Raw genomic sequence first — 144,179 nt, 5'->3', positions numbered from 1 at the left:
GAGAGGGATGAGGTCAGAGATGTAGGGAGAGGAGGAGAAGCGCTGCCTGAGGAGGACGGGGAGAGAGATGAGGTCAGAGATGTAGGGAGGGGAGGATAGGCACTGCCTGAGGAGGACAGGAGAGAGATGAGGTCAGAGATGTATGGAGGAGAGGTGCTGTCTGAGGAGGAGTGGAGAGAGAGATGAGGTCAGATGTAGGGAGGGGAGGAGAGGCGCTGCCTGAGGAGGAGCCGAGGGGGAGAAAGATGAGCTCAGAGGAGGTCAGAGATGTAAGGAGAGGAGGAGAGGAGAGGCGCTGCCTGAGGAGGACAGGAGAGAGATGAGGTCAGAGATGTATGGAGGAGAGGTGCTGTCTGAGGAGGAGTGGAGAGAGAGATGAGGTCAGATGTAGGGAGGGGAGGAGAGGCGCTGCCTGAGGAGGAGCCGAGGGGGAGAAAGATGAGCTCAGAGGAGGTCAGAGATGTAAGGAGAGGAGGAGAGGAGAGGCGCTGCCTGAGGAGGACAGGAGAGAGATGAGGTCAGAGATGTAGGAAGAGAAGGAGAGGCGCGGTCTGAGGAGGACAGGAGAGCGGTGAGGTCAGAGATGTAGGAAGGAGAGGAGAGGCACTGTCTGAGGAGGAGGGGGAGAGAGATGAGGTAAGAGATGTAGGGAGGGGATGAGAGGCACTGTCTGAGGCGGACAGGAGAGGGATGAGGTCAGAGATGTAGGGAGGGGAGGAGAGGTGCTGTCTGAGGAGGACAGGAGAGAGATGAGGTCAGAGATGTAGGGAGAGGAGGAGAGAGATGAGGTCAGAGATGTAGGGAGGGGAGGAGAGATGAGGTCAGAGATGTAGGGCGGGGAGAAGAGAGATGAGGTCAGAGATGTAGGGAGGGGAGAGGAGGAGAGGCGCTGCCTGAGGAGGACAGGAGAGAGATGAGGTCAGAGATGTAGGGAGAGGAGGAGAGGCGCTGCCTGGTGAGGAGCGGAGAGAGAGGAGGTCAGAAATGTAGGAAGGGGAGGAGAGGAACTGTCTGAGGAGGACAGGAGAAAGATGTAGGGAGAGGAGGAGAGGCGCTGTCTGAGGAGAAGCCGACTGGGAGAGAGCAAGTCTGTAGAGAGATGAGGTCAGAGATGTAGGGAAGGAGAGGCGCTGCCTAAGGAGGAGCGTAGAGAGATGAGCTCAGATGTACGGAGGGGAGGAAAGACGCTGTCCGAGGAGGAGCCGACGGGGAGAGAGCAAGTCTGGAGAGAGATGAGGGGAGGAGAGGCGCTGCCTAAGGAGCGTTGAGAGATGATGTCAGAGATGTAGGGAGGGGAGGAGAGGCGCTGCCTAAGGAGGAACGTAGAGAGATGAGGTCAGAGATGTAGGGAGCTGAGGCACTGTCTAATGTGGAGCGGCGATAGATGAGGTCAGAGATGTAGGGAGAGGAGGAGAGGCACTCCTGAGGAGGACAGGAGAGAGATGAGGTCAGAGATGTAGGGAGGAGCGGAGAGGCACTGCCTGATGTGGAGCTGAGAGAGAGGAGGTCAGAGATGGAGGAGAGGAGGGGGAGAAAGATGAGTTCAGATGTACGGAGGGGAGGAGAGGCGCTGTCTGAGGAGGAGTGGAGAGAGAGAGATGAGGTCAGATGTAGGGAGGGGAGGAGAGGCGCTGCCTGAGGAGGAGCCGAGGGGGAGAAAGATGAGCTCAGAGGAGGTCAGAGATGTAGGGAGAGGAGGAGAGAGATGAGGTCAGAGATGTAGGGAGGGGAGGAGAGGCACTGCCTGAGGAGGACAGGAGAGAGAGGAGGTCAGAGATGTAGGGAGGGGAGGAGAGGTGCTGTCTGAGGAGGAGTGGAGAGAGAGATGAGGTCAGATGTAGGGAGGGGAGGAGAGGCGCTGTCTGAGGAGGAGCCGAGGGGGAGAAAGATGAGCTCAGATGTACAGAGGGGAGGAGAGGCGCTGTCTGAGGAGGAGTGGAGAGAGAGAGATGAGGTCAGATGTATGGAGGGGAGGAGAGGCGCTGCCTGAGGAGGAGCCGAGGGGGAGAAAGATTAGCTCAGAGGAGGTCAGAGATGTAAGGAGAGGAGGAGAGGCGCTGCCTGAGGAGGACAGGAGAGAGATGAGGTCAGAGATGTAGGGAGAGGAGGAGAGGCACTGTCTGAGGAGGAGGGGGAGAGGGATGAGGTCAGAGATGTAGGGAGAGGAGGAGAGGCGCTGCCTGAGGAGGACGGGGAGAGAGATGAGGTCAGAGATGTAGGGAGGGGAGGAGAGGCACTGCCTGAGGAGGACAGGAGAGAGATGAGGTCAGAGATGTAGGGAGGGGAGGAGAGGTGCTGTCTGAGGAGGAGTGGAGAGAGAGATGAGGTCAGATGTAGGGAGGGGAGGAGAGGCGCTGTCTGAGGAGGAGCCGAGGGGGAGAAAGATGAGCTCAGATGTACGGAGGGGAGGAGAGGCGCTGTCTGAGGAGGAGTGGAGAGAGAGAGATGAGGTCAGATGTATGGAGGGGAGGAGAGGCGCTGCCTGAGGAGGAGCCGAGGGGGAGAAAGATTAGCTCAGAGGAGGTCAGAGATGTAAGGAGAGGAGGAGAGGCGCTGCCTGAGGAGGACAGGAGAGAGATGAGGTCAGAGATGTAGGGAGAGGAGGAGAGGCACTGTCTGAGGAGGAGAGAGATGAGGTCAGAGATGTAGGGAGAGGAGGAGAGGCGCTGCCTGAGGAGGACAGGAGAGAGATGAGGTCAGAGATGTAGGGAGGGGAGGAGAGGTGCTGTCTGAGGAGGAGTGGAGAGAGAGATGAGGTCAGATGTAGGGAGGGGAGGAGAGGCGCTGCCTGAGGAGGAGCCGAGGGGGAGAAAGATGAGCTCAGAGGAGGTCAGAGATGTAAGGAGAGGAGGAGAGGAGAGGCGCTGCCTGAGGAGGACAGGAGAGAGATGAGGTCAGAGATGTAGGAAGAGAAGGAGAGGCACTACCTGTGGAGGACAGGAGAGAGATGAGGTCAGAGATGTAGGGAGAGGAGGAGAGGCGCTGTCTGAGGAGGACAGGAGAGCGGTGAGGTCAGAGATGTAGGAAGGAGAGGAGAGGCACTGTCTGAGGAGGAGGGGGAGAGAGATGAGGTAAGAGATGTAGGGAGGGGATGAGAGGCACTGTCTGAGGCGGACAGGAGAGGGATGAGGTCAGAGATGTATGGAGAGGAGGAGAGGCGCTGCCTGAGGAGGACAGGAGAGAGATGAGGTCAGAGATGTAGGGAGGGGAGGAGAGGTGCTGTCTGAGGAGGACAGGAGAGAGATGAGGTCAGAGATGTAGGGAGAGGAGGAGAGAGATGAGGTCAGAGATGTAGGGAGAGGAGGAGAGAGATGAGGTCAGAGATGTAGGGAGAGGAGGAGAGAGATGAGGTCAGAGATGTAGGGAGAGGAGGAGAGAGATGAGGTCAGAGATGTAGGGAGAGGAGGAGAGAGATGAGGTCAGAGATGTAGGGAGAGGAGGAGAGAGATGAGGTCAGAGATGTAGGGAGAGGAGGAGAGAGATGAGGTCAGAGATGTAGGGAGAGGAGGAGAGAGATGAGGTCAGAGATGTAGGGAGGGGAGAGGAGGAGAGGCGCTGCCTGAGGAGGACAGGAGAGAGATGAGGTCAGAGATGTAGGGAGAGGAGGAGAGGCGCTGCCTGAGGAGGACAGGAGAGAGATGAGGTCAGAGATGTAGGGAGAGAAGGAGAGAGATGAGGTCAGAGATGTAGGGAGGGGAGGAGAGATGAGGTCAGAGATGTAGGGAGGGGAGAGGAGGAGAGGCGCTGCCTGAGGAGGACAGGAGAGAGATGAGGTCAGAGATGTAGGGAGAGGAGGAGAGGCGCTGCCTGAGGAGGACAGGAGAGAGATGAGGTCAGAGATGTAGGGAGGGGAGGAGAGGTGCTGTCTGAGGAGGACAGGAGAGAGATGAGGTCAGAGATGTAGGGAGAGGAGGAGAGAGATGAGGTCAGAGATGTAGGGAGAGGAGGAGAGAGATGAGGTCAGAGATGTAGGGAGAGGAGGAGAGAGATGAGGTCAGAGATGTAGGGCGGGGAGAAGAGAGATGAGGTCAGAGATGTAGGGAGGGGAGAGGAGGAGAGGCGCTGCCTGAGGAGGACAGGAGAGGGATGAGGTCAGAGATGTATGGAGAGGAGGAGAGGCGCTGCCTGAGGAGGACAGGAGAGAGATGAGGTCAGAGATGTAGGGAGGGGAGGAGAGGTGCTGTCTGAGGAGGACAGGAGAGAGATGAGGTCAGAGATGTAGGGAGAGGAGGAGAGAGATGAGGTCAGAGATGTAGGGAGAGGAGGAGAGAGATGAGGTCAGAGATGTAGGGAGAGGAGGAGAGAGATGAGGTCAGAGATGTAGGGAGAGGAGGAGAGAGATGAGGTCAGAGATGTAGGGAGAGGAGGAGAGAGATGAGGTCAGAGATGTAGGGAGAGGAGGAGAGAGATGAGGTCAGAGATGTAGGGAGAGGAGGAGAGAGATGAGGTCAGAGATGTAGGGAGGGGAGAGGAGGAGAGGCGCTGCCTGAGGAGGACAGGAGAGAGATGAGGTCAGAGATGTAGGGAGAGGAGGAGAGGCGCTGCCTGAGGAGGACAGGAGAGAGATGAGGTCAGAGATGTAGGGAGAGAAGGAGAGAGATGAGGTCAGAGATGTAGGGAGGGGAGGAGAGATGAGGTCAGAGATGTAGGGCGGGGAGAAGAGAGATGAGGTCAGAGATGTAGGGAGGGGAGAGGAGGAGAGGCGCTGCCTGAGGAGGACAGGAGAGAGATGAGGTCAGAGATGTAGGGAGAGGAGGAGAGGCGCTGCCTGAGGAGGACAGGAGAGAGATGAGGTCAGAGATGTAGGGAGAGGAGGAGAGAGATGAGGTCAGAGATGTAGGGAGGGGAAGAGAGATGAGGTCAGAGATGTAGGGAGAGGAGAAGAGAGATGTGGTCAGAGATGTAGGGAGGCGAGTGGAGGAGAGGCGCTGCCTGAGGAGGACAGGAGAGAGATGAGGTCAGAGATGTAGGGAGGGGAGGAGAGGCGCTGTCTGATGGGGACAGGAGAGAGATGAGGTCAGAGATGTAGGGAGAGGAGGAGAGGCGCTGCCTGAGGAGGACAGGAGAGAGATGAGGTCAGAGATGTAGGGAGGGGAGGAGAGGCACTGTCTGAGGAGGACAGGAGAGAGATGAGGTCAGAGATGCAGAGAGGGGAGGAGAGGTGCTGTCTGAGGAGGACAGGAGAGAGATGAGGTCAGAGATGTAGGGAGGGGAGGAGAGAGATGAGGTCAGAGATGTAGGGAGGGGAGGAAAGGCGCTGCCTGAGGAGCATAGAGAGATGAGGTCAGAGATTTTGGGAGGGGAGGAGAGGAGAGGCACTGTCTGAGGAGGAGGGGGAGAGAGATGTGGTCAGAGATGTAGGGAGAGGAGGAGAGGCGCTGCCTGAGGAGGACAGGAGAGAGATGAGGTCTGAGATTAGGGAGAGGAGAAGTTGATGTCATTGTTTGATGAGGTCATTGATGGTTTAAGGCTTTGTGAGTGAGGTGATTACTGTAAATGAGGTTGAGGTGCTGACAGAAGGGGAATAATAATGTGGTTTGCTATGTGGATTGGAGTGGGTGTAATGATGAGTGGGTTCGCTATTGGAGGGGGGGCTCTTTGTATATTCCACTATTTATTAGTAGGCACCATGTAAAAGAACCAATTACCGGGCACTTAGAGTAGGTGTAAATGTTCTGTAGAGCCTGTTCTGGCTGCTGATTGTTCTCCGTGTCTGAATGCTGTTGGTTTGCACGGGGGAGGGAGAGTGTTAGGTGGGTTTTGTGTCTGTGTTGACCTCTCACAGTCATTCCATTTCCCCTCCTCTTCCAGGGGCAGCTGGATCACCTGCGCCGCCTGTTTACGGAGGCTCTGTACGAGGAGAGAGTTAGTCGGGTAAGAGAAGCACCACAAGATGGCAGCACTTTGTATTTGCTTATTAAACGGCAACATTCTTATCCGCGGCCTTTGTTACTGTGACCTTCAGGCCTTGTGTGGCCCCAGCTTCCTGTCACCACTTTCTGGAGACCTGTGTTCTGGTCACGGTCTGGTTGCCTGGGGGAGTTCCTCAGGCTGGTAGAGGGGAGTTACTGGGCTTGAGATTGACCTGACGTTCTCTCGCTTGCAGTGGTTTACCCCGGAAGGCTTCCGATCTTTATTTGCTCTTGTTGGAACAAATGGACAAGGAATTGGCACAAGGTGAGTGGATGCTGGATGGATATAGACCCCCCCCATGTATAATGTGTATGAGATGTACCGCTATGTGTATATGAGCCTTATGCTGGGTTTTTGGTTCCGGTATGCCAGGAGCCTGGAGAAGGGATCACCGTAAGTCCTGGTGCATTGTGATAACCTCTGTTTTGTTCTTCCAGCTCTTTGAGCCAGTGGGTCCATGCATGTGACGCTCTGGAGCTCCCAGCCCAAGAGAGAGAGCGCCTGGATGCCCTGATAGACCAGCTGTACAAGGACATAGAGAAAGGTGATGGCAGGGACACAGAACCCCCCCATAATAACTCATTACTGATAATGAGACGTTCCGTATTCCTGTTACTGCTACATGCAGCTAATTCCGTGACCTCTCTCTGCAGAGACCGGCGAGTTCCTGAACTGTGAGGGGTCCGGCCTGTACCTGCTGCAGAGCTGCTGTGAGTCTGACTGATATATACTCATCTCTCTATATGCACTATACACCCCCCTCTGCTTCTAGACCCCCTTCTCTGCCGCTGGTATACTCCCTCCTCCTCTGCCGCTAGTATACTAACCCCCCCCCCTCCTCTGCCGCTGCTCCCACTATACACCTCCCTCTGCTTCTGCACCCCCTCCTCTGCCGCTGGTATACTCCTCCCTCCTCTGCTTCCGCTATACACCCCCTCTGCTTCTACACCCCCTCCTCTGCCGCTGGTATATTCAACCCTCCTCTGCCGCTGGTATATTCACCCCTCCTCTGCCGCTGCTTCCGCTATACACCCCCCTCTGCTTCAACACCCCCTCCTCTGCCGCTGGAAAATCACCCCTCCTCTGCCGCTGCTTCCGCTATACACCCCCCTCTGCTTCTACACCCCCTCCTCTGCCGCTTGTATACTCCACCCTCCTCTGCTTCCGCTATACACCCCCCTCTGCTTCTACACCCCCTCCTCTGCCGCTGGTATACTCCACCCTCCTCTGCCGCTGGTTCCGCTATACACCCCCCTCTGCTTCTGCACCCCCTCCTCTGCCGCTGGTATACTCCCCTCCTCCTCTGCCGCTGCTTCCGCTATACACCCCCCTCTGCTTCTACACCCCCTCCTCTGCCGCTGGTATACTCCACCCTCCTCTGCTTCCGCTATACACCCCCCTCTGCTTCTACACCCCCTCCTCTGCCGCTGGTATACTCCACCCTCCTCTGCCGCTGCTTCCACTATACACCCCCCTCTGCTTCTGCACCCCCTCCTCTGCCGCTGGTATATTCACCCCTCCTCTGCCGCTGGTATACTCCTCCCTCCTCTGCCGCTGCTCCCGATATATACACCCCCCTCTGCTTCTACACCCCCTCCTCTGCCGCTGGTATACTCCCCCCTCCTCTGCCGCTGCTCCCGATATACACCCCCCTATGCTTCTACACCCCCTCCTCTGCTGCTGGTATATTCACCCCTCCTCTGCCGCTGCTTCCGCTATACACCCCCCTCTGCTTCTACACCCCCTCCTCTGCTGCTGGTATTCTCCCCCTTACACAGCCGCTGCTTGCGCAATACAAGCGCAAGCAGCGTCTCTCTCTCCCGTCCTCCTCAGGCAGCGCCTCTCCTCCTCTCCCTACATCTCTGATCTCCTCTCTCTCCTGTCCTCCTCAGTGCTCCCATAATCACCCAATCCTGACAGTATAGTAAATTAAACAGTAAGATGTCAGTGATGGCACCACCTGAATTCAATGCTTATGAGACATCCAAAATACAGAGGCTCATCCAGGTGTCTCTCACAATCCTACAACACACAAAATATCCAAACAAAATCCGTGGTATCCTTCAGCTGCCTGTTGGTTTATGCCCCGCAGGTAATCACAGCTGTGTGCCCAATGCCGAAGCCTCCTTTCCTGACAATAACTTTCTCCTGCACCTGACTGCTGTGGAAGCTATCCAGCCTGGAGAGGTAGGTAGAAGTGCTGTATACATTGCACAGTCCCTGGTCCCAGCTGCCCTGTTACTATTACCCTCACATGGGATATACAGTATATAGCTACCTTCCCAGCATGCTCCTAATCTGCCCAACTCTACACCTCGGAGTTCTCCATGACCACACTATAGGCAGCATACATTTCCCAGTGATGTATTGATTGTGTAACTTCCTCTATTTAGCATCTTGGTCTGTTACCACTACCCCTCTCCGATCCCCCCCGTAATGTTCTGGTCTGTTACCACTACCCCTCGCTGATACTGTGTAATGTTCTGGTCTGTTACCGCTACCCCTCGCTGATACTGTGTAATGTTCTGGTCTGTTACTGCTACCCCTCGCTGATACTGTGTAATGTTCTGGTCTGTTACCTCTACCCCTCGCTGATACTGTGTAATGTTCTGGTCTGTTACCGCTACCCCTCGCTGATACTGTGTAATGTTCTGGTCTGTTACCGCTACCCCTCGCTGATACTGTGTAATGTTCTGGTCTGTTACCGCTACCCCTCGCTGATACTGTGTAATGTTCTGGTCTGTTACCGCTACCCCTCGCTGATACTGTGTAATGTTCTGGTCTGTTACCGCTACCCCTCGCTGATACTGTGTAATGTTCTGGTCTGTTACCGCTACCCCTCGCTGATACTGTCTAATGTTCTGGTCTGTTACCGCTACCCCTCGCTGATACTGTCTAATGTTCTGGTCTGTTACCGCTACCCCTCGCTGATACTGTGTAATGTTCTGGTCTGTTACCGCTACCCCTCGCTGATCCCCTGTAATGTTCTGGTCTGTTACCGCTACCCCTCGCTGATCCCCTGTAATGTTCTGGTCTGTTACCGCTACCCCTCGCTGATCCCCTGTAATGTTCTGGTCTGTTACCGCTACCCCTCGCTGATCCCCTGTAATGTTCTGGTCTGTTACCGCTACCCCTCGCTGATACTGTGTAATGTTCTGGTCTGTTACCACTACCCCTCTCTGATCCCCCCCCGTAATGTTCTGGTCTGTTACCACTACCCCTCTCCGATCCCCCCCGTAATGTTCTGGTCTGTTACCGCTATCCCTCTCTGATCCCCCCTGTAATGTTCTGGTCTGTTACCGCTACCCCTCGCTGATACTGTGTAATGTTCTGGTCTGTTACCGCTACCCCTCGCTGATACTGTGTAATGTTCTGGTCTGTTACTGCTACCCCTCGCTGATACTGTGTAATGTTCTGGTCTGTTACCGCTACCCCTCGCTGATACTGTGTAATGTTCTGGTCTGTTACCGCTACCCCTCGCTGATACTGTGTAATGTTCTGGTCTGTTACCGCTACCCCTCACTGATGCTGTGTAATGTTCTGGTCTGTTACCGCTACCCCTCCCTGATACTGTGTAATGTTCTGGTCTGTTACCGCTACCCCTCCCTGATACTGTGTAATGTTCTGGTCTGTTACCGCTACCCCTCGCTGATACTGTCTAATGTTCTGGTCTGTTACCGCTACCCCTCGCTGATACTGTCTAATGTTCTGGTCTGTTACCGCTACCCCTCACTGATCCCCCCCGTAATGTTCTGGTCTGTTACCGCTACCCCTCGCTGATACTGTGTAATGTTCTGGTCTGTTACCGCTACCCCTCGCTGATACTGTGTAATGTTCTGGTCTGTTACCGCTACCCCTCGCTGATACTGTGTAATGTTCTTGTCTGTTACCGCTACCCGCTACCCCTCGCTGATACTGTGTAATGTTCTGGTCTGTTACCTCTACCCCTCGCTGATACTGTGTAATGTTCTGGTCTGTCATCGCTACCCCTCGCTGATACTGTGTAATGTTCTGGTCTGTCACCGCTACCCCTCGCTGATACTGTGTAATGTTCTGGTCTGTTACCGCTACCCCTCGCTGATACTGTGTAATGTTCTGGTCTGTTACCGCTACCCCTCACTGATCCCCCGTAATGTTCTGGTCTGTTACCGCTACCCCTCGCTGATACTGTGTAATGTTCTGGTCTGTTACCGCTACCCCTCGCTGATACTGTGTAATGTTCTGGTCTGTTACCGCTACCCCTCGCTGATACTGTGTAATGTTCTGGTCTGTTACCGCTACCCCTCGCTGATACTGTGTAATGTTCTGGTCTGTTACCGCTACCCCTCGCTGATACTGTGTAATGTTCTGGTCTGTTACCGCTACCCCTCGCTGATACTGTGTAATGTTCTGGTCTGTTACCTCTACCCCTCGCTGATACTGTGTAATGTTCTGGTCTGTTACCGCTACCCCTCGCTGATACTGTGTAATGTTCTGGTCTGTTACTGCTACCTCTCGCTGATACTGTGTAATGTTCTGGTCTTTCAGGAAATTTGCATTAGTTACCTGGACTGTTGCCAGCGGGAGCGTAGTCTCCACACCCGACACAAGATTCTCAGGTAATCGGGGGGTGTGGAGCCTGTTGTGTCGCCTCCACAATGCCCCGGGTACGAGCTGTTGAATAATGGCCGCTTGTGTCTCTCTGCAGGGAAAACTATCTGTTTGTCTGTTCCTGCCCTAAGTGCCTGTCGCAGTCTGAGGACCCGGACGTGACCTCTGAGGAGGAAGAAGAGGAGGAGGATGATGAAGAGTTGGAGGGAGAGACGGACGATGCTGAGCTAGAGGATGAGATGACGGACGTGTGATGTGCTTTAATGTCACGCATGTCTGTGACGCCCTCCTTCGCGCCCGTCTTACTGCCCCATCCCAGCCATCTTCACGCCCCGTTTTCCGAATACGAAGCACTTTGATTGACTGTGCCTGCTGCCTTCCGCGACACTGCTCATCTCAGCACTGTGGATGCAATGTTGCTTTTTATAGCTATGTGATTGGCTGGTGTGCGGCCGTATCCCGGGATCTGATGGAAGGCCGCTTCACGGGCGCCAGATGTTTACATATTCCTTCATATTCGCCACTTGTCATCATTTGAAAGAGTCGGCAATCCACACACTAAATTACTTCTCTGCCGACTCCTTGTAACAATAGCGCCGGCATGAACTGTGGCGATTCTCCCCTGTTGTCACCTGATGCCTCGGTGACATCTCAGCCCGAGTCCTCGGAAATATAGCTGCTCCGATATTTTATTATACATATCAAACCATGATTCTCGTCCGCAAAGTGCGTCCGTCACCTGTCACAGCGGGAGCAGATTCGTGGAGTGTTTTGTGATGTCACCAGCTCCTAGCAGAGTGATTGGATAAATTCCCGATTGGACAAATCACAAAGTGGGCACTGTGACGGGTGCACATTAATGATGTGGAGGTGCCTGGCAAACTGATTGTGGGGTTTGCATGTTTTATCTACTGCCCTCTAGTGGTGGAATAGATCTGTGAAATATTGCGGGAGCTTTTCCACCCTGGAGGGGTGACCCCCGTCCCCACATATCCCCAGTTTTTACTTAATAATGAATTGTAAACATTCCCTCTAAATTCAAAGAAATCCCAGGTATCTGCAGGGGGTCTGTATCTGTGCTCGGTGTAAATGATTGTGCTGTTACAGGGGGCTTTCCCCGACTCCTCCTTGCACAGCTATTATTGTGTGGGATGGAAGAATTGTTTTCTTCCACGTTCTGTATTTAGCTATTAGGACAGAAGTATTTACATGTTCTATAATGAGTAACCCGGCAGCAACACTGAATTCCAGTAATTGCTCACCTTGGTTCTGGGGAATGCTGTTACATTGTTACACAGTAAATCTAGACGTGTGAGCATGCACTCATTACCGTGCAATGTACGCTCTTCGGTTTTTATGCTAGGACTGTTCGTTTTATATCTACTTTGGGGATACACGCGCAACCTGCTGGTGATAGCCCTGCCATTTCCTCATTGGCCACATGGTGGCAGCAGCGCTGATCGTCCTCTTGTGCTGCACAGATACATTACACTGAATGTGATGTGCTGGTAGCATTCCGCACTCAGAGTGATACGATCTGTACAGTGTATCTGACACTGGCATCTACCACTATGGCTGGTGCTTTAGCCTGCCTATAACTTGTTGGTGGCTTTAATGTTATAGAATGCTCTGCACTTCCCCCACAGTGACAGATTTCTGGGCATGGCACAGCGGCGGGCTCCCCATGGCACGGCGTATGTACAGATTAGCATGGATCTTCCCCCGCTATATGGTAACGTGCTGTGTGGGGTTACAGCGGAGTGCGGTAGTGTTATACCACATGCAGCGATTTACGGTTCTGCACATCTGCCGACCCCCCCCACCACCACTACCACCTAATGGTCTGTGATCAGAGAGACTTCCCCTGTGTGTAGTCTATCAAATTGAACCACCCTCAAAACGGGACAGGGGCGCAGAAATGAATTATGGATGAAGAACCCATTTCGTTAATGTGATTGACAAAGGAATAATCTGTTTCCCTGCCCCCTGCTGTAACATCAGCATCATGTCCATAATCATATCCAAGTAGCTGCTTTTATCTGTGAGCGACGTCTCTGCTCCCAATATATCCCCCCCCTCCCAGTCCCCTTGTCCCCTGCCCCCCACCGCCTGCAGGTGCTGGACTTTCTCCGGTAAGTGATGCGATGATCAGGGAATGTATCACAGAGACCTCGGCATCACCATAGGAGACAGGAAAGGTTTGTAGTCTGGTAGAAGTATGATCACCGCTTACAGAGGGCGATGCTGCTGGTTAGGAAAGTGATGTAATATGGATGTACCATAGTGATTAATAGGCGGTAATGTTACACAATAGGAAGAATAATTGGTCTATCTGGAAAAAAATTCCTTCACTAGCAGCTTCACAAGTTCATTATATGTTTATGACCCTCCCCAGAATGATGGAGAACCCACCAGTGATCTCCGAGTCACTCTCGGCCTCTGCTTCCCCACCAGTAATGAGTCGGTGCTGATATCGCCCTTCTCACTGGGTGACGCCATCTGTTTAGAGCTCTTCTATCTGGTTCTGGCAGCAGCATCTGTCCTATGTCTGTACCATGGAAATGGTGGAGGTCTCTGTGTTGGGCCCGGGTTTCTCTGCTGGCCTTCAAATCCACACACACAATTCAGCCCTTGGTGCTTGAGGACTAGGAATAGAAGCAGCCTCTAATCCAGGGGTTCCCAACCACGGTCCTCAAGGCACACTAACAGTCCTTGTTTTAAGGATAGCCTACTTGAGCACAGGTGACTTAATTAGTGCCTCAGTTATTTTGATTTAACCACGTGTGCTGAAACATGGATATCACTAAAACCAGGACTGTTAGTGTGCCTTGAGGACCGAGGTTGGGGATCACTGCTCTAATCCATCTATTTGCCTCGGAGATTGCATTGTATCTTCACCGCACTATGGACCCCACTAATCTATGAATGGCGCCATTCATGGATCGTTATACTCTTTGGACACCGTTACATTGTATCTCAGTTTATCTCCCAGTGCCATCCATGTTTCCTGTAAATCTCTATTCATTTCCAAAAACATGATGCCAAGTCCACCCTGTGGGCACTGCTGCACCATTTCATCAGAACATGCCCCCAATAACTGCATCTCCTCCTCCTCCACCATCTCTCTGGAACATGCCCTCTAATCCTAGCACTATCTGAGCTCTTCTCCATGCTCTGTGTAGGACCGAGAAGGACCAGCAGTCCTGTCCTAACCCTATTCCATGGTCTGCCCACAGATTTATAGCCTCTCTACACCACAAACTCTTCTACTCCCCAAACACGTCTCCAGTTATTAGGAGGTTGCCCCAAACTCTCCACCCTCTGAGCATCACTCCGTAGCCCTTACTGACCACATCCCTATGCTCTAACAACTGTACTCTGTTGTCTATCCTTATCCATCCCCCTACTCTCTGTGCACCGCTCCATGGGCTGTAAGGAGCACACGCAAACGTATCCAAGTGCTCAGTTCTATCAGTTCCATGGTTGATCTAGATCAATAGGTTCTAGATTAGTGTCTCCAGCCCCCACGCACCCTTCAACAGGAGATACCTTGAGGACATCTGTCTGTGCAAAGAGAGGCCTATTGCTGACCATGCAAAGTAGACGATCCCCCTTATGTGATTACTGAAATCCTGAAAACATGAACTGTTGGGAGTGCATCAGGACTGGAGTTGAGAAACACTGATCTAGAACCTCCACTATCCCTGGTGCTGTACCCAATGTCCTCGGAGCACTGCGTCACAACCCCTACCCCAGCCAGTGTGATCCCTGCACATTTATCTCTGTGGCCTGGCCCCTCCCCATGCTCCCTACCCCTCTCCTCTCTAAGCTTTGCCTCGCACCACTATCCAGCCCACTCTGTCCTCAGAGCACTACTCCTATTGTCTCTCCAGATCATACCCAGCCCAGGGACCTGTAGGACTGGAGGTTGTATTGTTTTCTGGACCCTGCTGGACTTGTATACATGACACCTACAACTATGCAAGCAATAAAGACATCTGTGAGACTGACTGGCCTTGTGCTCCCTAGTGATTGTGTTACACTGACCACAGCACTGATAGTTTTATGTAGATGTATTTCCATGCAGGATTCTGTTACAGAGGTGATTCCAGTGGTGGCTGATGCACAAGCCTCTACAATCCCAGCAGGTGCAGGCTGAGGACCCTCTCGGTGTCCGATGTATGAGGGGAGCAGACAAGTGATGTGGTGATATTGTCACATGTCTCTGATCTATAACCATAGGCGCACTACCACAATCGGTCCTCAGGGTACCCTAGCAGTCCAGGCTTTAAGGATATTCATGCTTCACGGATGAATAAGTTAAATTGACTGAGGTACTAATTAGGGGCCTGATTCGGCAAGGATCGCAGTTGCTAATACGCACACAATTGGCCGATTCCTGCGTTCGGCGTATACATCTCAGTATGCGAGCCGGCTACAACGACTGCAGCGATTACGCGGACCCATCGCAGAGTGACAGGGAGTGCTGTTAGTGAGTGGTGATGGGATGTGGTCGGAGGCGTGCCAGTGCGTTTGAAGGTATACTGTGTATATTTTGCAAGGTCTCAGTGGAGCTAAGTGTATCACATCTGTGTCCCACTCTATCACAGTGACAAGATGGCACCGCACATGCACAGAACACCAAACGGCGGCCATCTTGTTAATGTATTGATGCATCCCTAAAGAAGCATCATGGGCACTGCACAATACAGGCTGAGTCTCCCATATCCGAAATGCTTGAGACCAGGGGTATTTTGGATATCGGAATATTCTGTATTTTGGAATATTTGCATATCATGATGAGATATCTTGGGAATGGGATCCAAATCTAAACACAGAATGTATTATATAAACAGGAGGGGGAGGCCCCTGTGCTGGTGTTGTGTAAGTCATGTATGGCCTATGTGTCCTGTTTACCTGTCTCTGGATAAAAGCCATCTTGGGTCTCCTTTTTGTCCCAGGTAATGAAGCAGTTTGTGGATCGCCTGGCTGCTCCCACGATGCCTCCTTGGATGGGGTGTCTTCAGCGTGCTATGTTTGACTAGAATGGCCATAAATCCTTCCAGGAAGTGCAGAGTATGGCCCCATCTAATGTTGATAGCGGACCGGTAGTTACTAATGCGCCTAAGCGCAAGTTATCTTTTTATCAGTCTGCTCAGCATATGGACTCAGAGGCATCAGGGGCTTCCGGTAATGCGCAGGGTTCCTCTCCAGGGTCTAGCAGAATCATCCGTCCACAGTGGGTGTTCCTTCTTTGGTGAGGGTGGTTAGATCAATCCTAGACATTCAGGATGAAGAATCAGCTCATAGTAAGAAGGCTCCAGTGTATAAACACCATCGGATGGTGGTCAAAACGGAGTTCCCTGAATCTGAACAGCTCACTGAACTTATGGATGAGGCAAACCATTTTATGTGGATAAAAGAATAACATTGTTGTATCCTTTCCCGAGTTCTGTATGTACTAAGTGGCAGGTATCTCCTACTCTGGATACTCATGTGATGCATTTAATCAGAAATGTTACTTTGCCTATTCCATCTGCATGTTTGAAGGATTCCACAGATGAAAATATTGCCTTAAGACAGGCTTCAATCTTTATCATCTGGAGCTGTTCTTCATCCAGCTATGGCTGGAGCCTGGGTAGCCAAAGCTGTTGAAGAATGGATGGGGGCATTGGAAGACTCTCTACCAGATGCTACCAGAGAACAGATGATGTATATCTCCCTTATACGGGAAGCGGCTTCCTTTCTGGGAGATGCTGCTGTAGATGCTGGAATTTTAGCTTCTAAAGCATCAGCAGCTTCAATAGTGGCACGCAGGGCCTTATGGTTAAGATCCTGGAAAGCTGATACAGGATCAACGAGAGTGTTGGAAATCTTATCTTTGGAAAGGTAAATTTTGGAGCAGAGTTGGATAAAATAATAGCTACTCTGGCAGCTTCAAAGTCATGAGGTCTGCCATCTACGGCGACTATAAAGTTTAGGCAGGTTTCTTTTCGGTTCTTCCGTCCTTAGGGATGAGCAAGGGAACAGTCTTCCTATAAGCCGACTAGTTTTCGCGAAACTAGGCGACAAACTAAGATGCCTGGCCCGGCAAGATGTCCAGCTTCTAAACCGGACGGCAAACCCCTGATGGGGTGGGCCTCCTGGGGGATCCCAGGGTGGGAGGCTGATTTCTTCAGTGTGCGGATTATTGGCATCAAACAACAGATGTCTGGGTCCTAGAAGTGGTCTCTCGGGTATGCCATCACTTTCAGGAGGCATCCTCCCCAGAAGTTCTATTGCACAGATTCTCCATCAGATGCAGTCAGGGCCGTTCAGGAAACCATTCACTCCCTGCTGCAGGCAGGGGTAATAATCCCGGTTCCTGTGTTTCGCAACAGGGAAGGGGTTATTATTCCAATCTATTCCTGGTTCAGCAACCGAATGGGGCTCATCTTCCGACTTAATCTATAAACCCTCAGCAGGTTTATCCTTGTGCCCAAGTTTCGTATGGAAACTCTCCGATCAATTATTTTGGCAATGGAGTCGGGGGATTCCCTGGACATTCAGGATGCATATCTGCATTTTCCTATTATACCATCCCACCAACAATTGTTACGGTTTGCTGTCCTTCAGCAACATTACCAATTTCAGGCTCTACCCCTTGGCTTATCTACGGCTCCACGGGTATTTACCAAAATAATGGCAGTCATTATCTCAGGCGTCAGGGAGTCAGAATACTGCCATATCTAGACGACCTTCTGATATTGGCGTAGACTCCGGTTGTATTACAAAACCATCTTCAACTGACCAAAGAAATAATAATTGGCTGCGTTTTCACTTCCAGCTCCACAGAACTGAATAATAAAGTATTATTTTATTTGTGAAAAATACATGTGTTATATCTTTTTAGAAAGGCATAGTATAGGTTAGACTGGTAAGTGTCAACGGACTGGCGTTTGTCACTCCAAGAAGCCCAGCCGGCCACATCACACTACCCGGCACATATATAACACTTAAATTTTATATTATGTCTTTGTGAAAAATAAATTTAAACATTAAAAAATTAGATATGGTAAGAACTTACCCTTGTTATCTCTATTTCTACGAAGTCCATAGGGTTCCACAGGATACCTTGGGGTATAGGTGATGGCGTCAGAGTTAAGTTTTCAGCCTCCCAGGAAGCACTAGTGTCCCCCTCCTATACCCCGCCCCCGAGCCAAGGCATCTCAGTTTCGTTGGTGCCCGGCCTGAGTCGGATGCACCTATTTAGAGGGGGGCTAAGGATAGCCCCTGAAGTTTTCTACAAGGCAGCTGTGGCTGCACATCTGGAGGTACAGCATGGACAGTCATTCTTGACGTCCATGCCGTCTTCCCTCCACCCCCGCCGGTACCAGAATGCCGGTACTGATCCGGGGATGCTGGTAGGCATCTGGGGTCACAGCTAGCGGTGACCCCAGATGCTTGGGACCATGGCCGGATTCAAGGGGGACAGCAGGTAAGCAGCGGGGTCACGCGGTGGGTCCCCGCTGGAACATGGTCCGGAGTCCCCAGGCAGGGGGCTCCCTGGGGACTGGCTGCAGCGTGGAGCCAGGTTTCGGACCTGCGCTTCCACTACCCCGCTGGGACAGCGGATCGCAGCTGAGCGGTAGCGCTGCGGCGTCCCAGGGTAATTGCATGCCAGGGGAGCGCGTCTTCCCTGTATACAGCCGGCGCCTCCCCCGCTGCACACAGTCCCCTCTGCGCTGCTGATTGGCCCTGTGGCAATCCCCCAGGCCGGCCTCCTCTCTGCTCCTCGGTGGCCATCTTTATGAAAGCATGGTTAACGCTGCTGAAAGCTGCTGATCGGTGGCATCGCGGTCTGGGTCCCCCGGCATACCTCTCCGTTGGAACAGGTCTGTGTATGCAGCGCTGTGTCCTACCAGGCCCTGTGTCTGCATAGTTGAGGATCAGCGCTGATAGTGCAGGGATTGATTTCTTTGCATTGTATGTGACCTATGCTAGCGTCTGCTGCCTGTACTTTCACTTTCTACTGTCAGCCATTTCACTGTCCCTGCTCTTCTTCTGCTAAAGCCCTTGCGGTGCGGTGATTGCAGAGCGGTTCTCTCACTATACTAACGAGTATCAGTGAGAGGGGTCACATACTTGCCATCATGTCTGAGAGTGAATTTCCTCTACAGCTTCTGTGTACTACATGTAAGGTACCTATAGCGGAGGGGGAGGGTAGCGCGGAGGGGCTATGTCGGCCGTGTTTTTTATTGACGCGGCCAATTACTGTCATGGCTCCGGTACAGGAACCGTCCTGGGCTTGTTTCGCTAAAGCGCTTACAACCCTAGTGGGCCAGTTAGCTCCGCAACCTACGTTCCCTCAAATGGGATTGTCCCAGCAGTCAGTGGTGTCGTCACCCATGCAGGGGTTCCCGAGGCAACTGATGGTACCCCACAGTCTCCCTATTTCCCCTCCTCAGGTTTCTCAGGCGCCTGCGTGGGTTAATTCACTGACTAGTTCTGTGCAGCATTTGTCAGACGTATTACAAGGGGAGTCCGTGTTACGGCTTCACAAGCGGCCGGTGGCGTCTCTGTCTACTCCTTATGAGGATGACGAGGGGACGACCGATGATGGGGAGATTCTGGATCTGTTGGACCAAGAAACTCTCCGTACTAAAGAGTCGGATGCTAAGTCTAAGGTGTATATACCTGGCCTTATTCGTGCAGTCCGTACTGCTTTAGTTATTGAGGATGATGAACCTCAGGTCTCAAAATCCAAATATGCCTTTTTCAAAGATGTTAAGGGTGACGCCACAGTGTTTCCTCTTTCGGGTCAATTGGTGGACCACTTAGAGGAAGCGTGGAAACATCCTGGCAGACGGTATCAGCCTCAGAAACGTTTAGCAGTGGCTTATCCGTTTGCGGACAATTATTTTGCTAAGTGGGAATCCCCTCAGGTGGATTCTCATGTGACACGCCTGGTACGAAGTACCACGTTGCCCATGCCCTCCATGTTCTCCTTAAAGGATGCCACGGACCGTAAGGTGGAAATCTACCTGAAGTCTGTTTATTCCCTTGCGGGGGGGGCAGCCAGGCCGGCTATGGCCATTTGTTGGGTAGCCAGAGCTATGGAGCGCTGGGCTGATAGTTTGGAGGCGTCTTTCGATTCCGACTGTTCGGCTGAACAGACCGAGTTGATAGGCAATCTCCGGGATTCGGCCACTTACATTAACGAAGCGGCTTTAGATATCAGTACCCTGACTTCCCGGGTTTCTTCGGCAGCTGTGGCGGCTCGTCGCACCTTATGGTTGCGATCTTGGAAGGCGGACACTGATTCCAAAAAGGGTTTGGAAGCTTTGCCTTTTAATGGAGAGGTCCTATTTGGTCCGGATATGGACAAAATTGTAGCCACGCTGGCGGCAGCCAAATCGGTTGCTGCGGTTCCTTCCAGTTCAGGTACGTCGGCCTTACAGGGCCCAGGGTAGGCCTAAAGCACAGTCCTTCCCCCGTCAGGCTGGCCCCAAAAAATCGGCCAAGCCCCGGAAGCAGGCCTGGAGTACCAGACGTCCGGCCCCTAAGTCCGATGACAAACCTGCGGCCTGACGGTCCGGGCCTCCCTTTGGGGGATCCCAGAGTGGGAGGCCGCCTGCTGCAGTTCGCCCAGTGTTGCTCGGTTACCACGACAGACACTTGGGTTCTCGAGGTGGTTTCTCACGGGTATGCCCTCTCCTTCCGGGAAAAAGGCCCCCATCCCGATTCTTCACCATGGGTCTTCCATCAGACCGGAGCAAAGCCATGGAACTGCAGAAGGTTTTGCACACTATGCTCCAGGCTGGAGTTATAGTACCTGTTCCATTCTCCCAGAGGGGCCAGGGTTTCTATTCAAATCTGTTTTTGGTGCAGAAACTCAATGGGTCGTACCGTCCGATCCTCAACCTCAAAGCACTCAACAAGTCCTTGCGGGTGCCGAGGTTTCGGACGGAGACCCTACGGTCCATCATCCTGGCGCTGGAACCTGGGGATTACATGGTGTCGTTGGACATACAGGACGCTTAACTGCATGTCCCTATTCTTTTACGCCATCAACAGTTCCTCAGGTTTGCAATCCGCAACGATCATTTCCAGTTCCGGGCGTTACCTTTTGGACTGGCGACAGCACCACGTGTGTTCACCAAGGTTATGGCGGTCGTGGCGGCTTCCCTGCGGCTGCAGGGAGTCCGCATGTTGCTGTACCTGGACGACCTTCTGTTGGTAGCAGGATCTCCAGAGCTCCTTCTACGCCACTTGGACCTCACGATTGCGGTACTCCAACGGCACGGCTGGTTAATAAACTGGCAGAAGTCCACCCTGATCCCGGCTCAGAGAATTCTGCACCTCGGATCCTTATTGGACTTCGAACAGCAAAGGATCTTTGTGATGAGGGAAAAGATCTTTGCCTTACAGTTGAGGGTGCGCAGTTGTCTGCAGAGTCGCCGGGTGTCTCTGCATTCGGCGATGAGTTTACTGGGCTCCATGGTGTCCGTATTCGACATGGTGGAATATGCCCAGTTTCACTTCAGACCTCTGCAGCAATTGATCCTGTCCAAATGGAATGGACTGCCTCAGAGTCTCAAGTCCCAGACGATGGTGTTCACTCCGGAGGTTCGCCTGTCCCTTGCCTGGTGGTTGCAGACGACCCATCTCAACAAGGGTCGTCCGTTTTGGGTGGCGAACTGGGTCCTCTTGACGACGGACGCCAGTCTTCGGGGCTGGGGAGCGGTCTCGGGTCCACACTTGTTCCAGGGCAGATGGACTCAGGCGGATAAGGAGCTTCCGATAAACATCTTGGAACTCCGCGCCGTTTTCAATGCTCTCCAGCAGGCCCATCGGGTTCTCCACGGTCATCCCGTGCAGGTCCAGTCGGACAACAGGCCCATCGGGTTCTCCACGGTCATCCTGTGCAGGTCCAGTCGGACAACGCCACCATCGTGGCCTACATAAATCGGCAAGGAGGAACCCGAAGTCGGGCGGCACTCGTAGAGGTGTCCCGCATTCTGATCTGGGCGGAGCGCAATCTCCCGGCCATATCAGCTGCGTTCAACCCGGGAGTCCTCAACTGGGAGGCCGACTTTCTCAGCTGCCAGGACGTTCATCCGGGGGAATGGTCTCTGCACCAGGACGTCTTTCAACTTCTGGTGGACAGGTGGGGTCTTCCAGAGATCGAGCTCATGGCGTCACGGCACAACAACAAGTTGCCGGTGTACGGGTCTCGCACAAGAGACGAAAAGGCGTCTCTGGTGGATGCTCTGTCCGTCCAGTGGACGTTCCAGTTTGCCTATCTCTTTCCTCCGTTTTCCCTTCCACGGGTAATCCGGAAATTCAAACAGGAAGGAGGGATAGCTCCTGTTGATAGCTCCCGCGTGGCCCAGACAGCACTGGTTCTCAGACCTTCAGGGTCTGTCCGTGGACATCCCTCTGCGGTTGCCGCTATGACTGGACCTACTGTCACAGGGTCCTTGTCTTCACCCGGACCTGACTCGGCTGTCTTTGACGGCGTGGCTGTTGAGACGGCCATGTTAAGGTCCAGGGGGTTTTCCAGCTCTGTAGTATGCACTATGCTGAGAGCTCGGAAACCGGCTTCTGCAAGGATATACCATCGTGTGTGGCATACGTCCTTCCAATGGTGTCGACCGAGAGGTTATGCACCTCGGGAGTTCTGTCTGTCTAGAGTGCTAGCCTTCCTACAGGCGGGACTAGACCATGGGCTTCACCTTGCTTCTTTAAAGGTGCAGGTGTCTGCCCTGTCTGTCTGGTTCCATTGTAGGATTGCTACAATCCCTGATGTGCGCACCTTTATGCAAGGTGTTCTTAGAATTCAGCCGCCATTTGTTCCACCGGTGGCGCCTTGGGATTTAGCTGTGGTCCTGAGGGCTCTCCAGGGACCGCCGTTTGAACCACTGGGCTCAGTGGATCTTAAATGGCTGACAGCTAAAACAATTTTCCTTCTGGCCATCGCTTCAGCCAGACGTGTTTCTCTCTTGTAGACCCCCTTTCTTGATTTTTCATGGGAACAGGGCGGTGCTGCGCACTCGTTCTGGTTTTCTTCCCAAAGTTGTTTCCCGTTTTCATATCAACGAGGAAATCGTTGTGCCGGCTTTTAACTCACCTGACCTGTCGGTGGGTGAGGCCACTTTGGACGTTGTGCAGGCTTTAAAGATTTATGTTGACCGCACTTCTTCATTTAGGAAGTCGGACGGCTTGTTTGTCCTCTATGGCTTCCGTAAGAAGGGTTGGCCTGCTTCAAAGCAAACTTTGGCAGCTTGGATCCGTATGGCCATTTTAGAAACTTATCTTCATGAAGGCCTGCCGGTTCCATCCTCTGTGAGGGCTCATTCCACTAGGTTTGTGGATCCTTCGTGGGCAGCTCGACGTGGTGCCTCTGCAGTCCAGATCTGCAAGGCTGCCACGTGGTCCTCGGTCCATACATTTGTGAGGTATTACGCGTTTGACACCTTTGCCTCTCAGGATGCTTCCTTCGGGCGGCGGATTCTCCTTTCAGCACAGGAGCGTCCCCACCCTTGAAGGATACTGCTTTGGGACATCCCCAAGGTATCCTGTGGATACCCTATGGACCCTGAAGTAGAAAATATGAGATATGGTAAGAACTTACCTTTGTTATCTCTATTTCTACGAAGTCCATAGGGTTCCACAGGACTCCTGCCCTGTCGCACCTGTGCTGCAGATGGGCTTTACTCTGGTCACCGGTTTTTCCGTCTCCCTCTGGTGAGAATGTGATTCTTGTGTGTGTCCAGATCTTTTTTCTCTCTCTTCCTTATCCTCCTCCGGCCTATGGCTTGGTACGTAACTGAAATGCCTTCGCTCGTGGGCGGGGTATAGGAGGGGGACCCTAGTGCATCCTGGGAGGCTGAAAACTTAACTCTATGGTGCCCAATGCCTGACGCCATCACTTATACCCCAAGGTATCCCGTGGAACCCTATGGACTTCGTAGAAATAGAGATAACAAGTTCTTACCATATCTCATATTTTTTTATGTTTAATTACATTTTATATTATGTTTTTGTGAAAAATACAAGTGTTATATCTTTTTAGAAATAAAATACTTTATTATTCAATTCTGTGGAACTGTAAGCGCAGCCAATTATTATTTCTATTTCTTTTGAAGTATTTTATTGGCTGCAGTATTCCCTCACTTAGGAGTCACATAAGGGTAGCGCTATTTTCAACCGTATATTCCAATTTTTTTATTTTTTTATTAACTGACCGTCGCCTGCCTACAGACGCACGGCTGGATCATCAGTTGGAAGAAATCATGGCTTTCTCAAACACAGTAGATGGTACATCTGGGAGCTCTTCTGGATTCTCTGGCACAAACGGAGTTTCTGCCAGAGGACAAGATTGTGGCCCTATCATTACGAGTACGCCAGCTGCTACACAAGCGAAGGGTATCCATTCTGCTAGCAATGCATGTCCTGGGATCAATGGTATCCACATTCGACATGGTGGGGTATGCTCCATTCCATTCCAGGCCTCTGCAAAAATTGATTCTCTCCAAGTGGAACAGACAGTATCATCTAAAAAGGCCCCAGAGGCTCCTTCTCACTCCAGAGGTTCATCACTCCCTCCTGGGGTGGCTGAAAAAAGATCATCTGAACAAAGGGCACCCGTTCTGGTTTCCAAATTGGGTGCTTCTCACCACGGACGCCAGGCCTCGCGGATGGGGGGTAGTGACAGGTCATCACACCTTTCAGGGAAGATGGACAAATCAGGAAAGTCATCTGCCAATAAACATTCTGGAACTGCGAGCAGTATACAAAGCACTTGTCATGGCACAGGACCTGCTCCAGGGCAAACCGGTCCAGATCCAGTCCGACAACGTGACTACAGTGGCCCACCTCAATCATCAGGGAGATAAGAGAAGTTACGCAGCCATGAAAGAAGTGACATCTCGGCAATATTCATACCGGGAGTACTCCGTTGGGAAGCAGACATCCTAAGTCGCCAGGACATACACGCCGGAGAGTGGTCTCTCCATCCGGGAGTGTTTCAGCTTCTGGTAAACAAATGGGGTCTACCAAAGAGAGATCTCATGGCATAACGTCTCAGCCACAAGGTCCCCAGGTACGGGTCCAGGTCCAGAGACCTATCAGCAGCCATTGTGGACGCACTGGCAGTAAGATGGGACTTCCAGCTGGCGTATCTCTTTCCTCCGATTTCTCTCCTTCCAAGAGTTCTCAGGAAATTCAAGCAGGAAGGTGGAACAGTAATACTGGTGGCTCCGGCTTGGCCCAGAGGTTACTGGTTCACAGACATACAGAATTTATCCATAGACAGTACGTATCCTCTTCCACTATGGCAGGATCTTCTAACGCAGGGTCCTTGCCGGCATTGGAACTTACCTCGTCTGGCTTTGACGGTGTGGCTCTTGAATCTTACATCTTAAGAGCAAAAGGTTTTTCCAGTTCTGTAATTCAGACGATGCTTAGGGCACGGAACCTTCCTCTACCCGCATCTATTACAGGGCTTGGCATTCTTTCGGTCAGTGGTGTGCCCACAGAAAGTAAGATCCTAATGTGCTCAGGATTTCCAAGGTGGGGGCTTTAGACCGTGGTCTCCGCCTGGCCACTTTGAGAGTGTAGGTTTCTGCACTTAGTCTGGTTCCAGAGGAAAATTGCCTCATTACCAGATGTTAGGATTTTTTTTCAGGGAGTTCTGCGAGTTCTTTTGTTCCACCAGTAGCACCGTAGGATTTGTCGTTGGTTCTTAAGGGGTTACAAGCTCCCCTATTTGAACCCCTGGACTCTGTACATTTGAAATGGTTGATAGCAAAGACACGTTTTCTCCTCACTATCTCTTCTGCACGCAGAGTCTCTGATTTGGCAACGCTGTCTTGTCGCTCCCTATTTTTTTTTTTGTTTCACCAGGATAAAGCTGTTCTTCATACAAAGGAGGGTTACCTTCCTAAGGTAGTGTCGCGTTTTCAGAAATTGTAGTTCCAGCTTTTCAGGCTCCAGATATTTCTGTAGGTGAAGCCTCCCTGAATGTAGATCGTGCTCTCCGTATTTATGTGGAGCGTACAAACTCTGCTAGAAAATCAGACGCTCTTTTTGTATTATATGGTTTTCAGAAACATGAATGGCCAGCTAATAAGCAGACTCTGGCGTGATGGCTACGTATGACTATCTCTCAGGTGTACACGCAGGCTGATTTCCCTGTCCCAAGCACGGTGACAGCACATTCTACTCAGTCTGTAGGGCCACCGTGGGCATTTAGTTGTGGTGCCTTCGGTATTAAGCCTTTGATACTTTTGCCTCTCAGGATGCTTTCTTTGAGCGATGTTTTCCTTTCTGCTCAGGAGCATCCGCCACTCTAGGGGAACTGCTTTAGGACATCCCCATTGTATCCCTATGGACCCTGAAGAAGAAAATTAGAGTTATGGTAGACTGAGGTCCATAGGGCCCACAGGGCACCCACCCTGACGCATCTGGCTGCATTGGGTCCTTTTTTCTTTCAGGTACAGAATCCCTCATCTTGTGTAAGAAGGTGTTTCTAGTGTACCATTGCTCTTCCTTCTCCTACCTTGAGGCTTGTTAACAAAACTGAATGCCTATGGCTAGGGGTGGGGAATACAGTATATGGAGGAGGACCCGAGGCATCCTGGGAGCTGAAGCTGTAATGGCGCACATCCACTAGCAGGCCTCAAAACGACTGCACGATTATGACATTGTAATCGTGCAGTCGTTTGACAGCTGTTCAGTGTAGGCACATCAATCACCCCCTAACATGCTCATCCTGATGTTATCGTCAAGTTGTTCACCATGTTTCGCCGATGATTAATGTCGGAAACTACCAGCGGGAGCGCGCATCGCTGGTCGTTGCCGACATTAATGTGGCCGATTCATGAGCGATTGAATGTTATCGTTCAATCGCTCAGCAAGTGGATGTGTGCCTTAACTGTTTGGTGCCTGGATCTCTCCAGCCATAATGGTATCGCTGTGGACCTCAAAGAAAATTTTATCTAGTCAAGTCTACCATAACTCTAATTTTTAATACGTTTGTGCCTAAAACAAAGTTTGTGTACATTGAACCATCAAAAAGCAAAGGTGTCACTATCTCAGTCAGGATAAAAATATTCCGTATATCGGAATATTTGGTTATGGGAGACTCAACCTGTATTTCAACACAACACACTGTAGTCAGTATTTGTTGTTCTCACAAAACCAGTATAATCATATAACCAGTTACCACAGACGAGATGTACTCGGTACCAGTACCATCCATCAGACCAGACACCCACTTTTCAGTCCATTCCATTAATAGGGGAAATGTTCAAGCATGTTCTTTACACTGTGTACAGCTGATTGAGGGGAACACGTACACATATGAGCATTGGTTGTATGTCTGTGCTGTGCTCTCTTAATTGTCATTACACAGTATAGAAAATCTAATCAGTGTAGTAATTTGTGAGGTGCTGCAGAACCCTTGTGGCGCCATATAAACAAATGATAATAGTATAGTGTTCTATCCTATAATAAATAACTGATATAGACTTTGCCTGCCTAATTCATTTAACTCTAATTAATTTTATATATATATGGTATTGTGTAATTGCAGACGGAAGGGTCACAGACTATTGTAGTGCATCGCTGTATAGGCGACAGTCCCACCAGGACAACAATTGTCACAATGTGCACCGTTAATGACACCAAGCAGCCATCTCACACTGTGTTACTGCTGTAATGTTATTATAAACCTGCCATTGTTTCAAAAAGTATTCTCAGAATTCCGAGGGCGCTGTGTTCTGTCTGTGAGGTCACAAAACCAAACCTGATTACTGTGGAAGATGACAGGTCAGCGACGTAAGGAATCCTCACCAAATCCTCCTACAGCTCAGGGTAATGGCAGCAAGAACACCCCAGCCCTCCCACCCGGTCATACTACAGCCCTGAGAAGTTCTGTGATTCATGGTTAACTATCTGCAAGATTTGTAGGTTATCCTTAGCCCTTTGGTACTTGGGTCTCCTACGACATTAAATTTCTGAGGGCCATTGCCCTCCCTTGCCCGTTCCCTGAATTTTCTGAACTACAAGATAGATTTCACTTACTGACGAGATGCTTTCAACAGTATCTTCAAATACGCCATATTTTTTCTTCAGTGATCGGTTCTAAATCTCATCCATCATACTCTCTCCTCTGAAGTCCCTCTGTCTACTTAGATCTACTTCTAGAGGCCTCATTTCTACTCTCTACAGTATAATTGTTTATAATTGCCCTCCAAAAGACCCCCCCCCATGAATTAGCCTGGGAAAAGGACTTAGGGGAATCTCTGGAACCTAGTGATTGGTCCAAACTTCGCGAGCTGGCGGTGAAAGCCTCAATCTGTGTCAGAATTGAAGAAAATACTTTTAAGAGGCTCTATAGATGGTATATGGTTCCCACACGCATTTGAGCCATATTCCCTCAGGCCTCCAGCAAATGTTGGAGGGGGCTGTGGCGAGGAGGGCACCTTTGCACATATTTGGTGGCACTGTCCCAGAATTGAGGTCTTTTGGGCAAAAGTTCACCTAATTCTTTCTATCACAAATATCTCTTTCCCTTCTTATATGTCATATGTCTTATTACTTCCGAGACCTCTCCACAATTGTGATAGACACGCCCAAGCTCTCATAAGACATTTTACTAACGCAGCTAATTGTGCGATTGCAGCTTCATGGAAGAAAACAGCCACCCACACACATTTTCCAGGTCACCCAGCACTTGTACAGGTGTAGTCATTACTCACTGACACATTTTTAAAGATCCACAGGTGGTTATAATTATTTAACTTTTGATTCTGTGAAGAGACCTGGAAAACATGCACTGTGTGGGGTCCTGAGGACCGAGTTTGAGAACCTGTACACTAAACGAATTTTACCAATTGGAATGTTTTTGTCTGTTTTCCAGTGTATGGGACCAGGTGGTCAAACGTCATTTGCTCCCACAGACTCCCAGGTTTTCATCCCAACCAGCCGGATTGGACAGACGTCTGACAGAAAATTGCTGACTGGTGCAAAATCAGTATTTTGGACAATAAAGAACAGTCTCTTCCTAGTGCATACGTTTCATTGGCTTCTGCAACGACACGACATGTTCCATCATGGGTTCTCCTGAAAGTGCAGCCACATACATTGCATCTGAATGGGATGTAGTCAAATCTTAAACAGTAAAAACGTAGACGCCAAAATGTTGACACAGTTATACTGTCGACATAACTAAAACCAGTAAACAGTGATCCTGCCCAGTCAGACTGATCGCAGTGAGCAGCTCAGTTGTACACACCTGCCAATGCCCACCCGATAAACAGAGCCGGCCCTAGGCATAGGTATTCTAAGCCAATGCCTAGGGCATCTGGAATGCCTTCGGGGCATCAGCGGCTGCGGCTTAGTGACGGTGCTGGCAGGGTACGGTGGCTACCGCGATCAGAGCTCTGCTCCAATTGGGCATAGCTACAAGTAAAATGGCCGTAGGAGGGCATGCCGCACATGCCCAGCCGTGGCCGCTCCTCCTATGGGCTGTTACGGTGAGGAGGCACAATTCGCGGCTTTGCTTCCATCACCCACAGCCGCCAAACGCCTACCAAGTCCAGAAGCAGGGGCGGTCCTAGGAAAATTGCCCGCGACTGCCTCCCTGGCCTGGCAGAAGAGAAGAGAAAGACGAGAGTGAGTCTGTCTAAATAAGCTGAGCTCCCAGCTGGGAGAGGGCACTGGGCAGAGGGGTACTGCGGGATCTGACTGAGAGGAGCTGGGTCTGACTGTGCTGGGGAAGGGGTGCTGGATAAGGTCAGGAGGGTGAGGGCACTGGGCAGAGGGGTACTGCGGGATCTGACTGAGAGGAGCTGGGTCTGACTGTGCTGGGGAAGGGGTGCTGGATAAGGTCAGGAGGGTGAGGGCACTGGGCAGAGGGGTGCTGGATGCCAGCTGTACCCAGCTCTAATATGTAGCTGTACTGTGTATGTATATTTTCTCTCTAGGGGGTCAATTTACTAAAGATCAATTTCGATTGATCAATAATTGAATTGACGTTGTGTTTCAGGGGATAAATCACACATTTACTAACAGATGCTTTTTTCTATCGCATTTTGTGTTAGTAAATACATGATTTAGCCCTTGAAACACAACATCAAAAGTTGATCGAAATAGATTTATTTATTTTAATTGTTTATTTAGAAAGCTCACAGAGAAAAAACATGTAAAAGCACAAATATAGTAAACAATACAGATGAGCCATTATTTTTAATAAAGTAATTAGCAATAAGCATATTACGGGGGGTTGGAACAGGACTACCAAGGGATGCAAGCTATAGAGAATACTAGACAAGAAGCATTATAAGGAAGAAAGAAAGAAAAATGGGCCATTTGGGGAACATGTGAGAAGAGTATTCAGTTAACTAGGGGGGTTTGTCAAAGAAGAGTCGGATTGGGGGGAACAGACTCAGCCATCGCGCGTGAATCACGTATGGTTAGTGAGTGCGGGGAGCAGAGGCGGAGAAGTGCTATCGTATGAGAACCACGGAACCCAAACTTGAGAATATATATGGCCTCTATCATGAAGATAGTAGGTAATGTTTTCCATTTCCGATATATGTTGAAATTGTGACTTTAGGGCAGAAACGGTCGGTGGGAGAGGGTTTTTCCAGTTGTGAGCAATCAAACTCCTAGCAGCAACTAAAGGGTGGGACAATAACATAACAGAGCGGTTGCTAAGACCAGGAGCGGGGTAACTTAAAAGGAAGGTCCATGGGTCTTTTGGAATCGGGTTTCCAAAGACAGTGGGCCTGATTCAGAGTCGGACGCTCTGAGAAGAGCGCTCGCTCTGAATGAGGGCCCTCCTACCTATTATTGGAGCGGCCTCCTGGCTGCTCGCATAGCAATGGGTGACCACCCACAGCTTATGCGAGCGGCCAAAAAGATGGTCGCAATGGTCAAGACCATCGCGACCATCCGGCTTGCGACGAGACCCTGCGGTAGGGTCTCGCTGCCGCAAGCCCTGGAGTGATTTTGGCTCTATCAGAGCCAAAAGCACTCCCACTGACATCACTAGTGATGTCAGTGGGGCCGGACCCAGATGGTAGGCGTTCCCATGGAACGCCTCCGTCTGGGCAGCCACGCCCCTGGCACGCCCACCAAAGGGGGCATGCTGTCACTCACCATCGACAGCACGGCCCCTTTGGTGCGAGACCCATAGCGACGGCTTGGCCGTCGCTATTGGGGTCTCGTGCAGGCACACGACGGAGCTCCCTCCTTCGTGCGCATGCGCACTAGGGCACCATCGACCGCCTTGCGAGTGCTCAGCGCTTGCGAGCGGGTCTGAATCAGGCCCAGTGTTCAGAAGAGCATGAACGGAGGTCCAGAAAGGTTCAAGAGTCGGGCAGGTCCACCAGATATGGGCTAGGGTACCTCGGCGGCCACAGTTTCTCCAACGGGTGAAGCAGAAGGGAAGATATGAGAAAGCCGTACTGGGGTATAGTACCAACGGTAATACAATTTGTAAGATGTTTCTTTAAGGCGGGTAGAGATAGAGGTTTTAGCAATTGCAAGTCTCAAGTCATCCCAAGCCTCCTCGTCAGGTGGAGGGCCAAGATCTATCTCCCAGGAGGATTCATGGGGATTATTAGTAGGTAGAGCAGCATCGATGAGAATGCCGTATATTTGAGAGATCATCCCTTTAAACAAGGGGTTATATTTACAGAGTCGTTCAAAAGGAGTGAGGTCGCGGAAAAGTGGGGCCTGCGGTACGGAACTTAAAAAATGTCGTATTTGGAAATATTCAAAGGGATTTAGGGATTGGGTTGGACAATGCAGATGTAGGTCTGAAAGAGAGAGAGCCAGAGCCCTTGTGAACTAAAATCAGCAGGACATTTAAGGGACACTGTTATCCATGATCTTGTGCGGGCCGTATGCAAACCTGGGGGGAAACTGGGATTACACCATATGGGGGTAAGAGGAGATATAGGAGTGGTAATATCAAATTTAGGTGAGTATAAGACCCATATGTGTAAAAGGAATTTGAGTGTTGGAGGAAGGATAGATGGGGTGGGACGGTGTTTCTTTGTAGGCCTCATAGGGAAGATATGTCTGCGGAATTGATATAGCTGGATTCAATATCGAGCCAGGAGGACGTTCCGCTGGGGGAGTAGGAGGAAACAATTTGGGAAAAGTGTGAAGCCAGGTAATAAAGCTTAAAGTCTGGGAGACCTCTACCCCCCTTGAAATAGTTTTTTTAAGGACGGTCGAAGATAGCCGAGGGGGTTTACCAACCCAAATAAAACGGTTGATAGATTTGTGAAGGTTTTGAAGGAGGGCAAGGGTAACCGCTACTGGGAGGGTCTGGGAATTAGATTGATTTTTAATCAACTAAAATTGACCTTTAGTAAATTTACCCCTTGGAGTCAACATAGAGTGGTTCTCAAACTCACTATGTCCTACCTCGGGTACATGGCACAAGCTTATGCAACTGTTACAATTATATTTTCAAGTACTTAAAAAATACTAAACTGTAAGGCTGGAATGGGTATGTAATGCCGGCTGTCGGGATGCCCCGTCACAATAACGACCACGGCATCCTGGTGGTTGGTATCCCGGCAGGGGTCAGGTAAGTATACTTACCCCCCCTAACCCTCCAGTCTTGTAGCCTAACCCTTCCCCCCCTGCGGCTAACGCTAAGGGTGACCCGAGCTTACCTCGTTCAGGCTGACATTCTTCGGCGTTCCGGCATCGGGATTAAGATAGGTGTCGGTATTTTGACACCTATCATAAGAATCTTGTCGGGATTTCCCTGTCGGTATTGAGACCGCAATAACTACATCCTGTTAAGTTAATGCCATCGCTTTTACCAAGCACTGACATGTAGGTTACACAGACCAGTAACAGAAATGTATTCACAGCACACAGTGACACTTTACTGCCAGTGTGACACTATTGTTGTGTGTTGTGATTTGTGTGTGTTTTCTATCTTATGCCAGGGATGGACATGGTGCAGCGCTGGGCAGAGGGGGGTGAGTTGCCACCACACAGCCCCACACAGCCAGCTACAGGACTACAAATGTATCCTCTCATCTCCTGCTAGAACCATATATGTGACTTATTTATTAGTGAATCATAGCCTTCTTATATACATGTTATATCATACATCGGGGGTTCCCAACCACGGTCTTCAAGGCACACTAACAGTCCAGGCTTTAAGGATAGCCGTAGTTATGCACAGGTGTCTTAATCATTTACATTCATAATGCATAAGCAGTAAAATAATTAGCATATACTGTATGCAAATGCGCAGTACAGAGTGTATATTATTCATTACCAATGTACATAAGTAAGTTTTATAGAGCAACTAGAGTTATTTAATCCAATATTTATTTGAGCAGTTAAGTTGGGGCTGAATATGGAAGGAGGAGAGGAGTCATGTATATAATATGGGAGGAGCAGAGGGGAGGAGTCATGTATATAATATGGGAGGAGCAGAGGGGAGGAGTCATGTATATAATATGGGAGGAGAAGAGGGGTGGAGTCATGTATATAATATGGGAGGAGAAGAGGGGAGGAGTCATGTATATAATATGGGAGGAGCAGGACTGGAAGTAGGAGCAGAGGGGAGGAGTTATGTATATAATATGGGAGGAGAAGAGGGGAGGAGTCATGTATATAATATGGGAGGAGCAGGACTGGAAGTAGGAGCAGTGGGGAGGAGTCATGTATATAATAATTCTTAAACCGCCCCCTAAAAGAAAGGACTAGTAGGCCTGATTCAGCAGCGATTGCAAGTGCAACTACGTACGCAGATCCAGCCATTGTTATTTCGCACGCACAGAGTATTCCATCGCAGAGTGAATGACAGGCTGTGAGCGTTTGGGGGGTGGTGACGGGGGAGTGGTTGGAGAAAATTAGCCACTGTGATTACATACGCAGCTTCAGTACTCACTGCGTGCGAGGAGACTTGCCGATTCAGCGGCTGGTCTGCTGTAATTGTGCGTAATGGGCCGATGTTTACATAGAAATGCGAGGTTGTACGCAGTGACGGCTCCAGAGGTGGGTCTCAGCACAGGCCAAAATTCAAATAGGGGAACCTCACCAACTGCCCTATCGTATGCCCCAGGAGAATATACATTGTATTAATGGCATCTGCTACTTCATGCAAGACCATAAATAAATAAGTCCGTTGTTCCAAATTTAGTATTTGTGTTTAAAGTCACATTGGGATAAGAGTCCAGTCTCTAATCCATTGTATATGGCTATTAGCATGAGGAGGGCAGAGACTGGAGCTGGGAGGGGAGAGGAGGGGAGAGGTACAGGGGTAACACAGTACAAGCAGCAGCATCAGGAATAATTAGTCACATTGGGATAAGAGTGTCAGCCAGTCTGTAAACCATTCTATATGGCTATTAGCATGGGGAGGTGGAGGAGGGCGGAGACTGGAGCTGGGAGAGGAGGGGAGGGGTACAGGTACAGGGGAGGGGTACAGGTACAGGGGTACAAGCAGCAGCATCAGGATTAATTATGTCACATTGACTGTGGTTTTCCTTGCACACTAATAACTGCACGCATGGAATCACACAGGGACAGACATTATGTATAGTGCACACAGGGAATCACACAGGGACCGTCATTCTGTAAAGTGCACACAGGGGATCACACAGGGACAGACATTATGTATAGTGCACACAGGGAATCACACAGGGACAGTCATTCTGTAAAGTGCACACAGGGAATCACACAGGGACAGACATTATGTATAGTGCACACAGGGGATCACACAGGGACAGTCATTCTGTATAGTGCACACAGGGAATCACACAGGGACAGTCATTCTGTATAGTGCACACAGGGAATCACACAGGGACAGTCATTCTGTATAGTGCACATAGGGAATCACACAGAGACAGTCATTGTGTATAGTGCACACAGGGACAGTCATTGTGTATAGTGCACACAGAGACAGTCATTGTGTATGGTGCACATAGGGAATCACACAGGGACAGTCATTGTGTATAGTGCACACAGGGACAGACATTATGTATAGTGCACACAGGGGATCACACAGGGACAGACATTATGTATAGTGCACACAGGGGATCACACAGGGACAGACATTATGTATAGTGCACACAGGGGATCACACAGGGACAGACATTATGTATAGTGCACACAGGGGATCACACAGGGACAGTCATTCTGTATAGTGCACACAGGGGATCACACAGGGACAGTCATTATGTATAGTGCACACAGGGACAGTCATTGTGTATAGTGCACACAGGGACAGACATGTATAGTGCACACAGGGGATCACACAGGGACAGACATTATGTATAGTGCACACAGGGGATCACACAGGGACAGTCATTCTGTATATTGCACACAGGGACAGTCATTGTGTATAGTGCACACAGGGACAGACATGTATAGTGCACACAGGGACAGACATGTATAGTGCACACAGGGGATCACACAGGGACAGTCATTCTGTATATTGCACACAGGGACAGTCATTGTGTATAGTGTGACATGACATTAGAGCATTTATATTGCAGCGTTTTACCCCCAAAAATGACCAGGGATGAGAACCAGGACATGTCAGATTGTTACCAGGAAACAGCAGGATGGAGCACGTGACAATGGGAAATCCCAGAGCTCAGACTGGGAGCACTGGTGCTATCATCATCCGTCTGTGATACAAGGAAACAGCTTTATTATCCCCTCCCCCTGTCACCAGGAAGTACAGGCTGCACTATCCCCTGCAATCCACCATGCTGCCCCTCAGCCGTCTGCTGGCCCACAGAGCCCAGGTAATACTGACTGCCTGCTCATACAGAGCCCAGGTAATACTGACTGCCTGCTCATATAGAGCTCAGGTAATACTGACTGCCTGCTCACACACACACAGCTCTGGTAATACTGACTGCCTGCTCATATAGAGCTCAGGTAATACTGACTGCCTGCTCATACAGAGCCCAGGTAATACTGATTGCCTGCTCATACAGAGCTCAGGTAATATTGACTGCCTGCTCATACACACACAGCTCTGCTAATACTGACTTCCTGCTCATAAAGAGCCCAGGTAATACTGACTGCCTGCTCATACAGAGCTCAGATAATACTGACTGCCTGCTCATACACACACAGCTCTGGTAATACTGACTGCCTGCTCATACACAGCTCAGGTAATACTGACTGCCTGCTCATACAAACACAGAGCTCAGGTAATACTGACTGCCTGCTCATACAGAGCTCAGGTAATACTGACTGCCTGATCATACAGAGCTCAGGTAATACTGACTGCCTGCTCATACACACACAGCTCTGGTAATACTGACGACCTGCTCATACAGATCTCTGGTAATACTGACTACCTGCTCAAACAGAGCTCAGGTAATACTGACTGCCTGCTCATACACACACAGCTCTGGTAATACTGACGACCTGCTCATACAGAGCTCTGGTAATACTGACTGCCTGCTCATACAGAGCTCAGGTAATACTGATTGCCTGCTCATACACACGCACACAGAGCTCAGGTAATACTGACTGCCTGCTCATACACACACACACACACACACACACACACACACACACACACACACACACACACACACACACACACACACACACACACACACACACACACACACACACACACACACACAGCTCAGGTAATGCTGACTGCCTGCTCATACAAACACAGAACTCAGGTAATACTGACTGCCTGCTCATACAAACACAGAGCTCAGGTAATACTTGGACCTTATACTGCAAGAGGGCACTAGGTTATACACAAATATCTCCTCCTTCTCCTCCTCCTGGTAATGTATGCTTTCCTCCTCCTCTGCAAATGTATGCTCTCCTCCTCCTCCTCTGCTAATGTATGCTCTCCTCCTCCTCCTCTGCTAATGTATGCTCTCCTCCTCCTCCGCTAATGTATGCTCTCCTCCTCCTCCTCCTCTGCTAATGTATGCTCTCCTCCTCCTCCGCTAATGTATGCTCTCTTCTTCCTCCTCTGCTAATGTATGCTCTCCTCGTCCTCTTGCTAATGTATGCTCTCCTCCTGCTCCTCTGCTAATGTATGCTCTCCTCCTCCTCCTCCTCTGCTAATGTATGCTCTCCTCCTCCTCTTGCTAATGTATGCTCTCCTCCTGCTCCTCTGCTAATGTATGCCCTCCTCCTCCTCCTCCTCTACTAATGTATGCTCTCCTCCTCCTCCTCCGCTAATGTATGCTCTCTTCTTCCTCCTCTGCTAATGTATGCTCTCCTCGTCCTCTTGCTAATGTATGCTCTCCTCCTGCTCCTCTGCTAATGTATGCTCTCCTCCTCCTCCTCCTCTGCTAATGTATGCTCTCCTCCTCCTCTTGCTAATGTATGCTCTCCTCCTGCTCCTCTGCTAATGTATGCCCTCCTCCTCCTCCTCCTCTGCTAATGTATGCTCTCCTCCTCCTCTGCTAATGTATGCTCTCCTCCTCCTCCTCTGCTAATGTATGCTCTCCTCCTCCTCCTCCTCTGCTAATGTATGTTCTCCTCCTCCTCTGCTAATGTATACTCTCCTCCTCCTCGGCTAATGTATGCTCTCCTCCTCCGCTAATGTATGCTCTCCTCCTTCTCCGCAAATGTATGCTCTCCTCCTCCTCTGCTAATGTATGCTCTCATCCTCTGCTAATGTATGCTCTCCTCCTCCGCTGCTAATGTATGTCCTCCTCCTCCTCCTCTGCTAATGTATGCTCTCCTCCTCCTCTGCTAATGTATGCTCTCCTCCTCCTCTGCTAATGTATGCTCCCCTCCTCCTCTGCTAATGTATGCTCTCCTCCTTCTCTGCTAATGTATGCTCTCCTCCTCCTCCTCTGCTAATGTATGCTCTCCTCCTCTGCTAATGTATGCTCTCCTCCTCCTCCTCTGCTAATGTATGCTCTCCTCCTCCTCCGCTAATGTATGCTCTCCTCCTCCTCCTCTGCTAATGTATGCTCTCCTCCTCTGCTAATGTATGCTCTCCTCCTTCTCTGCTAATGTATACTCTCCTCCTCCTTCTCTGTTAATGTATGCTCTCCTCCTCCTCCTCCTCTGCTATTGTATGCTCTCCTCCTCCTCCTCTGCTAATGTATGCTCTCCTCCTCCTCTGCTAATGTATGCTTCCCTCCTCCTCCTCTGTTAATGTATGCTCTCCTCCTCTGCTAATGTATGCTCTCCTCCTCTGCTAATGTATGCTCTCCTCCTCTGCTAATGTATGCTCTCCTCCTCTGCTAATGAATGCTCTCCTCCTCCTCCTCTGCTAATGTATGCTCTCTTCCTCCTCCTCTGCTAATGTATGCTCTCTTCCTCCTCCTCTGCTAATGTATGCTCTCCTCCTCCTCTGCTAATGTATGCTCTCCTCCTCTGCTAATGTATGCTCTCCTCCTCCTCCTCTGCTAATGTATGCTCTCCTCCTCCTCCTCTGCTAATGTATGCTCTCCTCCTCCTCCTCTGCTAATGTATGCTCTCCTCCTCTGCTAATGTATGCTCTCCTCCTCCTCCTTTGCTAATGTATGCTCTCCTCCTCCTCCTCTGCTAATGTATGCTCTCCTCCTCCTCCTCTGCTAATGTATGCTCTCCTCCTCTGCTAATGTATGCTCTCCTCCTCCTCCTCTGCTAATGTATGCTCTCCTCCTCCGCTAATGTATGCTCTCCTCCTCCTCCGCTAATGTATGCTCTCCTCCTCCTCCTCTGCTAATGTATGCTCTCCTCCTCCTCCTCCTCTGCTAATGTATGCTCTCCTCCTTCTCTGATAATGTATGCTCTCCTCCTCCTCTGCTAATGTATGCTCTCCTCCTCCTCCTCCTCTGCTAATGTATGCTCTCCTCCTCCTCTTGCTAATGTATGCTCTCCTCCTGCTCCTCTGCTAATGTATGCCCTCCTCCTCCTCCTCCTCTGCTAATGTATGCTCTCCTCCTCCTCTGCTAATGTATGCTCTCCTCCTCCTCCTCTGCTAATGTATGCTCTCCTCCTCCTCCTCCTCTGCTAATGTATGTTCTCCTCCTCCTCTGCTAATGTATACTCTCCTCCTCCTCGGCTAATGTATGCTCTCCTCCTCCGCTAATGTATGCTCTCCTCCTTCTCCGCAAATGTATGCTCTCCTCCTCCTCTGCTAATGTATGCTCTCATCCTCTGCTAATGTATGCTCTCCTCCTCCGCTGCTAATGTATGTCCTCCTCCTCCTCCTCTGCTAATGTATGCTCTCCTCCTCCTCTGCTAATGTATGCTCTCCTCCTCCTCTGCTAATGTATGCTCCCCTCCTCCTCTGCTAATGTATGCTCTCCTCCTTCTCTGCTAATGTATGCTCTCCTCCTCCTCCTCTGCTAATGTATGCTCTCCTCCTCTGCTAATGTATGCTCTCCTCCTCCTCCTCTGCTAATGTATGCTCTCCTCCTCCTCCGCTAATGTATGCTCTCCTCCTCCTCCTCTGCTAATGTATGCTCTCCTCCTCTGCTAATGTATGCTCTCCTCCTTCTCTGCTAATGTATACTCTCCTCCTCCTTCTCTGTTAATGTATGCTCTCCTCCTCCTCCTCCTCTGCTATTGTATGCTCTCCTCCTCCTCCTCTGCTAATGTATGCTCTCCTCCTCCTCTGCTAATGTATGCTTCCCTCCTCCTCCTCTGTTAATGTATGCTCTCCTCCTCTGCTAATGTATGCTCTCCTCCTCTGCTAATGTATGCTCTCCTCCTCTGCTAATGTATGCTCTCCTCCTCTGCTAATGAATGCTCTCCTCCTCCTCCTCTGCTAATGTATGCTCTCTTCCTCCTCCTCTGCTAATGTATGCTCTCTTCCTCCTCCTCTGCTAATGTATGCTCTCCTCCTCCTCTGCTAATGTATGCTCTCCTCCTCTGCTAATGTATGCTCTCCTCCTCCTCCTCTGCTAATGTATGCTCTCCTCCTCCTCCTCTGCTAATGTATGCTCTCCTCCTCCTCCTCTGCTAATGTATGCTCTCCTCCTCTGCTAATGTATGCTCTCCTCCTCCTCCTTTGCTAATGTATGCTCTCCTCCTCCTCCTCTGCTAATGTATGCTCTCCTCCTCCTCCTCTGCTAATGTATGCTCTCCTCCTCTGCTAATGTATGCTCTCCTCCTCCTCTGCTAATGTATGCTCTCCTCCTCCGCTAATGTATGCTCTCCTCCTCCTCCGCTAATGTATGCTCTCCTCCTCCTCCTCTGCTAATGTATGCTCTCCTCCTCCTCCTCCTCTGCTAATGTATGCTCTCCTCCTTCTCTGATAATGTATGCTCTCCTCCTCCTCTGCTAATGTATGCTCTCCTCCTCCTCCTCCTCTGCTAATGTATGCTCTCCTCCTACTCCTCCTCTGCTAATGTATGCTATCCTCCTCCTCTGCTAATGTATGCTCTCCTCCTCCTCCTCTGCTAATGTATGCTCTCCTCCTCCTCCTCTGCTAATGTATGCTCTCCTCCTCCTCCTCCGCTAATGTATGCTCTCCTCCTCTGCTAATGTATGCTCTCCTCCTCCTTCTCCTCCCTTGCTAATGTATGCTCTCCTCCTCCTCTGCTAATGTATGCTCTCCTCCTCTGTTAATGTATGCTCTCCTCCTCCTCCTCTGCTAATGTATGCTCTCCTCCTCCTCCGCTAATGTATGCTCTCCTCCTCTGCTAATGTATGCTGTCCTCCTCCTCCTCTGCTAATGTATGCTCTGCTCCTCCTCCTCCTCTGCTAATGTATGCTCTGCTCCTCCTCCTCCTCTGCTAATGTATGCTCTCCTCCTCCTCCTCTGCTAATGTATGCTCTCCTCCTTCTCTGCTAATGTATGCTCTCCTCCTCCTCTGCTAATGTATGCTCTCCTCCTCCTCTACTAATGTATGCTCTCCTCCTCCTCTGCTAATGTATGCTCTCCTCCTCCTCTGCTAATGTATGCTCTCCTCCTCCTCCTCTGCTAATGTATGCTCTCCTCCTCCTCCTCTGCTAATGTATGCTCTCCTTCTCTTCCTCCTCCTCTGCTAATGTATGCTCTCCTTCTCCTCCTCCTCCTCTTCTAATGTATGCTCTCCTCCTCCGCTAATGTATGCTCTCCTCCTCCTCTGCTAATGTATGCTCTCCTCCTCCTCTGCTAATGTATGCTCTCCTTCTTCTCCTGTGCTAGTGTATGCTCTCCTTCTTCTCCTCCCTTGCTAATGTATGCTCTCCTCCTCCTCTGCTAATGTATGCTCTCCTCCTCTGTTAATGTATGCTCTCCTCCTCCTCCTCTGCTAATGTATGCTCTCCTCCTCTGTTAATGTATGCTCTCCTCCTCCTCCTCTGCTAATGTATGCTCTCCTCCTCCTCTGCTAATGTATGCTCTCCTCCTCCTCTGCTAATGTATGCTCTCCACCTCCTCCTCTGCTAATGTATGCTCTCCTTCTCCTCCTCCTCCTCTGCTAATGTATGCTCCCCTCCTCCTCTGCTAATGTATGCTCTCCTTCTCCTCCTCCTCCTCTTCTAATGTATGCTCTCCTCCTCCGCTAATGTATGCTCTCCTCCTCCTCTGCTAATGTATGCTCTCCTCCTCCTCTGCTAATGTATGCTCTCCTCCTCCTCTGCTAATGTATGCTCTATTCCTCCTCCTCCTCCTCTGCTAATGTATGCTCTCCTTCTTCTCCTCCTCTGCTAATGTATGCTCTCCTTCTTCTCCTCCTCTGCTAATGTATGCTCTCCTTCTCCGCTAATGTATGCTCTCCTTCTCCTCCTCCGCTAATGTATGCTCTCCTTCTTCTCCTCCTCTGCTAATGTATGCTCTCCTTCTTCTCCTCCTCTGCTAATGTATGCTCTCCTTCTCCTCCTCCTCTGCTAATGTATGCTCTCCTTCTCCTCCTCCTCTGCTAATGTATGCTCTCCTCCTCCTTCTCTGCTAATGTATGCTCTCCTCCTCCTCCTCTGCTAATGTATGCTCTCCTCCTCCTCCTCCTCTGCTAATGTATGCTCTCCTCCTTCTCTGCTAATGTATGCTCTCCTCCTCCTCCTCTGCTAATGTATGCTCTCCTCCTCCTCTGCTAATGTATGCTCTCCTCCTCCTCTGCTAATGTATGCTCTCCTCCTCCTCCTCTGCTAATGTATGCTCTCCTTCTCCTTCTCTGCTAATGTATGCTCTCCTCCTCCGCTAATGTATGCTCTCCTCCTACTCCTCCTCTGCTAATGTATGTTATCCTCCTCCTCTGCTAATGTATGCTCTCCTCCTCCTCCTCTGCTAATGTATGCTCTCCCCCTCCTCCTCCTCTGCTAATGTGTGCTCTCCTCCTCCTCTGCTAATGTGTGCTCTCCTCCTCCTCTGCTAATGTATGCTCTCCTCCTCCTCCTCTGCTAATGTATGCTCTCCTCCACCTCTGCTAATGTATGCTCTCCTCCACCTCTGCTAATGTATGCTCTCCTCCTCCTCTGCTAATGTATGCTCTCCTCCTCCTCTGCTAATGTATGCTCTCCTCCTCCTCTGCTAATGTATGCTCTCCTCCTCCTCCTCTGCTAATGTATGTCCTCCTCCTCCTCTGCTAATGTATGCTCTCCTCCTCCTCTGCTAATGTATGCTCTCCTCCTCCTCCTCCTCTGCTAATGTATACTCTCCTCCTCCGCTAATGTATGCTTTCCTCCTCCTCCTCCGCTAATGTATGCTCTCCTCCTCCTTCTCTGCTAATGTATGCTCTCCTCCGCTAATGTATGCTCTCCTCCTCCTCCTCTGCTAATGTATGCTCTCCTCCTCCTTCTCTGCTAATGTATGCTCTCCTCCTCCTTCTCTGCTAATGTATGCTCTCCTCCTTCTTCTCTGCTAATGTATGCTCTCCTCCTTCTTCTCTGCTAATGTATGCTCTCCTCCTTCTTCTCTGCTAATGTATGCTCTCCTCCTTCTCTGCTAATGTATGCTCTCCTCCTCCTTCTCTGCTAATGTATGCTCTCCTCCTCCTCCTCTGCTAATGTATGCTCTCCTCCTTCTCTGCTAATGTATGCTCTCCTCCTCCTTCTCTGCTAATGTATGCTCTCCTCCTTCTCTGCTAATGTATGCTCTCCTCCTTCTCTGCTAATGTATGCTCTCCTCCTCCTTCTCTGCTAATGTATGCTCTCCTCCTTCTCTGCTAATGTATGCTCTCCTCCTCCTCCTTCTCTGCTAATGTATGCTCTCCTCCTCCTTCTCTGCTAATGTATGCTCTCCTCCTCCTCCTTCTCTGCTAATGTATGCTCTCCTCCTCCTCCTCTGCTAATGTATGCTCTCCTCCTCCTCCTCCTTCAGTTCTGTCCTTTCCTTCTTCAAACGGTCTTTCTTCACACCCTTCTCTCCTCGCAGTCCTCCAAACCCTGTTGTGCCTTATTTGCTTTCAACTCTATCTTTTGCCCCTTCCTATGATACAAATATAGATTTAGCCGGGAGAAGGGATGCATGATACACACGTGTGGATATAAGTAGAAGAGATGTACACTGTATACATTGACCTATAGGGGAGCAGTATGTACACATAGATGAATGACCAGATTTTCTGCTGTTCCAGGTCTCCTCCCGTATTATCCGCCATGTCTCCGGCTCCCAGACTCCTTTCCGTATAAAACACCTGGATCACCTGGTGCTGACTGTGCACAGCATAGAGAAGACTGTCAGCTTTTATACCCGGGTGCTGGGCATGGAAGTCATCACCTTCAAGGTATGGGCAGGAAGCAAATCACCTGTATTTTACTCTCCCTTTCCAAGTGCTATACAACTATTATGTTATTGGTAATAATAATCTTATTAGGTGACCATTATTATTATTATTATTATTATTATTGTAGATTATAAGGTGCCACAGTGCTCCGGACCACCAGCACTGGAAAAAACAGGTCATACATTAAACAGGGACATACAAGGTAGAAAAAAATAAATGCAGACATGAAAGTACAGGACTGAGGAAGGCTTATATAGTAATGTATAGAGCTTACACATGGTGGCATAGGGCACAGCGGTGAGAGTCTGGCGCAAAGTGGATATTATGGGAGTTGAGACGCTGTACAGGTGGGAGTAGTATAGGTGTGAGGGTGTACCGGTGGGAGTAGTATAGGTGTGAGGGTGTACCAGTGTGAGTAGTACAGGTGTGAGTGAGTAGGGGAGGTGTGAGGGTGTACCAGTGTGAGTAGTATAGGTGGGAGTAGGGTAGGTGTGAGGGTGTACCAGTGTGAGTAGTATAGGTAGGAGTAGGGTAGGTGTGAGGGTGTACCAGTGTGAGTAGTATAGGTAGGAGTAGGGTAGGTGTGAGGGTGTACCAGTGGGAGTAGTATAGGTGGGAGTAGTATAGGTGTGAGGGTGTACCAGTGTGAGTAGTATATGTGGGAGTATGGTAGGTGTGAGGGTGTACCAGTGTGAGTAGGGAAGGTGTGAGGGTGTACCAGTGTGAGTAGTATAGGTGGGAGTAGGGTAGGTGTGAGGGTGTACCAGTGTGAGTAGTATAGGTAGGAGTAGGGTAGGTGTGAGGGTGTACCAGTGTGAGTAGTATATGTGGGAGTATGGTAGGTGTGAGGGTGTACCAGTGTGAGTAGTATAGGTGGGAGTAGGGTAGGTGTGAGGGTGTACCAGTGTGAGTAGTATAGGTGTGAGTAGGGTAGATGTGAGGATGTACCAGTGTGAGTAGTATAGGTGGGAGTAGGGTAGGTGTGAGGGTGTACCAGTGTGAGTAGTATAGGTGGGAGTAGGGGAGGTGTGAGGCTGTACCAGTCTGAGTAGTATAGGTGGGAGTAGGGGAGGTGTGAGGCTGAGGAAGGCTTATATAGTAATGTATAGAGCTTACACATGGTGGCATAGGGCACAGCGGTGAGAGTCTGGCGCAAAGTGGATATTATGGGAGTTGAGACGCTGTACAGGTGGGAGTAGTATAGGTGTGAGGGTGTACCGGTGGGAGTAGTATAGGTGTGAGGGTGTACCAGTGTGAGTAGTACAGGTGTGAGTGAGTAGGGGAGGTGTGAGGGTTGTACCAGTGTGAGTAGTATAGGTGGGAGTAGGGTAGGTGTGAGGGTGTACCAGTGTGAGTAGTATAGGTAGGAGTAGGGTAGGTGTGAGGGTGTACCAGTGTGAGTAGTATAGGTAGGAGTAGGGTATGTGTGAGGGTGTACCAGTGGGAGTAGTATAGGTGGGAGTAGTATAGGTGTGAGGGTGTACCAGTGTGAGTAGTATAGGTGGGAATAGGGTAGGAGTGAGGGTGTACCAGTGTGAGTGGTATAGGTGGGAGTAGGGTAGGTGTGAGGGTGTACCAGTGTGAGTAGCGTAGGTGGGAGTAGGGTAGGAGTGAGGGTGTACCAGTGTGAGTGGTATAGGTGGGAGTAGGGTAGGAGTGAGGGTGTACCAGTGTGAGTAGTATAGGTAGGAGTAGGGTATGTGTGAGGGTGTACCAGTGTGAGTAGTATAGGTAGGAGTAGGGTATGTGTGAGGGTGTACCAGTGGGAGTAGTATAGGTGGGAGTAGTATAGGTGTGAGGGTGTACCAGTGGGAGTAGTATAGGTGGGAATAGGGTAGGAGTGAGGGTGTACCAGTGTGAGTGGTATAGGTGGGAGTAGGGTAGGTGTGAGGGTGTACCAGTGTGAGTAGCGTAGGTGGGAGTAGGGTAGGAGTGAGGGTGTACCAGTGTGAGTGGTATAGGTGGGAGTAGGGTAGGAGTGAGGGTGTACCAGTGTGAGTGGTATAGGTGGGAGTAGGGTAGGTGTGAGGGTGTATCAGTGTGAGTAGTATAGGTGGGAGTAGGGTAGATGTGAGGGTGTATCAGTGTGAGTAGTATAGGTGGGAGTAGGGTAGGTGTGAGGGTGTACCAGTGTGAGTAGTATAGGTGGGAGTAGGGAAGGTGTGAGGGTGTACCAGTGTGAGTAGTATAGGTGGGAGTAGGGTAGGTGTGAGGGTGTACCAGTGTGAGTAGTATAGGTAGGAGTAGGGTAGATGTGAGGGTGTACCAGTGTGAGTAGTATAGGTGGGAGTAGGGTAGGTGTGAGGGTGTATCAGTGTGAGTAGTATAGGTGTGAGTAGGGTAGGTGTGAGGGTGTTCCAGTGTGAGTAGTGTAGGTGGGAGTAGGGGAGGTGTGAGGCTTTACCAGTGTGAGTAGTATAGGTGGGAGTAGGGTAGGTGTGAGTAGTATAGGTGGGAGTAGGGGAGGTGTGAGGCTGTACCAGTGTGAGTAGTATAGGTGGGAGTAGGGGAGGTGTGAGGCTGTACTAGTGTGAGTAGTATAGGTGGGAGTAGGGGAGGTGTGAGGCTGTACCAGTGTGAGTAGTATAGGTGGGAGTAGGGGAGGTGTGAGGCTGTACCAGTGTGAGTAGTATAGGTGGGAGTAGGGGAGGTGTGAGGCTGTACCAGTGTGAGTAGTATAGGTGGGAGTAGGGGAGGTGTGAGGCTGTACCAGTGTGAGTAGTATAGGTGGGAGTAGGGGAGGTGTGAGGCTGTACCAGTGTGAGTAGTAACATGGGAGTAGGGGAGGTGTGAGGGTGTACCAGTTTGAGTAGGGTAGGTATGAGGGTGTACCAGTGTGAGTAGTACAGGTGGGAGTAGGGGAGGTGTGAGGGTGTACCAGTGGGAGTAGTATAGGTGGGAGTAGGGTAGGTGTGAGTGTGTACCAGTGTGAGTAGTATAGATAGGAGTAGGGTTGGTGTGAGGATGTACCAGTGTGAGTAGTATAGGTGGGAGTAGTGTTGGTGCGAGGGTGTACCACTGAGTAGCACAGGTGGGTGTAGGGTAGTTGTGTTACTGTACCACCGGGAATATTCTGGGATTAGATTTGAGGTGTATGAAGGAGTGCTTTTGAGTTAAGTGTGAGTTATCTGGAGCACAATGGGAATCAGCATGTAAAGACCTTGTGGGAATGGAGATGGCCTAGAGTCTGTGCGCAGTGTGATTGAATGGAGGGGGTGGGTCTGTGCACTGTGTGAGCAAAGGAGTTGGGAGGAGGGTCGTCTGCGTGTGATTGAAGGGACTGCATACCTATAGCTGGGGAGTCTTGGTTATATAACCAGGCGATACATTGTGAAATAAGGCTGTTGATATTCATTTCAGGGGGACAGAAAAGCCCTGAGTTTTGGGATACAGAAGATTAACCTCCATGAGGTTGGTAAGGAGTTTGAGCCGAAGGCCAGGCAGCCCTCACCGGGGTCAGCGGATCTCTGCCTGATCACAGAGACCCCACTCAGCACCGTCATACAGCACCTACAGGTTTGTGTCCTGGTTCATCTTATTTCATGTGACATATACCCTGTAGTGCCAAGAGTAATGGGATAGATACCTAGTATCGTGTAGGGCGACTTCTAGCCCATCGAAGTGCAGCAGCTCGACGTCGCATCGATTGCACAAGTGGACAGAAGACCTCTGGAGAGATGGTGACCCATGCCGCCTGGATAGCTTCTCAGAGCTCTTCTGATGTTTAGTGCAGGATCTTGGGTGCAAATGGACCATAAATGCTCAATTGGGTTTGTGTCGGATGAACGTGGTGACCACACCAATGGTCGGAACTCTCCAGAATGCTCCTCAAACCAATTCTGGACACCTTGGCACTTATGACACTGGTAGAATATTCCATCGTTTTGGGGGGATACATGACCTACTTGAAGGGGTGGAAATTGTCATCACCAATGCAATGTAGCAGTTACCGGTCAATGATGTGTTCAGGCCGCGACCAGTGGACCCAACCTTTACAACATGAACACATCCCACACCATTATGGAACTAGCACCAGCCTTTCACGGTGCCTTGTTGATAACTGGGGTCTATGGCCTCATGGGTTCTGCACCACACCCGACCCTACCATCAGCCCGAAACAACTGGAACCATGACCCACTGGCCCGCGCCACATGTTGCCAGTTCTCCAGGGTCCAATTAGCGATGTCACAAGCCCAGGCGAGGCGCTGTGTCTGGTAACAGGGGCACTCTGGTGGGTCTTCTGCTGACATACCCCATGGAAGCTAAAGAACGCTGTTCTGTCTTGCTGGATATGCGTCTGGTCCTCCTGCATTGAATGTGGACGTGATTTGAGCCAGTGTCACTTGTCTTGCCTAGAACAGTTCTGGCCAGACGTCGCTGGTCATGATAATTAAGCACCCGTGGTCGTCCACTGTGCTGGTCACGGTGGGTGGTAATGCTTCCATGAGGTACTCCCGGTACACACGTGACACAGTAGATAGATGAATGTTCACACAATTTGGGAAATGGAGTGTCCCATTCGTCAGGCACCAACTATCATGCCCCGTGTGAACTTAGATAATTCCCGTCACCTTCCCATGAGCAGCCTAGCCGGTGTTCACACTGACTCACGAGATGTCAGATTACAACTGATGCAGGTCTGGGCATTCCCAAGATGTTACAGTACGGTGACGACTCCTACCTTTACATAATGCGATCCCATGACTTTTAGCACTTCAGTGTATATTCCCTGCTTCCAATCCTACAACTACATTGTCCAACCTATAATGACAGTTACGGTCGGCTGATAGTTGTCACTTTCATTAGAAAATAAATGGGTATATTATTTCTAGAGTACTGACATGTTGTGCAGGACTGTTCATTAAGTGGGACCATGACACAGATAAATAACGTACAATAACATGAATGAAAAGGTAAAGGCAGCCCTGCCCAGATCATCTCCACGTGTCACATTATAGCTGGCAGGCCATGTCTCCCTGCCCAGATCATCTCCACGTGTCACATTATAGCTGGCAGGCCGTGTCTCCCTGCCCAGATCGTCTCAACGTGTCACATTATATAGCTGGCAGGCCGTGTCTCCCTGCCCAGATCATCTCAACGTGCCACACTATAGCTGGCAGGCCGTGTCTCTCTGCCCAGATCATCTCCACGTGTCACATTATAGCTGGCAGGCCGTGTCTCTCTGCCCAGATCATCTCCACGTGTCACATTATAGCTGGCAGGCCGTGTCTCTCTGCAGAACATTCTCCATGTGTCACATTATAGCTGGCAGGCCGTGTCTCCCTGCCCAGACCATCTCCACGTGTCACATTATAGCTGGCAGGCCGTGTCTCTCTGCCCAGATCATCTCCACGTGTCACATTATAGCTGGCAGGCCGTGTCTCTCTGCAGAACATTCTCCATGTGTCACACTATAGCTGGCAGGCCGTGTCTCCCTGCCCAGATCATCTCCACGTGTCACATTATAGCTGGCAGGCCGTGTCTCTCAGCAGAACATTCTCCATGTGTCACACTATAGCTGGCAGGCCGTGTCTCCCTGCCCAGATCATCTCCACGTGTCACACTATAGCTGGCAGGCCGTGGCTCCCTGCCCAGATCATCTCCACATGTCACATTATAGCTGGCAGGCCGTGTCTCCCTCCCCAGATCGTCTCCACATGTCACACTACAGCTGGCAGGCCGTGTCTCCCTCCCCAGATCATCTCCACATGTCACACTATAGCTGGCAGACCGTGTCTCTCTGCCCAGATCATCTCCACGTGTCACATTATAGCTGGCAGGCCGTGTCTCTCTGCCCAGATCATCTCCACGTGTCACATTATAGCTGGCAGGCCGTGTCTCTCTGCCCAGATCATCTCCACGTGTCACACTATAGCTGGCAGGCCGTGTCTCCCTGCCCAGATCATCTCCATGTGTCACACTATAGCTGGCAGGCCGTGTCTCTCTGCAGAACATTCTCCATGTGTCACATTATAGCTGGCAGGCCGTGTCTCTCTGCAGAACATTCTCCATGTGTAACAGTATAGCTGGCAGGCCGTGTCTCTCTGTGTAACATTCTCCACGTGTCACATTATAGCTGGCAGGCCATGTCTCCCTGTGTAACATTCTCCACGTGTCACACTATAGCTGGCAGGCCGTGTCTCCCTGCCCAGATCATCTCCACGTGTCACACTATAGCTGGCAGGCCGTGTCTCTCTGTGTAACATTCTCCACGTGTCACATTATAGCTGGCAGGCCGTGTCTCTCTGTGTAACATTCTCCACGTGTCACATTATAGCTGGCAGGCCGTGTCTCTCTGTGTAACATTCTCCACGTGTCACATTATAGCTGGCAGGCCATGTCTCCCTGTGTAACATACTCCACGTGTCACACTATAGCTGGCAGGCCGTGTCTCCCTGCCCAGATCATCTCCATGTGTCACACTATAGCTGGCAGGCCGTGTCTCCCTGCCCAGATCATCTCCACGTGTCACACTATAGCTGGCAGGCCGTGTCTCCCTGCCCAGATCATCTCCATGTGTCACACTATAGCTGGCAGGCCGTGTCTCCCTCCCCAGATCATCTCCATGTGTCACACTATAGCTGGCAGGCCGTGTCTCCCTCCCCAGATCGTCTCCATGTGTCACACTATAGCTGGCAGGCCGTGTCTCTCTGCAGAACATTCTCCATGTGTCACACTATAGCTGGCAGGCCGTATCTCTCTGCAGAACATTCTCCATGTGTAACAGTATAGCTGGCAGGCAGTGTCTCCCTGCCCAGATCGTCTCCACATGTCACATTATAGCTGGCAGGCCGTGTCTCCTTGCCCAGATCATCTCCACGTGTCACATTATAGCTGGCAGGCCGTGTCTCTCTGCAGAACATTCTCTACGTGTCACACTATAGCTGGCAGGCCGTGTCTCCCTGCCCAGATCGTCTCCACATGTCACATTATAGCTGGCAGGCAGTGTCTCCCTGCCCAGATCATCTCCACATGTCACATTATAGCTGGCAGGCCGTGTCTCCCTGCCCAGATCATCTCCACGTGTCACATTATAGCTGGCAGGACGTGTCTCCCTGTGTAACATTCTCCACCTGCACACTATAGCTGGCAGGCCGTGTCTCCCTCCCCAGATCATCTCCACGTGTCACCTTATAGCTGGCAGGCCGTGTCTCCGTGTGTAACATTCTCCACGTGTCACACTATAGCTGGCAGGCCGCGTCTCCCTGTGTAACATTCTCCACGTGTCACACTATAGCTGGCAGGCCGTGTCTCCCTGTGTAATATTCTCCACGTGTCACACTATAGCTGGCAGGCCGTGTCTCCCTGTGTAACATTCTCCACGTGTCACACTATAGCTGGCAGGCCGTGTCTCCCTGTGTAACATTCTCCACGTGTCACACTACAGCTGGCAGGCCGTGTCTCCCTGTGTAACATTCTCCACGTGTCACATTATAGCTGGCAGGCCGTGTCTCCCTGTGTAACATTCTCCACGTGTCACATTATAGCTGGCAAGCCGTGTCTCCCTGTGTAACATTCTCCACGTGTCACACTATAGCTGGCAGGCCGTGTCTCCCTGTGTAACATTCTCCACGTGTCACATTATAGCTGGCAGGCCGTGTCTCTCTGTGTAACATTCTCCACGTGTCACATTATAGCTGGCAGGCCGTGCTCTCTGTGTAACATTCTCCACGTGTCACATTATAGCTGGCAGGCCGTGTCTCTCTGTGTAACATTCTCCACGTGTCACACTATAGCTGGCAGGCTGTGTCTCCCTGTGTAACATTCTCCACGTGTCACATTATAGCTGGCAGGCCGTGTCTCTCTGTGTAACATTCTCCACGTGTCACATTATAGCTGGCAGGCCGTGTCTCCCTCCCCAGATCGTCTCCACGTGTCACACTATAGATGGCAGGCCGTGTCTCCCTGCCCAGATCATCTCCATGTGTCACACTATAGCTGGCAGGCCGTGTCTCCCTCCCCAGATCGTCTCCATGTGTCACACTATAGCTGGCAGGCCGTGTCTCTCTGCAGAACATTCTCCATGTGTCACACTATAGCTGGCAGGCCGTATCTCTCTGCAGAACATTCTCCACGTGTCACACTATAGCTGGCAGGCCGTGTCTCCCTGCCCAGATCGTCTCCACATGTCACATTATAGCTGGCAGGCAGTGTCTCCCTGCCCAGATCATCTCCACATGTCACATTATAGCTGGCAGGCCGTGTCTCCCTGCCCAGATCATCTCCACGTGTCACATTATAGCTGGCAGGACGTGTCTCCCTGTGTAACATTCTCCACCTGTCACACTATAGCTGGCAGGCCGTGTCTCCCTCCCCAGATCATCTCCACGTGTCACATTATAGCTGGCAGGCCGTGTCTCCCTCCCCAGATCGTCTCCACGTGTCACACTATAGATGGCAGGCCGTGTCTCCCTGCCCAGATCATCTCCATGTGTCACACTATAGCTGGCAGGCCGTGTCTCCCTCCCCAGATCGTCTCCATGTGTCACACTATAGCTGGCAGGCCGTGTCTCTCTGCAGAACATTCTCCATGTGTCACACTATAGCTGGCAGGCCGTATCTCTCTGCAGAACATTCTCCATGTGTAACAGTATAGCTGGCAGGCAGTGTCTCCCTGCCCAGATCGTCTCCACATGTCACATTATAGCTGGCAGGCCGTGTCTCCTTGCCCAGATCATCTCCACGTGTCACATTATAGCTGGCAGGCCGTGTCTCTCTGCAGAACATTCTCCACGTGTCACACTATAGCTGGCAGGCCGTGTCTCCCTGCCCAGATCGTCTCCACATGTCACATTATAGCTGGCAGGCAGTGTCTCCCTGCCCAGATCATCTCCACATGTCACATTATAGCTGGCAGGCCGTGTCTCCCTGCCCAGATCATCTCCACGTGTCACATTATAGCTGGCAGGACGTGTCTCCCTGTGTAACATTCTCCACCTGTCACACTATAGCTGGCAGGCCGTGTCTCCCTCCCCAGATCATCTCCACGTGTCACATTATAGCTGGCAGGACGTGTCTCCCTGTGTAACATTCTCCACCTGTCACACTATAGCTGGCAGGCCGCGTCTCCCTGTGTAACATTCTCCACGTGTCACACTATAGCTGGCAGGCCGTGTCTCCCTGTGTAACATTCTCCACGTGTCGCACTATAGCTGGCAGGCCGTGTCTCCCTGTGTAACATTCTCCACGTGTCACACTATAGCTGGCAGGCCGTGTCTCCCTGTGTAACATTCTCCACGTGTCACACTACAGCTGGCAGGCCGTGTCTCCCTGTGTAACATTCTCCACGTGTCACATTATAGCTGGCAAGCCGTGTCTCCCTGTGTAACATTCTCCACGTGTCACACTATAGCTGGCAGGCCGCGTCTCCCTGTGTAACATTCTCCACGTGTCACACTACAGCTGGCAGGCCGTGTCTCCCTGTGTAACAGTCTCCACGTGTCACATTATAGCTGGCAGGCCGTGTCTCTCTGTGTAACTTTCTCCACGTGTCACATTATAGCTGGCAGGCCGTGTCTCCACGAGTCACATTATAGCTGGCAGGACGTGTCTCTCTGTGTAACATTCTCCACGTGTCACATTATAGCTGGCAGGCCGTGTCTCTCTGTGTAACATTCTCCATGCGTCACCTTATAGCTGGCAGGCAGTGTCTCTCTGTGTAACATTCTCCATGCGTCACATTATAGCTGGCAGGCCGTGTCTCCCTGTGTAACATTCTCCACGTGTCACACTATAGCTGGCAGGCCGTGTCTCCCTGTGTAACATTCTCCACGTGTCACACTATAGCTGGCAGGCCGTGTCTCCCTGTGTAACATTCTCCACCTGTCACACTATAGCTGGCAGGCCGCGTCTCCCTGTGTAACATTCTCCACATGTCACACTATAGCTGGCAGGCCGTGTCTCCCTGTGTAACATTCTCCACGTGTCACACTATAGCTGGCAGGCCGTGTCTCCCTGTGTAACATTCTCCACGTGTCACACTATAGCTGGCAGGCCGTGTCTCCCTGTGTAACATTCTCCACGTGTCACACTATAGCTGGCAGGCCGCGTCTCCCTGTGTAACATTCTCCACGTGTCACACTATAGCTGGCAGGCCGCGTCTCCCTGTGTAACATTCTCCACGTGTCACACTATAGCTGGCAGGCCGTGTCTCCCTGTGTAACAGTCTCCACGTGTCACATTATAGCTGGCAGGCCGTGTCTCTCTGTGTAACTTTCTCCACGTGTCACATTATAGCTGGCAGGCCGTGTCTCCACGAGTCACATTATAGCTGGCAGGACGTGTCTCTCTGTGTAACATTCTCCACGTGTCACATTATAGCTGGCAGGCCGTGTCTCTCTGTGTAACATTCTCCATGCGTCACCTTATAGCTGGCAGGCAGTGTCTCTCTGTGTAACATTCTCCATGCGTCACATTATAGCTGGCAGGCCGTGTCTCCCTGTGTAACATTCTCCACGTGTCACACTATAGCTGGCAGGCCGTGTCTCCCTGTGTAACAGTCTCCACGTGTCACATTATAGCTGGCAGGCCGTGTCTCCCTGTGTAACAGTCTCCACGTGTCACATTATAGCTGGCAGGCCGTGTCTCTCTGTGTAACTTTCTCCACGTGTCACATTATAGCTGGCAGGCCGTGTCTCCACGTGTCACATTATAGCTGGCAGGCCGTGTCTCCACGTGTCACATTATAGCTGGCAGGCCGTGTCTCCACGTGTCACATTATAGCTGGCAGGCCGTGTCTCCCTGTGTAACAGTCTCCACGTGTCACACTATAGCTGGCAGGCCGTGTCTCCCTGTGTAACATTCTCCACGTGTCACACTACAGCTGGCAGGCCGTGTCTCCCTGTGTAACATTCTCCACGTGTCACATTATAGCTGGCAAGCCGTGTCTCCCTGTGTAACAGTCTCCACGTGTCACATTATAGCTGGCAGGCTGTGTCTCTCTGTGGAACATTCTCCATGTGTCACGTGGCTGCTGGTCTCTTACAGTTTTCCTTCTCTCTCTCAGGTCTCGGGGGTGCTAGTGGAAGAAGGACCGGTGTCTCGGACAGGAGCAATGGGTGAAATCAGTTCGGTTTATTTTCGAGATCCGGACCACAATCTAATAGAAGTTTCTAACTACGTTGCTGACCACAGCAGGAAACTCTAATCCGCTGCGTCACCGATCTGTGTATCTATGATAAGATAAAAGACTTGTTGGGGCTTATTTGCTAAATCAGTGCTGTAACCAGCAGCAACCAGGTCTCTCTCTCACCCTCATGATTTCTGAAATTGTAGCCTGGAGAGGAAACGTATAGATTTGTCCCAGTTGTGAAATAAAGATGCCATGTGCAGAGAGAACTGCAAGTCCCAGCCTACTTCCTTACACTTAGAGATTCCCACAATCTGCACTCTCCCATGTGTTGGGAGTGAATGGTCTCCTCTGAAGTGCGTTCTCAGAGCGCTGCCATCTTGTGTCGCTAGCTCATGTGATTTGGTCAACATCTTGGCGCACAGCGCCATCAAAAGAAGATTCTGCGCTTTGTAAATGAGACCCCTGTCTGTTGTATGACCTTATTATGTTGCTCTGTAGGACGGGGGTAGGCAACCTTTGGCACAACAGCTGCAATGGCACTACACATCCCAGCATGCCCTGCCACAGTTTTAGCATGCCTTAACAGCAAAACTGTGGCAGGGCATGCTGGGATGTGTAGTGCCACAGGTTGCCTAACCCCTGCTGTAGGAGTTATATAAATACACGAAGAAGTGGGAGAGCGTTACCCATTGTTGATTGACCATTATATTGCAGGGATCAGTAATCCCTATGCCAAGCACTGTAGCATCACCAAAGCACATGTATGTACTGAGCTTCCTCGTAGGGTGCAGGATCTGCAAGTTACACGCAGAACGACAGTGAGGAACATGGAGAAAGCGGCCTCTGTAATGAGACGTTATACATCAGCCCTGACCTATAGTAATACCGAGGATCAGGAGGGCAGAGAAGAAATAACTACGCCCCATAAACTACTGTAAACCGTTTATTTACCCTTAGAAATTCACATTTTATAGGTTATCCGACATCAGAGCAGGTTTTATGTAATACTTACAGACTATAAAAACTACAGGACTTTGATGTCTGAGCGACGCACTTGTTGTACTTTTGGGAACCATGTTTTAGCCCTTTAACACTGAGGACAAAGGTCCCCAATCACCCTGCTGGCTGTGGCAAATTCGGAACAATGAATCATCTACCATAGTGGCAGAGACTCTGTGACTCCACCTGGGCAGTATACATATACCAGACCTGGGCACAGGGAGGTAACATCTATAAAACACCATGGCACAACCTGTGGCCTTACAGCCACTACAAGTTCCAGCATGCCCTCCCAGGCAACTTCTGATCCAGAAGTTTAGAAATATCATGGTCGGGGGGGGAGACAAGTCTTACAAAAGGGAATTCTGCACTTCTCAGATCATACGTATTGCACAACACGGCTAAATCCTGGTTTGCCGGAGGAAGACAAGAAAATAGAGATACAAAAATCAGCTTCACAAAAGCGAGAACCGTCCATGTGTATAAATACGCCGTCTGCCATCGGCAAACCATTCCTCTCTCAGTGCGTCTACCAGAACGTCCAGGGGGGCTGCCTGAGCTCAAAGGTGGGGATGCTGCTGACGTTTACTGGGATGGAGATGATGGCCCAGGGTAGACCGTGCTGTTCCAGGGAACGCTGGATCATGTACCTGGGGCAAAAAGACATAGAAAATAAATTAATACGATAAAAAACAATAATCTGCGCTATGTAAGAAAAGGGGAGGGGGGAAGGGAGGTAATGTGAGCAGCTTGATAAAATTGGTAAATGGTTCAAATATATATAACAAGCGCTAAATAGATAAAAGTAAGAGAAACAAATGCAAAAATAAAATAAAATAATGTTTACAGCCCCTTTGGGGTAGTGTGTTTGGAGCAGGTTGAAAGGAATGGGGACGCTGTTTCAGTGTCCACACAAAAAGTTCCAGATCTTGGCTTGGTGAGTAATGATCTAACTCTTTCCCTACCTCTAAGTCTGCTGTCCTCGCAGACCGGGGATCTCTGCCAGCCAGATAGTGTGTTGCCGTGGCGCCACTTGATGACATCAGACGCCCGGACCTCGTGTGGTAACGGATGGTTCTCCCAGAAGACTTTCTTCCGCTTTGCTCCTCACTGTCCCAACGCGTTTCACGCCACTGTCGGCGCTTTGTCAAGGATGGTTGGGGCATTCCCCAGAGTGCTCCTTAAATAGGGTAACTTTATTAGTCAATTAAGGTAAAACCCGGATATTCAAAACCGGAAGTGCCGTCCAAAAGAGCGGCAACCACATGTTAGTGGGAATAATGCATTTTTTCTCTTACTATTGTGAAAAAATAATAATAAAGGAAGAAGGGAAACAAGTAAAAGTTATGTGCCTGGAGGGAAAATATTTATAGGAAAGCTTTCAGTTCTATATCAATATTAAGGCCATAAGGCTCCAAAGTTTCAAGATTATATATCCATTTTGTTTCGTTTTGTAGAAGTTTTTTCACAAGGTCTTCACCTCTCCAATGTGTAGTGATTTTTTGTATACCCATAAATTTTAAGCCTTTTGGGTTGCAATTATGGTATTTGAGGAAATGTGCTGATAAATTATGGGTGGTCAAACCTCGTCTTATGTTATATAAATGTTCAGAAATTCTTACTTTGAGTCTTCTTTTCGTCTGGCCTACGTATTGAAGGCCACAGGGACATTCAATTAGATATATAGCGCCTTCTGTTTCGCAAGAGATGTGATCTCTTATTTTGAAATCTTTTTTATTTTTGTTTGAAATAAAGTTTAGCACTGCTTTTGTTGTTGTTGTTTGATTCTTGCACCCTTTGCAATTAAGGCAATGAAAAAAACCTTTCATCTGATGTTCTTCCATCTTCTCTATCGGTAAAAAGCTATTTGTTAATTCATTTTTCAGATTCTTTGCCTTCTTATAAATGACTCTGGGTTTAGTTGGGAGTATCTTTTTCACCTCCTCATCCAACATTAGTATGTACCAATGTTTAGCTAGTATATTTTCGATTTTCTTATAGTTTCCATTCTACTGTGTAATAAAAATTGGTTGTCCCTCTATTCTTGATTCTCGTTGAAGTTTGTATTTAATCAGATCTTCTCTTTTCAACTGTGATGCTTTTTCTAATTGCTTTTGTAAAAATTGCTCATTATATCCTTTTTGTAGGAATTTTTGTTTCATTAGATCACTTTGTTCTTTAAAAGTTGAGTTTTCTGAGCAGTTTCTCCTAATTCTGCGGAGGACAGTTCCACAGAATTAGGAGAACTGCTCAGAAAACTCAACTTTTAAAGAACAAAATGATCTAATGAAACAAAAATTCCTACAAAAAGGATATAATGAGCAATTTTTACAAAAGCAATTAGAAAAAGCATCACAGTTGAAAAGAGAAGATCTGATTAAATACAAACTTCAACGAGAATCAAGAATAGAGGGACAACCAATTTTTATTACACAGTAGAATGGAAACTATAAGAAAATCGAAAATATACTAGCTAAACATTGGCACATACTAATGTTGGATGAGGAGGTGAAAAAGATACTCCCAACTAAACCCAGAGTCATTTATAAGAAGGCAAAGAATCTGAAAAATGAATTAACAAATAGCTTTTTACCGATAGAGAAGATGGAAAAACATCAGATGAAAGGTTTTTTTCATTGCCTTAATTGCAAAGGGTGCAAGAATCAAACAACAACAACAACAAAAGCAGTGCTAAACTTTATTTCAAACAAAAATAAAAAAGATTTCAAAATAAGAGATCACATCTCTTGCGAAACAGAAGGCGCTATATATCTAATTGAATGTCCCTGTGGCCTTCAATATGTAGGCCAGACGAAAAGAAGACTCAAAGTAAGAATTTCTGAACATTTATATAACATAAGACGAGGTTTGACCACCCATAATTTATCAGCACATTTCCTCAAATACCATAATTGCAACCCACAAGGCTTAAAATGTATGGGTATACAAAAAATCACTACACATTGGAGAGGTGAAGACCTTGTGAAAAAACTTCTACAAAACGAAACAAAATGGATATATAATCTTGAAACTTTGGAGCCTTATGGCCTTAATATTGATATAGAACTGAAAGCTTTCCTATAAATATTTTCCCTCCAGGCACATAACTTTTACTTGTTTCCCTTCTTCCTTTATTATTATTTTTTCACAATAGTAAGAGTAAAAATGCATTATTCCCACTAACATGTGGTTGCCGCTCTTTTGGACGGCACTTCCGGTTTTGAATATCCGGGTTTTACCTTAATTGACTAATAAAGTTACCCTATTTAAGGAGCACTCTGGGGAATGCCCCAACCATCCTTGACAAAGCGCCGACAGTGGCGTGAAACGCGTTGGGACAGTGAGGAGCAAAGCGGAAGAAAGTCTTCTGGGAGAACCATCCGTTTACCGCACGAGGCCCGGGCGTCTGATGTCATCAAGTGGCGCCACGGCAACACACTATCTGGCTGGCAGAGATCCCCGATCTGCGAGGACAGCAGACTTAGAGGTAGGGAAAGCGTTACATCATTACTCTCCAAGCCAAGATCTGGAACTTTTTGTGTGGACACGGAAATAGCGTCCCCATTCCTTTCAACCTGCTCCAAACACACTACCCCAAAGGGGCTGTAAACATTATTTTATTTTATTTTTGCATTTGTTTCTCTTACTTTTATCTATTTAGCGCTTGTTATATATATTTTAACCATAGAAAATAAATTCTTAGCACAGATTCAGCCATCGGGCCTAATTCAGTACGGATCGCTATTGCGTAATCGCACGCAGGTCTGCTGCCAAAATATGCTAATGTTTGCAACCGCTCAGCCAGCATAGAGACGCCGACTACCGCTATATCACATCTGTAATACCTCACAGTCCTGTGTATACATCTATAACATCAGCCACAGCACAGCCAGCATAGAGACACCCACTACTGCTATCTCACATCTGTAATACCTCAGTCCTGTGTATACATCTGTAACATCAGCCACAGCTCAGCCAGCATGGAGACAACCACTACTGCTAGCTCACATCTGTAATACCTCACAGTCCTGTGTATACATCTGTAACATCAGCCGCAGCACAGCCAGCATAGAGACGCCCACTACTGCTATCTCACATCTGTAATACCTCACAGTCCTGTGTATACATCTGTAACATCAGCCACAGCACAGCCAGCATAGACACCCACTACTGCTATCTCACATCTGTAATACCTCACAGTCCTGTGTATACATCTGTAACATCAGCCACAGCACAGCCAGCATAGACACCCACTACTGCTATCTCACATCTGTAATACCTCACAGTCCTGTGTATACATCTGTAACATCAGTCACAGCACAGCCAGCATAGAGACACCCACTACTGCTATCTCACATCTGTAATACCTCAGTCCTGTGTATACATCTGTAACATCAGCCACAGCTCAGCCAGCATGGAGACAACCACTACTGCTATCTCACATCTGTAATACCTCACAGTCCTGTGTATACATCTGTAACATCAGCCACAGCTCAGCCAGCATAGAGACGCCCACTACTGCTATCTCACATCTGTAATACCTCACAGTCCTGTGTATACATCTGTAACATCAGCCACAGCACAGCCAGCATAGACACCCACTACTGCTATCTCACATCTGTAATACCTCACAGTCCTGTGTATACATCTGTAACATCAGCCACAGCTCAGCCAGCATAGAGACACCCACTACTGCTATCTCACGTTTGTAATACCTCACAGTCCTGTGTATACATCTGTAACATCAGCCACAGCACAGCCAGTATAGAGACACCCACTACTGCTATCTCACATCTGTAACACCTCACAGTCCTGTGTATACATCTGTAACATCAGCCACAGCTCAGCCAGCATAGACACCCAATACTGCTATCTCACATCTGTAATACCTCACAGTCCTGTGTATACATCTGTAACATCAGTCACAGCACAGCCAGCATAGAGACACCCACTACTGCTATCTCACATCTGTAATACCTCAGTCCTGTGTATACATCTGTAACATCAGCCACAGCTCAGCCAGCATGGAGACAACCACTACTATCTCACATCTGTAATACCTCACAGTCCTGTGTATACATCTGTAACATCAGCCGCAGCACAGCCAGCATAGAGACGCCCACTACTGCTATCTCACATCTGTAATACCTCACAGTCCTGTGTATACATCTGTAACATCAGCCACAGCACAGCCAGCATAGACACCCACTACTGCTATCTCACATCTGTAATACCTCACAGTCCTGTGTATACATCTGTAACATCAGCCACAGCTCAGCCAGCATAGAGACGCCCACTACTGCTATCTCACATCTGTAATACCTCACAGTCCTGTGTATACATCTGTAACATCAGCCACAGCACAGCCAGCATAGAGACACCCACTACTGCTATCTCGCATCTGTAATACCTCACAGTCCTGTGTATACATCTGTAACATCAGCCACAGCTCAGCCAGCATAGAGACGCCCACTACTGCTATCTCACATCTGTAATATCTCACAGTCCTCTGTATACATCAGTAACATCAGCCACAGCTCAGCCAGCATAGAGACACCCACTACTATCTCACATCTGTAATACCTCAGTCCTGTGTATACATCTGTAACATCTGCCACAGCTCAGCCAGCATAGAGACACCCACTACTGCTATCTCACATCTGTAATACCTCACAGTCCTGTGTATACATCTGTAACATCAGCCATAGCACAGCCAGCATAGAGACACCCACTACTGCTATCTCACATCTGTAATACCTCACAGTCCTGTGTATACATCTGTAACATCAGCCACAGCACAGCCAGTATAGAGACACCCACTACTGCTTTCTCACATCTGTAATACCTCAGTCCTGTGTATACAACTGTAACATCAGCCACAGCACAGCCAGCATAGAGACACCCACTACTGCTATCTCACATCTGTAATACCTCAATCCTGTGTATACATCTGTAACATCAGCCACAGCTTGGCCAGCATAGAGACACTCACTACTGCTATCTCACATCTGTTATACCACACAGTCCTGTGTATACATCTGTAACATCAGCCGCAGCACAGCCAGCATAGAGACACCCACTACTGCTATCTCACATCTGTAATACCTCACAGTCCTGTGTATACATCTGTAACATCAACCACAGCACAGCCAGCATAGAGACACCCACTACTGCTATCTCACATCTGTAATACCTCAGTCCTGTGTATACATCTGTAACAGCCACAGGTCAGCCAGCATAGAGACACCCACTACTGCTATCTCACATCTGTAATACCTCACAGTCCTGTGTATACATCTGTAACATCAGCAGCAGCACAGCCAGCATAGAGACACCCACTACTGCTATCTCACATCTGTAATACCTCACAGTCCTGTGTATACATCTGTAACATCAGCCACAGCTCAGCCAGCATAGAGACACCCACTACTGCTATCTCACATCTGTAATACCTCACAGTCCTCTGTATACATCTGTAACATCAGCCACAGCTCAGCCAGCATAGAGACACCCACTACTGCTATCTCACATCTGTAATACCTCACAGTCCTGTGTATACATCTGTAACATCAGCCACAGCACAGCCAGCATAGAGACACACACTACTGCTATCTCACATCTGTAATACCTCACAGTCCTGTGTATACATCTGTAACATCAGCCACAGCACAGCCAGCATAGAGACACCCACTACTGCTATCTCACATCTGTAATACCTCACAGTCCTGTGTATACATCTGTAACATCAGCCACAGCACAGCCAGCATAGAGACACCCACTGCTGCTATCTCACATCTGTAATACCTCACAGTCCTGTGTATACATCTGTAACATCAGCCACAGCACAGCCAGCATAGACACCCACTACTGCTATCTCACATCTGTAATACCTCAGTCCTGTGTATACATCAGTAACATCAGCCACAGGTCAGCCAGCATAGAGACACCCACTACTGCTATCTCACGTCTGTAATACCTCACAGTCCTGTGTATACATCAGTAACATCAGCCACAGGTCAGCCAGCATAGAGACACCCACTACTGCTATCTCACATCTGTAATACCTCACAGTCCTGTGTATACATCTGTAACATCAGCCACAGCACAGCCAGCATAGAGGCGCCCACTACTGCTATCTCACATCTGTAATACCTCAGTCCTGTGTATACATCTGTAACATCAGCCACAGCACAGCCAGCATAGAGACGCCCACTACTGCTATCTCACATCTGTAATACCTCACAGTCCTGTGTATACATCTGTAACATCAGCCACAGCACAGCCAGCATAGAGACGCCCACTACTGCTATCTCACATCTGTAATACCTCACAGTCCTGTGTATACATCAGTAACATCAGCCACAGGTCAGCCAGCATAGAGACGCCCACTACTGCTATCTCACATCTGTAATACCTCACAGTCCTGTGTATACATCTGTAACATCAGCCACAGCACAGCCAGCATAGAGGCGCCACTACTGCTTTCTCACATCTGTAATACCTCACAGTCCTGTGTATACATCTGTAACATCAGCCACAGCACAGCCAGCATAGAGACGCCCACTACTGCTATCTCACATCTGTAATACCTCACAGTCCTGTGTATACACCGGTAACATCAGCCACAGCACAGCCAGCATAGAGACACCCACTACTGCTATCTCACATCTGTAATACCTCACAGTCCTGTGTATACATCTGTAACATCAGCCACAGCACAGCCAGCATAGAGGCGCCCACTACTGCTATCTCACATCTGTAATACCTCACAGTCCTGTGTATACATCTGTAACATCAGCCACAGGTCAGCCAGCATAGAGACGCCCACTACTGCTATCTCACATCTGTAATACCTCACAGTCCTGTGTATACACCGGTAACATCAGCCACAGCACAGCCAGCATAGAGACACCCACTACTGCTATCTCACATCTGTAATACCTCACAGTCCTGTGTATACATCTGTAACATCAGCCACAGCACAGCCAGCATAGAGGCGCCCACTACTGCTATCTCACATCTGTAATACCTCACAGTCCTGTGTATACATCTGTAACATCAGCCACAGCACAGCCAGCATAGAGACGCCCACTACTGCTATCTCACATCTGTAATACCTCAGTCCTGTGTATACATCTGTAACATCAGCCACAGCACAGCCAGCATAGAGACACCCACTACTGCTATCTCACATCTGTAATACCTCACAGTCCTGTGTATACATCTGTAACATCAGCCACAGCACAGCCAGCATAGACACCCACTACTGCTATCTCACATCTGTAATACCTCACAGTCCTGTGTATACATCAGTAACATCAGCCACAGCACAGCCAGCATAGAGACACCCACTACTGCTATCTCACATCTGTAATACCTCACAGTCCTGTGTATACATCTGTAACATCAGCCACAGCACAGCCAGCATAGAGGCGCCCACTACTGCTCTCACATCTGTAATACCTCACAGTCCTGTGTATACATCTGTAACATCAGCCACAGCACAGCCAGCATAGAGACGCCCACTACTGCTATCTCACATCTGTAATACCTCACAGTCCTGTGTATACATCTGTAACATCGGCCACAGCACAGCCAGCATAGAGGCACCCACTACTGCTATCTCACATCTGTAATACCTCACAGTCCTGTGTATACACCGGTAACATCGGCCACAGCTCAGCCAGCATAGAGACACCCACTACTGCTATCTCACATCTGTAATACCTCACAGTCCTGTGTATACACCGGTAACATCGGCCACAGCTCAGCCAGCATAGAGACACCCACTACTGCTATCTCACATCTGTAATACCTCACAGTCCTCTGTATACACCGGTAACATCGGCCACAGCTCAGCCAGCATAGAGACACCCACTACTGCTATCTCACATCTGTAATACCTCACAGTCCTGTGTATACATCTGTAACATCAGCCATAGCACAGCCAGCATAGAGACACCCACTACTGCTATCTCACATCTGTAATACCTCACAGTCCAGTGTATACATCTGTAACATCAGCCACAGCTCAGCCAGCATAGAGACACACACTACTGCTATCTCACATCTGTAATACCTCACAGTCCTGTGTATACATCTGTAACATCAGCCACAGCACAGCCAGCATAGAGACACCCACTACTGCTTTCTCACATCTGTAATACCTCAGTCCTGTGTATACATCTGTAACATCAGCCACAGCACAGCCAGCATAGAGACACCCACTACTGCTATCTCACATCTGTAATACCTCAATCCTGTGTATACATCTGTAACATCAGCCACAGCTCGGCCAGCATAGAGACACTCACTACTGCTATCTCACATCTGTTATACCACACAGTCCTGTGTATACATCTGTAACATCAGCCGCAGCACAGCCAGCATAGAGACACCCACTACCGCTATCTCACATCTGTAATACCTCACAGTCCTGTGTATACATCTGTAACATCAGCCAAAGCTCAGCCAGCATAGAGACGCCCACTACTGCTATCTCACATCTGTAATACCTCAGTCCTGTGTATCTATCAGTAACATCAGCCACAGCACAGCCAGCATAGAGACGCCCACTACTGCTATCTCACATCTGTAATATCTCACAGTCCTCTGTATACATCTGTAACATCAGCCACAGCTCAGCCAGCATAGAGACACCCAATACTGCTATCTCACATCTGTAATATCTCAGTCCTCTGTATACATCTGTAACATCAGCCACAGCTCAGCCAGCATAGAGACACCCACTACTGCTATCTCACATCTGTAATACCTCACAGTCCTGTGTATACATCTGTAACATCAACCACAGCACAGCCAGCATAGAGACACCCACTACTGCTATCTCACATCTGTAATACCTCAGTCCTGTGTATACATCTGTAACAGCCACAGGTCAGCCAGCATAGAGACACCCACTACTGCTATCTCACGTCTGTAATACCTCACAGTCCTGTGTATACATCAGTAACATCAGCCACAGGTCAGCCAGCATAGAGACACCCACTACTGCTATCTCACATCTGTAATACCTCACAGTCCTGTGTATACATCTGTAACATCAGCAGCAGCACAGCCAGCATAGAGACACCCACTACTGCTATCTCACATCTGTAATACCTCACAGTCCTGTGTATACATCTGTAACATCAGCCACAGCTCAGCCAGCATAGAGACACCCACTACTGCTATCTCACATCTGTAATACCTCACAGTCCTGTGTATACATCTGTAACATCAGCCACAGCTCAGCCAGCATAGAGACACACACTACTGCTATCTCACATCTGTAATACCTCACAGTCCTGTGTATATATCTGTAACATCAGCCACAGCACAGCCAGCATAGAGACACACACTACTGCTATCTCACATCTGTAATACCTCACAGTCCTGTGTATACATCTGTAACATCAGCCACAGCACAGCCAGCATAGAGACACCCACTACTGCTATCTCACATCTGTAATACCTCACAGTCCTGTGTATACATCTGTAACATCAGCCACAGCACAGCCAGCATAGAGACACCCACTGCTGCTATCTCACATCTGTAATACCTCACAGTCCTGTGTATACATCTGTAACATCAGCCACAGCACAGCCAGCATAGACACCCACTACTGCTATCTCACATCTGTAATACCTCAGTCCTGTGTATACATCAGTAACATCAGCCACAGGTCAGCCAGCATAGAGACACCCACTACTGCTATCTCACGTCTGTAATACCTCACAGTCCTGTGTATACATCAGTAACATCAGCCACAGGTCAGCCAGCATAGAGACACCCACTACTGCTATCTCACATCTGTAATACCTCACAGTCCTGTGTATACATCTGTAACATCAGCCACAGCACAGCCAGCATAGAGGCGCCCACTACTGCTATCTCACATCTGTAATACCTCAGTCCTGTGTATACATCTGTAACATCAGCCACAGCACAGCCAGCATAGAGACGCCCACTACTGCTATCTCACATCTGTAATACCTCACAGTCCTGTGTATACATCTGTAACATCAGCCACAGCACAGCCAGCATAGAGACGCCCACTACTGCTATCTCACATCTGTAATACCTCACAGTCCTGTGTATACATCAGTAACATCAGCCACAGGTCAGCCAGCATAGAGACGCCCACTACTGCTATCTCACATCTGTAATACCTCACAGTCCTGTGTATACATCTGTAACATCAGCCACAGCACAGCCAGCATAGAGGCGCCACTACTGCTTTCTCACATCTGTAATACCTCACAGTCCTGTGTATACATCTGTAACATCAGCCACAGCACAGCCAGCATAGAGACGCCCACTACTGCTATCTCACATCTGTAATACCTCACAGTCCTGTGTATACACCGGTAACATCAGCCACAGCACAGCCAGCATAGAGACACCCACTACTGCTATCTCACATCTGTAATACCTCACAGTCCTGTGTATACATCTGTAACATCAGCCACAGCACAGCCAGCATAGAGGCGCCCACTACTGCTATCTCACATCTGTAATACCTCACAGTCCTGTGTATACATCTGTAACATCAGCCACAGGTCAGCCAGCATAGAGACGCCCACTACTGCTATCTCACATCTGTAATACCTCACAGTCCTGTGTATACACCGGTAACATCAGCCACAGCACAGCCAGCATAGAGACACCCACTACTGCTATCTCACATCTGTAATACCTCACAGTCCTGTGTATACATCTGTAACATCAGCCACAGCACAGCCAGCATAGAGGCGCCCACTACTGCTATCTCACATCTGTAATACCTCACAGTCCTGTGTATACATCTGTAACATCAGCCACAGCACAGCCAGCATAGAGACGCCCACTACTGCTATCTCACATCTGTAATACCTCAGTCCTGTGTATACATCTGTAACATCAGCCACAGCACAGCCAGCATAGAGACACCCACTACTGCTATCTCACATCTGTAATACCTCACAGTCCTGTGTATACATCTGTAACATCAGCCACAGCACAGCCAGCATAGACACCCACTACTGCTATCTCACATCTGTAATACCTCACAGTCCTGTGTATACATCAGTAACATCAGCCACAGCACAGCCAGCATAGAGACACCCACTACTGCTATCTCACATCTGTAATACCTCACAGTCCTGTGTATACATCTGTAACATCAGCCACAGCACAGCCAGCATAGAGGCGCCCACTACTGCTCTCACATCTGTAATACCTCACAGTCCTGTGTATACATCTGTAACATCAGCCACAGCACAGCCAGCATAGAGACGCCCACTACTGCTATCTCACATCTGTAATACCTCACAGTCCTGTGTATACATCTGTAACATCGGCCACAGCACAGCCAGCATAGAGGCACCCACTACTGCTATCTCACATCTGTAATACCTCACAGTCCTGTGTATACACCGGTAACATCGGCCACAGCTCAGCCAGCATAGAGACACCCACTACTGCTATCTCACATCTGTAATACCTCACAGTCCTGTGTATACACCGGTAACATCGGCCACAGCTCAGCCAGCATAGAGACACCCACTACTGCTATCTCACATCTGTAATACCTCACAGTCCTGTGTATACACCGGTAACATCAGCCACAGCACAGCCAGCATAGAGACACCCACTACTGCTATCTCACATCTGTAATACCTCACAGTCCTCTGTATACATCAGTAACATCAGCCACAGCACAGCCAGCATAGAGGCGCCCACTACTGCTATCTCACATCTGTAATACCTCACAGTCCTGTGTATACATCTGTAACATCAGCCACAGCACAGCCAGCATAGAGACGCCCACTACTGCTATCTCACATCTGTAATACCTCACAGTCCTGTGTATACATCTGTAACATCAGCCACAGCACAGCCAGCATAGAGGCGCCCACTACTGCTATCTCACATCTGTAATACCTCACAGTCCTGTGTATACATCTGTAACATCAGCCACAGCACAGCCAGCATAGAGGCACCCACTACTGCTATCTCACATCTGTAATACCTCACAGTCCTGTGTATACACCGGTAACATCGGCCACAGCTCAGCCAGCATAGAGACACCCACTACTGCTATCTCACATCTGTAATACCTCACAGTCCTGTGTATACACCGGTAACATCGGACCGTCACGCACAATTACAGCAGCTCTGACCTGTCTTAGAAATTGCTAACCTCGCTGCACGCAGTAAGCTAATTTATGCATGCCCATGTAATGGCCTTTTAACGGACTAGCACGCCTGTATTTCTCCGACCACTCCCAAGCACTGACGCATGTACACACCATCTGCCGATCTGCGGAGGCGGTTGAAATTGTGATCCATGCTGAATGAGCCCCATTGTCAGGATCTGTAAACCCATTGGTTGCCAGTGGCTAAGAACATGGCGGAGACATCTCAGGACGATGCTCCAACACCAGGTCCGAGGCCAAAATGGAGACCAGCTATAGCGGATTAATCGTATGGAACATAACGCAATTGGGGTTTACCAAGCATTACAAGTAACGGGAGGGCTATATATTACTATGTACACTCTAATACAGCCGGTACGGGAATGGGCCCCTTCTCATCCATGGGACGGGTACTGATCAGGGCAAGGCTGGCACAGGCCGGACAATTGCACTGCTGTGCAGTGAGATTAGCACGGATCAGAGAACGCAGTTTCTTAGTAATAATGCATATATGCAGCATAGTAAAGCTATAATTCAACATGGTGCCTAATGCTAACCCCCCTCCTCGCTAAGGGCACCCCGTTTACCTTTCATCGGGATGCCGTCTGTCGGGATTTCGGCGTCGGTGTATACTCGCTTCGGAATTTAGCCGCCTATGTTTAGTCCCGGGTCGGGATTCCGCCGCCGCGATAACAACAGATGGGATCACGACCGTCAGTATTTTGACTACATCCCGAATTACAGAGGTGAGGATTTGTGACCCGTGCAGTCGCTCTATCAGACCCTATGTATAGTGTGTGCCTGGCCATACGGCATGGCCGACCTTGTACATACCCGTCTCTCCCGAGCAGGAAGAGGGCAGGGATTTCTGCTGTCCTCCCTGTGTTATCCTGAATCATCTCCACGTAGACGCTGTCATTGTCCGTAGCGCTGTCAGCAATAATCACTGCCCTGCCGCCATGTTCCTGAATCACCCGCGTCTTGGACAGGAATGAACAACCTCTGTTAACAAATAATGAAAAATTAAAAATGAACTGAAGGAGGGTTTGTGTGTGCGCAAAACCATCATGCAGGTCGGATCATACCGGTTTCATATTAAGGGAGGGAGACTTGCCAGGAAAGGCGTAGAGATATACCAGAGCCCAGCAGTTAATTCATATAAACAGACGATTTATCATTCCAGGGTGAGTGTAGAAGAGCACTGAGCAAATATTTTGGGGTTCTATGCAGTAAATCATTTTAACAAGAAGGGAGGATAAAAGGGTAAACTCAGAACTCAGAGAAGGCATTCCAAAGCCTCTCTGCTCACTACAGAATGTGCCATGAGTGCCATGGTAGTTACATAACAACTTTGGAAATCTGTAGAATTGCAAATCATTGACAGCAGCCTGACAAAAAATTTCCACGGTAGCATCGGTCTGTTGGCCGCTGTTAGCTCACTGTAACCGGTTCTTACGGTGGCTATGAAGGTTTCATATATAAAACCCGTGAGGCTGTCTGGTGTGGAGAAAACCATTTGTCAGGTTAAATAGGACATGGTCACGACTTCACAGGAAAGTGCTGGAGTTAAATACCGCATATGCAGAATCTAATTATAAAAGGGAGAAATGTTACAGTTTCCAAGGAGACAGGAAAATGTGTTAAACAAAAAGATGTCAGAATAATAGCGTAATGTGCCAATTGCTTCCTTGTTACCCACTAAACATTGGTCATCATGAGTCCATCACTATGACCTGAGAGTAATGAGTCACAAAGTATCAGCTCACTGCATGTACACTATGCGATCTGCCAATGCCGAGATCGGCCCCAGGCCCCAGTACCATCAATCCAGCCATAAATCCACCGCTCAATGAGCTGCAAAACCCTTACCCTTAGCCCTGCTATCTCATTCCCACCCAGCTTCTCCTGTACACTCACGGCGGCCATCTTTGCCCCCTCTCCTCGTCTGTGGAACCATCACAGTGGTGGAACATACATCCTACGGTCTCCCGTCGGACTCGGTACACACGGATTCATCCCTCCCGGACTCTTATTCTACCTTTATTCGAATTTCCCCTCATTTTTCTTCACCTCAGCATCGTCAGCAGTAACCGTCCACCTCCCAAATACTCAACAACCTTGCGTCTGGTTTTCACACTTCGGGCGGCTCCATCCAATTAGGTGCGATGAGCCGTTGCAATGGCGTTAAAACGCCGGCAACGGCCCATCGCACCCTTCGCAGCCAGACTCGCCATTGAATTCGCTTGCTGCCCTATGGAGCAGCGAGGAATTTCAGACAAATCTGGGCAGCCGCCAAGCACGGCCACTGTCGCGATGACTCACACACGCGAGTGCATCGCACCTAATTGGATCGAGCCATTACTCTCCGCTGAGTTCCCAAGACTTAAGGTGCCCACACGCTGGACGACTTTAGGCAGGATTTGCACGAAAACGAACCATGGGAACGATACTTCGTTTACAAAAAGCGCAAATCGTGCAGCTTCCAGGAATGATAACGATCCAATGCGCGGTCCAGCAGGTCGTTTGTCGTATCTTCAGATCTTACTGCAGGTAAGATCTGGCAATCTCCTTAACGATACGCTGGAAATCATTAAGGATGCACGATAGGTCGTTAGTCACATTGCACAGTCTCGCAAGAAATAGTCTGTCCAGGAGGGCCGGTGAGCTGCACGGGGAGTTCAAGGGAAATCGTTCTATATATCAGTCATCCCCCCTTCTCTCACCAATCTCTCTCTTCTTTGCTCCCTACTTTCTGCCCTCCATCTCCCTCTGTGCTCCTATATGATTGCCAGTCCTGCCCCAACACTACGCTCTGTAATGCCCTCGATGCTCCAGCCCCAGTCCCCACACTCCTAACCCCAGGCCTGGCATCCCCCACAGACTCACCACCTACAGCGTACTCATGCCCTGAGGATCATCTATTGCGGAAATCCCTCCCCAATGCGGATGTCATAACCTTTAGCTTCATGTTTTCGTCCCCCTACACCGCCCTCACTCTCGCCAGACAATAGTCCCTCTTCTGCGCAACTTAATTTTGTATACAAGACTTTCATACTGTCTGCATTAGTCTGTGGTTATGTTTCATCCCCTTGCGCGGCGCTATGGAACCTTTGTGGCGCCTTATAAATAACATATAACAATCTCTAACAGCCAGTCGTCAGTCCGATCACTTCTCTGACCTCCCTCATTGGTACAGAGCTTTGCCACTTACTTTACAGACAATCCCGACATTATCCACAATGAAATCCCCCCTCAGTGCATGAGATAGTCACACGCTCCTCCCCCGACACCCCTACATGCACTTTGCTCCCGAATTGTATCTCCTCCTCTGCTTCCACACACGTCCCCATCTCCCCCGTTCCCAATAAACCCTTTCCCCTCTCCCCTACTTCTGCCCCATCACTCTGCTCCCCTTTGCTTCCAAATTTTGTGAACTTCCGTTGCAGCAAATGCCCCATTTCCTCTCCTCCGACTCTCTTTAGTCAGGTTTCTGCCCTATTCATTCAACCAAAACTGCCCTCACCAAAATGACCAATGACCTACTCTGAGCCAAGTCCAAGGGCCACTTCTGCACCATCCATGGCTCTCCCCGATACCCTGCCCTCCGGGACTCTGCTCTCTCCTGGTTTGGCTCCTACCTCTCTTGGTTTAGCCCTCTTCCGCTGTGTGGCCCCGCTAAGGCTCGGTTCCTGGCCATCTCTTCTCTATCTACACCTCTTCTGTCAGCGAACTCGGACACTGCTTCAGCCATTTCTATCCCTCCATGCAGGTGACACCGAAATCTGCCTCCCCTCCTTCTCATTGTGTTCCTTATCCATGTGTCCATCTGCGTCTCCAGCAATGTCACTACCCCAGACCCACGTCACTCTCCCCTGTCCCACAGACAGACTTGTGTCATCCTTTACTCTGCACTTATAGCTTCACCCGCCAGGTCCTGTTTTTCTCGTTATCTGGTCGCCTTCACCTCTGCAACATCACCAAAATATGCTCCTTCTACGCAGAGGAGGAAATATCTCAGCCCGAGGTCCCCTCATTCCTCATGTCCTGATTCCTGTAACCTCCTGCTCACTGGCCTCCATCTGTCTGTCCCTCCTACAGTCCATCCTGAATGCTGGAGCCAGACTGGCGTGCCTCTCCCCTACTCTCTTTCCCGGGCTACCCACTGCTTCCAAGCTGCTCACCCTCGTATGCCAGCTGCTGTGAGATCTGTGCCACCTTATACACAGTGGTGTGATAAAGACTTACCCCCGCTCAACCAGTGCGATCTGCCCCTGGATAAATGCCCCATTGCTCAGCTCACTGCAGGCCTCCGGGGGATCAGCAGGGACCAGGTGGATCTGCTCATATCGCTGACTCTAGGAGGAAACACATTAATAAGATCCCCATTACAGGGTCTCTGGGATCACATCATTACATTCATCTACGTCTCACACCCAACCCGGCTTATTACCGCTCTAAGTCTATTCTCTTCATACGCTGCTGAGACTTCCAGAGATAGGATCCCACAAATATGGTAGGGGTGCCATAACACTGTATGGAGGTAACCGGTACACCCGCACGCTTACCAGCACCTCCCGCTTACTATCTCTCTGTGTAGTGTAAGGAGCAGGCACCTCTGTGATGTCACCCTATGGATACACTGTATGGAGGTGACCGGTACACCCGTACGCTTACCAGCACCTCCCGCTTACCATCTCTCTGTGTAGTGTAAGGAGCAGGCGTCTCTGTGATGTCACCCTATGGATACACTGTATGGAGGTGACCGGTACACCTGCACGCTTACCAGCACCTCCCGCTTACTATCTCTCTGTGTAGTGTAAGGAGCAGGCGCCTCGGTGATGTCACCCTATGGATACACTGTATGGAGGTGACCACTACACCTGCATGCTTACCAGCACCTCCCGCTTACTATCTCTCTGTGTAGTGTAAGGAGCAGGCGCCTCTGTGATGTCACCCTATGGATACACTGTATGGAGGTGACCACTACACCTGCACGCTTACCAGCACCTCCCGCTTACTATCTCTCTGTGTAGTGTAAGGAGCAGGCGCCTCTGTGATGTCACCCTATGGAAACACTGTATGGAGGTGACCACTACACCTGCACACTTACCAGCACCTCCCGCTTACTATCTCTCTGTGTAGTGTAAGGAGCAGGCGCCTCGGTGATGTCACCCTATGGATACACTGTATGGAGGTGACCGGTACACCTGCACGCTTACCAGCACCCCCCGCTTACTATCTCTCTGTGTAGTGTAAGGAGCAGGCGTCTCTGTGATGTCACCCTATGGATACACTGTATGGAGGTGACCGGTACACATAAAAATATCACTCATATACTGAATGGTGAATATACCTAACAGCAATGACAAACACATACTTACAAACACTCCTCCAAAGTCCTTGGCTGGGGTGGCAGTGTATATGTAGCGAATGTCCCCCGGGCTCAGCACTTGGAAATACAGGTATTCCTGGAAGCGGAGACCTGGAGAGATAGAGGACAGGAGATGTAAAGGGAGGAACCCTGGGTCACCGAGCCAATGTGTAATTAGCCAGGAATGACTGAATATTCATCATACCTTCCACTACTGACCAATAGCTACAACGTAATCATATGGAGAGGACAGGGGCTTGTCCTGTAAGGTTATATAAATATAACGCTCTCACATTCCCTTCCGTCTGTCATTGCTGCCCCATGTGGGTAACACACAAAGTGCGACAGACCATCGGCCTGTGTACAGACTTTACAGTCTCCTTAAGCCCCAATGAATGAAACTTCTGTACGAGCCTGAAGACCTGAACTTTGTGTGACATTTTTATTTATCAGACTCCCAAACTTCATCGTGAATCTTATTCTTTTAAAAGGTTTTTACTTATTGGTGGTGAATATGTTCTGTAGAGTTTGGGGGGGATGGAGCAGGACCTCTGATAGTGCACGCAGGCCTCTCCCAACTCTCTGCATGCTAATACCCAGTCTGTGTGCTATTGCCCCAACTATAAAGGGGCTGCAATGTATGCTGGCTCCATATATAAGTATCAGTAAGGACTTCTAATACAAAACGGGAATAGTGTGTTCCAGAAATCTTGCAGTGACCACAATTTAGACCAAACTCTGTGTATACAGTATGGCTTTTCCAAGCCACGGCCTTTGAGGACAAGTGAAAAGCGTGCTCCTTACCATCTCACTGATAAGAAGGTATCGGAGAAGCCAAGATTTTCCATGGAAAGTGCAACCAAAACTTTGGAAGAGACTCTTGTTCCAACATCCCATTATTTGTGCTGGAACACAGCGACATATCACAGGTTTTCTTGGTTGACTGCAATGTAGACAATGAAAGCTAGTGTCTGGCGAAGGCCTGACAGGACGCGGGCTCACGCCTGATATCTGACACTGTACCTGGAAGAGGGTGATGATACTAAACAAAGAGCCAGCGATACACAGAATCTGCCTTTGCAGCTACATATTGCATCATACATCTCTTTTTCTAAGATAAATGGTGCCGGTATATTATTGTAGTGATTATCTATGTGGCATTATATATAAATAATTTGTATAGTTCTAAGAGAATTAAAATTCAAACAATATTGCAGTTCATAAAGGCATCAATAACTGACCGTATGTTCATTATATATTCAAAATAAAATGCTGTTATACCTACCCCAGACCAGCAGGGGGTGTGACAGCAGCAGGTATCAACCCTCTGCCCCCCATGTCTCCCAACAGTGTTATACCTACCCCAGACCAGCAGGGGGTGTGACAGCAGCAGTATCAGCACTCTGCCCCCCATGTCTCCCAGCAGTGTTATACCTACCCCAGACCAGCAGGGGGTGTGACAGCAGCATTAGCAGGGTCAGCCCTCTGCCCCCCATGTCTCCCAGCAGTGTGCAGCTGTTATACCTACCCCAGACCAGCAGGGGGTGTGACAGCAGCATTAGCAGGGTCAGCCCTCTGCCCCCCATGTCTCCCAGCAGTGTTATACCTACCCCAGACCAGCAGGGGGTGTGACAGCAGCAGTATCAGCACTCTGCCCCCCATGTCTCCCAGCAGTGTTATACCTACCCCAGACCAGCAGGGGGTGTGACAGCAGCATTAGCAGGGTCAGCCCTCTGCCCCCCATGTCTCCCAGCAGTGTGCAGCTGTTATACCTACCCCAGACCAGCAGGGGGTGTGACAGCAGCATTAGCAGGGTCAGCCCTCTGCCCCCCATGTCTCCCAGCAGTGTTATACCTACCCCAGACCAGCAGGGGGTGTGACAGCAGCATTAGCAGGGTCAGCCCTCTGCCCCCCATGTCTCCCAGCAGTGTGCATGTTATACCTACCCCAGACCAGCAGGGGGTGTGACAGCAGTATCAGGGTCAGCCCTCTGCCCCCATGTCTCCCAGCAGTGTGCAGCTGTTATACCTACCCCAGACCAGCAGGGGGTGTGACAGCAGTATCAGGGTCAGCCCTCTGCCCCCCATGTCTCCCAGCAGTGTGCAGCTGTTATACCTACCCCAGACCAGCAGGGGGTGTGACAGCAGCAGCAGTATCAGGGTCAGCCCTCTGCCCCCCATGTCTCCCAGCAGTTGCAGCTGTTATACCTACCCCAGACCAGCAGGGGGTGTGACAGCAGCAGTATCAGGGTCATCACTCTGCCCCCCATGTCTCCCAGCAGTGTGCATGTTATACCTACCCCAGACCAGCAGGGGGTGTGACAGCAGCAGTATCAGGGTCAGCCCTCTGCTCCCCATGTCTCCCAGCAGTGTGCATGTTATACCTACCCCAGACCAGCAGGGGGTGTGACAGCAGTATCAGGGTCAGCCCTCTGCCCCCCATGTCTCCCAGCAGTTGCAGCTGTTATACCTACCCCAGACCAGCAGGGGGTGTGACAGCAGCAGCAGTATCAGGGTCAGCCCTCTGCCCCCCATGTCTCCCAGCAGTGTGTGACCATCAGGACCGTCCAGGCTCAGGAGTACTAACCACCACCAGCAGCTACCTCGGGAACCAGACCACGCCTTCCAGCTTCTTATTGGTGGAGCGGTCTGTGTGGGTGTGATTGGCCCGATTTCCGTCACTCATCCTCATCTACCGTACTAACCCTAATAGAAGCGCGAGCACCGCATTGTACATAACTACTGTGTAAAGGACGGAGAGCAGACACACCGGGCTCCCGGGGAGTATATTAGTGGCGGATAGTACGGGGCCGCTCACATGTCGGAACACTTTTGTAGGATGGAACAAGCGTCCCTCAGGGTGTACCAATATGGCGGCCTGCGACCTCATTAACGTCCTTTTTTGCGGTTCACAACGAGGAGAGCAGTAGGGTGACAGACCAGCCAATCAACATGCGAGAAAGGCGGGCTGCGGGGGCGGTGGCTTACGATTTGCCGGACTGCATTCCGCCTTTCTCGCATATTTATTGGTTGGTCCGTCAACCTACCAGACCAATCAGCGGTTCTCTCCCACTCCCGGGGCGTGGTCGGCGTGGTCTCCATGGGAGCAGCGTACAGTCCCGCCCAGTGACGGTTGGAAGGTTCCGGAAGGTCTCCGCTGGCTGTCGCGGTGCATTGTGGGAGGTGTAGCCGGCTCCGAGTTCTCTCAGACATCTGACTCAGGATGATGGTGAGTGAGGGGATCCGCTGCCATCCTGCCCGGGGCCCCATCCAACGGGGAACCGGGTGCCACACCCCGGCCCGCGGTCACAGAGGGTTCCCGGAAGGGGCCTGAGGCCGGGCTATGGGGGCACGTGTAACTCCCGGGAGGGTCCCTGCCCCCTAGACTGCTCATCCGTGCCCCTGTGTTACCCCCAGTGTGTCTATATTGCCCCTGTTACCCCCAGTGTGTCTATACTGCCCCTGTGCTCCCAGTATACTGCCTCTATTCCCCCTGTTACCCCCAGTGTGTCTATACTGCCCCTGTGCTCCCAGTATACTGCCTCTATTCCCCCTGTGTTACCCCCAGTGTGTCTATATTGCCCCTGTTACCCCCAGTGTCTATACTGCCCCTGTACTCCCAGTATACTGCCTCTATTCCCCCTGTTACCCCCAGTGTGTCTATACTGCCCCTGTGCTCCCAGTATACTGCCTCTATTCCCCCTGTTACCCCCAGTGTGTCTATACTGCCCCTGTGCTCCCAGTATACTGCCTCTATTCCCCCTGTTACCCCCAGTGTGTCTATACTGCCCCTGTACACCCAGTATACTGCCTCTGTTACCCCCTGTGTCTATACTGCCCCTGTACACCCAGTATACTGCCTCTATTCCCCCTGTTACCCCCAGTGTGTCTATACTGCCCCTGTACTCCCAGTATACTGCCTCTATTCCCCCTGTGTTACCCCCAGTGTGTCTATACTGCCCCTGTACACCCAGTATACTGCCTCTATTCCCCCTGTTACCCCCAGTGTGTCTATACTGCCCCTGTACACCCAGTATACTGCCTCTATTCCCCCAGTGTGTCTATACTGCCCTTGTGCTCCCAGTATACTGCCTCTATTCCCCCTGTTACCCCCAGTGTGTCTATACTGCCCCTGTGCTCCCAGTATACTGCCTCTATTCCCCCTGTGTTACCCCCAGTGTCTATACTGCCCCTGTACTCCCAGTATACTGCCTCTATTCCCCCCAGTGTGTCTATACTGCCTCTAGTCCCCCTGTTACCCCCAGTGTGTCTATACTGTCCCTGTGCTCCCAGTATACTCTCTATTCCCCCTGTTACCCCCAGTGTCTATACTGCCCCTGTGCTCCCAGTATACTGCCTCTATTCCCCCGTGTGTTACCCCCAGTGTGTCTATACTGCCCCTGTACTCCCAGTATACTGCCTCTATTCCCCCTGTGTTACCCCCAGTGTGTCTATACTGCCCCTGTACACCCAGTATACTGCCTCTATTCCCCCTGTTACCCCCAGTGTGTCTATACTGCCCCTGTACACCCAGTATACTGCCTCTATTCCCCCAGTGTCTTTACTGCCCTTGTGCTCCCAGTATACTGCCTCTATTCCCCCTGTTACCCCCAGTGTGTCTATACTGCCCCTGTGCTCCCAGTATACTGCCTCTATTCCCCGTGTGTTACCCCCAGTGTGTCTATACTGCCCCTGTACTCCCAGTATACTGCCTCTATTCCCCCTGTTACCCCCAGTGTGTCTATACTGCCCCTGTGCTCCCAGTATACTGCCTCTATTCCCCCTGTTACCCCCAGTGTGTCTATACTGCCCCTGTACACCCAGTATACTGCCTCTGTTACCCCCTGTGTCTATACTGCCCCTGTACACCCAGTATACTGCCTCTATTCCCCCTGTTACCCCCAGTGTGTCTATACTGCCCCTGTACACCCAGTATACTGCCTCTATTCCCCCAGTGTGTCTATACTGCCCTTGTGCTCCCAGTATACTGCCTCTATTCCCCCTGTTACCCCCAGTGTGTCTATACTGCCCCTGTGCTCCCAGTATACTGCCTCTATTCCCCCTGTGTTACCCCCAGTGTGTCTATACTGCCCCTGTACTCCCAGTATACTGCCTCTATTCCCCCCAGTGTGTCTATACTGCCTCTAGTCCCCCTGTTACCCCCAGTGTGTCTATACTGTCCCTGTGCTCCCAGTATACTCTCTATTCCCCCTGTTACCCCCAGTGTCTATACTGCCCCTGTGCTCCCAGTATACTGCCTCTATTCCCCCGTGTGTTACCCCCAGTGTGTCTATACTGCCCCTGTACTCCCAGTATACTGCCTCTATTCCCCCTGTGTTACCCCCAGTGTGTCTATACTGCCCCTGTACACCCAGTATACTGCCTCTATTCCCCCTGTTACCCCCAGTGTGTCTATACTGCCCCTGTACACCCAGTATACTGCCTCTATTCCCCCAGTGTCTATACTGCCCTTGTGCTCCCAGTATACTGCCTCTATTCCCCCTGTTACCCCCAGTGTGTCTATACTGCCCCTGTGCTCCCAGTATACTGCCTCTATTCCCCCAGTGTCTATACTGCCCTTGTGCTCCCAGTATACTGCCTCTATTCCCCCGTGTTACCCCCAGTGTGTCTATACTGCCCCTGTACTCCCAGTATACTGCCTCTATTCCCCCTGTGTTACCCCCAGTGTGTCTATACTGCCCCTGTACACCCAGTATACTGCCTCTATTCCCCCTGTTACCCCCAGTGTGTCTATACTGCCCCTGTACACCCAGTATACTGCCTCTATTCCCCCAGTGTCTATACTGCCCTTGTGCTCCCAGTATACTGCCTCTATTCCCCCTGTTACCCCCAGTGTGTCTATACTGCCCCTGTGCTCCCAGTATACTGCCTCTATTCCCCGTGTGTTACCCCCAGTGTGTCTATACTGCCCCTGTACTCCCAGTATACTGCCTCTATTCCCCCTGTGTTACCCCCAGTGTGTCTATACTGCCCCTGTACTCCCAGTATACTGCCTCTATTCCCCCCAGTGTGTCTATACTGCCTCTAGTCCCCCTGTTACCCCCAGTGTGTCTATACTGTCCCTGTGCTCCCAGTATACTCTCTATTCCCCCTGTTACCCCCAGTGTCTATACTGCCCCTGTGCTCCCAGTATACTGCCTCTATTCCCCCGTGTTACCCCAGTGTCTATACTGCCCCTGTACTCCCAGTATACTGCCTCTATTCCCCCTGTTACCCCCAGTGTCTATACTGCTCCTGTACTCCCAGTATACTGCCTCTATTCCCCGTTACCCCCAGTGTGTCTATACTGCCCCTGTGCTCTCAGTATACTGCCTCTATTCCCCCTGTTACCCCCAGTTTGTCTATACTGCCCCTGTGCTCCCAGTATACTGCCTCTATTCCCCCTGTTACCCCCAGTGTGTCTATACTGCCCCTGTGCTCCCAGTATACTGCCTCTATTCCCCCTGTTACCCCCAGTGTGTCTATACTGCCCCTGTGCTCCCAGTATACTGCCTCTATTCCCCCTGTGTTACCCCCAGTGTCTATACTGCCCCTGTGCTCCAAGTATACTGCCTCTATTCCCCCTGTTACCCCCAGTGTGTCTATATTGCCCCTGTACTCCCAGTGTACTGCCTCTATTACCCCCAGTGTCTATACTGCCCCTGTACACCCAATATACTGCCTCTATTCCCCCTGTTACCCCCAGTGTGTCTATACTGCCCCTGTACACCCAGTATACTGCCTCTATTCCCCCTGTTACCCCCAGTGTGTCTATACTGCCCCTGTACTCCCAGTATACTGCCTCAATTCCCCCTGTGTTACCCCCAGTGTGTCTATACTGCCCCTGTACTCCCAGTATACTGCCTCTATTCCCCCCAGTGTGTCTATACTGCCCCTGTACTCCCGATATACTGCCTCTATTCCCCGTGTTACCCCCAGTGTGTCTATACTGCCCCTGTGCTCCCAGTATACTGCCTCTATTCCCCGTTACCCCCAGTGTGTCTATACTGCCCCTGTGCTCCCAGTATACTGCCTCTATTCCCCCTGTTACCCCCAGTGTGTCTATACTGCCCCTGTGCTCCCAGTATACTGCCTCTATTCCCCCGGTTCCTTCCAGTGTGTCTATACTGCCCCTGTGCTCCCAGTATACTGCCTCTATTCTCCGTTACCCCCAGTGTCTATACTGCCCCTGTACTTCCAGTATACTGCCTCTATTCCCCCTGTTACCCCCAGTGTGTCTATACTGCCCCTGTACTCCCAGTATACTGCCTCTATTCCCCCTGTTACCCCCAGTGTGTCTATACTGACCCTGTGCTCCCAGTATACTGCCTCTATTCCCCCTGTTACCCCCAGTGTGTCTATACTGACCCTGTACTCCCAGTATACTGCCTCTATTCCCCGTTACCCCCAGTGTGTCTATACTGCCCCTGTGCTCCCAGTATACTGCCTCTATTCCCCGTTACCCCCAGTGTGTCTATACTGCCCCTGTGCTCCCAGTATACTGCCTCTATTCCCCGTTACCCCCAGTGTGTCTATACTGCCCCTGTACTCCCAGTATACTGCCTCTAGTTGGTGTTACTACTGTCATAACCTCACACACCTGCATAATGATATTACAGCAGCAGCAGCTCCTCACTGACACAGCCCGAGCCCTAATCATGTACATCCATTGGTCCTCTGTCATTATTATAAGTAATGTATACTACACATCACGCCACCCTCCACTGCATTGTGTAGTGTGTATGGATGGCACCATGTATTGTCCTTTGCTTCCTGCAGTGTGTACAGTCAGTGCGATGTATCATTCCTTTGTTTCCTGCAGTGTACAGTCAGCACAATGTATAATTCCTTCGCATTGTGCAGTGTGTATGGATGGCACCATGTATTGTCCTTTGCTTCCTGCAGTGTGTACAGTCAGCACAATGTATAATTCCTTCGCATTGTGCAGTGTGTATGGATGGCACCATGTTTTGTCCTTTGCTTCCTGCAGTGTTCAGTCAGCGCAATGTATCATTCCTTCGCATTGTGCAGTGTGTATGGATGGCACCATGTATTGTCCTTTGCTTCCTGCAGTGTGTACAGTCAGCACAATGTATCATTCCTTCGCATCGTGCAGTGTATGGATGGCACCATGTATTGTCCTTTGCTTCCTGCAGTGTACAGTCAGCACAATGTATAATTCCTTCGCATTGTGTATGGATGGCACCATGTTTTGTCTTTTGCTTCCTGCAGTGTGTACAGTCAGCACAATGTATAATTCCTTCGCATCGTGCAGTGTATGGATGGCACCATGTATTGTCCTTTGCTTCCTGCAGTGTACAGTCAGCACAATGTATAATTCCTTCACATTGTGTATGGATGGCACCATGTATTGTCCTTTGCTTCCTGCAGTGTATACAGTCAGCACAATGTATCATTCCTTCGCATCGTGCAGTGTATGGATGGCACCATGTATTGTCCTTTGCTTCCTGCAGTGTGTACAGTCAGCGCGATGTATAATTCCTTCGCATTGTGTAGTGTGTATGGATGGCACCATGTGTTGTCCTTTGCTTCCTGCAGTGTACAGTCAGCACAATGTATAATTCCTTCGCATTGTGCAGTGTGTATGGATGGCACCATGTATTGTCCTTTGCTTCCTGCAGTGTGTACAGTGAGCACAATGTATAATTCCTTCGCATTGTGCAGTGTGTATGGATGGCACCATGTTTTGTCCTTTGCTTCCTGCAGTGTTCAGTCAGCGCAATGTATCATTCCTTCGCATTGTGCAGTGTGTATGGATGGCACCATGTATTGTCCTTTGCTTCCTGCAGTGTGTACAGTCAGCACAATGTATCATTCCTTCGCATCGTGCAGTGTATGGATGGCACCATGTATTGTCCTTTGCTTCCTGCAGTGTACAGTCAGCACAATGTATAATTCCTTCGCATTGTGTATGGATGGCACCATGTTTTGTCTTTTGCTTCCTGCAGTGTGTACAGTCAGCACAATGTATAATTCCTTCGCATCGTGCAGTGTATGGATGGCACCATGTATTGTCCTTTGCTTCCTGCAGTGTACAGTCAGCACAATGTATAATTCCTTCACATTGTGTATGGATGGCACCATGTATTGTCCTTTGCTTCCTGCAGTGTATACAGTCAGCACAATGTATCATTCCTTCACATCGTGCAGTGTATGGATGGCACCATGTATTGTCCTTTGCTTCCTGCAGTGTGTACAGTCAGCGCGATGTATAATTCCTTCGCATTGTGTAGTGTGTATGGATGGCACCATGTGTTGTCCTTTGCTTCCTGCAGTGTATAGTCAGCACAATGTATCATTCCTTCGCATTGTGCAGTGTGTATGGATGGCACCATGTATTGTCCTTTGCTTCCTGCAGTGTACAGTCAGCACAATGTATAATTCCTTCGCATTGTGTATGGATGGCACCATGTTTTGTCCTTTGCTTCCTGCAGTGTGTACAGTCAGCACAATGTATCATTCCTTCGCATTGTGCAGTGTGTATGGATGGCACCATGTTTTGTCCTTTGCTTCCTGCAGTGTACAGTCAGCGCAATGTATCATTCCTTCACATTGTGCAGTGTGTATGGATGGCACCATGTTTTGTCTTTTGCTTCCTGCAGTGTGTACAGTCAGCACAATGTATAATTCCTTCGCATTGTGCAGTGTGTATGGATGACACCATGTATTGTCCTTTGCTTCCTGCAGTGTACAGTCAGCACAATGTATAATTCCTTCGCATTGTGCAGTGTGCATGGATGGCACCATGTATTGTCCTTTGCTTCCTGCAGTGTACAGTCAGCACAATGTATAATTCCTTCGCATTGTGCAGTGTGTATGGATGGCACCATGTATTGTCCTTTGCTTCCTGCAGTGTGTACAGTCAGCGCAATGTATCATTCCTTCGCAGTGTGTATGGATGGCACCATGTATTGTACCTTTGCTTCCTGCAGTGTATACAGGCAGCACAATGTATAATTCCTTCGCATTGTGCAGTGTGTATGGATGCCAACATGTTTTGTCCTTTGCTTCCTGCAGTGTGTACTGTCAGCACAATGTATAATTCCTTCGCATTGTGTATGGATGGCACCATGTATTGTCCTTTGCTTCCTGCAGTGTGTACAGTCAGCGCAATGTATCATTCCTTCGCATCGTGCAGTGGGTATGGGTGTACACATTGTGTACTCGGCGTTACTCGTGCTGTGAGTAATTAGTTCCTAATTGGATGGAGCCCCTAGAGTAGGTAATACTTATGATGACTGACACCCAGCGTGATAAAGGCCCGAGCTGTTGATTAATAGAAGACTTGTTTCCTACCCCTTATTGCAGTCCACACCAGTTATCCTGCTGAAGGAGGGCACGGACACCTCTCAGGGGATCCCTCAGCTTTTGAGTAACATCAGCGCCTGTCAGGTGATCGCGGAAGCCGTGCGCACAACGCTGGGTCCTCGTGGGATGGATAAACTGATCGTAGATGACAGAGGTCAGTGATTTATGTAATATGTTTCTTATATGAAAGAGCTGCAGCTAATGGTCACATCTGCAGGGTTCTCATAGCTTGGGGCATCTGACACGTATGTAGCACCAGCCTCAGTGTACATGTTACATACTAATGGTGCATACACATGGTCAGATATGTCAGATGAATGATTTCAGCCTGTATTAAAATGAATGAAATCGACCAAAACTGACTGCAAACACATCAGATGTCAGATATCGTTATCTTACAGACGGGAACGCGCATCGTTCATTGTTGGACACATGTCAGATTTCTCTTTCAGGTATGAACGATTTTTAAAATCGTTATCGTTCAGATTTGAAGAAAAATCTGACCGTGTATGCACCATAAGGGGTTAATTCAATTAGACGTGACTTAAGCTAGGTACACACCTGACATATATATCTGCAGATAATGGTTGCTCATACTCACTGACCAGCCATCATCTGTCTTCTGGCCATGGGTCCCGCTGGCCGGGGACCTGTCGCACGCCCTCTGTTGCAAGTGACTGGGCGGTCGCCCGTACACAGCACAATGGGCAAATATCTGTGCAGCACAGCCGACGCGATATGTCTGTGAACGACATCGTACAGACGTATAGATGGTTATATGTGGTTTTATGCCGCACTTACGGTACAGCCAGACTCGCAAATGTGTGCCCCTAATGGCGTTGTACAAATATCCACGAGTCAGGAGTGAGATCGGGCAGCAAAGGGGGCAAGTTGTGGGGCTGACGGCAACTCGCCCCTCTCACGGCTAATTGAATTGACCCCTAAGTGTGTCAGTCAGGTGTGTGCAGGGTGTGTAGTCATTGTGCACATTGCCGAAATATATTCAGATAAGGTGGAGCGCAGGAATGGTTGCGTTCTTAGACATTGCAGTTTATTGGGTGATGTGGGGGTGCAGGTCTGTTTGCCATCTGTTTCCCCCAGAATTACTCAGATTTTTGTTGGCACCTGAGTGTGTAGGAAAATGTGCAATTCGGCATTTCCAGGGCGCAATCTGCCCCTACATGAATTGCCCCATTGGGTACCTTTTGGGAACGAGCTACAACTTCTGCTGACATCATTGATTAATAAGAGTTATGTTGTTACTGTTATTGGGGCTTCTTACAAAGTAGGAAACAATCTTTCCCCTTCTCTCCCTAAAGCTGCCCATCCCCTAGCAGACCATAGAAACGACAGAACGATTATGACATTGTAATCTATGTCTGTGATGAGCCTGCACTGAGCGAGCAGTCGTCCAGTGCAGGCTCATCAATCATCTGGCAACATGCTGAACCTGACGTTATCGTCAGGTTGACCAGTGATGTTTGCCCGATGATAGATGTCGTAAACGACCAGCGGCCACGCGCATTGCTGGTCGTTTCCGACTTTAAAGTGCCCGATTTGCGGACAATTTGAAAGCGATTGCACAATAACGACGTCGTTATCGTGCAATCGCCTGTCAACATCGCCTAGTGGATGGGCAGCGTAAGTATAGAGGTCTCTCTGTAAAATCTGTTACAATAAACACGGTGGGGAAAGCTGTGTAACTGTACATAACCCTGGTGCCGTGGAGTAATGTTACAATAAACGCAGTGGGGAAAGCTGTGTAACTGTACATAACCCTGGTGCCGTGGAGTAATGTTACAATAAACGCAGTGGGGAAAGCTGTGTAACTGTACATAACCCTGGTGCCATGGAGTAATGTTACAATAAACGCGGTGGGGAAAGCTGTGTAACTGTACATAACCCTGGTGCCGTGGAGTAATGTTACAATAAACGCGGTGGGGAAAGCTGTGTAACTGTACATAACCCTGGTGCCGTGGAGTAATGTTACAATAAACGCGGTGGGGAAAGCTGTGTAACTGTACATAACCCTGGTGCCGTGGAGTAATGTTACAATAAACGCGGTGGGGAAAGCTGTGTAACTGTACATAACCCTGGTGCCGTGGAGTAATGTTACAATAAACGCGGTGGGAAATCTGTGTAACTGTACATAACCCTGGTGCCATGGAGTAATGTTACAATAAACGCGGTGGGGAAAGCTGTATAACTGTACATAACCCTGGTGCCGTGGCGTAATCTGTGTTAACAATAAACACGGTGGGGAAAGCTGTGTAGCTGTACATAACCCTGGTGCCGTGGACTAATGTTACAATAAACGCGGTGGGGAAAGCTGTGTAACTGTACATAACCCTGGTGCCATGGAGTAATGTTACAATAAACGCAGTGGGGAAAGCTGTGTAACTGTACATAACCCTGGTGCCATGGAGTAATGTTACAATAAACGCGGTGGGGAAAGCTGTGTAACTGTACATAACCCTGGTGCCATGGAGTAATGTTACAATAAACGCGGTGGGGAAAGCTGTGTAACTGTACATAACCCTGGTGCCGTGGACTAATGTTACAATAAACGCGGTGGGGAAAGCTGTGTAACTGTACATAACCCTGGTGCCGTGGCGTAATCTGTGTTACACAGCTTTCCCCACCGTGTTTATTGTAACACAGATTACGCCACGGCACCAGGGTTATGTACAGTTACACAGCTTTCCCCACCGTGTTTATTGTAACACAGATTACGCCATGGCACCAGGGTTATGTACAGTTACACAGCTTTCCCCACCGTGTTTATTGTAACTGTACATAACCCTGGTGCCATGGACTAATGTTACAATAAACGCGGTGGGGAAAGCTGTGTAACTGTACATAACCCTGGTGCCGTGGCGTAATCTGTGTTGCCACTAACATGTGCAATGTACTTTTACTTGTAGGTAAAGCCACTATATCAAACGATGGTGCAACTATTCTGAAGCTCCTCGATGTTGTCCATCCTGCAGCAAAGACCCTTGTGGACATTGCAAAGTCTCAGGATGCAGAGGTAGAGCCTGAACACATGGGAATAGTAACAAGTATGGCAATCATGTCAGCTCACCCCCCTCCTATGAGTGTGTGTGGATCGGTCTGTAGATTTGTGTTTAACCCAAGATCAGAAAGATGAAATGATTTGGGGGAGTGGGCGCACGGTCAGTCGGGATTGTTTGCCAGCGGTGACCTTTGTCCGGCTATAATGGCAGCTCCCTGACAACTCGGTTACACACTGATGATTGGGGAAAAAACTTTTGATCAGACTTATCACTGCCAGTGTTTATACATTGCTGGCGGCCCCCTATAGCGCTGTGTGCTCTGGGGTAATTATGAAACTTTAAGCTGTAAACCCCCGGCTGTGAGGGTGCCTTGCCCCTAATACCCAGTCACTATGGACAATTTGCCAGCTGACACCTACTTGTCTTATTAGGTGGGCGATGGCACAACCTCGGTAACACTCCTGGCAGCTGAATTCATGAAACAAGTGAAGCCGTACGTGGAGGAAGGGCTTCATCCACAGATCATCATCCGGGCTTTCTCCACCGCCACACAGCTCGTGAGTATTGGCTCTGCGTCACGGCCGGCAGAATAGGCTCCTTCCATTCCATAGCCATGCCCCTGTGCCACCTTACCCGACATCTCCCAGACTGCTTCCCAGCTTACATCGCATGCTGCCCAATTACCGCCCTGTCTGACGGGTTTTTATTCTAATTTCTTCCAGGCAGTCAGTAAAATTAAGCAGATTGCCGTCACCGTGAAGAAAGAGGACAAAGCGTGAGTATTGTTTGTAATTCAGGTGTAACAGTAGAGTAATATAGTAACATGCTTTGCACCTTCTAAGTGTGACCATTATATCTGCTTAGAGAACAGCGCCATCTGCTGGAGAAGTGCGCGGCCACAGCCCTGAGCTCCAAGCTGATTGCTTTGCAGAAAGACTTCTTCGCCAAGATGGTGGTGGATGCTGTGTCCTTGTTAGATGATCTGCTGCAGCTCAAGATGATTGGGATCAAGAAAGTCCAGGGAGGGGCTCTAGAGGTGTGTGCGGCAGACTACGCTTTGTGACGCCCCTGCTCCTCTCGCTTCTCCGCGGCTGTTACTGACTCTCTTCCTGTGCAGGAATCTCACCTGGTGGCCGGAGTCGCCTTCAAGAAGACCTTCTCCTATGCTGGCTTTGAGATGCAGCCCAAGAAGTACGAGTCCCCTAAGATCGCTCTGCTGAACGTGGAGCTGGAGCTGAAGGCGGAGAAAGACAATGCAGAGGTCCGGGTCAACAACGTGACGGTGAGCCATGAACTCCTCATATTCACAACGATCAGTCTGTTTCTACTTCAGGGTCCATAGGGGGTCCACAGGGTTGACCTTGGGGTATAGCTGGATCTGGATCCACGGGCACCACGCAGTTAAAGCTTTGCTGCTCCCAGGATGCACTTGGGTCCGTCCTCCTCTATACCCCGCCCCGGCCACAGGCACCTCAGTTTTAGTTGGTGCCCGGCCGGAGTCGGGTCACCCTGTCGCAGTGGGGCTGCAGGAGCAGCCCCTAAGCTTTATTTTAAAAGAGAAATTTTTTATTTTTTTCTTCTTTTTTTTTTTTTACACTTTTAGAGCGGCAGCATCAGACTGTCCTTTAGGACGTCCACGCTGCCGCTCCTTCTCCCCGCTGGCGCCGCGACGCCAGTACAGCTCTGGGGATCGCGGCGGGACCCCAGAGCCTGTACTAGCCGGGCTCTGGGGACTCCCTTGACTGCTGCCGGACGCGACGGGGATCAGGTAAGCCGCGGGTCGCCGCGTGCGGCGGCCCGCGGATACTTTAATGCAGTCAGGAGCCTCCGGTCTCTGGGGACAGACCGGAGGCGCTAGCGGCGGCGGCGGGCTCCCCCTCATTTGAGGAATACCCCGCGTGTCCGCTAGACCACCAGGGTATCAGGCTGGTAGCGGGACCGGCAACCCGGGGGTTAATTGCTAGCCAGGGGAGGCAGCCTTCCCTGTCTAGCGGCTCCTCCCCTCAGCTCAGCGCGCCTTTCAACTAGCAGTCTGGCGTCGCTGAGCTGCTCTTATCTCTCGGCCACTCCTCCTCTGAGGTCTCCGGCGGCCATCTTTACTGGCACATCGCAGACTCCCAGGCGGTATCAAGTGGACCGGTCCCCCTGTGTACCTCTCCCCTGCTAAAGGACAGTGTACACAGCGCTATAGCCCTCCCAGACACTGAATCTGGGCGGTTGATTGTAGCGGAAGGTGCAGTGAGTATAACTGTTCTGCATTGTATGTGACTATTGCTAGTGCTGCCTGTCTGTGACTTATTCTCCTTACTGTCAGCTTATAACTATCCCTTTCCTTCTCCTACGGCCCGGCAGGTGTGTGGGGGAAGGGCGTTTTTCTGAGACCCTCACATATATAAAACACGTATTTGTGGGGTCAGTCACATACTGTTGTGTGCTACACAGTACCATTTCTGGGCTGTTGTTTCGCATACTGGTGAGTGCGCGGGTGTTAAAACCGTAATTCCTCTGGTGATACCTATTTCTTGTGTATTTACGGTATCATGTCGGATGAGGAGACTGAGCGCTCTGTGGCTCCTGTGTTATTTTCCTGCAGACGCTGTGCTGCTGGAGTTGATGGGGAGGACTTATCTCAGGATGGTCTATGCGGGCGGTGCCAGCTGGTACCGGGCCCCTCCAACCCCCCTGTATCACAGGACCCTCCTTGGGCGATGTTTTCACAGCTGCTGGCGTCTATTGCGGACCGGTTATCGGTCCCATCAGCGGTCCCTTCTAGGGCGTTACCGCAGCCCACCATCTCCCATTCCCCGAGGGTTCCACAAATGTTGCGGTCTTCCCCCGGGGCCCAGACTGTGGGTCCTTACTCAGGACTGCCTGTGTATGTGCAGTCTTCCCCAGGGACGTGTCAGTCTGTAGTGCCTTTGCAGAGTGTTGCTCCGACGGCTCCTCCGCCTTGGGTGGATGTTCTATCCAGCTCCGTACAGAGTCTGGCGGCTTCATCCTCGGCGTTTCAGTCTATGTTGCAAGGGGATGTGCCACCAAGGGTGTCTAAACGTCCGGTTGTGAGTTCACTAGCTGCGCAGTTGTCGGACTCGGAAGTGTCCTCAGATGATGGAGAAATCCATGAGGACTCTGACTCTGATGTCATGGGGCAGGAGGTGGAAGCTAAGTCCTCCATTAATGTTCCAGCCTTAGTTAGGGCGGTGCGGGCTATCCTACATGTTGAGGATGATGCGCCGGCTCCTAGGTCGAAGTTTCCTAATTTTAAAAAGGCCAAGGTGACCTCAACTGTGTTCCCCCTGTCTGATCAATTATCGGATCATATGGCGGCGGCCTGGCAATTACCTAGTAAGAGGTTCCATCCACAGAAAAGGTTGGCGGCGAACTATCCTTTTCCTGAAGCTCATTGCAGGAAATGGGAAACTCCGCCGGCGGTGGATTCCCACGTTACCCGCTTGATCAAAAGCGCGACGTTGCCATTGCCGTCTATCTCCTCTTTGAAGGATCCCACGGACAGGAAGGTGGAGACTTGTTTAAAGTCCATTTATTCTCTTTCCGGGGCGGTGGCTCGCCCGTCCATGGCTATCTCCTGGGTGGCTAAAGCCATTGAGGCATGCGCCAATGCCTTGGAGGATACCTTTCCTGATGAGGCTCCGGATATCCAGAGAGCGTTAGTGGGACAGATGCGGGATGCAGCTTCCTATATTGGGGAAGCGTCTTTGGATGCCAGCCTGCTCACTTCTAGGGTGTCGGCTGCAGCGGTATCTGCTCGGCGCTCCCTGTGGCTGAGGTCCTGGAGGGCTGATGCAGATTCAAAAAAGGGTCTGGAGGCTTTGCCTTTTAATGGTGATTTACTATTTGGTCCGGATTTGGACAGAATAGTGGATACTTTGGCTAAGTCCAAGTCGGCTTTTCTCCCTTCGGCCTCTGCGCCGGCTAAGGTGAGGAGCTCTGCCTTTCGGTCCTTTCGGGTTCAGGGTAAGGCCAAGGGCCAGTCCTTCCCGAGACATTCGGCGACCAAGGCCGCACCCAAGCCCAAGAAGCAGGCATGGAGTGCTCGGCGCCCTTCTTCCAAGCAGGAGGATAAGCCTGCTGCCTGATGGGACGGGCCTCTCTCTGGGGGACCCCAGAGTGGGAGGCCGACTTCTCCAATTCGCCCAGTGTTGGCACAATACCACCACGGATGCCTGGGTTCGAGAAGTAGTCTCTCAGGGGTACGCCCTGTCTTTTCGGTTCAGGCCGCCCCACCAGTTTTTCTGTACGAGTCCTTCTCTGGACAAGACCAAAGCTGGTCAGATTCAGGTAGCTATAGAATCCTTGCTACAAGCAGGGGTCATTGTTCCCGTTCCGCAGTCTCAGCGCGGGACGGGGTACTATTCTACTCTGTTTCTGGTACAGAAACCCAATGGTTCTCATCGCCCTATCCTGAATTTGAAGTCTCTGAACAGATACCTCAGAGTTCCCAGGTTCAGGATGGAAACGTTACGTTCCATCATTCTGGCGATGGAACCCGGGGATTATATGGTCTCCCTCGATATCCAGGACGCATATCTCCATGTGCCCATAGCACCGGCACATCAGCGGTATCTGAGGTTTGCTATCCTGAAACATCACTACCAATTTCGGGCGTTGCCTTTTGGCCTTTCCACGGCTCCGAGGGTGTTCACCAAGGTGATGGCGGTTATGGCTGCCCACCTTCGGGGTCAGGGTCTACGTCTGTTGCCGTACCTGGACGATCTTCTGCTGCTGGCGAGCTCCCCGGAGGTGCTTCTTCGACATCTCCACCTGACCATTGCTTGTCTTCAAGCACACGGGTGGTTGATAAACTGGAAGAAGTCCTCCCTGATTCCATCACAGCGGATGGTTCATTTGGGAGCCCTGCTGGATTCTCGTCAGCAGCGGATTTTCCTGACTCCAGAGAAGGTCTCCTCCCTGCAGCTGCGGATACACAGTTGCCTGAGCAGTTGCCGCCTGTCGGTCCATTCAGCTATGAGAGTTCTGGGGTCCATGGTGTCGACATTCGACATGGTGGAATTTGCCCAGTTCCATTCCCGGCCCCTGCAGGGGCTGATTCTATCGGAATGGAACGGGTTACCTCACCGGATCCGCTCTCAGATGCTGGTGTTGTCCGCGGAGGTTCGGCAGTCTTTGGCTTGGTGGCTTCAGACGGTGCATCTGGTCGAGGGGCGCTCCTTTTGGATCCCGGACTGGGTCCTGCTCACGACGGATGCCAGTCTTCGGGGTTGGGGGGCAGTGACCGGCTCATTATCGCTTCAAGGTCGTTGGTCCGCGGAAGAAGCACTTCTCCCCATCAACATCCTGGAACTGCGGGCTGTGTACAGGGCCCTGCAGTCGTCCGGCCCCGCTCTTCACGGAAGGGCGGTTCAGGTGCAGTCCGACAACGCCACCACGGTGGCGTACATCAACCACCAAGGGGGAACTCGCAGTCGGGCAGCAATGTCGGAGGTGTCTCGCATTCTTGCTTGGGCGGAGTGTCATGTTCCAGCGATCTCGGCAGTCTTCATTCCCGGAGTCCTCAATTGGGAGGCGGACTTCCTCAGCCGTCACGATGTGCATCCCGGGGAATGGTCGCTTCACCCAGAGGTGTTTCAGCTACTCGTGGACAGGTGGGGGCTGCCGGAGCTGGACTTGATGGCCTCCCGTCACAATCACAAGTTGCCCGTTTACGGGTCAAGGACAAGAGACGCAGGCGCCTGTCTGGTAGACGCTCTGTCGGTGAAATGGACGTTTCACCTGGCGTATCTGTTTCCTCCGATATCCTTACTTCCTCGGGTTCTGCGGAAATTCAAGCAGGACGGCGGCACGCTCGTGCTGGTGGCTCCGGCGTGGCCCAGACGTCCTTGGTACTCCGATCTGAGGTGCCTCTCCATCGACGCTCCGTACCTTCTTCCTCAGCGTCGGGACCTGTTGTCTCAGGGGCCCTGCCTTTACCCGGATCTGGGTCGGCTGTCTTTGACGGCGTGGCTCTTGAGACAGCCGTCTTGAGGTCTAGGGGTTTCTCCAGTTCAGTGATTGGTACCATGCTTAGGGCACGCAAGCCTGCCTCCGCGCGGATTTACCACAGGGTGTGGCGCACTTATTTTCAATGGTGTGAATCCAGAAACTATGATCCGCAGGTGTTCCGGGTTTCCAGAATCTTGGAATTTCTTCAATCGGGTTTGGACCTCGGCTTACGCCTGGCCTCTCTGAAGGTTCATGTGTCTGCTTTGTCCGTGTGGTTTCAGCGACGGATTGCTACACTGCCAGACGTTCACACCTTTTTCCAAGGTGTTCTCAGGATCCAGCCTCCCTTCGTGCCTCCGGTGGCTCCGTGGGACTTGACGGTGGTACTGAGGGTCTTGCAGGGTCCTCCTTTTGAGCCGCTTGAGTCGGTGGAGCTCAAGTGGCTGACGTTTAAGACCATTTTTCTCCTGGCAATTGCTTCGGCCAGGAGGGTTTCAGAATTGGGGGCGCTTTCCTGTCGCCCTCCTTTTCTGATTTTTCACCAGGACAGGGCAGTGCTCCGCACGCGTCCTGAGTTTTTGCCCAAAGTGGTTTCAAAGTTCCACATTAATCAGGAACTTGTTGTGCCAGCTTTTCAGTCACCTGATCTTTCGGCTGGTGAGGCTTCCTTGGATGTGGTCCGGGCACTTAGAATCTATGTGGACCGGACTGCTTCGGTTAGGAAGTCTGATTCTTTGTTTGTCCTCTTTGGTTTTCACAAGAGGGGTTGGCCTGCCAACAAGCAAACGATAGCCCGTTGGCTTCGTTCAGTTATTTGTGAGGCTTATGCGCAGGAGGGTTTACCTGTGCCAGCCTCTGTTAAGGCTCATTCCACTCGTTCTGTGGGTCCCTCTTGGGCTGCTAGACGTGGCGCCTCCGCTGTTCAGCTGTGTAAGGCGGCTACTTGGTCTTCAATTCAGACGTTTTTGAGGTTTTATGCGTTTGACACCTTCGCCTCTCAGGATGCATCCTTTGGGCGCCGGGTACTCCTTTCAGCACAGGAGCGTCCCCGCCCTTAGTTGAACTGCTTTGGGACATCCCCAAGGTCAACCCTGTGGACCCCCTATGGACCCTGAAGTAGAAAACAAGAGATATGGTAAGAACTTACCTTTGTTATCTCTGTTTCTACGAAGTCCATAGGGTCCACAGGGCGCCCGCCCTGACGCACCTGGCTTCAATTGGGCTGTGTGGCTGGTCACCGGTTTTCCGTCTCCCATTTCTGTGAGTATGGTTTCTTGTGTGTTCCAGTCTTCCTTCTCTCTGTTTAGTCTCCTCCTCCGGCCTTAGCTGCTTACCAACTGAGGTGCCTGTGGCCGGGGCGGGGTATAGAGGAGGACGGACCCAAGTGCATCCTGGGAGCAGCAAAGCTTTAACTGCGTGGTGCCCGTGGATCCAGATCCAGCTATACCCCAAGGTCAACCCTGTGGACCCTATGGACTTCGTAGAAACAGAGATAACAAAGGTAAGTTCTTACCATATCTCTTGTTATCACAGAGCGTCCTAATAACCTCTCCATATCACAGGAATACCAGGCCATTGTAGATGCCGAGTGGAACATCCTCTACGACAAACTGGAGAAGATTTCTAAGTCTGGAGCCAAGGTCGTCCTGTCCAAGCTTCCCATTGGGGATGTGGCCACACAGTTCTTTGCTGACCGAGACATGTTCTGTGCTGGCAGGGTACCTGAGGAGGACCTCAAGAGGACCATGATGGTAGGAAATGGCAATGGTATCCGTGTGTGGCTGGTGGAGATGTTAGTGATATAGGGTGTCTCCCAGTTGTTGGGGTTTTGTTTGTTTTTTGTATAACTTTTATTTAATCTGATCACTCTATGAAGGTTTGCGCCCATCGCTTCCTATAATAGTGCTGGTCACATGATCATGTCTCTGTGTCATGTGACTGGGCAGTCCAGCAATTTATTCTCCCTGGCATATAACTATAAATGCAGCTGCCACCCCCTTGCCCAGACCACTGTAACAGGTTCCCCAGCTGTACCCAGTACCCCAGCTTGCGTATTGCGTAGACATAAAGGTTTGTGGCTAATTGTGCTGTTCCTCCCCAGGCCTGCGGGGGCTCCATCCAGACCAGTGTGAACTCCCTGTCTGACGATGTGCTGGGACAGTGCTCTCTGTTTGAGGAGAGTCAGGTTGGTGGAGAGAGGTGAGCTCTATCATCACGTGACATAACTAACATACACTATGGGGGAGAGTTGTCAAACCTAAAGAGGACCGTGTTATAGGCGGTATTGGGCTACAGGTGATTTATCTTCTATCTATTACTGATTAGAATGTTTATACAATGTACTGTATCCAATGTGTTGAAAAATTCAAATAAAAACATAAAAAAACAAATCCTAAAGAGGACAAGTGGAGGCGTTGCCTGTGGCACCCAGTCAGCTCGTAGCTATCCGTTATCTATTGCATTCTATAATGGTGCGTACACACTACACTATGTGCTCCCTGAGCGATATCGTCTAGTGTGTCCCCGGCAGGGTGCGCTCAATGTCGTTCATGACATAGAGCACAGCCGTTGAACGATATCATTAACGATATCGTTCAGCGCCGGGCTCTCTCCCCCATTCCCCAACATGCAGCAACCTGACGAGATCGTCAGGTTGGCCTGCATGTCAGCCCGATGAACGATTATGACGAACGACCCGCGGGAACGTGCGTCGTCGTTATCGTTCATCGTTTTGGGGTTAAAAATGGACGATAAAGTGGACGACTGAACGCTAACGATATCGTTATCGTTCAGTCGTCCACTTTATCGCCCAGTGTGTACGCACCTTAAGATGACAGCTAGAAGCTGGTTGCTATGGGCAACTACGCCACCTCTCCTCTTTAGAAGGTATGATAAATCTCTCCCAGGGGCACACCTCCCAGCTTGTTACAAGTCTAAAGCATGTGCCTGCAAAAGGGGGTGGGGCTTTGTGCTAGGTAGGCCACGCCCATGTGACATTTTGAGGACATGGCCGCCTGTTGCCAGTGAGACATAGGGACAATGCCCAAAAAGCGGGACTGTCCTGCTGAAATTGGGATGGGTACAGCTTCCCAAACGTCACCTTTTACCCCCAGGCATTAGGAATACCCATGCTTGAGTCCAGATGGTTGAATTAAATTGAATGACATACTAGTCACCTGTGCTCAAGCATGGATATCCTTTAAAACCTGGATTGTAATGGCAGAGTTTTGGGAAATTGCCCCATGGGTTATCCTAGATATGTGATGTATTGGGGTGGGGGGATTACTCCCAGAGCAGCACATGTCTGTTAGACTGGAAGGAATAATTGTTCTATGTTGCTTCCATTGTCCGTCCATTATAAAGCATCCGTCAGCCTTCAATATGATTATCTGCAAGGTGTGGTGGCCAGCTGTCCATTCCCAGTCCTCCCCCAGCGTTGGCCTGATCAGTGTATTACTGCTGTGTAACCGGCTTCTGTCACTACTGTCCAGGTCACATGGTCATTCCTAGTCCTCCTCCCCCAGCGTTGGCCTGATCAGTGTATTACTGCTGTGTAACCCGCTTCTGTCACACTACTGTCCAGGTCACATGGTCATTCCTAGTCCTCCTCCCCCAGCGTTGGCCTGATCAGTGTATTACTGCTGTGGAACCCGCTTCTGTCACACTACTGTCCAGGTCACATGGTCATTCCTAGTCCTCCTCCCCCAGCGTTGGCCTGATCAGTGTATTACTGCTGTGGAACCGGCTTCTGTCACTACTGTCCAGGTCACATGGTCATTCCTAGTCCTCCTCCCCTAGCGTTGGCCTGATCAGTGTATTACTGCTGTGGAACCGGCTTCTGTCACTACTGTCCAGGTCACATGGTCATTCCTAGTCCTCCTCCCCTAGCGTTGGCCTGATCAGTGTATTACTGCTGTGTAACCGGCTTCTGTCACTACTGTCCAGGTCACATGGTCATTCCTAGTCCTCCTCCCCCAGCGTTGGCCTGATCAGTGTGTTACTGCTGTGTAACCCGCTTCTGTCACACTACTGTCCAGGTCACATGGTCATTCCTAGTCCTCCTCCCCCAGCGTTGGCCTGATCAGTGTATTACTGCTGTGGAACCCGCTTCTGTCACACTACTGTCCAGGTCACATGGTCATTCCTAGTCCTCCTCCCCCAGCGTTGGCCTGATCAGTGTATTACTGCTGTGGAACCGGCTTCTGTCACTACTGTCCAGGTCACATGGTCATTCCTAGTCCTCCTCCCCTAGCGTTGGCCTGATCAGTGTATTACTGCTGTGTAACCGGCTTCTGTCACTACTGTCCAGGTCACATGGTCATTCCTAGTCCTCCTCCCCCAGCGTTGGCCTGATCAGTGTGTTACTGCTGTGTGACTGGCTTCTGTCACTACTGTCCAGGTCACATGGTCATTCCTAGTCGTCCTCCCCCAGCGTTGGCCTGATCAGTGTGTTACTGCTGTGTGACTGGCTTCTGTCACTACTGTCCAGGTCACATGGTCATTCCTAGTCCTCCTCCCCCAGCGTTGGCCTGATCAGTGTATTACTGCTGTGGAACCCGCTTCTGTCACTACTGTCCAGGTCACATGGTCATTCCTAGTCCTCCTCCCCTAGCGTTGGCCTGATCAGTGTATTACTGCTGTGTGACCGGCTTCTGTCGCACTACTGTCCAGGTCACATGGTCATTCCTAGTCCTCCTCCCCCAGCGTTGGCCTGATCAGTGTATTACTGCTGTGGAACCGGCTTCTGTCACTACTGTCCAGGTCACATGGTCATTCCTAGTCCTCCTCCCCTAGCGTTGGCCTGATCAGTGTATTACTGCTGTGGAACCGGCTTCTGTCACTACTGTCCAGGTCACATGGTCATTCCTAGTCCTCCTCCCCTAGCGTTGGCCTGATCAGTGTATTACTGCTGTGTAACCGGCTTCTGTCACTACTGTCCAGGTCACATGGTCATTCCTAGTCCTCCTCCCCCAGCGTTGGCCTGATCAGTGTGTTACTGCTGTGTAACCCGCTTCTGTCACACTACTGTCCAGGTCACATGGTCATTCCTAGTCCTCCTCCCCCAGCGTTGGCCTGATCAGTGTATTACTGCTGTGGAACCGGCTTCTGTCACTACTGTCCAGGTCACATGGTCATTCCTAGTCCTCCTCCCCTAGCGTTGGCCTGATCAGTGTATTACTGCTGTGTGACCGGCTTCTGTCACTACTGTCCAGGTCACATGGTCATTCCTAGTCCTCCTCCCCCAGCGTTGGCCTGATCAGTGTGTTACTGCTGTGTGACTGGCTTCTGTCACTACTGTCCAGGTCACATGGTCATTCCTAGTCCTCCTCCCCCAGCGTTGGCCTGATCAGTGTGTTACTGCTGTGTGACTGGCTTCTGTCACTACTGTCCAGGTCACATGGTCATTCCTAGTCCTCCTCCCCCAGCGTTGGCCTGATCAGTGTATTACTGCTGTGGAACCCGCTTCTGTCACTACTGTCCAGGTCACATGGTCATTCCTAGTCCTCCTCCCCTAGCGTTGGCCTGATCAGTGTATTACTGCTGTGTGACCGGCTTCTGTCGCACTACTGGCCAGGTCACATGGTCATTCCTGGTCCTCCTCCCCCAGCGTTGGCCTGATCAGTGTATTACTGCTGTGTAACCCGCTTCTGTCACTACTGTCCAGGTCACATGGTCATTCCTTCCTTCCTGTACTCCCCTCAGGTACAACTTCTTCACTGGCTGCCCAAAGGCCAAGACCTGCACCCTGATACTGAGAGGTGGCGCTGAGCAGTTCATGGAGGAGACTGAGAGATCGCTGCATGATGCCATCATGATTGTGCGGAGAGCCATCAAGGTATCTGCGTATTCTCTGTATACCCGTCCCGTAGGCAGATCCCTTGCTGGGAATGTGTTCTGTGCATTAATGCCGCATTGTCTCTGCAGAACGACTCTGTTGTTGCTGGTGGCGGCGCCATTGAGATGGAACTTTCCAAGTACTTGAGGGATTACTCCAGGACCATCCCTGGCAAGCAGCAGCTCCTCATTGGCTCCTACGCAAAAGCCCTTGAGATCATCCCCCGGCAGCTCTGTGACAATGCTGGGTTCGATGCCACCAACATCCTGAACAAGCTGAGAGCTAAACATGCCCAGGTGAGCAGTATGACTTTCCCTGCGTCCTATCCCCGCCCCTGTCACGCCGTGCCACATTATCAGACAATGTGTGGTTTCTGCCAGTCTGCTGCCCGTTCCCCCTCTGCGCAGACATTGTGTGCTCTCCGGTGTGCGGTTTCTCTTCCCTATATTTATATCACAATTCTGAGCCTGGTTTTTGTCTGATCTGCCCGGCCACGTGTAACGTGGGCACGGATCTAGTGACATAGACCTTTTACCCAGCGCCACTAGGCTGGCGGCGGGCGCCCTGCTCTCTGTAGGCTGGCGGCCTACTCTCTCTGCGTAGGCTTGCGGCGGCGGGCGACCTGCTCTCCCTGTAGGTCACCTGCACATCTCATTACCTTTCTTTCCTGCCAGAGATAAATGTCAGTGTGATGTCTGGCTCTGCTGCTGGCCCCCAGTGGCTGATCATACCCAAATAACCCCATGTATTTCCTGTCCTAACGCTGTGATGTTTTCAGGGCGGGATGTGGTACGGCGTGGACGTGAACAATGAAGACATAGCCGATAACTTTGAAGCCTTTGTCTGGGAACCATCTATCGTCAGGATCAATGCTTTGACCGCAGCCTCCGAAGCCGCCTGCCTCATCCTGTCCGTAGATGAGACCATCAAGAACCCTCGCTCCAGTATGGACGGAGCTCCAGCCGGCCGAGGTCGGGGGAGGCCGCACCAGCACTAAGCCAGCCTGACGTGCGGTCCTCACACGAGTACTGATTGGTAGAGGAACTGTGGGGGGGGTGGTCTGCAGGGGAGGATGGGGGTTACACCGTGAGCAGGTAGCATCATATGCATACAGAATTAGTTAAGAGAACATCACTGAAGAGCCTGGTGATCGCGGTCTCACGTTGTCGCATGTAGGGCAGTTGCTGCATCTTCTCCATGTGAGCGTTAGAGGAGGGGAGAGGCGGATCAGTGTTCCCATCCCCCCCCCCTGCAGGACCGTGTCTTCACTCATAAGGCCCTGTTGGTTTCCTGAAGGGGGTGTCCCCGGTTTTGTTACTGTATTTATTTTCTCTGAACAAAAGCAACTAAAGAAAAATAAAACGCACTTCACTGAATTTCTCGCGTATTACTGACTGAGAACGCGGCATCTTGTACATCGGGGAGGGGTGAGTGTGTACCCTCCCTCTTACATGGCTATTGGAATGGAGTCTTTAAGGGTTACAGTAGAGATCCCTAATTTGTTCCATACTGTAGCAGACCCTCCCAAATGTTATACGGGAGCCATTTGTTACAGAGCAGACCTGAATAGTACTTCCTAATCCTCTATATGACATAATCTCCCATATACAGGTTGTTACACTCTAATGGCCCCAAAGTTTTTCTTCAAAATGTTTTTTATTTCTTGTTTTCACTATAATGAATACAGTAGATTGTATAAACCTACAAGAGAAAAAATTTAAATAGGGGAGACTCACCAACTGCCAGGGAGGATGTAACCAGTGAGGGTGGCAGTGAGGATGTAACCAGTGAGGGTGTAACCAGTGAGGGTGGCAGTGAGGATGTAACCAGTGAGGGTGGCAGTGAGGATGTAACCAGTGAGGGTGGCAGTGAGGATGTAACCAGTGAGGGTGGCAGTGAGGATGTAACCAGTGAGGGTGGCAGTGAGGATGTAACCAGTGAGGGTGGCAGTTGGTGAGGTTCCGCTGAATTTTGTGCTGCAGCCCCACCTGTGGAGCTATCGCTGCTAGTCAGGTATTCCTGCTCCTGACGGTGGTGTGTACTGAGGTCGTCCACATTCATGGTGAGTTACATGCTGAAGATGAACCGGTACACAGCTAAACAAGGCGTAGAAGGGAGAGTGTACCGCAACAAGCCACGGACTCTTGGCACTGAGGGAAAACATTCAGCGGGATAATGAGACACTGACTCCCAATACTTTGATTTAAAACCTTCCGTGACACGTTCAAACTGGCCTGGATGCTAACGGCGAACACGTCCATCACTTGCGATGACTTACTCATGTTTCTCATAGACCAAGGTATGTCTGTGTCACATTTCACTAAATTACATCCGTTATAAGAACAACTTTGGGGCCAATAGCGAGTGACATACCCTTTATTATACAGGAGCCATTATCTACAGAGCAGAGCTGCATAGTCCTTCCTAATGCTCTATATAGTATAATCTCCCATTTCTACTTCAGGGTCCATAGGGGGTCCACAGGGTTGACCTTGGGGTATAGCTGGATCTGGATCCATGGGCACCACGCAGTTAAAGCTTTAGCTGCTCCCAGGATGCACTTGGGTCCGTCCTCCTCTATACCCCGGCCACAGCACCTCAGTTTGAGTTGGTGCCCGGCCGGAGTCGGGTCACCTGCGCAGGGGGGCTGCAGGAGCAGCCCCCAAAAGCTTTCTATTTTTATTAAAAAAAAAAAAAAAAAGCCTGTTAGATTTATTTTAAAACAGAGGCTCTAGTGTGGCAGCGACGGGCTGTCTATACAGACGCCCACGCTGCCGCTCTCCTTCCCCGCTGGCGCCGCGACGCCAGTACTGCGCTGGGGATCGCGGCGGGAGGCCAGAGTCCGTACTAGCCGGACTCTGGGTCCCTCCCTGGACTGCTGCCGGAGTCGCCGGGGACAAGGTAAGCCGCGAGTCGCCGATTAGCGGCGGCTCGCGGGTTTTGCCTGCAGATGCAGTCCTTTGCCCCCGGTCCTAGGGGACAGACCGGGGGCCGCTAGCGGTGGCGGCGGGCTCCCCCTCTGAGGAGGAATAACCCGTGGGACCACTAGACCACCAGGGATATATGGCAAGCGGGATGCCGGCAAGCCCTGGGGTTAATATGCTAGCCAGGGGAGGAAGCCTTCCCTGTCAGCGGCTCCTCCCCTCAGCTCAGCGCGCCTTTCAGCACGGAGTCTGGCGTCGCTGAGCTGCAGCTACTCGGCCACTCCTCCTCTGAGGTCTCCAGCGGCCATTTTCTCACAGTGGCAGCGCAGATCTTCAGGGAGCACGCGGACCGGTCCCCCTGTGTACCTCTCCCCTGATTAAGGACAGCGTACACAGCACTATAGCCCTCCCAGACACTGAATCTGGGCAGGTTGATTGTAGTGGAAAGGTGCAGTGAGTATATCTTCCTGCATGGTATGTGACTTTTGCTAGTGCTGCCTGTCTGTGCTTATTTTCTACTTACTGTCAGCTTATACCTATCCCTTTACTTCTCCTACAAGCCCTACAGGTGTGTGGGGGAGGGGCGTTTCTACTGACCTCACTTATATAGATCACGTATTTGTGAGGTCCGTCACATACAGTTGTGTGCTACTCAGTGCCATATTGTGGGCTGTTGTTCAGCACACCGGTGAGTGCGTTTTACTTCTACCCTGGTGCCAGATATATAATATATTCTGTCAGACGAGGAGGTTGAGCGCTCAGTGGCTCCGGTGTTGGCCTCCTGCGGACGCTGTTCTGCAGGAGTAGATAGGGAGGATTTGTCACAGGATGGCCTGTGTAGTCGATGCCAGGTGGCTCCTGGCCCATCCAGACCTTCTCTGGCGCAGGAACCACCGTGGGCGATGTTTTCTCAAGTGCTGGTGTCTATTGCGGACCGTCTGTCGGTCCCGACTGCTCTCCCTACTAGGTCGTTGTCCCAGCCGACCATCCCCCATTCCCCGGGTGTCCCGCAGTTATTGCGGAGTCCTCCTGGGTCTCAGTCGGTGGGTCCCTATGCGGGGTTGCCTATGTATATACAGGCTTCCCCTGTGCCGCAGCAGCCTGTGGTACCTTTTCAGGCCCCTATGGTGACTCCTCCACCCTGGGTGGATGTGCTCTCCAACTCCGTGCAAAATTTGGCGGCCGCTTCCTCAGCTTTTCAGTCAATGTTGCAGACTGACATGCCTTCTAGGATTTCAAAACGCCCACTCATGACACGGGCTGCTCAGGTATCGGACTCAGAGGGTTCCTCAGATGATGGGGAGGTCCCTGATGACACTGACTCGGACGCCTCGGTCCAGGAAATGGATACCAAGTCGTCCATTAATGTGCGAGCACTAGTTAGGGCGGTGCGAGCTATTCTTCTTATAGAGGATGAGGCACCGGTTCCTAAGTCGAAGTTTCCTAGTTTCAAAAAAACTAAGGTGGCTTCTGCGGTGTTTCCCCTGTCGGATCAGTTGACGGATCATATGGCGGTAGCTTGGCAGGCGCCCAGTAAGAGATTCCTTCCTCAGAAGCGGTTGGCTTCTAATTACCCCTTCCCTGAGGCACATTGTAAAAAATGGGAAACTCCACCGGCGGTGGATTCCCATGTCACCCGTTTAACTCGGGGCGCCACCTTACCATTACCGTCGATATCCTCGCTGAAGGATCCCACGGACAGGAAAGTTGAGACTTGCTTAGAGTCTATTTCTACTTCAGGGTCCATAGGGTATCCACAGGATACCTTGGGGGTATAGGTGTGACGTCAGTCGCAGGGCACCAAAGAGTTAAGCTTTCAGCCTCCCAGGATGCACTAGGTCCCCCTCCTATACCCCGCCCCCGGGCCAAGGCACCTCAGTTTAGTTTGGTGCCCGGCCGGAGTCGGGTGCACCTGTTGGAGTGGGGGCTAGAAGAGCCCCTGAAGCTTTTTCTTCATGCAGCTGTGGCTGCATATCTGGATGAACAGCATGGACAGTCAGTCCTGACGTCCATGCTGTCTTCCCTACACCCCGCCGGTACCAGAACGCCGGTACTGATCCGGGGATGCTGGTGGGCGTCTGGGGTCACAGCTAGCGGTGACCCCAGATGCTCCGGACCATGGCCGGATTCAAGGGGGACAGAGGTAAGCAGCGGGGTCCCGCGGTGGGTCCCCGCTGATCACATGGTCCTAAGTCCCCAGGCAGGGGGCTCCCTGGGGACTGGCTGCAGCGTGGAGCCAGGCGACCAACCTGCGCTTCCACTACCCCCTGGGACAGCGGACCGCAGCAGAGCGGTAGCGCTGCGGCGTCCCAGGGGTTAAATGCATGCCAGGGGAGCGCGCCTTCCCTGTCTCACAGCCGGCGCCTCCCCCGCTGCACACAGCCCTCTCTGCACTGTGCTGACTGGTCCTGTGTCAGCGCTCCTCCCCCAGGCCAGCTTCTCTCTGCTCCTCGGCGGCCATCTCTGCAACGCATGGTGAACGCTGCTGGAAGTCTGGAAGGAAGCATCGTGGTCTGGGTCCCCCCGCATACCTCTCCTCCGCTGTGGCTCAGGTCTGTGTATGCAGCGCTGTGTCCTACCAGGCCATGTGTCTGTGTAGTTGAGTGATCAGCGCTGTTAGTGCAGGAATTGTTATTTCTCTGCATTGTATGTGACTGTGCTAGCGCTGCCTGTAACTATTCTTCTCTAAACTGTCAGCTTTATTACTGTCCCTGTTCTTTCTGCTAAAGCCCTTGCGGTGCGGTGCTGCAGGGTGGTCTCTCGCCTATTTAATACTTAATTGGTGAGAGAGGTCACATACGTGGTGCCATCATGTCTGAAAGTGATTTTCCCCTCCGGCTACAGTGTACCACGTGCAAAGTACCGTTAGCGGAGGGGGAGGGTAGCGCGGAGGGCCTTTGCCGGCAGTGTTTGTCCATGGCGCGGCCTATTACGGTTACAGCACCGGTACAGGAGCCGCCCTGGGCTTGTTTCGCTCAGGCGTTAACAGCTTTAGTGGGCCAGTTAGCTCCGCAGCCCACGTTGACTCCGATGGGTTTGTCCCAGCAGTCTGTGGTGTCGTCACCCATGCAGGGGTTCCCACGACAATTGGTGGTACCCCACAGTCTCCCTATTTCCCCGCTCCCGGGTTCTCAGGAGCCAGCGTGGGTTAACTCCCTGACGAGTTCTTTACAGCGCTTGTCGGATGTGTTGCAAGGGGAGTCTGTGATGCGGCCTCATAAAAGGCCGGTGGCGTCTCTGTCCGCTCCTTATGAGGATGACGAAGGGACGTCTGATGATGGGGAGATTCTGGATCCTTACGATCAGGAACCTTTCCATACTAAGGACGCTGATGCTAAGTCCAAAGTATATATTCCTGGACTTATTCGGGCGGTCCGCACAGCCTTGGTGATTGAGGACGAAGTTCCCCCAGCGGCTAAATCTAAGTATGCCTTTTTCAAAGATGTGAAGGGCGATGCCACAGTCTTTCCTCTTTCGGGTCAGTTGGTGGACCATTTAGAGGAGGCGTGGAAACAACCTGGCAAAAGATACCAGCCGCAGAGACGCCTGGCGGTGGCTTATCCGTTCGCGGATAATTATTTTGCTAAGTGTGAATCCCCTCCACAGGTGGATTCTCACGTGACCCGTCTTGTCCGTAGTGCCACATTGCCGATGCCATCCATGTCCTCCCTTAAGGATGCTACGGACCGCAAGGTAGAAATCTGCCTGAAGTCCGCTTATTCCCTTGCAGGGGGGGCAGCACGGCCGGCTATGGCCATTTGCTGGGTTGCCAGAGCGATGGAGCGCTGGGCGGATTCATTAGAGGCTTCTTTTGAATCCGACTGTCCGGCCGAACAAGCGGAGTTGATTGGCAATCTCCGTGATTCGGCCACCTACATCAACGAGGCGGCTCTAGACATTAGTACTCTGGTGTCTAGAATTTCTTCAGCAGCGGTAGCTGCTCGTCGCACCTTGTGGCTGCGATCCTGGAAGGCGGACGCAGATCCAAGAAAGGTCTGGAAGCGTTGCCGTTTACCGGAGAAGTTCTCTTCGGTCCGGATCTGGATAAGATTGTGGCCACGCTGGCGGCAGCCAAATCTGCTTGTCTCCCGTCGGCCGCTGCTCCTTCTGGTTCTGGACCATCGTCCTTTCGGTCATCTAGGGCCCAGGGCAGGCCCAAACCACAGTCGTTTCCTCGACAGGCTGGCCCTAAGAAATCGGTCAAGCCCCGGAAACAGGCATGGAGTACCAGACGTCCGGCCCCCAAGCCAGATGACAAGCCTGCGGCCTGACGGTCCGGGTCTCCCCTTGGGGGATCCCAGGGTGGGAGGCCGCCTGCTGCAGTTCTCCCGGTGTTGGTCGTTCACTACGACAGACACTTGGGTTCTGGAGGTGGTCTCTCACGGGTACGCCCTCTCCTTCCGGCACAGACCCCCGGCTCGATTCTTCACCACGGGTCTACCATCAGACCGGAACAAGGCTACGGAGCTGCGGAAGGTATTGCACACTATGCTCCAGGCTGGAGTTATAGTGCCTGTTCCATTCTCCCAGAGGGGCCAGGGTTTCTATTCAAATCTATTTTTGGTACAGAAACCCAATGGGTCATATCGTCCGATTCTCAACCTCAAAGCACTCAACAAGTCTTTGCGGGTCCCGAAGTTTCGGATGGAGACCCTACGGTCCATCATTCTGGCGCTGGAACCTTGGGACTACATGGTGTCATTGGACATACAGGACGCTATGGCGGTCATGGCGGCTTCTCTGCGGCTGCAAGGAGTCCGCATGTTGCCGTACTTGGACGACCTGTTATTGGTGGCAGGATCTCCAGAGCTCCTGTTACACCACTTGGACCTGACCATTGCACTGCTGCAACGGCACGGCTGGCTAATTAACTGGCAGAAGTCCACTCTAATCCCGTCTCGGAGGATTCTGCATCTTGGAGCCTTATTGGACTCGGGACAGCAAAGGATCTTCGTGAGGACAAGATCTCTGCTTTACAGTCAAGGGTGCGCAGTTGTCTGCACAGCCGCCGGGTGTCCTTACACTCGGCGATGAGCTTACTGGGCTCCATGGTGTCGGTGTTCGACATGGTGGAATACGCCCAGTTTCACTCTAGACCTCTGCAGCACCTGATCCTGTCCAAGTGGAACGGGCTGCCTCAGTCTCTGAAGTTCCAGACGATTGTGCTCACCCCGGAGGTTCGCCTGTCCCTTGCGTGGTGGTTAAAGATGACCCACCTCAACAAGGGACGTCCATTCTGGGTTCCAAATTGGGTCCTGTTGACAACGGACGCCAGTCTTCGGGGCTGGGGAGCAGTTTCGGGTCCACACTTGTTCCAGGGCAGGTGGACACCGACAGAAGCGGAGCTTCCAATAAATATCTTGGAACTCCGTGCGGTCTTCAATGCTCTCCTGCAGGCACAGCGGTTTCTCCAGGGTCACCCGGTGCAGGTCCAGTCGGACAATGCTACCACCGTGGCCTACATAAACAGGCAAGGAGGAACTCGCAGTCGGGCGGCTCTCGTAGAGGTCTCTCGGATCCTGGTTTGGGCGGAGCGCAATCTTCCGGCCATATCAGCGGTCTTCATCCCGGGAGTGCTAAATTGGGAGGCGGACTTTCTAAGTCGCCAGGACGTTCATCCAGGGGAATGGTCCCTGCACCCGGACGTTTTTCAACTACTGGTGGACAGGTGGGGTCTTCCAGAAATCGGCCTCATGGCGTCCCGGCACAACAACAAGTTGCTGGTGTACGGGTCTCGCACAAGAGACGAAGGGGCGTCTCTGGTGGATGCTCTGTCCGTCCGGTGGACGTTCAGGTTCGCATACCTGTTCCCTCCGGTCTCCCTTCTTCCACGGGTAATCCGGAAATTCAAACAGGAAGGAGGGACGCTCCTGTTGATAGCTCCCGCGTGGCCCAGACGGCACTGGTTCTCAGACCTTCAGGGTCTGTCCGTGGACAGTCCTCTGCGGTTGCCGCTACGACCGGACCTTCTGTCTCAGGGTCCTTGTCTTCACCCGGACCTGACTCGGCTGTCTTTGGCGGCGTGGCTGTTGAGACGGCCATGCTGAGGTCCTGGGGGTTTGCCAGCTCTGTGGTGCGTACCATGTTACGAGCTCGGAAACCGTCTTCCGCGAGGATATACCATCGCGTGTGGCATACGTTCTTCCAGTGGTGTCGACCGAGAGGTTATGCACCGCGGGAGTTTCGTCTGTCTCCTGCAAGCGGGACTAGATCATGGGCTTCGCCTTGCTTCTTTGAAGGTACAGGTTTCGGCCCTATCTGTCTGGTTTCACCATAGGATTGCTACAATCCCGGATGTGCGCACCTTTATGCAAGGTGTTCTCCGTATTCAGCCGCCCTTTGTTCCACCTGTGGCGCCTTGGGATTTGGCTGTGGTCCTGAGGGCTCTCCAAGGACCGCCGTTTGAACCACTGGGCTCAGTGGATATTAAATGGCTAACAGCTAAGACTGTTTTCCTTCTGGCCGTTGCTTCAGCCAGACGTGTTTCTGAGTTAGGGGCTCTTTCTTGTAGACCCCCTTTCTTGGTTTTTCATGGGAACAGGGCAGTGCTCCGCACTCGGCCCGAGTTTCTTTCCAAAGTTGTTTCCCAGTTTCAGGTTAACGAGGAAATAGTTGTTCCGGCCTTTAACTCACCGGGTCTGTCCGTGGGTGAGGCCTCTTTGGATGTTGTGCGGGCCTTAAGGACTTATGTGGACCGCACTTCTTTGTTTAGGAAGTCGGACGCTTTGTTGTCCTCTATGGCTTCTGTAAAAAGGGTTGGCCTGCTTCAAAGCAAACTTTGGCAGCCTGGATCCGTAAAGCTTCAGAAATAGCCAATCTTCATGAAGGCCTACCGGTCCCTCCTTCTCTGAAGGCTCATTCCACTAGGTCTGTGGGTCCTTCGTGGGCAGCTCGACGTGGTGCCTCGGCAGTTCAGATCTGCAAGGCTGCTACGTGGTCTTCTGTCCATACCTTCGTGAGGTATTACAGGTTTGACACCTTCGCCTCTCAGGATGCTTCCTTCGGGCGGCGGATTCTCCTTTCTGCACAGGAGCGTCCCCACCCTTAAAGGATACTGCTTTGGGACATCCCCAAGGTATCCTGTGGATACCCTATGGACCCTGAAGTAGAAAATATGATATGGTAAGAACTTACCCTTGTTATCTCTATTTCTACGAAGTCCATAGGGTTCCACAGGACTCCCGCCCTGTCGCACCTGTGCTGCAGATGGGCTTTGCTCTGGTCACCGGTTTTCCGTCTCCCTCTGGTGAGAATGTGATTCTTGTATGTGTCCAGATCTTTGTTCTCTCTCTTCCTTCTCCTCCTCCGGCCTATGGCTTGGTAACTAACTGAGGTGCCTTGGCCCGGGGGCGGGGTATAGGAGGGGGACCTAGTGCATCCTGGGAGGCTGAAAGCTTAACTCTTTGGTGCCCTGCGACTGACGTCACACCTATACCCCCAAGGTATCCTGTGGAACCCTATGGACTTCGTAGAAATAGAGATAACAAGGGTAAGTTCTTACCATATCTCATATTTTACTCCCTCTCCGGGGCGGTGGCCCGACCGTCCATGGCCATTTCCTGGGTGGCCAAGGCCATTGAGGGGTGGGCCAATGCATTGGAAGATACCTTCCCGGACGACGCTCCGGATGTCCAGCGGGCGTTGTTGGGACAAATGAGGGACGCTGCTTCTTACATTGGAGAAGCTTCTTTAGATGCTTGTCTGCTGACCTCGCGGGTATCGGCTGCAGCGGTGTCTGCCCGCCGATCCTTATGGTTGCGGTCCTGGAGAGCGGACTCTGATTCAAAGAAAGGTCTGGAGGCCTTACCTTTCAATGGGGAATTACTATTTGGTCCGGACTTGGACAAAATAGTGGACACCCTGGCTAAATCCAAGTCGGCCTTCCTCCCTTCGGCGGCACTGCCTGCTAAGGTTCGGAGTTCGGCTTTTCGTTCCTTTCGGGTTCAGGGTAAGGCGAAAGGTCAGTCCTTCCCGAGACAGTCTGCGAGTAAGACTGCCTCTAAACCCAAGAAGCAAGCCTGGAGTGCTCGGCGCCCTTCTTCCAAGCAGGAAGATAAACCTGCGGCCTGATGGGACGGGCCTCCCTCTGGGGGACCTCAGAGTGGGAGGCCGACTTCTATTTGCCCAGTGCTGGCACAATACCACCACGGATGCCTGGGTTCGAGAAGTGGTCTCCCAGGGGTACGCCCTGTCTTTTCGTCACAGACCACCCCACCAGTTTTTCTGCACAAGTCCTTCTCAGGACAAGACCAAGGCGTTACAGGTTCAGGAGGCTATAGAGTCCTTGCTGAAAGCAGGGGTCATTGTTCCCGTTCCTCTATCACAACGAGGGACGGGGTATTATTCGTCTCTGTTTCTGGTGCAGAAACCCAATGGTTCTCATCGCCCTATCCTCAACTTGAAGTCTCTGAACAAATTCCTCAGAGTTCCCAAGTTCAGGATGGAAACGTTACGTTCCATCATTCTGGCGATGGAACCGGGGGATTACATGGTGTCCCTGGACATCCAGGACGCCTACCTCCATGTTCCGATAGCATCTTCACATCAGCGGTATCTGAGGTTCGCTATCCTTCAACATCACTATCAGTTCCGGGCGCTACCCTTTGGTCTCTCCACGGCACCGAGGGTGTTCACGAAGATTATGGCGGTCATGGCCGCACATCTTCGGAACCAGAATGTACGGCTGCTGCCGTACCTGGACGACCTCCTGTTGCTGGCGAGCTCCCCAGAGGTACTGCTTCAACATCTCCACCTGACGATCGCTTGCCTGCAAGCACACGGGTGGTTGATAAATTGGAAAAAGTCCTCCCTGATTCCATCACAGCGGATGGTTCATTTGGGAGCCCTGCTGGATTCGCGTCAGCAAAGGATCTTCCTGACTCCGGAGAAGGTCGCCTCCCTACAGCTGCGGATACGCAGTTGCCTGAGCCGTTTCCGCCTGTCGGTCCATTCGGCTATGAGAGTTCTGGGGTCCATGGTGTCGACATTCGACATGGTGGAATTTGCCCAGTTCCATTCCCGGCCCCTGCAGGGGCTGATTCTATCAGAATGGAACGGGTTACCTCACCGGATCCGCTCTCAGGTGCTGGTGTTGTCTTCGGACGTTCGGCTATCTTTGGCTTGGTGGCTTCAGACAGCTCATCTGGTCGAGGGGCGCCCATTTTGGATCCCGGACTGGGTCCTGCTCACGACGGATGCCAGTCTCCGGGGTTGGGGGGCAGTGACCGGCTCTTTGTCGCTTCAGGGTCGTTGGTCAGCGGAAGAAGCACTTCTCCCCATCAACATCCTGGAACTGCGGGCAGTATACAGGGCCCTGCAGTCGTCCGGCCCCGCTCTTCACGGAAGGGCGGTACAGGTGCAGTCCGACAACGCCACCACGGTGGCGTATATCAATCACCAAGGCGGAACTCGCAGTCAGGCAGCGATGTCGGAGGTGTCTCGTATCCTGACTTGGGCGGAGGGTCACATTCCAGCGATCTCGGCGGTCTTCATCCCCGGAGTCCTCAATTGGGAGGCGGACTTCCTCAGCCGTCACGACGTGCATCCCGGGGAATGGTCGCTTCACCCAGAGGTGTTTCAGCTACTCGTGGACAGGTGGGGACTGCCGGAGCTGGACTTGATGGCCTCCCGTCACAATCACAAGTTGCCCGTTTACGGGTCAAGGACAAGAGACGCAGGTGCAAGTCTGGAGGACGCGCTGTCGGTGAAATGGACGTTTCACCTGGCGTATCTGTTTCCTCCGATATCCCTGCTTCCTCGGGTTCTGTGGAAATTCAAGCAGGACGGCGGCATGCTCGTGCTGGTAGCTCCGGCGTGGCCCAGACGTCCTTGGTACTCCGATCTCAGGAGCCTCTCCATCGACGCTCCGTACCTTCTTCCTCAGCGTCGGGACCTGTTGTCTCAGGGGCCCTGCCTTTACACGGATCTGGGTCGGCTGTCTTTGACGGCGTGGCTCTTGAGACAGCCGTCTTGAGGTCTCGGGGCTTCTCCAGTTCGGTTATTGGTACCATGCTCAGGGCACGCAAGCCTGCTTCAGCACGGATTTATCACAGAGTGTGGCACACTTACTTTCAGTGGTGTGAGTCCAGACATTATGATCCTCAGGTGTTCCGAGTTTCTAGGATCTTGGAATTTCTTCAGTCAGGATTGGATCTCTGCTTACGCCTTGCATCTCTGAAGGTTCATGTGTCCGCCTTGTCCGTGTGGTTTCAACGGCGGATTGCAATACTACCAGACGTTCACACCTTTTTCCAAGGTGTTCTCAGGATCCAGCCTCCCTTTGTGCCTCCTGTGGCTCCTTGGGACTTGGCGGTGGTGCTACGGGTCCTGCAGGGTCCTCCGTTTGAGCCTCTTGAGGCGGTGGAGCTCAAGTGGCTGACATTTAAGACGGTTTTTCTCCTGGCAATTGCTTCGGCCAGGAGGGTGTCTGAATTGGGGGCGCTTTCCTGTCGCCCTCCTTTCCTGATTTTTCACCAGGACAGAGCGGTGCTCCGCACTCGTCCTGAGTTTTTGCCCAAAGTGGTCTCGAAGTTCCATATTAATCAGGAACTTGTTGTGCCAGCTTTTCAGTCCCCTGATCTTTCAGCTGGTGAGACTTCCTTAGATGTGGTCCGGGCGCTTAGAATTTATGTAGACCGGACGGCTTCGGTTAGGAAGTCTGATTCCTTGTTTATCCTCTTTGGTTTTCACAAGAGGGGTTGGCCTGCCAACAAACAAACGTTAGCCCGTTGGCTTCGTTCCGTTATTTGTGAGGCTTATGCACAGGAGGGCTTACCTGTGCCAGCCTCTGTTAAGGCTCATTCCACTCGTTCTGTGGGTCCCTCTTGGGCTGCTAGACGTGGCGCTTCTGCTGTTCAGCTGTGTAAGGCGGCCACTTGGTCTTCAATTCAAACGTTTTTGAGGTTCTATGCGTTTGACACCTTTGCCTCTCAGGATGCATCCTTTGGGCGCCGGGTACTCCTTTCAGCACAGGAGCGTCCCCGCCCTTAGTTGTACTGCTTTGGGACATCCCCAAGGTCAACCCTGTGGACCCCCTATGGACCCTGAAGTAGAAAACGAGATATGGTAAGAACTTACCTTTGTTATCTCTGTTTCTACGAAGTCCATAGGGTCCACAGGGCGCCCGCCCTGACGCACCTGGCTTCAAATGGGCTGTGTGGCTGGTCACCGGTTTTCCGTCTCCCATTTCTGTGAGTATGGTTTCTTGTGTGTTCCAGTCTTCCTTCTCTCTGTTTAGTCTCCTCCTCCGGCCTTGGCTGCTTACCAACTGAGGTGCTGTGGCCGGGGGCGGGGTATAGAGGAGGACGGACCCAAGTGCATCCTGGGAGCAGCTAAAGCTTTAACTGCGTGGTGCCCATGGATCCAGATCCAGCTATACCCCAAGGTCAACCCTGTGGACCCTATGGACTTCGTAGAAACAGAGATAACAAAGGTAAGTTCTTACCATATCTCTTGTTATATTATACAGGAGCCATTATATACAGAGCAGAGCTGCATACCGTAGTCCTTCCTAATGCTCTATATAGTATAATCTCCCATATAGTATACAGAGCCATTATCTACAGAGTAGAGCTGCATAGTTCTTCCTAATGCTCTATATATCCTAATCTCCCATATATTATACAGGAGCCATTCTACAGAGCAGAGCTGTATAGTCCTTCCTAATGCTCTATATAGTATAATCTCCCATATATTATACAGGAGCTATTATCAGCAGAGCTGCATAGTCCTTCCTAATGCTCTATATAGTATAATATCCCATATATTATATACAGGAGCCATTATCTACAGAGCAGAGCTGCATAGTCCTTCCTAATGCTCTATATAGCCTAATCTCCCATATATTATACAGAGCCATTATCTACAGAGCAGAGCTGCATAGTCCTTCCTAATGCTCTATATATCCTAATCTCTCATGTATTTTATATACAGGAGCCATTCTCTACAGAGCAGAGCTGCATAGTCCTTCCTAATGCTCTATATAGCATAATCTCCCATATATTATACAGGAGCCATTATATACAGAGCAGAGCTGCATACCGTAGTCCTTCCTAATGCTCTATATAGTATAATCTCCCACATATTATACAGAGCCATTATCTACAGAGCAGAGCTGCATAGTTCTTCCTAATGCTCTATATATCCTAATCTCCCATATATTATACAGGAGCCATTCTACAGAGCAGAGCTGTATAGTCCTTCCTAATGCTCTATATAGTATAATATCCCATATTTAATATACAGGAGCCATTATCTACAGACCAGAGCTACATACTGTAGTCCTTCCTAATGCTCTATATATCCTAATCTCCCATATATTATACAGGAGCCATTACCTACAGAGCAGAGCTGCATAGTCCTTCCTAATGCTCTATATAGTATAATATCCCATATATTATATACAGGAGCCATTCTCTACAGAGCAGAGCTGCATAGTCCTTCCTAATGCGCTATATATCCTAATCTCCCATATATTATATACAGGAGCCATTATCTACAGAGCAGAGCTGCATAGTCCTTCCTAATGCGCTATATAGTATAATCTCCCATATATTATACAGGAGCCATTATCTACAGAGCAGAGCTGCTTAGTCCTTCCTAATGCTCTATATAGTATGATCTCCCATATATTATACAGGAGCCATTATCTACAGACCAGAGCTACATACTGTAGTCCTTCCTAATGCTCTATATAGTATAATCTCCCATATATTATACAGGAGCCATTCTCTACAGAGCAGAGCTGCATAGTCCTTCCTAATGCGGAATATAGCATAATCTCCCATATATTATACAGGAGCCATTCTCTACAGAGCAGAGCTGCATAGTCCTTCCTAATGCTCTATATAGTATAATCTCCCATATATTATACAGGAGCCATTATATACAGAGCAGAGCTGCATAGTCCTTCCTAATGCTCTATATAGTATAATCTCCCATACAGGAGCCATTATATAGAGAGCAGTGCTGCATAGTCCTTCCTAATGCTCTATATAGCCTAATCTCCCAAATATTATACAGGATCCATTATATACAGAGCAGAGCTGCATAGTCCTTCCTAATGCTCTATATATCCTAATCTCCCATGTATTATATACAGGAGCCATTATCTACAGACCAGAGCTGCATAGTCCTTCCTAATGCGCTATATATCCTAATCTCCCATATATTATACAGGAGCGATTATCAGCAGAGCTGCATAGTCCTTCCTAATGCTCTATATATCCTAATCTCCCATATATTATATACAGGAGCCATTATCTACAGAGCAGAACTGCATAGTCCTTCCTAATGCTCTATATATCCTAATCTCCCATATATTATACAGGAGCCATTCTCTACGGAGCAGAGCTGCATAGTCCTTCCTAATGCGGAATATAGCATAATCTCCCATATATTATACAGGAGCCATTCTCTACAGAGCAGAGCTGCATAGTCCTTCCTAATGCTCTATATAGTATAATCTCCCATATATTATACAGGAGCCATTATATACAGAGCAGAGCTGCATAGTCCTTCCTAATGCTCTATATAGTATAATCTCCCATACAGGAGCCATTATATAGAGAGCAGTGCTGCATAGTCCTTCCTAATGCTCTATATAGCCTAATCTCCCAAATATTATACAGGATCCATTATATACAGAGCAGAGCTGCATAGTCCTTCCTAATGCTCTATATATCCTAATCTCCCATGTATTATATACAGGAGCCATTATCTACAGACCAGAGCTGCATAGTCCTTCCTAATGCTCTATATAGTATAATCTCCCATATATTATACAGAGCCATTATCTACAGAGCAGAGCTGCATAGTCCTTCCTAATGCTCTATATATCCTAATCTCCCATGTATTATATACAGGAGCCATTATCTACAGAGCAGAGCTGCATAGTCCTTCCTAATGCGCTATATAGTATAATCTCCCATATATTATACAGGAGCCATTATCTACAGAGCAGAGCTGCATAGTCCTTCCTAATGCTCTATATAGTATAATATCCCATATATTATATACAGGAGCCATTATCTACAGACCAGCGCTACATACTGTAGTCCTTCCTAATGCTCTATATAGTATAATCTCCCATATATTATACAGGAGCCATTATTTACAGAGCAGAGCAGCATAGTCCTTCCTAATGCTCTATATAGTATAATCTCCCATATATTATATACAGGAGCCATTATCTACAGAGCAGAGCTGCATAGTCCTTACTAATGCTCTATATAGTATAATCTCCCATATATTATACAGGAGCCATTCTCTACAGAGCAGAGCTGCATAGTCCTTCCTAATGATCTATATAGTATAATCTCCCATATATTATACAGGAGCCATTATATACAGAGCAGAGCTACATACCGTAGTCCTTCCTAATGCGCTATGTAGCATAATCTCCCATATATTATACAGGAGCCATTATATACAGAGCAGAGCTGCATAGTCCTTCCTAATACTCTATATAGTATAATATCCCATATATTATACAGAGCCATTATATACAGAGCAGAGCTGCATAGTCCTTCCTAATGCTCTATATATCCTAATCTCCCATATATTATACAGGAGCCATTATATACAGAGCAGAGCTACATACCGTAGTCCTTCCTAATGCGCTATATAGCATAATCTCCCATATATTATACAGGAGCCATTATATACAGAGCAGAGCTGCATAGTCCTTCCTAATGCTCTATATATCCTAATCTCCCATATATTATACAGAGCCATTATATACAGAGCAGAGCTGCATAGTCCTTCCTAATGCTCTATATAGCATAATCTCCCATATATTATACAGGAGCCATTATATACAAAGCAGAGCTGCATAGTCCTTCCTAATGCTCTATATAGCATAATTTCCCATATATTATACAGGAGCCATTCTCTACAGAGCAGAGCTGCATAGTCCTTCCTAATGCTCTATATAGTATAATCTCCCATATATTATACAGGAGCCATTATATACAGAGCGGAGCTACATACCGTAGTCCTTCCTAATGCGCTATATAGCATAATCTCCCATATATTATACAGGAGCCATTATATACAGAGCAGAGCTGCATAGTCCTTACTAATGCTCTATATATCCTAATCTCCCATATATTATACAGGAGCCATTATATACAGAGCAGAGCTACATACCGTAGTCCATCCTAATGCGCTATATTGCATAATCTCCCATATATTATACAGGAGCCATTATATACAGAGCAGAGCTGCTTAGTCCTTCCTAATACTCTATATAGTATAATATCCCATATATTATATACAGGAGCCATTATATACAGAGCAGAGCTGCATAGTCCTTCCTAATGCTCTATATAGCATAATCTCCCATATATTATACAGGAGCCATTATATACAGAGCAGAGCTGCATAGTCCTTAATAATACTCTATATAGTATAATATCCCATATATTATATACAGGAGCCATTATATACAGAGCAGAGCTGCATAGTCCTTCCTAATGCTCTATATAGCCTAATCTCCCATACAGGAGCCATTATATACAGAGCAGTGCTGCATAGTCCTTCCTAATGCTCTATATAGCATAATCTCCCATATATTATACAGGAGCCATTATATACAGAGCAGAGCTGCATAGTCCTTCCTAATGCTCTATATATCCTAATCTCCCATATATTATACAGGAGCCATTATCTACAGAGCAGAGCTGCATAGTCCTTCCTAATGCTCTATATAGTATAATCTCCCATATATTATACAGGAGCCATTATATACAGAGCAGAGCTGCATACCGTAGTCCTTCCTAATGCTCTATATATCCTAATATCCCATATATTATACAGGAGCCATTATATACAGAGCAGAGCTGCATAGTCCTTCCTAATACTCTTTATATCCTAATCTCCCTTATATTATACAGGAGCCATTATATACATAGCAGAGCTGCATAGTCCTTCCTAATGCTCTATATATCCTAATCTCCCATATATTATACAGGAGCCATTATATACAGAGCAGTGCTGCATAGTCCTTCCTAATGCTCTATATAGCATAATCTCCCATATATTATACAGGAGCTATTATATACAGAGCAGTCCTGCATAGTCCTTCCTAATACTCTATATAGCCTAATCTCCCATATATTATACAGGAGCCATTATATACAGAGCAGAGCTACATAGTCCTTCCTAATGCTCTATATATCCTAATCTCCCATATATTATACAGGAGCCATTATCTACAGAGCAGTGCTGCATAGTCCTTCCTAATGCTCTATATAGTATAATCTCCCATATATTATACAGGAGCCATTATCTACTGAGCAGTGCTGCATAGTCCTTCCTAATGCTCTATATAGTATAATCTCCCATATATTATATACAGGGGCCATTATCTACAGAGCAGAGCTGCATAGTCCTTCCTAATGCTCTATATAGTATAATCTCCCATATATTATACAGGAGCCATTCTCTACAGAGCAGAGCTGCATAGTCCTTCCTAATGATCTATATAGTATAATCTCCCATATATTATACAGGAGCCATTATATACAGAGCAGAGCTACATACCGTAGTCCTTCCTAATGCGCTATGTAGCATAATCTCCCATATATTATACAGGAGCCATTATATACAGAGCAGAGCTGCATAGTCCTTCCTAATACTCTATATAGTATAATATCCCATATATTATACAGAGCCATTATATACAGAGCAGAGCTGCATAGTCCTTCCTAATGCTCTATATATCCTAATCTCCCATATATTATACAGGAGCCATTATATACAGAGCAGAGCTACATACCGTAGTCCTTCCTAATGCGCTATATAGCATAATCTCCCATATATTATACAGGAGCCATTATATACAGAGCAGAGCTGCATAGTCCTTCCTAATGCTCTATATATCCTAATCTCCCATATATTATACAGAGCCATTATATACAGAGCAGAGCTGCATAGTCCTTCCTAATGCTCTATATAGCATAATCTCCCATATATTATACAGGAGCCATTATATACAAAGCAGAGCTGCATAGTCCTTCCTAATGCTCTATATAGCATAATTTCCCATATATTATACAGGAGCCATTCTCTACAGAGCAGAGCTGCATAGTCCTTCCTAATGCTCTATATAGTATAATCTCCCATATATTATACAGGAGCCATTATATACAGAGCGGAGCTACATACCGTAGTCCTTCCTAATGCGCTATATAGCATAATCTCCCATATATTATACAGGAGCCATTATATACAGAGCAGAGCTGCATAGTCCTTACTAATGCTCTATATATCCTAATCTCCCATATATTATACAGGAGCCATTATATACAGAGCAGAGCTACATACCGTAGTCCATCCTAATGCGCTATATTGCATAATCTCCCATATATTATACAGGAGCCATTATATACAGAGCAGAGCTGCTTAGTCCTTCCTAATACTCTATATAGTATAATATCCCATATATTATATACAGGAGCCATTATATACAGAGCAGAGCTGCATAGTCCTTCCTAATGCTCTATATAGCATAATCTCCCATATATTATACAGGAGCCATTATATACAGAGCAGAGCTGCATAGTCCTTAATAATACTCTATATAGTATAATATCCCATATATTATATACAGGAGCCATTATATACAGAGCAGAGCTGCATAGTCCTTCCTAATGCTCTATATAGCCTAATCTCCCATACAGGAGCCATTATATACAGAGCAGTGCTGCATAGTCCTTCCTAATGCTCTATATAGCATAATCTCCCATATATTATACAGGAGCCATTATATACAGAGCAGAGCTGCATAGTCCTTCCTAATGCTCTATATATCCTAATCTCCCATATATTATACAGGAGCCATTATCTACAGAGCAGAGCTGCATAGTCCTTCCTAATGCTCTATATAGTATAATCTCCCATATATTATACAGGAGCCATTATATACAGAGCAGAGCTGCATACCGTAGTCCTTCCTAATGCTCTATATATCCTAATCTCCCATATATTATACAGGAGCCATTATATACATAGCAGAGCTGCATAGTCCTTCCTAATGCTCTATATATCCTAATCTCCCATATATTATACAGGAGCCATTATATACAGAGCAGTGCTGCATAGTCCTTCCTAATGCTCTATATAGCATAATCTCCCATATATTATACAGGAGCTATTATATACAGAGCAGTCCTGCATAGTCCTTCCTAATACTCTATATAGCCTAATCTCCCATATATTATACAGGAGCCATTATATACAGAGCAGAGCTACATAGTCCTTCCTAATGCTCTATATATCCTAATCTCCCATATATTATACAGGAGCCATTATCTACAGAGCAGTGCTGCATAGTCCTTCCTAATGCTCTATATAGTATAATCTCCCATATTTTATACAGGAGCTATTATATACAGAGCAGTGCTGCATAGTCCTTCCTAATGCTCTATATATCCTAATCTCCCATATATTATACAGGAGCCATTATCTACTGAGCAGTGCTGCATAGTCCTTCCTAATGCTCTATATAGTATAATCTCCCATATATTATATACAGGGGCCATTATCTACAGAGCAGAGCTGCATAGTCCTTCCTAATGCTCTATATAGTATAATCTCCCATATATTATACAGGAGCCATTATATACAGAGCAGAGCTGCATAGTCCTTCCTAATGCTCTATATAGTATAATCTCCCATATATTATACAGGAGCCATTATATACAGAGCAGAGCTGCATAGTCCTTCCTAATACTCTATATAGTATAATCTCCCATATATTATACAGGAGCCATGATATACAGAGCAGAGCTGCATAGTCCTTCCTAATACTCTATATAGCCTAATCTCCCATATATTATACAGGAGCCTTTATCTACAGAGCAGTGCTGCATAGTCCTTCCTAATGCTCTATATAGTATAATCTCCCATATATTATACAGGAGCCATTATATACAGAGCAGAGCTGCATAGTCCTTCCTAATGCTCTATATAGCCTAATCTCCCATATATTATACAGGAGCCATTATATACAGAGCATACCGTCCTATGTACAGAAAACATACATCTGCCCTCATTACTCTTCCCAGGCATCATGGCAGAGTATTGTGGCAGATTATGGGCATTCTCTGTACTTGTCCCAATGCCTGAAGACTCTACCAGACTGAATGTCCTGCATGTAACCTGCCCTATGGGTGACTGCAGATAAGGGCATCCATTGGTAGTGCCCCTCTCTCAGATGGCAGCTAACCTGTTGCTAGTCTGACACACTCTACATAAGAACGGGACCCTCATTATACACAGTGCCTCTGCAGGTTACTAGCTGGTAATATACAGGGGAATGGTACAATAATTGTAGTGTTACTATTCCCCATAAAGCGCTGCTGAGCACTTGGCACATAGTTGCTGATGAGACATTACAAGCTGTACTGGGCATGTGAGTTGCTGATGAGACATTACGAGCTGTACTGGGCATGTGAGTTGCTGATGAGACATTACAAGCTGTACTGGGCATGTGAGTTGCTGATGAGACATTACGAGCTGTACTGGGCATGTGAGTTGCTGATGAGACATTACGAGCTGTACTGGGCATGTGAGTTGCTGATGAGACATTACGAGCTGTACTGGGCATGTGAGTTGCTGATGAGACATTACAAGCTGTACTGGGCATGTGAGTTGCTGATTAGACATTACAAGCTGTACTGGGCATGTGAGTTGCTGATGAGACATTACGAGCTGTACTGGGCATGTGAGTTGCTGATGAGACATTACAAGCTGTACTGGGCATGTGAGTTGCTGGTGAGAGACATTACAAGCTGTACTGGGCATGTGAGTTGCTGGTGAGAGACATTACAAGCTGTACTGGGCATGTGAGTTGCTGATGAGACATTACAAGCTGTACTGGGCATGTGAGTTGCTGATGAGACATTACAAGCTGTACTGGGCATGTGAGTTGCTGATGAGACATTACAAGCTGTACTGGGCATGTGAGTTGCTGATGAGACATTACAAGCTGTACTGGGGATGTGAGTTGCTGGTGAGACATTACGAGCTGTACTGGGCATGTGAGTTGCTGATGAGACATTACGAGCTGTACTGGGCATGTGAGTTGCTGATGAGACATTACGAGCTGTACTGGGCATGTGAGTTGCTGATGAGACATTACGAGCTGTACTGGGCATGTGAGTTGCTGATGAGACATTACGAGCTGTACTGGGCATGTGAGTTGCTGATGAGACATTACGAGCTGTACTGGGCATGTGAGTTGCTGATGAGACATTACGAGCTGTACTGGGCATGTGAGTTGCTGATGAGACATTACGAGCTGTACTGGGCATGTGAGTTGCTGATGAGACATTACGAGCTGTACTGGGCATGTGAGTTGCTGATGAGACATTACGACCTGTACTGGGCATGTGAGTTGCTGATGAGACATTACGACCTGTACTGGGCATGTGAGTTGCTGATGAGACATTACGAGCTGTACTGGGCATGTGAGTTGCTGATGAGACATTACGAGCTGTACTGGGCATGTGAGTTGCTGATGAGACATTACGAGCTGTACTGGGCATGTGAGTTGCTGATTAGAGACATTACAAGCTGTACTGGGCATGTCAGTTGCTGATTAGAGACATTACAAGCTGTACTGGGCATGTGAGTTGCTGATTAGACATTACAAGATGTATTGGGCATGTGAGTTGCTGATTAGACATTACGAGCTGTACTGGGCATGTGAGGGGTTTTTAGTGGTGAATGTTGATTGCATGAAATGTATAACTGCACCCTTAGTACTTGCTGTACTAATATGACAGTCACAGGAGCCAATAAAGAGCTTCCACGTACCCTGCACCTCCTAATTCTGGGAGGCAGTGATGGGGCTGTGTACTGATAGGAGGGGTGTTGAAGGATATCGCAGATTAGGGTGTTTATGTAATAGGTTGCAATTTGCAACCATTGCAGGAACTCCTGCGAGTCATCCCATAGTCTTATAGCAGCAATCATTTTAATGTGCTTTGACTGAATTGGTGAGAGGCGCAGGGTCCCCAGCAGCACAGAGTGTATCAGGAGATGAGTGATGTGTCAGTGAGGACAGGGCTGCATGTGACAGGGGCAGTGACATGATGTGAGGAGGAGACTGGAGGCAGCAGGAAGCTACAGAGTTGTAGAGTGGGAGCAGCAGGGTCCCCCAGCAGCACAGAGTGTATCAGGAGATGAGTGATGTTAGAGGACGGGCAGTGATTTTATTGAGGAGGGGAATGCGGAATGAGAGTGAGTTAGTGGAAGGAGCAGGGTCCCCCAGCAGCTGTGATGTAATTGGGTTATACCCCCTTTAGGGAATGTGGTGGGTTTTTTTTTTTTAAAGTGTGCCAAATGCGCCCCTCTGTGGTACAAAATGTGTATACATCCATCTTATCCCTTGTGTAGGTTTTATTAGCAAGTCCTTGAGTTTGTAGATTGCTCCCACTTTAGTCCTACATATCATGTAGCTGCAGCGGTCCCATGTAAATTCTGCCGGATGGGAGGAAGTGCCCCCCCATTAGTAATGGACAATGGGTCATACACTTACCAGGGATAAATGGGAGCCTTGTATACTGGGAGGACACATGAACCTGTCCTGGCTATGGTCCCTGGAATGCCTTTCAGCACTTGCGTACTATTTTATGCTCCATATCATTTGCCCTTTAGTTAAAGTGCTTCATGCTAGAAATAATGAACATGTATAAGAAGTTACAAACACGAATGTGTAAGAAAGACCTTTACAGAAACTGAGGATTCGGACCGTCCCGGCAACCAGCCAGCGAGGGCGAAGGACTATATAAATATATAAAAAACCTCAAAGATGGCGTTAAGTGTTCAAATAAATAGAGAAAATAGATGGAGGGTGGAGAGGTGAAAAGGTACAAAGGGAAAGTTCTGCGTCCCCATAGTGTTGCCTCCGCCAGCTGGAGAGTGGTGACGATACAAGGCGGCTCTGTGTGTTATTGTGCTGTGCTCACCCTACCGGCTGCATGGTGTAACTGATATGTGATTGGTCAGACCATGTGACCAGTTTCCAATCATTAACTGTCCAATTACTGTGTTCCTGAGCAAACTGGAGGGTCCTCACCCTGTCTGCAGCAGATGGCAATGATGTACGGACAGGCCTCCTGTGTTTGTAGTGAATAAACTGTAATGTGCGGTGTACTGTAAGGTGAGAGGCCATATGAATTGGTTCCTGATTCAGATTATCTGTCATTTGATGCACTGTGGTCTGTCTGTGGTACTGCACAGTCTGCCCACTCTCCGATCTGCTCCAGTAGCCGTGTACGATCACAGCACTCGCGCTCAGACCCAGGGGTTCGTCTGCTCGGCCACTCTGTGTGCACTTAACCAACTGCCACCCTCGAATAATCACAAATGCAGCAGAGGTAAGAAAGGGGTTTTAAAAGGCTGGAGCGTGACAACACCTCCCCCCCCCCTCTCCTTCTTGGGTGGTCCCAGGGCTGTCGTGGAAACTTGGCATGGTACGCTCAAATCAACTGAGGAGCGTGGACATCAGAAGCAAAGGTCAAATAATGTTCTGTGCTGTAGACCTTCCATTCAGTCATATATTGGAGGCGTCCATAACGAATTCTAGAGTCTATAATCTTTGCCACTTCGTATTTGATCCCACAATGAGTTTGGACTTTAGGTACCTTCGGTAGTGCAGAATGAAACCAGATGATTATGAATAGTTTCAATAATAAAATGTGGAAAGAATTTGGGATTCTCAGGAAGGGAGCGAGTTTAAGCTTGAACTGGGTTGATGACACGCTTGATGGCGAATGGCCTGATGTAGCAGGGAGCAAACGCCATGGATGGTACTTTTTAACCTCATGTTTTGTGTTGAGAGCCAGACTCGATCTCCTTGTTTGAGACTGGGAACTGCTCTCTTCTTCCTGTCAGTGAATTTCTTATACTGCTCAGAAGCCTTCACAAGGGAGGAGTGGATCTCCTTCCAGACTTCGGTGCAGTGCTGCAAGGTGTGGTCAGCAGCTGGAAGCGGTAAGAGGCAGAAATTCAGGAACTCAAGGTGAAGACCATAAGTGGCATAGAAGGTGGCTGAACCAGAGGAAGAGTGGTACTGGTTGTTATGACAAAACTTTACCCAAGGAAGTAGTTTGACCCAGTTGTCCTGAGGAGGATACAGATAATCACAGCAATGACTCTAGATCAGTGGTTCTCATACTTTTTAAAATGACAGCGCCCTAGAGTATCAGCATTGTTTTTACAGCAATTCAATGGGGAAAAGGGGAATAGGAAAACTTCTGCGCCAGTAAGTGTACTAATTATTTTAGCTCATATATAAGCCCCAAATTATAAATTCCCCAATTATATTATCAATGCAGTGGTTGGGGCTGCTGCCTGAGGACTATAATGAATAAATGTTAAAAAAAGAAAGAGAAAGAAATGTCCTCTATGTTGGCGCACTGTTGAATCAATATAAAATATAACTTTTTATGTAAGTTTTGCCATTTTAAACATTAATATTAAGTAAAATATGCTGCAAACAATAAAGTTGTGAATTAAAAAAGTATAAAATAAATATTGATTGTGTGTTGTGTCTCTGTGTAGATTGTCAGAGAATGAAGTAGTTGATCATCTTATGTCCACCTTACTACACTGATAGGGGTGGATCAATCACAACTGTCTGTCATATGTCACTACTGAAGTAGGTAGTAAGGGCTGCTCCCACTGCTAATACGATACACAAATTAAATGTCAGTATTACAGGCACAGTTCATCCACACATTAGACAGCATTGGTGTTAGTGGAGATAAATGACTACATACGTCATTTAGATAAACATGAATGGAGAACACAACACTGAGTAGTGAAAACTACTCTCCGCCGACGTACGTTTCACTACTGAAGTTTTCTCAAGACAACCTGAGTTCACAGAGGAGCTGTTTAATATTCATAATAGAGGACCAATCATGATAGCCCTCAAGATCACATGTTCTCATTGTCAATGGAGAATATGTGATCTTGAGGGCTTTCATGATTGGCCCTCTATTATGAATAGATTTGTGTATTGTATTAGCCAGTGGTTCTCAAACTTGGTCCTCAGGACCCCACGCAGTTCACATTTTCCAGAACACCCAGCAGGTGCACAGGTGTATTCATTACTCACTGACACATTTTAAAAGATCCACAGGTGGAGCTAATTATTGAACTGATTCTGTGAGACCTGCAAAACATGTACTGTTTGGGGTCCTGAGGACAGAGTTTGAGAACCTGTGGTATTAGCAGTGGGAGCAGCCCTTACTACCTACTTCAGTAGGATATATGACACACAGTTGTGATTGATCCACCCCTATCAGTGTAGTAACGCTAACTATACCTACTAAAAGAGGGATTATACTTCACTGTAAAAACGGGATTTGCCAGTTCAGTATCATTATACATATCAATGTGTTCTGATGTTAGGATACAAAGTGCATATGTTGTGACCTTATAGCAATGTGAAGATATATGTATATTTCAATTAATTTAATCCTGGGTGGGATAAAATATCAACCCAGCCTAATCACACTGATCAATTCAGCTGAATCACGCTACTACAAGTAACCTAGGCACATTAAATGCACACGGTCTGCTACACAGTGTGTCCTTAATAGGTTTCATATATTCCTAAATCCCATTTATGCCGCTCACACCGACACAGCAGTGACCCACGACATTGGCACAGTGAAATGTTATAACTCAGTAACATGTATGGGCACTAGGAAATCGATATCATCCAATCACTGATTCATTTCTATGAGAAGTGCAGTGCTGAGTGCAATGCAAACTTTAAGTAAATACCAATTGTTATGGGATATATATATATATATATATATATATATATATATATATATACACATATACATGAATAACCTGTATTTTCTAACATAGAGTTTGTACCGAAGCTTAATCACCATCTAAGTGGAATTCAGTTAGTAATCTGCTGCTTTATGTTAAGCACTTTCACGAACATATTTGAACCACACAACTAATTATAACAACAGTGCCATCTAGTGGCATATACAGATTCATACCGATAAGCTTGCTGTAACTCACCTAGCTACTTTGTTTCTTTATAGAGGAACTGTTATTAAACGGATATTATTGTAGCAGTGAGAACCACAACCAGCTTTACTACACACTACGTTAGTGGTTCATATTACCCTCTTATTGGAACTTATTTTAGCTCCAGAGGATCAATTTGATGGTGCATGTTAAGGTGGACATAAGATGACCAACTACTTCATTTTCTGACAATCTATACAGAGACACAACACACAAGCAATATTTATTTAATACTTTTTTAATTCACAACTATTGTTTGCAGCATATTTCACTTTATGTAAGTTTTGCCATTTTAAACATTAATATTAAAAGTTATATTTTATATTGATTCAATAGTGCGCCAACAAAAAGGAAATTTCTTTCTCTTTCTTTTTTTAACATTTGTTTTTATAGCACCCCTATGCAAAAAGTTTCGTATTGAGAAATTCTGAAAAAATGTACTAAAGTAGCAAAGTGAAGTAAATTGTGCTGACCTGTCATCCTTAGGTTCACTTATGTGGTAGTGGACAAGTTTGCGTTTCTGTTTGTCCACATTTACATTACATTGCCCATAAATACGTTGATTTGGTGCTGGACCACCAACTTGGGGCACCTCTGCCTGTGTCCTGTGGCACCGTGCAGTTTGGGAACCACTGCTCTAGATATTGATTGACTCTTTCCATCTGGCAATTAGTTTGGGGGTGGTAGGCAGTGGAGAAATTGAGTTTGACCTGAAGTGCAGAACACAAGGAACGCCAACATTTGGTAACAAACTGAACTCCACGGTCTGAGATGATTTCCAAAGGCAACCAATGAAGCCTGAATATCTCTTGTATAACGAGTTCAGCCAACTTAGATGACTGAAGACCGGTGAGAGGTATAAAGTGAGCCATCTCGGTGAACCGGTCAACTACCACCAACTTCTTTGAGCCTGGAAGATCTGTAATTGATAAATGAGACCATGGCTGGTGTGGGACAGACAAAGGGAGCAACTTCCCAGCTGGGGCTTGACAAACCACCTTATGCTGGGCACATTTGGAACAAGAGGTGATGAAATCCTGAATGTCTTTCTTGAGGCAGGGCCACCAGTAAGACCTGGAGACGAATTTGAAGGTTTTCTGTATGCCTGCATGACCTGAGAAGTGGGAAGAAGGGACCCAATGTAGCAGCTTTTTGCGTAGTGCGGGCTTGACAAACGTTTCCCCAACAGGAGGGGAGGATTCTACTCCAACTGCAGAGAAAGCTACAGGATCAATAATATGATACTTCTCAGAGGAGGTAGTCTCTCTTTCTAAGGAGCAAAAAAGGGCATCAGCCTTCCAATAATGGACCGCGGGGCGAAAAGACAATTTAAAGTTGAAGCGTGAGAAGTAGAGAGCCCACCTGGCTTGCCTCGGATTCAGACAATAAGATACAAGAGGTTTTTATGATCAATCAGATTGGATGTTCTGCTCCTTCCAAAAGATACAACCATTCCTCCAATGCCAATTTAATAGCGCAGAATTTCCGAGAGAAGAATCCACAGGGGTGGAGGTGACCATCTGGAGCGCGTTGAGAAAGTTCAGCACCAACTCCTACAAAAAAAAGCATCTACTTACAAGACGAATGGCTGTGTAACATCAGGTTGACGCAAGACAGGAGCAGAGATTAACTTTTGTTTGTTCCTCTGAAAAGTTTCCTTTGCCTTCTCTGACCAGCGAGTGTTACAAATCCCAATGCCTACTCCATGTGAGACCACAAGAACCTGGCTTACGAGATCTTCACCAATAACAATCGCCTGTTGTTCCCTTAGAACTTGGATACGTTCACCGGTACTTAGGCGGCTGCTTGGACTTATGCTCGGGTTAGTAGCGGCTCACATGCAGGTACAAGGGAATTCAATAGATGAAAATGTACAGTTGGAACAGATGCAGGTGATGGTAAGTCTTTGAGGAAAAGAACAGTGGATATTTGACCAATGGTATGACTTGAAGTGGTTTAAAGTAGCTCAGCAGCCGATGATGCGGCAATAGTTTCGATGGTGCAGCAATTGTGCCGATGGTGTGGCAAATAGCCGTTATTAAACAGTCTAGGTTTTGGCAATGGCTTTGGGAGCCGATGATGCAGCTATAGTGCCGATGGTGCAGCAATAGCCGTTAGAAAACAATGTAGGCTTTGACTGAAGCTTGGGAGCTGTATGAAGGCTGATGAGCTGATGACAGCACGGGGCTGCTTGGTGCTGCTGGGAAGCCGTATGCAAGCTGATGCGCCGATGGCAGCATGGGGGCTGCTTGGTGCAGCTAGGAAGCCATATGGAAGTTGATGAGCTGTATCACGAGGAGAGACAAACAAACTGACCATGCAGCAAAGCCGATGATACTCACAGACACGCTATAGTCGGCACAGCTGCAATAGTCCAGTGAGTATAAATAGGCTGAAGTCCCAATCAGGTTTGCACTTGTGGAATACATCACTTCCTGAGGCGTGCGATCGCCTAGCAACAGGAACAACTGAAGTAACCCCGTCCTGTCTGGGCAACCTGATAGAAGGATTCAAGTTGTGACCGCGACTTGTAACAGTACACCCTCTTGACGCAGGGTTGAAAAACCCCCAGAACCTGGTTTGTCCGGAAATTCCCGAAAGAAACATCTTCTCAACCTTTGAGCATGTAATGCAAAATCAGGAACCCAGGAACGTTCCTCTGGAGCATAGCCCTTCCAGTGGAGTAAGAATTGCAGACCCCTGGAAATTCTAGAGTCCAAGATTCTCTCCATTATGAACTCATTCTGATCGCGGACCATAACTGAAGCAGGCCTGGATGAAAAACTGGGTTTGAACTTGACTGAAGAGAAGACCGGTTTGAGCAAGGAACAATGGAAGGTATTATTGATACGGAGAGAATTGGGTAATTGAAGTTTGAAGGCTACCGGGTTCACCTGTGAAATAATTCGGAATGGGCCAATAAACCGGGGACCGAACTTCTGCGTGGGTTGACGGAGCTTCATGTTTTTGGTGGAAACCCAAACCAAATCACCCTTCTTAAAACCACATGATCTCCGATGTTTGTCAACAGACCTTTTTGAGTGGAGGGATACCTTCTGGAGGCTTTGATGAACCTTACTCTAAATATGTCAGAGCCGAGAGACACAGGAAGAGGCTGATGATCCGGAGTCAAAGGCATTAGACCTCAGATGTTGCCCTGTAACACAGAAGAATGGGGATACTGAAGATGCAGAATGGCATTAATTATTAAAGGCGAACTCAGTAAGTGCCAGATGAGATACCCAGTCATTATGCCACTTGGAAACATAACCACGTAGATATTGTTCCAGACACTGATTAACATGCTCTGTTTGTCCATTGGACTGCGGATGATAACCTGAAGAAAGACTATGGTCAATGCCTAGAGAAGAACAGAACACTCTCCAGAACTGTGCCACAAATTGTGATCCTCAATCCGAAACACTATCCATCGGTAAGCCATGTACCTGAAAAATGTGTTGAAGAAGCAGACTGGAAATTTCCTTAGCAGAAGGAAGTTTATGTAATGGTATGAAGTGTGCCATTTTACTAAACCGGTCCACCACTGTCCAGATAACGGAACATCAAGCAGATATTGGGAGGTCAACGATGAAATCCATGGTGATGTGGGTCCAGGGTCTCCTAGGTATGGAAAGTGGAAGTAACAGACCAGAAGGAGCTGTCCGAGGTGTCTTATTACGGGCACATACCTCACATGCCGAGACAAATTCACGCACATCTTTGGTCAAAGACGGCCACCAAACAGAGCGGGAGAGTACTTCTAAGGTCTTACAGATGCCTGGATAACCAGAAACTCGACGAGCGTGAAAATCCAGAAGATCTGCTCTTCCAAACTTCTCTGGAACAATCGACCAGAAGGGTTCTCCGGAGGTGATTCTGAGTGACATGCCTGAATAAGATCTGCCAGATTTCGGGTGAGGGCACAATGGAAAAAAGTCAGGAATCATAGCTTCCTCTGACCTGGATGTCTATTGGATTGGTCCAAAACTCTTGGATAGGGCATCAGCCTTGATGTTCTTGGATCCTGGACGGAAGGAGATGAGGAGGTTGAACCGGGTAAAAAATAATGCCCAATGTGCTTTTCGGGAATTCAACCTTTTTTGCGGACTGAACGTAGGACAGATTCTTGTGGTCAGTAAGAACCAATATTCTGTGTTTGGCCCCTTCCAGCCCACTAGTGTCTCCAGTCCTCGAAAGCCCATTTAATAGCTAGTAATTCTCGATTTCCCACATCATAATTGCATTCAGCGGAGAATTTCCGAGAAAAGAATGCACACAGGTGCAACTTACTATCTGACGACTCTTTCTGTGTCAAAATGACTCCAGCTCCTACTTCAGAGGCATCTACCTCTAAGATAAAAGGAAGGTCAGAATCAGGATGTCGAAGGACAGATGTTTGAGTGAAAGCGACTGTGAAACTCACAAAGAATGTCATTAATCAGGTCCTGGAAAACAGCTGGGGCATCAGATAAGCCAAAAGGCATGACTAGATACTCCTAGTGTCCGGAATGGGTAATGAAAGCTGTTTTCCACTCGTCTCCACTCTTGATTTGAATCAGGCTGTATGCCCCTTGGAGGTCAATTTTGGAGAAGATATTAGCCTGACACAGCTGATCAAACAGTACCGGAATGAGAGGTAATTGATATGACTTTTTTACTGTAATGCTGTCCTCTGTAATCTATACAGGGACAAAGAGACCCATCCTTTTTTCCCACGTAGAAAAGAAACCCAGCTCCCAGTGGTGATTTTGAGCGATGGATGAATCCTTTTGCCAAGCATCCTCGATGTACTCTCTCATAGCTTTTTCCTCCGGTACTGAAAGGGAGTACAACCGGCCTTTGGGTAATTTGGCATCTGGAATCAAATTGATGACACAATCGTAAGATCTATGTGGAGGAAGAACATCCGTAAGTTTTCGGAGAAAACATTAGCATAATCCTAGTAGCGAAGCAGATTGGTCGGAGGCGTCTCAGCAACCGTAGTTAATACAGACTGAATAGGCATGGTCAAACAACGATTCTGACAGGTCTGATTATCTCACCAGATTGCCAATCAATCACGGGATTATGATCCCTAAACCATGGAAAACCAAGAAGACTGGAGCCAAGAGATAATGGAGGAGGTAAAAAGACAACATTTTTGAGTGTAAAAAATCCACCGATAACCGGAAAGGAGGTTTCTTAAACTTCACATGACCTGATGAAATCAAACCTCCGTCTAGACCACAGATAGGAATTTCTTGTTCCAAGGGGACAACTGGTACACCCGGAGTGCGAAAGAAAAGAAAATCCATAAAATTGACTGCTGCCCCGCTACCCAGGAAGGCTAAAGTAGACAAAGTGGAATTGGCGAGTTGGATGAGGGTTGCAGATGTCTTGCACCCAAGACATCCGCAACCCTGGTGCACGTGCTGATACTAATTATGGCAGATGCGGCTGTGGACGGAAAACCAGTGGGTGGTGCAACCTCCTGCTTAAAGCCGCACAGATCCTGGCATTAGCATAAAGTAGTAAGTCTGGCTCACGTGGCGTCACTGAAACACAGCGACTTTGCGTAGAATGTAGTTATACTTATTATTAGACATATATAATATCTATCTCAGCCTGAATGAGTCAAGATACAGCACATTTTATAAAGTTCAGTTATTAGTCCGTCCAGGCGCGCAGCCTTACGTGTGTGTCTCATCGCCATGGCCGCCTGGTGTTATATTTTATGTTTCTGTGGTCGTGTCACAGCTTGTGGAAAGCCCCGAAGGCATGAGCTCAGACGGATAATCGAGAGCTTAGGCAGTGTAAGTGCGAGTGGCCGGGGAGCCGACCTGTGTATAGGCAATGCTCAGCCAAGGCCTAGCCGGAACATGTAGCACTGTGAGAAAGTGACCTCACACAGCAGCCGTTCCTCAGACATTCTCCCGGATCCTGTGATAAAGTGACCTTATACAGCAGCCGTTCCTCGGACGTTCCCCGAATCCTGTGATAAAGTGACCTCACACAGCAGCCGTTCCTCGGACGTTCTCCCGGATCCTGTGATAAAGTGACCTTACACAGCAGCCGTTCCTCAGACATTCCCCCGGATCCTGTGATAAAGTGACTTCACACAGCAGCCGTTCATCAGACATTCTCCCGGATCCTGTGATAAAGTGACCTCACACAGCAGCCGTTCATCAGACATTCTCCCGGATCCTGTGATAAAGTGACCTCACACAGCAGCCGTTCCTCAGACATTCCCCCGGATCCTGTGATTAAGTGACCTTACACAGCAGCCGTTCCTCAGACATTCTCCCGGATCCTGTGATAAAGTGACCTCACACAGCAGCCGTTCCTCAGACATTCTCCCGGATCCTGTGATAAACTGACCTCACACAGCAGCCGTTCCTCAGACATTTTCCTGGATCCTGTGATAAAGTGACCTCACACAGCAGCCGTTCCTCAGACATTCCCCCGGATCCTGTGATAAAGTGACCTCACACAGCAGCCGTTCCTCAGACATTCCCCCGGATCCTGTGATAAAGTGACCTCACACAGCAGCCGTTCCTCAGACATTCTCCCGGATCCTGTTATAAAGTGACCTCACACAGCAGCCGTTCCTCAGACATTCTCCCGGATCCTTTGATAAAGTGACCTCACACAGCAGCCGTTCCTCAGACATTCTCCCAGATCCTGTGATAAAGTGACCTCACACAGCAGCCGTTCCTCAGACATTCTCCCAGATCCTGTGATAAAGTGACCTCACACAGCAGCCGTTCCTCAGACATTCCCCCGGATCCTGTGATAAAGTGACCTCACACAGCAGCCGTTCCTCAGACATTCTCCCGGATCCTGTGATAAAGTAACCTCACACAGCAGCCGTTCCTCAGACATTCTCCCGGATCCTGTGATAAAGTGACCTCACACAGCAGCCGTTCCTCAGACATTCTCCCGGATCCTGTGATAAAGTGACCTCATCAGACATTCTCCCGGATCCTGTGATAAAGTGACCTTACACAGCAGCCGTTCCTCAGACATTCTCCCGGATCCTGTGATAAAGTGACCTCACACAGCAGCCGTTCCTCAGACATTCCCCCGGATCCTGTGATAAAGTGACCTTACACAGCAGCCGTTCCTCAGACATTCTCCCGGATCCTGTGATAAAGTGACCTCACACAGCAGCCGTTCCTCAGACATTCTCCCGGATCCTGTGATAAAGTGACCTCACACAGCAGCCGTTCCTCAGACATTCTCCCGGATCCTGTGATAAAGTGACCTCACACAGCAGCCGTTCCTCAGAAATTCCCCTGGATCCTGTGATAAAGTGACCTCACACAGCAGCCGTTCCTCAGACATTCTCCCGGATCCTGTGATAAAGTGACCTCACACAGCAGCCGTTCCTCAGACATTCTCCCGGATCCTGTGATAAAGTGACCTCACACAGCAGCCGTTCCTCAGACATTCTCCCGGATCCTGTGATAAAGTGACCTCACACAGCAGCCGTTCCTCAGACATTCTCCCGGATCCTGTGATAAAGTGACCTCACACAGCAGCCGTTCCTCAGATATTCTCCCGGATCCTGTGATAAAGTGACCTCACACAGCAGCCGTTCCTCAGAAATTCCCCTGGATCCTGTGATAAAGTGACCTCACACAGCAGCCGTTCCTCAGACATTCTCCCGGATCCTGTGATAAAGTGACCTCACACAGCAGCCGTTCCTCAGACATTCTCCCGGATCCTGTGATAAAGTGACCTCACACAGCAGCCGTTCCTCAGACATTCTCCCGGATCCTGTGATAAAGTGACCTCACACAGCAGCCGTTCCTCAGACATTCTCCCGGATCCTGTGATAAAGTGACCTCACACAGCAGCCGTTCCTCAGACATTCTCCCGGATCCTGGAATATAGCTGGGTTAGAAGTGACTAGAATAAGTGCATTTTTTTTCTTTTATTATTGTTTTTTTATGCTGACATTATTAAAACAGCATATAGTAATATACCGCATGCACCACTTCGGTATGTACTTCTCTGTGCTAACCCTGGGAAACGCACAGCGTACATTGGCTTTTACATCTCCACCAATGAGAAGTGCGAAACGCTATGAGACAGTTGGGGAGCAGCAGATTGTCGGAGTAGCAGGGAACACCATGTTATACGTGGCCTCCAGCAGGACTCTTTCCATCATGGAGAGTAGGTACATGAGTTCTATGCGGAGTTTAGTAACTGGTCTCATTAGGACACGGCTGGGACTGTCTGTCACATCTGTGAGTAGGATGAGGCTCTCCCTAATCTGCGCAGTGTTCTGCTCCCCACAAATTAACCCATATTCTCCTGGGAAGAAGATCAACATAAACGTATCAACTTTTATTAAATGAAAAGGAAAACCCTTTTTACCGGAGGGGCTGAGTACATTGGATAGCTCTAGGAGGTACAAGAACAAAGAGCTGCGTCATTGCAGCGATTAACAGCACCGTAGTGACAATGCGCAATTGGTCATTTGTCAGCTTCACCTGTCACAAAAATACAGCAACAGCCTAACTCTCATATGTGAGGAGTAAATGGATGCATGGGACACCGATATCTGGGATAATGTCGTCTTTTTGGCATTAAACATAAAATTGGTTCTTCATATGAAATTAGTGCAAATAAATGAAATGAAGAATTGGTGCGCCTCCCCCCCCAACACCGGCCCCCTCCTATCACTATACCTTCCCACCATGGCGCCATTCCTAAACACTTTCTTTGTGCTTTTCCAGTAACTAACAAGGTGACTGGTGAGCTGAGGGAGACGCTAGGGGCCAAAATGTAATAGGGTGAGAGTTTAGCAGTACACGCTACACTTTTTAATCTCTGCAAATGTAATAGACGCTCATGTTTTTAGACTCAAAAAATTCTCATGATTTCAACTCTCATCCAGATGTTTTCCTACTTTGAAGATAAAACTCGACCAATGTGAGAGGTTACTGCTAAACTCTCACATTCTCTAAACTCTCACCCTATTACATTTGGCCCTAGGTCCTGAGCTATGATTCCCTGCTTGTTGGTGGTGAGCTGAGGGAGGCGTTAGGTCCTGAGCTATGACCCTGCTTGTTGGTGGTGAGCTGAGGAAGACGCTAGGTCCTGAGTTATGATTCCCTGCTTGTTGGTGAGCTGAGGGAGGCCCTAGGTCGTGAGCTGTGATTCCCTGCTTGTTGGTGAGCTGAGGGAGACGCTAGGTCCTGAGCTGTGATTCCCTGCTTGTTGGTGAGCTGAGGGAGACGCTAGGTCCTGAGCTGTGATTCCCTGCTTGTTGGTGAACTGAGGGAGACGCTAGGTCCTGAGCTGTGATTCCCTGCTTGTTGGTGAGCTGAGGAAGACGCTAGGTCCTGAGTTATGATTCCCTGCTTGTTGGTGAGCTGAGGGAGGCCCTAGGTCGTGAGCTGTGATTCCCTGCTTGTTGGTGAGCTGAGGGAGACGCTAGGTCCTGAGCTGTGATTCCCTGCTTGTTGGTGAGCTGAGGGAGACGCTAGGTCCTGAGCTGTGATTCCCTGCTTGTTGGTGAGCTGAGGGAGACGCTAGGTCCTGAGCTGTGATTCCCTGCTTGTTGGTGAGCTGAGGGAGACGCTAGGTCCTGAGCTGTGATTCCCTGCTTGTTGGTGAGCTGAGGGAGACGCTAGGTCCTGAGCTGTGATTCCCTGCTTGTTGGTGAGCTGAGGGAGACGCTAGGTCCTGAGCTGTGACCCTGCTTGTTGGTGAGCTGAGGGAGACGCTAGGTCTTGAGCTGTGATTTCCTGCTTGTTGGTGAGCTGAGGGAGACGCTAGGTCTTGAGCTGTGATTCCCTGCTTGTTGGTGAGCTGAGGGAGACGCTAGGTCCTGAGCTGTGACCCTGCTTGTTGGTGAGCTGAGGGAGACGGTAAGTCCTGAGCTATGACTCCCTGCTTGTTGGTGGTGAGCTGAGGGAGACGCTAGGTCCTGAGCTGTGACCCTGCTTGTTGGTAAGCTGAGGGAGACGCTAGGTCTTGAGCTGTGATTCCCTGCTTGTTGGTGAGCTGAGGGAGACGCTAGGTCCTGAGCTATGATTCCCTGCCTGTTGGTGAGCTGAGGGAGGCCCTAGGTCCTGAGCTATGATTCCCAGCTTGTTGGTGAGCTGAGGGAGACACTGGGTCCTGAGTTGATTCCCAGCTTGTTGGTGAGCTGAGGGAGACGCTAGGTCCTGAGCTATGATTCCTTGCTTGTTGGTGAGCTGAGGGAGACGCTAGGTCCTGAGCTATGATTCCCAGCTTGTTGATGAGCTGAGGGAGACGCTAGGTCTTGAGCTGTGACCCTGCTTATTGGTGAGCTGAGGGAGACGCTAGGTCCTGAGCTATGATTCCCTGCTTGTTGGTGAGCTGAGGGGAGATGCTAGGTCCTGAGCTATGACTCCCGGCTTGTTGGTGGTGAGCTGAGGGAGACGCTAGGTCCTGAGTTATGATTCCCTGCTTGTTGGTGAGCTGAGGGAGACGCTAGGTCCTGAGTTATGATTTCCTTGTTTTGAGGAGATGACTCCCTCAGAACTGCAGGCACATTCTGCAACTTGGTGCCTTAGCAACAAATAATAAATATTTCCCATTCAAATGTTCTGCCTGTAGAGTTGTCTGTTCTTTTGTAGAACAGCTTCTCCACCTCTTCTAAAATAACTTAATTTGACACATAAGAATCTGTATAAAAATAAAGATAAAATCCGCTATAGCTCTACTGTATGTCTATAATGATTCAGCTTTATAACCAGAGGATTGATGATTGGGTCGTACAGACATGTAACAGCCGCTAATCAGACCGTAACGCGCAGACATTGCGCAGTTACATTGGGACCCTGTTACTAAATACAGATCTGGGATGTTACTGTTACAATAGCTTCTATAAGCCAGAGTAACGATAGCACTATGGTCAGTATCGTCAGACTTTTCTCCTATAATAGGAGGATGTGATTAAATGTTACAGGGAAAAGGGGGAACTTGGGAACTTTTGCTTCACCTCCTTTTTAAATGGTCGTTTTCTGATTTTGTTTTTTATTAAAATATTTCATTGGCCTGTAGAGGCTGAATTCTAAGAGAAGTTGAGGGACATATTGTCCCAGGCGCTCTATGACTGTGGACGGGTTACCGGTCACTGTGTAAATTGGGATAAATGAGAACGCGAGGAACATGGAATTATATTAGGGTCTTGGATACATCTGATTTCCAAAGTGAGCGCTGCAAAGCTCAGGCCCCACAGAGCTGATAATGACCGGAAGGCACAAATACACAACAACAAGCCCATATTACATAATATCTGAGTGTTTAGGTCCCAGCTCCTCACACACAGTATATAAACTCTTCAGTAGTTCATCAAACCCAGCACCGCAGCCTGAACTACGAGGCGGTCATATACCAAATGCTGAGTGTGCCCTAATAACATGTGCCGCTATAAAGCATCCACGCGGGTGATGTCCCCAGAGTACAGTCCGCCTCATGCTCATCAGTCATGGCCAGATATAGTGTTCTTTTAGATTATTACAGGGTATTTATGGTGTAGCCGCAGTATACGTTCTCTCTGCACAGAGTATAACTGGCTGCACTGTATATCTATAACGCTGTCACTCTCAGGGTAATAGGCTACAGGGGCGAGGTGGCGGGTCACCCGTCCTACAGCCATTAATACTATAGTGTAGTATGGCCAAAGTATACAAAGTACAGTATATGTGTGTAATGTGTAGAGATAGCACCGCAGCAAGAGCCTATGTGGGAGGAGTGGCACAGTGGTTAAGGACACACACTACATATGTATGTATAAAAGTATGCATGTGTGTATAAAATGTGTAGACGGGTGATGGCCATTGTGACTCAGAATCAGGCACTATGTGAGATGAGTGGCACAGTGGTGAAGAACACATACCAAATGTGTGTAATATGTAAAGATGACACTGTAGCAAGGTAAGTAAGATAACAGCCTATGTAGGAGGAGAGGCACAGTGGTTAGGAGCGCAGATCAAGTATGTAAAGATGGCACTGTTACAATGGGAGAGATAACAGCCTACATTTGAGTGGCTAAGTGGTTAAGAGCACATACCAAATATGTGTGTAATATGTAAAGATAGCACTGCAGCAAGAAAAGATTGATAACCACTGCGCCACTCCAACATGTAGGCTATCTTTCTTCTCTTGCTGCAGTGCTATCTTTACATATTACACACATATTTGGTATCTGCTCTTAACCACTGAGCCACTCCCACATGTGGGCTAAGAGCACAGACCAAATATGTGTGTAATATGTAAAGATGGCACTGCAGCAAGAGAAGAAAGGTAACAGACAGCCTACGTGGTGGGAGTGGCACAGTGGTTAAGAGCATAGGTACAATGTGGCACTGCAGCAGGGGAAGGTAGATAAGAGGTAAAGAGGATGAGAGCATATGTGAGATGTGTGGCTTAGTGGTTAGGGGCACTGACCATATGTGCATTTTAAACCGACTTTGGATGTCAAATTTTGATGTATTCACTGTAATATTATTTAGTAAAACGCATTGAGGGTCATTTTTGTGAAAACTCCTGCTGCAATCCCAACAACCAAAGTGTAAGTGTTATTCTTCCAGTGCAGTTTGGAAAATGTAATCAGTCTGGTTCCCATGGTTACAGCACAGTTATGTGTGCACCAGTTTATGTACAGAGAGGTTAGTCTGGTTACCATGGTTACAGCACAGTTATGTGTGCACCAGTTTATGTACAGAGAGGTTAGTCTGGTTCCCATGGTTACAGCAGTTATGTGTGCACCAGTTTATGTACAGAGAGGTTAGTCTGGTTCCCATGGTTACAGCAGTTATGTGTGCACCAGTTTATGTACAGAGAGGTTAGTCTGGTTCCCATGGTTACAGCAGTTATGTGTGCACCAGTTTATGTACAGAGAGGTTAGTCTGGTTACCATGGTTACAGCACAGTTATGTGTGCACCAGTTTATGTACAGAGAGGTTAGTCTGGTTACCATGGTTACAGTAGTTATGTGTCATGTGCACCAGTTTATGTACAGAGAGGTTAGTCTGGTTACCATGGTTACAGCAGTTATGTGTCATGTGCACCAGTTTATGTACAGAGAGGTTAGTCTGGTTACCATGGTTACAGCAGTTATGTGTCATGTGCACCAGTTTATGTACAGAGAGGTTAGTCTGGTTACCATGGTTACAGCACAGTTGTGTGTGCACCAGTTTATGTACAGAGAGGTTAGTGTGGGAGCAGGGAGGGAATAGAACTATACTGTCCGGGTAATACTCAGTATGACAGTGTGAGGAGAGGGGACCTCACTTTATTTCCACTTCTGATAAGAGATCCTGATAAGTGCAGTGCTGTGCCATGTTTTCCATTTACCCTGTTCACACGTGACAGACACAATCGATAGACTAGTAACCAGACTTACGGTTACCGGGCGCTATAGTCTCCAGCGTATGCAGCCATGCACACTGTCACATAGCACCTCTCCTGGCCAGTGTCACTATATGGTCACTATCAGGGGACAAACCGCGCTGCAGCTTATCATGTAGTGCTGCTGTCCCACGTATGTGTACCGTGGCCATCCAGAGACACCCCAGGCGTGTCACCTATAGTAATGTATATGTGAGTGTGAGAAGGACGTAAGCGTAGAACCAGCATCTCTCGTAGCACCTGGAGTGAGGGAATGAGATCTCTCCATCAAGTCCTTGGAGTAGACCTGGACAGAAGTCCCTATGGGACACATGCTCTGCGATGGCTTATCGGACAGTCTGGAAGGGAAGCAGCCTACTCACGGCTGGCGGCGCTTTGTTGGCGCATGGCTCTTGTGCGCGACGGATGCCGGTGTACATTATTACCTTCCCGGGGAACCGAGAGAACGGTTCAGTCTTATCACCAAAGACAAGAGTTCCTTCTTATAGTTCTCAGAACATAATTTAATTGGGATACCTGTTGGCTTCCTTTGATGCTTTTGTTTTTAAAATAATAGTATATTATATATTTATCTTTAAAATATTGATATATATTAATTAAATATTAATATACAGATCTATATGTATATCTCACTTGACGGAAAACACAAATCATAGGGTCCACACAAAGATTGGATCCTCTGCCGTGCGGCGTGGTCTGGAGCAGCTCGGCGCACACCAGGGCGGTAGTTCTTGGCTATCGCAATGAACTCACATAGAACATAAACAATAAGGAACACAGAACCCTGGAGTTTTGGTGTTACAGTCCGGCACTGAGGGAGGGGCCCTGTCAGCGACTACCTCCCTCCATCGCGCTACCAGCGTAAGGCCTTCCAGATACTCTTGGACACAGATATTTGGCAACAGGTCTTGGTGGCACTTCCCATGGGGAGACGGCACGGCTGGATCTGGGTATTAGAGGAGTTCTCTAGGTCACAAAGAGCAGAGTTTATGTCCTATAACATGGGGCTAGCAGCCTTCCTCCACTTTAATGTGTAATATCTTGGAGAACCCCGGCCTCTTCTTTAGAGCCTGGAAAACAAGACACATCAGTCCACAACCGGGAATACTAACCACTGTGCCACCAGCTTCCCCATCACTATATGTAAGGAGCAATGTCACACGGCCTACAAGGGCGCTGCTCCAGCAATGGGTGGGGTTAATGTCAGGACCCCACAGCCAAAACTGAAATAACTGAGCCACAATATACTGATTATAATTATATATGCTGACCAGTGCTGTGCTGTAATACCATATGCTGGCCTGTGATGTATCTGAGCTACAGTATACTAATTATAAAAACATAAGCCGGCCAGTACTGTCCTATAAAGCCATATACTGGTCTGTAATACCATATGCTAACCTGTGATGTATCTGAGCTACAGTATACTAATTATAATAACATATGCCGGCCAGTACCATCCTATGCAGCCATTTACAGGTCTGTAATACCATATGCTGACCTGTGATGTATCTGAGCTACAGTATACTAATTATAATAACATAAGCCGGCCAGTACTGTCCTATAAAGCCATATACTGGTCTGTAATACCATATGCTGACCTGTGATGTATCTGAGCTACAGTATACTAATTATAATAACATATGCCGGCCAGTACTGTCCTATAAAGCCATATACTGGTCTGTAATACCATATGCTGACCTGTGATGTATCTGAGCTACAGATTACTAATTATAATAACATAAGCCGGCCAGTACTGTCCTATAAAGCCATATACTGGTCTGTAATACCATATGCTGACCTGTGATGTATCTGAGCTACAGTATACTAATTATAATAACATAAGCCGGCCAGTACTGTCCTATACAGCCATATACTGGTCTGTAATACCATATGCTGACCTGGAAGTGTATCTGAGCTACAGATTACTAATTATAACATATGCCGGCCAGTACTGTCCTATAAAGCCATATACTGGTCTGTAATACCATATGCTGACCTGTGATGTATCTGAGCTACAGATTACTAATTATAATAACATATGCCGGCCAGTACTGTCCTATAAAGCCATATACTGGTCTGTAATACCATATGCTGACCTGTGATGTATCTGAGCTACAGATGACTAATTATAACATATGCCGGCCAGTACTGTCCTATAAAGCCACATACTGGTCTGTAATACCATATGCTGACCTGTGATGTATCTGATCTAAAGATTACTAATTATAACATATACCGGCCAGTACTGTCCTATAAAGCCATATACTGGTCTGTAATACCATATGCTGACCTGTGATGTATCTGAGCTACAGATTACTAATTATAATAACATATGCCGGCCAGTACTGTCCTATAAAGCCATATACTGGTCTGTAATACCATATGCTGACCTGTGATGTATCTGAGCTACAGATTACTAATTATAATATAAGCCGGCCAGTACTGTCCTATAAAGCCATATACTGGTCTGTAATACCATATGCTGACCTGTGATGTATCTGAGCTACAGATTACTAATTATAATAACATAAGCCGGCCAGTACTGTCCTATACAGCCATATACTGGTCTGTAATACCATATGCTGACCTGTGATGTATCTGAGCTACAGTATACTAATTATAATAACATAAGGCGGCCAGTACTGTCCTATAAAGCCATATACTGGTCTGTAATACCATATGCTGACCTGTGATGTATCTGAGCTACAGTATACTAATTATAATAACATAAGGCGGCCAGTACTGTCCTATAAAGCCATATACTGGTCTGTAATACCATATGCTGACCTGTGATGTATCTGATCTACAGATTACTAATTATAATAACATAAGCCGGCCAGTGCTGTCCTATAAAGCCATATACTGGTCTGTAATACAATATGCTGACCTGTGATGTATCTGAGCTACAGTATACTAATTATAATAACATAAGCAGACCAGTACTGTCCTATAAAGCCATATACTGGTCTGTAATACCATATGCTGACCTGTGATGTATCTGAGCTACAGTATACTAATTATAATAACATAAGGCGGCCAGTACTGTCCTATAAGGCCATATACTGGTCTGTAATACCATATGCTGACCTGTGATGTATCTGATCTACAGATTACTAATTATAATAACATAAGCCGGCCAGTACTGTCCTATAAAGCCATAAACTGGTCTGTAATACCATATGCTGACCTGTGATGTATCTGAGCTACAGTATACTAATTATAATAACATAAGCCGGCCAGTACTGTCCTATAAAGCCATATACTGGTCTGTAATACCATATGCTGACCTGTGATGTATCTGATCTACAGATTACTAATTATAATAACATATGCCGGCCAGTACTGTCCTATAAAGCCATATACTGGTCTGTAATACCATATGCTGACCTGTGATGTATCTGAGCTACAGATTACTAATTATAATAACATAAGCCGGCCAGTACTGTCCTATAAAGCCATATACTGGTCTGTAATACCATATGCTGACCTGTGATGTATCTGAGCTACAGATTACTAATTATAATAACATATGCCGGCCAGTACTGTCCTATACAGCCATATACTGGTCTGTAATACCATATGCTGACCTGTGATGTATCTGATCTACAGATTACTAATTATAATAACATAAGCCGGCCAGTACCGTCCTATAAAGCCATATACAGGTCTGTAATACCATATGCTGACCTGTGATGTATCTGATCTACAGATTACTAATTATAATAACATAAGCCGGCCAGTACCATCCTATGCAGCCATTTACTGGTCTGTAATACCATATGCTGACCTGTGATGTATCTGAGCTACAGATTACTAATTATAATAACATAAGCCGGCCAGTACCATCCTATGCAGCCATTTACTGGTCTGTAATACCATATGCTGACCTGTGATGTATCTGAGCTACAGTATACTAATTATAAT

General features: G+C 49.2%; 5 protein-coding genes across 7 annotated transcripts in view; 3 read left to right on the top strand and 2 right to left on the bottom strand.

The window, feature by feature from the left end:
• SMYD5 (SMYD family member 5) overlaps positions 1-14,513 on the top strand; it is a 42,595-nt gene extending 28,082 nt beyond the window's left edge. Inside the window, exons 7-13 of the mRNA XM_088458883.1 lie at positions 5,812-5,874; positions 6,107-6,177; positions 6,351-6,457; positions 6,567-6,623; positions 8,006-8,100; positions 10,441-10,511; positions 10,601-14,513. Coding sequence (XP_088315009.1) covers positions 5,812-5,874; positions 6,107-6,177; positions 6,351-6,457; positions 6,567-6,623; positions 8,006-8,100; positions 10,441-10,511; positions 10,601-10,757 — 621 coding nt within the window. The 3' untranslated portion in view covers positions 10,758-14,513. The remainder of the gene's footprint in view (positions 1-5,811; positions 5,875-6,106; positions 6,178-6,350; positions 6,458-6,566; positions 6,624-8,005; positions 8,101-10,440; positions 10,512-10,600) is intronic.
• Positions 14,514-35,131: 20,618 nt separating this feature from the next.
• Positions 35,132-54,486, top strand: GLOD5 (glyoxalase domain containing 5). Of its 2 annotated transcripts, none has more exons than XM_088458857.1 (4): positions 35,132-35,321; positions 42,975-43,124; positions 46,485-46,640; positions 54,130-54,486. In XM_088458857.1, the coding sequence occupies exons 1-4, from the start codon at positions 35,250-35,252 to the stop codon at positions 54,268-54,270; spliced, it is 519 nt and encodes a 172-aa protein (XP_088314983.1). In that variant the 5' UTR covers positions 35,132-35,249; the 3' UTR covers positions 54,271-54,486. The 2 variants fall into 2 exon arrangements, with proteins under 2 accessions (XP_088314983.1, XP_088314985.1); XM_088458859.1 differs by having other exon boundaries at positions 35,141-35,288; positions 54,130-54,480.
• A 621-nt stretch (positions 54,487-55,107) lies between these two features.
• PRADC1 (protease associated domain containing 1) lies at positions 55,108-75,931 on the bottom strand. Of its 2 annotated transcripts, none has more exons than XM_088458874.1 (5): positions 75,864-75,931; positions 73,755-73,855; positions 72,619-72,728; positions 69,208-69,375; positions 55,108-55,844 (listed from the first exon to the last, which is right to left on the bottom strand). In XM_088458874.1, exons 1-5 carry the CDS (start codon positions 75,922-75,924, stop codon positions 55,724-55,726), a joined length of 561 nt encoding a protein of 186 aa, XP_088315000.1. In that variant the 5' UTR covers positions 75,925-75,931; the 3' UTR covers positions 55,108-55,723. The 2 variants fall into 2 exon arrangements, with proteins under 2 accessions (XP_088315000.1, XP_088314999.1); XM_088458873.1 differs by lacking the exon at positions 75,864-75,931 and adding an exon at positions 75,183-75,330.
• An 880-nt stretch (positions 75,932-76,811) lies between these two features.
• Positions 76,812-100,262, top strand: CCT7 (chaperonin containing TCP1 subunit 7). The gene is made up of 12 exons (XM_088458856.1): positions 76,812-76,972; positions 84,073-84,226; positions 86,997-87,103; positions 87,521-87,646; positions 87,812-87,864; positions 87,954-88,125; positions 88,207-88,371; positions 94,613-94,801; positions 95,152-95,249; positions 98,754-98,886; positions 98,976-99,182; positions 99,665-100,262. The coding sequence occupies exons 1-12, from the start codon at positions 76,967-76,969 to the stop codon at positions 99,881-99,883; spliced, it is 1,629 nt and encodes a 542-aa protein (XP_088314982.1). The 5' UTR covers positions 76,812-76,966; the 3' UTR covers positions 99,884-100,262.
• Positions 100,263-140,748: 40,486 nt separating this feature from the next.
• FBXO41 (F-box protein 41) overlaps positions 140,749-144,179 on the bottom strand; it is a 304,762-nt gene continuing 301,331 nt past the window's right edge. Inside the window, exon 14 of the mRNA XM_088458884.1 lies at positions 140,749-141,322. Coding sequence (XP_088315010.1) covers positions 141,260-141,322 — 63 coding nt within the window. The 3' untranslated portion in view covers positions 140,749-141,259. The remainder of the gene's footprint in view (positions 141,323-144,179) is intronic.

This window comes from Taudactylus pleione, unplaced genomic scaffold (assembly GCF_031769625.1).
Source record: "Taudactylus pleione unplaced genomic scaffold, aTauple2 ptg000861l, whole genome shotgun sequence".
In the NCBI taxonomy this organism is placed as follows: Eukaryota; Metazoa; Chordata; class Amphibia; order Anura; family Myobatrachidae; genus Taudactylus; species Taudactylus pleione.
Note: the sequence above shows the minus strand (reverse complement) of the source record. Positions and strands in the feature narration are given on the sequence as shown.

Coding starts and splice junctions, on each gene's coding strand:
- GLOD5 (XM_088458857.1), top strand. CDS start 35,250: ATGCTGCCCCTCAGCCGTCTGCTGGCCCACAGAGCCCAGGTAATACTG. Junction 35,322..42,974: donor CCTGCTCATACAGAGCCCAG/GTAATACTGACT, acceptor CTGCTGTTCCAG/GTCTCCTCCCGTATTATCCG. Junction 46,641..54,129: donor CCGTCATACAGCACCTACAG/GTTTGTGTCCTG, acceptor TCTCTCTCTCAG/GTCTCGGGGGTGCTAGTGGA.
- PRADC1 (XM_088458873.1), bottom strand. CDS start 75,330: ATGGGGGGCAGAGGGCTGACCCTGCTAATGCTGCTGTCACACCCCCTG. Junction 73,856..75,182: donor ACACCCCCTGCTGGTCTGGG/GTAGGTATAACA, acceptor CTATCTCTCCAG/GTCTCCGCTTCCAGGAATAC. Junction 55,845..69,207: donor TTCCTGCTCGGGAGAGACGG/GTATGTACAAGG, acceptor TTTTTGCCCCAG/GTACATGATCCAGCGTTCCC.
- CCT7 (XM_088458856.1), top strand. Junction 87,647..87,811: donor TCTCCACCGCCACACAGCTC/GTGAGTATTGGC, acceptor AATTTCTTCCAG/GCAGTCAGTAAAATTAAGCA. Junction 88,372..94,612: donor TCCGGGTCAACAACGTGACG/GTGAGCCATGAA, acceptor TCCATATCACAG/GAATACCAGGCCATTGTAGA.